We start from the raw sequence: 144179 nt of genomic DNA, 5'->3' as shown, positions 1-144179 counted from the left end.
TAGTATGTATGTAGCATGCATGTAGTATGTATGTAGTATGTATGTAGTATGTATGTAGCATGCAGTATGTATGTAGCATGTATGTAGTATATATGTAGTATGTATGTAGCATGCATGTAGTATGTATGTAGCATGTAGTATGTATGTAGCATGCATGTAGTATGTATGTAGCATGTATGTAGTATGTATGTAGTATATATGTAGTATGTATGTAGCATGTAGTATGTATGTAGCATGCATGTAGTATATATGTAGTATGTATGTAGCATGTAGTATGTATGTAGCATGCATGTAGTATGTATGTAGTATTTTTTTTTTTTTTTTTTTAACATTTAACACATTAGCCGGATGATGGGACTACTACTGTCCCATCATTGGCTAATGTGTCAATCACTGTCATGGTAGCAGGCATCGCCCGATGGGACTTGTAGTCCCATCGGACGATGCTTGCACAGACCCCCGGACATCAGCACAGCCCCCCGGCAGGCCGGCACAGCCCCCCGGCAGGCCGGTACAGACCCCCACAGGGTGCACAGACCACCGGCAGGCCGGCACAGCCCCCCGGCAGGCCGGCAGAGACCCCGGGCAGTCCACACAGCCCCCCGGCAGGCCGGCACAGCCCCCCGGCAGGCCGGCAGAGACCCCCGGAAGGCCCGAAATGACGGCGCATCATGATGCGCACACACCGCGCATCATGATGACGTCAGGCCGTCAATCAACTGAACTTCCGATTCCGATGCCGAATTCCGATATTGAAAAAATATCGGAAGTCGGTATCGGAATTCCGATACAGCAAGTATCGGCCGATACCCGATACTTGCGGTATCGGAATGCTCAACACTACTGATGACTGAGAACTGATGACTGATGACTGAGAACTGATGTCTGATGACTGAGAACTGATGACTGATGACTGAGAACTGATGTCTGATGACTGAGAACTGATGACTGATGACTGAGAACTGATGTCTGATGACTGAGAACTGAAGTCTGATGACTGAGAACTGAAGTCTGATGACTGAGAACTGAAGTCTGATGACTGAGAACTGAAGTCTGATGACTGAGAACTGAAGTCTGATGACTGAGAACTGAAGTCTGATGACTGAGAACTGAAGTCTAATGACTGAGAACTGAAGTCTGATGACTGAGAACTGAAGTCTGATGACTGAGAACTGAAGTCTGATGACTGAGAACTGAAGTCTGATGACTGAGAACTGAAGTCTGATGACTGAGAACTGAAGTCTGATGTCTGATGTCTGATGTCTGATGACTGATGACTGAGGACTGATGTCTGATGTCTGATGACTGAGAACTGATGTCTGATGACTGATGTCTGATGTCTGATGACTGAGAACTGAAGTCTGATGACTGAGAACTGATGACTGATGTCTGATGACTGATGACTGAGAACTGATGTCTGATGACTGATGTCTGATGACTGAGAACTGATGACTGATGTCTGATGACTGATGACTGAGAACTGATGTCTGATGACTGATGTCTGATGACTGAGAACTGATGTCTGATGACTGATGACTGAGAACTGAAGTCTGATGACTGAGAACTGAAGTCTGATGACTGAGAACTGATGACTGATGTCTGATGACTGATGACTGAGAACTGAAGTCTGATGACTGAGAACTGAAGTCTGATGACTGAGAACTGAAGTCTGATGACTGAGAACTGAAGTCTGATGACTGAGAACTGAAGTCTGATGACTGAGAACTGATGACTGATGTCTGATGTCTGATGACTGATGACTGAGAACTGATGTCTGATGACTGATGTCTGATGACTGAGAACTGATGTCTGATGTCTGAGAACTGATGTCTGAGAACTGATGTCTGATGACTGATGTCTGATGACTGAGAACTGATGTCTGATGACTGATGACTGAGAACAGATGTCTGATAACTGATGTCTGATAACTGATGTCTGATGACTGATGACTGATGACTGAGAACTGAAGTCTGATGACTGAGAACTGAAGTCTGATGACTGAGAACTGAAGTCTGATGACTGAGAACTGAAGTCTGATGACTGAGAACTGAAGTCTGATGACTGAGAACTGAAGTCTGATGACTGAGAACTGAAGTCTGATGACTGAGAACTGATGACTGATGTCTGATGTCTGATGACTGATGACTGAGAACTGATGACTGATGTCTGATGTCTGATGACTGATGACTGAGAACTGATGTCTGATGACTGATGTCTGATGACTGAGAACTGATGTCTGATGTCTGATGACTGATGTCTGATGACTGATGTCTGAGAACTGATGTCTGAGAACTGATGTCTGATGACTGATGTCTGATGACTGAGAACTGATGTCTGATGACTGAGAACTGAAGTCTGATGACTGAGAACTGAAGTCTGATGACTGAGAACTGAAGTCTGATGACTGAGAACTGAAGTCTGATGACTGAGAACTGAAGTCTGATGACTGAGAACTGAAGTCTGATGACTGAGAACTGAAGTCTGATGACTGAGAACTGAAGTCTGATGACTGAGAACTGAAGTCTGATGACTGAGAACTGAAGACTGATGTCTGATGTCTGATGACTGATGACTGAGAACTGATGTCTGATGACTGATGTCTGATGACTGAGAACTGATGTCTGATGTCTGAGAACTGAAGTCTGATGACTGAGAACTGAAGTCTGATGACTGAGAACTGAAGACTGAGAACTGAAGTCTGATGACTGAGAACTGAAGACTGATGACTGATGTCTGATGTTTGATGACTGATGACTGAGAACTGATGTCTGATGACTGATGTCTGATGACTGAGAACTGATGTCTGATGTCTGATGACTGATGTCTGATGACTTATGTCTGAGAACTGATGTCTGATGACTGATGTCTGATGACTGAGAACTGATGTCTGATGACTGAGAACTGAAGTCTGATGACTGAGAACTGAAGTCTGATGACTGAGAACTGAAGTCTGATGACTGAGAACTGAAGTCTGATGACTGAGAACTGAAGTCTGATGACTGAGAACTGAAGTCTGATGACTGAGAACTGAAGTCTGATGACTGAGAACTGATGTCTGATGACTGAGAACTGATGTCTGATGACTGAGAACTGATGTCTGATGACTGAGAACTGATGTCTGATGACTGAGAACTGATGTCTGATGTCTGATGACTGAGAACTGATGTCTGATGACTGAGAACTGATGTCTGATGTCTGATGACTGATGTCTGATGACTGAGAACTGATGTCTGATGTCTGATGACTGATGTCTGATGACTGAGAACTGATGTCTGATGACTGAGAACTGATGTCTGATGACTGAGAACTGATGTCTGATGACTGAGAACTGATGTCTGATGTCTGATGACTGAGAACTGATGTCTGATGACTGAGAACTGATGTCTGATGTCTGATGTCTGATGACTGAGAACTGATGTCTGATGACTGAGAACTGATGTCTGATGTCTGATGACTGATGTCTGATGACTGAGAACTGAAGTCTGATGACTGATGTCTGATGACTGAGAACTGAAGTCTGATGACTGAGAACTGAAGTCTGATGACTGAGAACTGAAGTCTGATGACTGAGAACTGAAGTCTGATGACTGAGAACTGAAGTCTGATGACTGAGAACTGAAGTCTGATGACTGATGTCTGATGACTGAGAACTGATGTCTGATGACTGAGAACTGATGTCTGATGTCTGATGACTGATGTCTGATGACTGAGAACTGATGTCTGATGTCTGATGACTGAGAACTGATGTCTGATGACTGAGAACTGATGTCTGATGTCTGATGTCTGATGACTGAGAACTGATGTCTGATGACTGAGAACTGATGTCTGATGTCTGATGACTGATGTCTGATGACTGAGAACTGATGTCTGATGACTGAGAACTGATGTCTGATGACTGAGAACTGATGTCTGATGACTGAGAACTGATGTCTGATGACTGAGAACTGATGTCTGATGACTGAGAACTGATGTCTGATGACTGAGAACTGATGTCTGATGTCTGATGACTGAGAACTGATGTCTGATGACTGAGAACTGATGTCTGATGTCTGATGTCTGATGACTGAGAACTGATGTCTGATGACTGAGAACTGATGTCTGATGTCTGATGACTGATGTCTGATGACTGAGAACTGATGTCTGATGACTGAGAACTGATGTCTGATGACTGAGAACTGATGTCTGATGACTGAGAACTGATGTCTGATGACTGAGAACTGATGTCTGATGACTGAGAACTGATGTCTGATGACTGAGAACTGATGTCTGATGACTGAGAACTGATGTCTGATGACTGAGAACTGATGTCTGATGACTGAACTGATGTCTGATGACTGAGAACTGATGTCTGATGACTGAGAACTGATGTCTGATGACTGAGAACTGATGTCTGATGACTGAGAACTGATGTCTGATGTCTGATTGATGTCTGATGACTGAGAACTGATGTCTGATGTCTGATGACTGAGAACTGAAGTCTGATGACTGAGAACTGAAGTCTGATGACTGAGAACTGATGACTGATGACTGATGTCTGATTTCTGATTGATGTCTGATGACTGAGAACTGATGTCTGATGTCTGATGACTGAGAACTGAAGTCTGATGACTGAGAACTGAAGTCTGATGACTGAGAACTGAAGTCTGACGACTGATGTCTGATGACTGAGAACTGATGTCTGATGACTGAGAACTGATGTCTGATGACTGAGAACTGATGTCTGATGTCTGATGACTGATGTCTGATGACTGAGAACTGATGTCTGATGACTGAGAACTGATGTCTGTTGACTGAGAACTGATGTCTGATGACTGAGAACTGATGACTGATGACTGAGAACTGATGTCTGATGACTGAGAACTGATGACTGATGTCTGATGTCTGATGACTGATGACTGAGAACTGATGTCTGATGACTGAGAACTGATGTCTGATGACTGATGTCTGATGTCTGATGTCTGATGTCTGATGACTGAGAACTGATGTCTGATGTCTGATGACTGAGAACTGATGTCTGATGACTGAGAACTGATGTCTGATGACTGAGAACTGATGTCTGATGACTGAGAACTGATGTCTGATGACTGAGAACTGATGTCTGATGACTGATGTCTGATGACTGAGAACTGATGTCTGATGACTGAGAACTGATGTCTGATGACTGAGAACTGATGTCTGATGACTGAGAACTGCTGACTGATGACTGAGAACTGATGACTGAGAACTGATGTCTGATGACTGAGAACTGATGTCTGATGACTGAGAACTGATGTCTGATGACTGAGAACTGATGTCTGATGGATGTCTGATGTCTGATGTCTGATGTCTGATGTCTGATGACTGAGAACTGAAGTCTGATGACTGAGAACTGAAGTCTGATGACTGAGAACTGAAGTCTGATGACTGAGAACTGAAGTCTGATGACTGAGAACTGAAGTCTGATGACTGAGAACTGAAGTCTGATGACTGATGACTGATGTCTGATGACTGATGACTGATGTCTGATGTCTGATGTCTGATGTCTGATGACTGAGAACTGATGTCTGATGACTGAGAACTGATGACTGATGACTGAGAACTGATGTCTGATGACTGAGAACTGATGTCTGATGTCTGACTGAGAACTGATGTCTGATGACTGATGTCTGATGTCTGATGTCTGATGACTGAGAACTGATGTCTGATGTCTGATGACTGAGAACTGATGTCTGATGACTGAGAACTGATGTCTGATGACTGAGAACTGATGACTGAGAACTGATGTCTGATGACTGATGTCTGATGACTGAGAACTGATGTCTGATGACTGAGAACTGATGTCTGATGACTGAGAACTGATGTCTGATGAATGAGAACTGATGTCTGATGACTGAGAACTGATGACTGATGACTGAGAACTGATGACTGAGAACTGATGTCTGATGACTGAGAACTGATGTCTGATGACTGAGAACTGATGTCTGATGGATGTCTGATGTCTTATGTCTGATGTCTGATGTCTGATGACTGAGAACTGATGTCTGATGACTGAGAACTGAAGTCTGATGACTGAGAACTGAAGTCTGATGACTGAGAACTGAAGTCTGATGACTGAGAACTGAAGTCTGATGACTGAGAACTGAAGTCTGATGTCTGATGTCTGATGTCTCATGACTGAGAACTGTTGTCTGATGTCTGATGACTGAGAACTGAAGTCTGATGACTGAGAACTGAAGTCTGATGACTGAGAACTGAAGTCTGATGACTGAGAACTGAAGTCTTATGACTGAGAACTGAAGTCTGATGACTGAGAACTGAAGTCTGATGACTGAGAACTGAAGTCTGATGACTGAGAACTGAAGTCTGATGACTGAGAACTGAAGTCTGATGTCTGATGATTGAGGACTGAGGACTGAGGACTGATATCTGATGACTGAGAACTGATGTCTGATGACTGATGTCTGATGTCTGATGACTGAGAACTGATGTCTGATGACTGATGACTGATGTCTGATGACTGAGAACTGATGTCTGATGACTGAGAACTGATGTCTGATGACTGAGAACTGATGTCTGATGACTGATGTCTGATGTCTGATGACTGAGAACTGATGTCTGATGACTGATGACTGATGTCTGATGACTGAGAACTGAAGTCTGATGACTGAGAACTGAAGTATGATGACTGAGAACTGAAGTCTGATGACTGAGAACTGAAGTCTGATGACTGAGAACTGAAGTCTGATGACTGAGAACTGAAGTCTGATGACTGAGAACTGAAGTCTGATGACTGAGAACTGAAGTCTGATGACTGAGAACTGAAGTCCGATGTCTGATGACTGAGGACTGAGGACTGATGTCTGATGTCTGATGACTGAGAACTGATGTCTGATGACTGATGTCTGATGTCTGATGACTGAGAACTGATGTCTGATGACTGATGTCTGATGTCTGATGACTGAGAACTGATGTCTGATGACTGATGACTGATGTCTGATGACTGAGAACTGATGTCTGATGACTGAGAACTGATGTCTGATGACTGAGAACTGATGTCTGATGACTGAGAACTGATGTCTGATGACTGATGAGTGATGTCTGATGACTGAGAACTGAAGTCTGATGACTGAGAACTGAAGTCTGATGACTGAGAACTGAAGTCTGATGACTGAGAACTGATGTCTGATGTCTGATGACTGATGACTGAGAACTGATGACTGATGTCTGATGTCTGATGACTGATGACTGAGAACTGATGTCTGATGACTGATGTCTGATGAATGAGAACTGGTGTCTGATGTCTGATGTCTGATGACTGATGTCTGAGAACTGATGTCTGAGAACTGATTTCTGATGACTGATGTCTGATGACTGAGAACTGATGTCTGATGACTGAGAACTGATGTCTGATGACTGAGAACTGAAGTCTGATGACTGAGAACTGAAGTCTGATGACTGAGAACTGAAGTCTGATGACTGAGAACTGAAGTCTGATGACTGAGAACTGAAGTCTGATGACTGAGAACTGAAGTCTGATGACTGAGAACTGAAGTCTGATGACTGAGAACTGAAGTCTGATGACTGAGAACTGAAGTCTGATGACTGAGAACTGAAGTCTGATGACTGAGAACTGAAGTCTGATGACTGAGAACTGAAGTCTGATGAGTGAGAACTGAAGTCTGATGACTGAGAACTGAAGTCTGATGTCTGATGTCTGATGACTGATGTCTGATGTCTGATGACTGAGAACTGATGTCTGATGTCTGATGACTGAGAACTGATGTCTGATGTCTGATGACTGAGAACTGATGTCTGATGTCTGATGACTGAGAACTGATGTCTGATGTCTGATGACTGAGAACTGAAGTCTGATGACTGAGAACTGAAGTCTGATGACTGAGAACTGAAGTCTGATGACTGAGAACTGAAGTCTGATGACTGATGTCTGAGAACTGATGACTGATGTCTGAGAACTGATGTCTGATGTCTGAGAACTGATGTCTGATGTCTGAGAACTGATGTCTGATGTCTGAGAACTGATGTCTGAGAACTGATGTCTGATGTCTGAGAACTGATGTCTGATGTCTGAGAACTGATGTCTGAGAACTGATGTCTGAGAACTGATGTCTGAGAACTGATGTCTGATGTCTGATGTCTGGTGTCTGACTGATGTCTGAGAACTGATGTCTGAGAACTGATGTCTGATGTCTGGTGTCTGAGAACTGATGTCTGAGAACTGATGTCTGAGAACTGATGTCTGATGTCTGAGAACTGATGTCTGAGAACTGATGTCTGAGAACTGATGTCTGAGAACTGATGTCTGATGTCTGATGTCTGGTGTCTGACTGATGTCTGAGAACTGATGTCTGAGAACTGATGTCTGAGAACTGATGTCTGAGAACTGATGTCTGATGTCTGGTGTCTGATAACTGATGTCTGGTGTCTGATGTCTCATGTCTGATGTCTGGTGTCTGGCGTCTGATGTCTGATGTCTGAGAACTGATGTCTGGTGTCTGATGTCTGATGTCTGAGAACTGATGTCTGAGAACTGATGTCTGATGACTGAGAAGAGATGTCTTATGACTGAGAACTGATGTCTGATGTCTGATGACTGAGAACTGATGTCTGATGACTGAGAACTGATGTCTGATGACTGAGAACTGATGTCTGATGTCTGATGACTGAGAACTGATGTCTGATGTTTGATGTATGATGTCTGATGTCTGATGACTGAGAACTGATGTCTGATGACTGAGAACTGATGACTGATGACTGAGAACTGATGACTGAGAACTGATGTCTGATGACTGAGAACTGATGTCTGATGTCTGATGACTGAGAACTGATGTCTGATGACTGAGAACTGATGTCTGATGTCTGGTGTCTGATGTCTGATGACTGAGAACTGATGTCTGATGTCTGGTGTCTGATGTCTGATGACTGAGAACTGATGTCTGATGTCTGATGACTGAGAACTGATGTCTGATGTCTGATGACTGAGAACTGATGTCTGATGACTTAGAACTGATGTCTGATGTCTGACTGAGAACTGATGTCTGATGACTGATGTCTGATGTCTGATGTCTGGTGTCTGATGTCTGGTGTCTGGTGTCTGATGTCTGAGAACTGATGTCTGATGTCTGATGTCTGAGAACTGATGTCTGATGTCTGGTGGCTGATATCTGATGTCTGAGAACTGATGTCTGATGTCTGAGAACTGATGTCTGGTGTCTGGTGTCTGATGTCTGATGTCTGAGAACTGATGTCTGATGTCTGATGTCTGATGTCTGAGAACTGATGTCTGATGTCTGAAAACTGATGTCTGATGTCTGGTGTCTGATGTCTGATGTCTGATGTCTGAGAACTGATGTCTGATGTCTGATGTCTGAGAACTGATGTCTGATATCTGAGAACTGATGTCTGATGTCTGATGTCTAATGTCTGAGAACTGATGTCTGATGTCTGAGAACTGATGTCTGATGTCTGATGTCTGAGAACTGATGTCTGATGACTGGTGTCTGATGTCTGATGTCTGATTTCTGGTGTCTCATGTCTGAGAACTGATGTCTGATGTCTGGTGTCTGATGTCTGATGTCTGATGTCTGGAGTCTTATGTCTGAGAACTGATGTCTGGTGTCTGATGTCTGAGAACTGATGTCTGGTGTCTGATGTCTGATGTCTGAGAACTGATGTCTGATGTCTGAGAACTGATGTCTGATGTCTGGTGTCTGATGTCTGAGAACTGTTGTCTGGTGTCTGATGTCTGAGAACTGTTGTCTGATGTCTGGTGTCTGATGTCTGATGTCTGAGAACTGATGTCTGATGTCTGAGAACTGATGTCTGATGTCTGAGAACTGATGTCTGGTGTCTGATGTCTGATGTCTGATGTCTGGTGTCTGGCGTCTGATGTCTGATGTCTGAGAACTGATATCTGATGTCTGATGTCTGACTCATGTCTGAGAACTGATGTCTGATGTCTGGTGTCTGATGTCTGATGTCTGAGAACTGATGTCTGATGTCTGGTGTCTGATGTCTGGTGTCTGATGTCTGATGTCTGGTGTCTGATGTCTGATGTCTGATGTCTGATGTCTGGTGACTGATGTCTGATGTCTGATGTCTGGTGTCTGAGAACTGATGTCTGATGTCTGGTGGCTGATATCTGATGTCTGAGAACTGATGTCTGAGAACTGATGTCTGAGAACTGATGTCTGGTGTCTGATGTCTGGTGTCTAATGTCTGATGTCTGAGAACTGATGTCTGATGTCTGATGTCTGAGAACTGATGTCTGAGAACTAATGTCTGATGTCTGAGAACTGATGTCTGATGTCTGACTGATGTCTGATGTCTGTTGTCTGATGTCTGATGTCTGATGTCTGGTGTTTGATGTCTGATGTCTGAGAACTGATGTCTGATGTCTGGTGTCTGACTGATGTCTGATGTCTGGAGTCTGACTGATGTATGAGAACTGATGACTGATGTCTGATGTCTGATGTCTGGTGTCTGGTGTCTGATGTCTGAGAACTGATGTCTGATGTCTGGTGTCTGACTGATGTCTGAGAACTAATGACTGATGACTGATGTCTGATGTCTGATGTCTGGTGTCTGATGTCTGGTGTCTGACTGATGTCTGATGTCTGGTGTCTGACTGATGTCTGAGAACTAATGACTGATGTCTGATGTCTGATGTCTGGTGTCTGATGTCTGAGAACTGATGTCTGATGACTGAGAACTGATGTCTGATGTCTGAGAACTGATGTCTGGTGTCTGATGTCTGAGAACTGATGTCTGATGTCTGAGAACTGATGTCTGATGTCTGAGAACTGATGTCTGGCGTCTGATGTCTAATGTCTGAGAACTGATATCTGATGTCTGATGTCTGATGTCTGGTGTCTGATGTCTGATGTCTGGTGTCTGATAACTGATGTCTGGTGTCTGATGTCTCATGTCTGATGTCTGGTGTCTGGCGTCTGATGTCTGATGTCTGAGAACTGATGTCTGATGTCTGGTGTCTGATGTCTGATGTCTGGTGTCTGGTGTCTGATGTCTGATGTCTGATGTCTGGTGTCTGGTGTCTGGTGACTGATGTCTGATGTCTGATGTCTGGTGTCTGAGAACTGATGTCTGATGTCTGGTGGCTGATATCTGATGTCTGAGAACTGATGTCTGTTAAATATTAATAATTCGTTAAATATTTCTTATTACACCCAGTTCTGTAGAATGCTTTAGCTTACATGACATAGGCTATTTTTAAGCTTGGCTCATGGTAGAAATGTCAGCTCACTACATATTTAAGTTTAGCCTTGAGGTAAATGTCAAACTCCATATATACCGAGATCACGTGTTTCAAGAGACGTATATAATTCATGGCTAACTGTAGAGGGTGCTGTCTTCTTCCCTCACCATCATGAGACACAGACGCAAGATGACATAACTCAACAGCTGGTATGTTACTTTAGTACGAAGAAGCCGAACTGAGAGACAGACGCCATTTGCCATGTGAGATCCCGGAGAGAAAGAAGAATACATGCTGCTTTGCTATGAACAATGGACAATATCTCTTTCACTTATTTTTATTCACCTGTTTTTCTGTAATAACCTTTCTTTGATGGAAGAATCCAAATAAACCACTATATTTTTATCTGGTAACTAGTCCTGAGTATTTTACAGGATATGCATTATTTTACATTGGAGAGCCAGCCAGATCTGAATTTTTGTACTTTTTTGCGGATTTCCCTCAACTTGCCCACACGGGGGATTGGACTTTGCTAATGTCAAATCATATGTGCAAGTTATCGGGAATTCCACTACTTACAAGAATCACATAGAACCTAGAAGTAAGAATTGCCAGATAGATTGAGAAGTACTACAAGTGCCAAAGTGCCAGACGTGCTGAAACCAAGACAGGAACCCAGAGTTGTCCATCAAAGGAACAAGCTGAGACATTTCAAGGTAAGATAAAATGGATGTCATTAATTGTCTTGCTAAGCAGAGTAAATTGAAATTTAAGTCTGTAGACAATTCTAATTCAGAAGTTTTATGGTTAAGTTTATATGCCGAGTGTGAACTCGAGAATCAGAGGTTAGATTCTAAGTTTTTCAATAGAGAAAGAGAGAGATTAAAAAATATTCTACAGATGGTAGATATATTTCATAGATCTGTGTCAGAGAAATCCAAAAATGATTGTTGTGATGTTCTCGATATTGGCTGTAAAGTTAGTGAGATTGACTGTAATCAAGTGTCAGTAGCAGCAGTTATTGAAGGTGACCTTGCAGACATGGAACAAGATGGAGAAGTAGGAGGAGACTTCAGAACTGACGTAGAGGACGTACAAGGGAAAGACGTACCACTAAAAATAGACGACTCACAGGCCCAAATCCGAAGGAAAACTTTGATAAAGATATGCCAAATAATTCCTGCTTATGACAACAAAATAGATGTTTGTAGAAACTCTGAGATTTTTGAAAGTTGTACTGATAAATTTGATTTATCTAACGAGGAGAAGAATCAGTTGTTCAAAATGTGGATCCCTGTAAATTTTGCTAGGAGATTGTCTTTAAAGTTATCTGGTGAAACACATGAGAATTTAACTGATAAAGACAGATTAAAAATTCTCATTTTTTGTTCATCAAATGAAAATCATCCAGATATTGATATTCTTCAAAAATTAAGGATTGGTCGGAAGGAATGTATTTTTACGTTCATGTCCATATATGAACGTTTGTATAGAATGCTGAGTGAGAATGTCAAAACACCGTCCCTCATAAGGAGTTTTGTAAGCAAATTTTGGTTTCTAAATCCTGCATCTCGTGTTATTGCGTCACAAAAAGATTCATTGTTTGAATGTGCGCAATCCCTTGATTTTGCCAGAAAACACGAGAATCGTGAAAGGAAAGTAAATTGTGCTAATTTTGTAAAGACAGGCAGAGTAAAATCTTATCAGAAGCCTGTATTAGCAAAGCCTTCTAAAATGAGTTTTCCCCAAATATATGAAGTACAAAGGAGATCACATGTTTGTTATAAGCCATATGGAATGATGCAAAGAATCACCGAAAAGACACAAATTGAATTAAGAAAAATGATGAGTTCTGATTTTCTTTCTGTAACAAAGATGGCCGAATTTGACAGACAGAAACAGGTGGTGAGTGACATCATGGCCTGTAAACTGAATACTCTGCTCCAAGAATCTATCAGCTTTAAAATGGCAAGAACCTTTCAGGATATTTTTTGCAGAGAAATAAGTATGGGTGTAGGAATTGGCTAGAAAAAGTAATTATATATATTGTGTAACAGTGTTATACAATTAGTGAGTTATATGTAATTATTTTATAGAGTATAATCCTGTAGTTTTATAGTTTGTGGATATATACATAGTCATACAGTATATATAGAGTGTTTGTAGAAGTAGAAATAGTAGAACTGTATTTTTTAATGAAAATTAAAATCTACATCAGTAATAATATTTAGAATATGAATATGATATTAACCTTATTTTTTATGTTTCCTTAGAATTTTCATTTCAAAGCAGGACTTAATCGAGAAAAATTCTCTTCCAAGGATTCATGCCTTTATTTACACAGGATGTTGCAATAATTGCATGATTATATATCTAACCCTTAAAAGGAAATAACTAAGTGCTTTTTAAAATGTTCTGGGTGTGTGCTTTACTGCATGGTTTGAATGACAACCACAGCAGGGGAATTTGAACCTTGTTCTAATAATACAAGTATACCAGACCAGTATACTATGTCCCTGTTCCTTAGGGAAAGAATTTTTAAGGGGGTCTCAACTTTTGCAAACCAATGTAATTTTTTTTCCAGGCCTAAATGTCAAGTATAGCTATACAACATATATTTATGTCATGTGTATTTGGGGAATATTCAAAGAAATTAAGAGACTAAATTGAAATAGTTTACAATGCATTGATAATTAGGATAATTTGGGTTAAAACACGTGTATTCATCACACCTTCGTATGTGAGGTATTTGGTTTAAACTTAAATATGTGACACAGTCTGAGTGACAGTGACTGAGTGTATGAGCAGCTGCTGAGCGAGTAATGTGATACGTTTGTGAGGCCTCAGGATTCTGAATGAGGAAAGAAAAAAAAACCCCAAAGCTTTTATCTTTAGGAGAAATATGCAGATCAGATAAATTATTAGAATATTAAGATACATAATGAAATATTATCTACACAACATATATTTCTATAGTTCTTTAGTAATTATTTCTTGATTTAGTTAATTGTGGATAAGTGCAATCGCACAACAAAATAGAAAATAGTTTAGGAAGAAAATCTATTCTTTCCTTATCAGCTTTAGCTCTTTTAAACAGGCACCAGCACAGAGCCTGGTATTCACCAGCTGCATCTGGGAATAGTGGACCTTCCTTCTCTGTCCAAGTGTGTTAATCTTAAACTACATTTAAATTAATTTTTCCAAAGGATAATTTTAGGATATTCAAATTAATTTTGATGGTTACACATCTTCAGACAAATAATGGTATAAGCAAGTATAAATTCACATAATTTATACATTAATTATTTTTAATTTTGGTTTTGATAAATGAATTATTTCATAGAACAATATTTTTTGGTATTAAGGGGGAAAATATGTTTTTGATCCTGACTACATCATCACATTTGATTAATACCTCTTCTTCACACATTTTAATAGGAAAAAAAAATATTAATAAGGTACAATGGTATAAGTATTGGGTATAATAATAAGTATTATAAAGAGTCATTTCCTTACAGTAAGAGGAATATTACATGCAAAGTTGCATGATTTGAATATTTTGATAACACAAGTTTATGACAATTATGAAATAATCCAGATCATGGAAATATTAAGGGTATATGTTACTGAAGACATAACTACTCTGCATCAACATAAAGGCCTTATTCTTATTTTTATTTTTATTCTTATTTTTCATTATTTTTAATTCTTTCACCAATATTTAGTAAAGTAATATCTACTGAGAATATTGCTTCATTAAATATAGCAATTATATGGTTCTATTACTAAGGAAAATGTTTCACTTCTGAGTTATATGCAACAATTCTTTTATTCATTCATTCGCTCACTCATATATTCTTATTTTGGTTCATGGCTATACATTCCTACATATTATTAGTATAATAAATATATTCCTTATAAATAAAGATGAAAACACTGGTTACATAAAACACAGTGACACCTATGGGTTGAAAAAGGTAATTACACCTAAGACATAAAAAAATGTTCTATCACATGAAAAAATATGGATAATAATGTATTATCACTTATTATTGGTATATTATTTCAAATATTGAAATCCATATATGGTACAAATTCTGATAATAATTATATGGATATTACTGATTGCTATGGTACGCTGTGATATTATGGGATAGGGAAATTACCGGATTTGGTATAGACTAGGGAATGAAGACTTCAAGCAAGATACTGAAATTACGTTAATAAAGACTTTTCATATTAAAATTGATTCTTATCAGTTGCAAGAATAAGAATGCCGCGATCCAGAAGTCCCAGAAGGTAACAAAGCTATGATTACTGAGTAACTGTGTTAATTACAAATGCAGTATCCACCACTGACAGTCACAATTAAAGTGTCTAACCTGACAACCAGAGGACGATGATCCTATGATGCTGAGATGAACTGTGTTATCACGTTCTTACCAAGTTCCAGAGGTTTTCAATCACCTGTAAAGCTTCGATGTAAAGCTGGTGAACAATAAGGTAATTGTCAGGAAGCTACAACCCTGACATATGTCCTGTGCATTAGGACAAGGACTGGTTATGGTGCTATGTTTAGCAAGGAAGAGTCATTTTAACCCTTGCTTTGCTGACCAAAGACGTCACACCTGTTCAAAGACCAGTACCGATGGAGGATTCCAGAATATCCAAGGCGAGCCAATGTAAGCCCAGGTTTTTTAAAGGTGACACTGCACAGATATTAAAGCTGCATTTCATCTATAGACTTTGTTTTCGTATTAACATTTGAATTTATGGACTTTGATTTGATACACGACACGATTTCTACAACATCTATATGCTATAAGAAAACTGTATTTTTAAAAGAACCAAGAAGAAGACAGAAGACATCAAAATGAAGACCAGATGACACCAGATGATGATGACTGGACCTGAGATGCTTCAATTTAGACTTAGGGAAGTATAATTATACATATTTTATATGAATATTGTTCACGGCTTACCATAACATGAATTCACATCAATTATGTCATTGAGTACTTATAACGGTAATCTAATATTATTATTATTATTATTATTATTATTGATATTAAATTATTTTGTCAAAGAAGAAGAAAAGAAGAAAAAAGATCGTTATATTTTGAGGGTTCCAATTAATGTCTGTCTCCCTCAAAAGGGGGAATTGTTAAATATTAATAATTCGTTAAATATTTCTTATTACACCCAGTTCTGTAGAATGCTTTAGCTTACATGACATAGGCTATTTTTAAGCTTGGCTCATGGTAGAAATGTCAGCTCACTACATATTTAAGTTTAGCCTTGAGGTAAATGTCAAACTCCATATATACCGAGATCACGTGTTTCAAGAGACGTATATAATTCATGGCTAACTGTAGAGGGTGCTGTCTTCTTCCCTCACCATCATGAGACACAGACGCAAGATGACATAACTCAACAGCTGGTATGTTACTTTAGTACGAAGAAGCCGAACTGAGAGACAGACGCCATTTGCCATGTGAGATCCCGGAGAGAAAGAAGAATACATGCTGCTTTGCTATGAACAATGGACAATATCTCTTTCACTTATTTTTATTCACCTGTTTTTCTGTAATAACCTTTCTTTGATGGAAGAATCCAAATAAACCACTATATTTTTATCTGGTAACTAGTCCTGAGTATTTTACAGGATATGCATTATTTTACAATGTCTGATGTCTGAGAACTGATGTCTGGTGTCTGGTGTCTGATGTCTGATGTCTGAGAACTGATGTCTGATGTCTGATGTCTGAGAACTGATGTCTGAGAACTGATGTCTGATGTCTGATGTCTGATGTCTGAGAACTGATGTCTGATGTCTGATGTCTGAGAACTGATGTCTGAGAACTGATGTCTGATGTCTGAGAACTGATGTCTGATGTCTGATGTCTGGTGTCTGATGTCTGATGTCTGATGTCTGGTGTCTGATGTCTGATGTCTGAGAACTGATGTCTGATGTCTGATGTCTGAGAACTGATGTCTGATGTCTGGTGTCTGACTGATGTCTGATGTCTGGAGTCTGACTGATGTCTGAGAACTGATGACTGATGTCTGATGTCTGATGTCTGGTGTCTGGTGTCTGATGTCTGAGAACTGATGTCTGATGTCTGATGTCTGAGAACTGATGTCTGAGAACTGATGTCTGATGTCTGATGTCTGAGAACTGATGTCTGATGTCTGATGTCTGATGTCTGATGTCTGTTGTCTGATGTCTGGTGTCTGGTGTCTGATGTCTGGTGTCTGGTGTCTGGTGTCTGGTGTCTGGTGTCTGATGTCTGGTGTCTGATGTCTGATGTCTGATGTCTGTTGTCTGAGAACTGATGTCTGATGTCTGATGTCTGACTGATGTCTGGTGTCTGACTGATGTCTGTTAACTGATGTCTGATGTCTGAGAACTGATGTCTGATAACTGATGTCTGATGTCTGAGAACTGATGTCTGATGTCTGATGTCTGATGTCTGTCTGATGTCTGATGTCTGACTGATGTCTGGTGTCTGATGTCTGGTGTCTGACTGATGTCTGGTGTCTGACTGATGTCTGATAACTGATGTCTGGTGTCTGATATCTGATGTCTGGTGTCTGATGTCTGATGTCTGGTGTCTGGTGTCTGGTGTCTGCTGTCTGCTGTCTGCTGTCTGATTTCTGATGTCTGAGAACTGATGTCTTGTGTCTGATGTCTGATGTCTGGCGTCTGCTGTCTGCTGTCTGATTTCTGATGTCTGAGAACTGATGTCTGATGTCTGACTGATGTCTGAGAACTGATGTCTGATGCCTGATGTCTGATGCCTGATGTCTGATGTCTGATGTCTGGTGTCTGATGTCTGATGTCTGGTGTCTGGTGTCTGATGTCTGGTGTCTGATGTCTGATGTCTGATGTCTGGTGTCTGATGTCTGGTGTCTGACTGATGTCTGAGAACTGATGTCTGATGTCTGAGAACTGATGTCTGATGTCTGATGTCTGGTGTCTGAGAACTCATGTCTGATGTCTGGTGTCTGATGTCTGATGTCTGGTGTCTGGTGTCTGGTGTCTGATGTCTGATGTCTGGTGTCTGACTGATGTCTGAGAACTGATGTCTGGTGTCTGATGTCTGTTGTCTGATGTCTGATGTCTGATGTCTTGTGTCTGATGTCTGGTGTCTGATGTCTGATGTCTGATGTCTGAGAACTGATGTCTGATGTCTGATGTCTGAGAACTGATGTCTGGTGTCTGATGTCTGATGTCTGATGTCTGAGAACTGATGTCTGATGTCTTGTGTCTGATGTCTTGTGTCTGATGTCTTGTGTCTGATGTCTGGTGTCTGATGTCTGGTGTCTGATGTCTGGTGTCTGATGTCTGGTGTCTGATGTCTGGTGTCTGATGTCTGGTGTCTGAGAACTGATGTCTGATGTCTGAGAACTGATGTCTGATGTCTGATGTCTGATGTCTGGTGTCTGATGTCTGAGAACTGATGTCTGATGTCTGGTGTCTGGTGTCTGGTGTCTGATGTCTGATGTCTGAGAACTGATGTCTGATGTCTGATGTCTGAAGTCTGGTGTCTGATGTCTGATGTCTGAGAACTGATGTCTGATGTCTGGTGTCTGATGTCTGGTGTCTGATAACTGATGTCTGGTGTCTGAGAACTGATGTCTGATGTCTGAGAACTGATGTCTGATGTCTGATGTCTGGTGTCTGATGTCTGGTGTCTGAGAACTGATGTCTGATGTCTGAAAACTGATGTCTGATGTCTGATGTCTGGTGTCTGGTGTCTGATGTCTGATGTCTGAGAACTGATGTCTGATGTCTGATATCTGATGTCTGGTGTCTGATGTCTGAGAACTGATGTCTGATGTCTGAGAACTGATGTCTGATGTCTGATGTCTGAGAACTGATGTTTGATGTCTGATGTCTGGTGTCTGATGTCTGATGTCTGGTGTCTGATGTCTGAGAACTGATGTTTGATGTCTGATGTCTGGTGTCTGGTGTCTGATGTCTGATGTCTGATGTCTGATGTCTGGTTTCTGATGTCTGATGTCTGATGTCTGGTTTCTGAGAACTGATGTCTGATGTCTGGTGTCTGATGTCTGATGTCTGAGAACTGATGTCTGTTGTCTAAGAACTGATGTCTGATGTCTGATGTCTGACTGATGTCTGAAAACTGATGTTTGATGTCTGATGTCTGATGTCTGGTGTCTGATATCTGGTGTCTGGTGTCTGCTGTCTGATGTCTGAGAACTCATGTCTGATGTCTGGTGTCTGATGTTTGATGTCTGAGAACTAATGTCTGATGTCTGATGTCTGGTGTCTGATGTCTGGTGTCTGGTGTCTGATGTCTGGTGTCTGACTGATGTCTGAGAACTGATGTCTGGTGTCTGGTGTCTGATGTCTGATGTCTGATGTCTGGTGTCTGATGTCTGATGTCTGATGTCTGGTGTCTGATGTCTGATGTCTGATGTCTGATGTCTGATGTCTGAGAACTGATGTCTGAGAACTGATGTCTGATGTCTGAGAACTGATGTCTGATGTCTGATGTCTGATGTCTGGTGTCTGGTGTCTGATGTCTGATGTCTGGTGTCTGGTGTCTGATGTCTGGTGTCTGATGTCTGGTGTCTGGTGTCTGATGTCTGATGTCTGGTGTCTGGTGTCTGATGTCTGATGTCTGATGTCTGGTGTCTGGTGTCTGATGTCTGATGTCTGGTGTCTGGTGTCTGATGTCTGGTGTCTGACTGATGTCTGAGAACTGATGTCTGATGTCTGAGAACTGATGTCTGATGTCTGATGTCTGAGAACTGATGTCTGATGTCTGGTGTCTGATGTCTGATGTCTGGTGTCTGGTGTCTGATGTCTGAGAACTGATGTCTGATGTCTGGTTCCTGGTGTCTGATGTCTGGTGTCTGATGTCTGAAGTCTGAGAACTGATGTCTGAAGTCTGAGAACTGATGTCTGATGTCTGAGAACTGATGTCTGATGTCTTAGAACTGATGTCTGATGTCTGATGTCTGGTGTCTGATGTCTGGTGTCTGATGTCTGGTGTCTGATGTCTGAGAACTGATGTCTGATGTCTGGTGTCTGATGTCTGATGTCTGATGTCTGGTGTCTGATGTCTGGTGTCTGATGTCTGAGAACTGATGTCTGATGACTGGTGTCTGATGTCTGATATCTGATGTCTGAGAACTGATGTCTGGTGTCTGATGTCTGGTGTCTGGTGTCTGATGTCTGAGAACTGATGTCTGGTGTCTGGTGTCTGATGTCTGGTGTCTGATGTCTGGTGTCTGATGTCTGATGTCTGGTGTCTGATGTCTGGTGTCTGGTGTCTGGTGTCTGATGTCTGGTGTCTGATGTCTGGTGTCTGATGTCTGATGTCTGGTGTCTGATGTCTGATGTCTGATGTCTGATGTATGGAGTCTGATGTCTGATGTCTGGTGTCTGAGTACTGATGTCTGATGTCTGAGAACTGATGTCTGATGAATGATGTCTGGTGTCTGATGTCTGAGAACTGATGTCTGATGTCTGATGTCTGGTGTCTGGTGTCTGATGTCTGAGAACTGATGTCTGATGTCTGGTGTCTGAGAACTGATGTCTGATGTCTGAAAACTAATGTCTGGTGTCTGATGTCTGAGAACTGATGTCTGATGTCTGGTGTCTAATGTCTGATGTCTGATGCCTGGTGTCTGATGTCTGAGAACTGATGTCTGGTGTCTGATGTCTGATGTCTGATGTATGGAGTCTGATGTCTGATGTCTGGTGTCTGAGAACTGATGTCTGATGTCTGGTGTCTGATGTCTGATGTCTGATGAATGATGTCTGGTGTCTGATGTCTGAGAACTGATGTCTGATGTCTGGTGTCTGGTGTCTGATGTCTGAGAACTGATGTCTGATGTCTGATGTCTGGTGTCTGAGAACTGATGTCTGATGTCTGAAAACTAATGTCTGGTGTCTGATGTCTGATGTCTGAGAACTGATGTCTGATGTCTGGTGTCTAATGTCTGATGTCTGATGTCTGATGTCTGGTGTCTGATGTCTGAGAACTGATGTCTGATGTCTGGTGTCTGATGTCTGATGTCTGGTGTCTGATGTCTGATGTCTGATGTCTGGTGTCTGATGTCTGGTGTCTGATGTCTGGTGTCTGATGTCTGAGAACTGATGTCTGATGTCTGACTGATGTCTGGTGTCTGATGTCTGGTGTCTGACTGATGTCTGGTGTCTGACTGATGAATGATAACTGATGTCTGGTGTCTGATGTCTGATGTCTGGTGTCTGGTGTCTGGTGTCTGGTGTCTGATGTCTGATGTCTGATGTCTGAGAACTGATGTCTGATGCCTGAGGACTGATGTCTGATGTCTAATGTCTGAGAACTGATGTCTGATGTCTGATGTCTGAGAACTGATGTCTGATGCCTGAGAACTGATGTCTGGTGTCTGATGTCTGATGTCTGAGAACTGATGTCTGATGTCTGGTGTCTGATGTCTGATGTCTGATGGCTGGTGTCTGGTGTCTGATGTCTGAGAACTGATGTCTGATGTCTGATGTCTGATTTCTGGTGTCTGATGTCTGATGTCTGAGAACTGATGTCTGATGTCTGATGTCTGATGTCTGAGAACTGATGTCTGATGTCTGATGTCTGATGTCTGGTGTCTGGTGTCTGATGTCTGATTTCTGATGTCTGGTGTCTGATGTCTGAGAACTGATGTCTGATGTCTGGTGTCTGATGTCTGATGTCTGAGAACTGATATCTGATGTCTGATGTCTGGTGTCTGATGTCTGATGTCTGATGTCTGAGAACTGATGTCTGATGCCTGAGAACTGATGTCTGATGACTGAGAACTGATGTCTGATGACTGATGTCTGATGACTGAGAACTGATGTCATTGAGTACTTATAACGGTAATCTAATATTATTATTATTATTATTATTATTATTATTATTATTATTGATATTAAATTATTTTGTCAAAGAAGAAGAAAAGAAGAAAAAAGATCGTTATATTTTGAGGGTTCCAATTAATGTCTGTCTCCCTCAAAAGGGGGAATTGTTAAATATTAATAATTCGTTAAATATTTCTTATTACACCCAGTTCTGTAGAATGCTTTAGCTTACATGACATAGGCTATTTTTAAGCTTGGCTCATGGTAGAAATGTCAGCTCACTACATATTTAAGTTTAGCCTTGAGGTAAATGTCAAACTCCATATATACCGAGATCACGTGTTTCAAGAGACGTATATAATTCATGGCTAACTGTAGAGGGTGCTGTCTTCTTCCCTCACCATCATGAGACACAGACGCAAGATGACATAACTCAACAGCTGGTATGTTACTTTAGTACGAAGAAGCCGAACTGAGAGACAGACGCCATTTGCCATGTGAGATCCCGGAGAGAAAGAAGAATACATGCTGCTTTGCTATGAACAATGGGCAATATCTCTTTCACTTATTTTTATTCACCTGTTTTTCTGTAATAACCTTTCTTTGATGGAAGAATCCAAATAAACCACTATATTTTTATCTGGTAACTAGTCCTGAGTATTTTACAGGATATGCATTATTTTACAATGTCTGATGTCTGAGAACTGATGTCTGGTGTCTGGTGTCTGATGTCTGATGTCTGAGAACTGATGTCTGATGTCTGATGTCTGAGAACTGATGTCTGAGAACTGATGTCTGATGTCTGATGTCTGAGAACTGATGTCTGATGTCTGATGTCTGAGAACTGATGTCTGAGAACTGATGTCTGATGTCTGAGAACTGATGTCTGATGTCTGACTGATGTCTGATGTCTGGTGTCTGATGTCTGATGTCTGATGTCTGGTGTCTGATGTCTGATGTCTGAGAACTGATGTCTGATGTCTGATGTCTGAGAACTGATGTCTGAGGTCTGGTGTCTGACTGATGTCTGATGTCTGGAGTCTGACTGATGTCTGAGAACTGATGACTGATGTCTGATGTCTGATGTCTGGTGTCTGGTGTCTGATGTCTGAGAACTGATGTCTGATGTCTGGTGTCTGACTGATGTCTGAGAACTGATGACTGATGTCTGATGTCTGATGTCTGGTGTCTGGTGTCTGATGTCTGAGAACTGATGTCTGATGTCTGGTGTCTGACTGATGTCTGAGAACTAATGACTGATGACTGATGTCTGATGTCTGATGTCTGGTGTCTGATGTCTGATGTCTGAGAACTGGTGTCTGATGTCTGATGTCTGAGAACTGATGTCTGATGTCTGACGTCTGACGTCTGATGTCTGATGTCTGATGTCTGATGTCTGGTGTCTGATGTCTGGTGTCTGGTGTCTGATGTCTGATGTCTGATGTCTGATGTCTGATGTCTGATAACTGATGTTTGGTGTCTGATGTCTGGTGTCTGATGTCTGGTGTCTGATGTCTGATGTCTGGTGTCTGATGTCTGATGTCTGATGTCTGATGTCTGGTGTCTGGTGACTGATGTCTGATGTCTGATGTCTGATGTCTGGTGTCTGAGAACTGATGTCTGATGTCTGGTGGCTGATATCTGATGTCTGAGAACTGATGTCTGATGTCTGGTGTCTGATGTCTGATGTCTGAGAACTGATGTCTGATGTCTGAGAACTGATGTCGGAGAACTGATGTCTGAGAACTGATGTCTGATGTCTGACTGATGTCTGATGTCTGATGTCTGTTGTCTGGTGTCTGATGTCTGATGTCTGAGAACTGATGTCTGATGTCTGATGTCTGGTGTCTGGTGTCTGATGTCTGAGAACTGATGTCTGATGTCTGGTGTCTGACTGATGTCTGAGAACTAATGACTGATGACTAGTGTTGAGCATTCCGATACCGCAAGTATCGGGTATCGGCCGATACTTGCTGTATCGGAATTCCGATACCGACTTCCGATATTTTTTCAATATCGGAATTCGGCATCGGAATCGGAAGTTCAGTTGATTGACGGCCTGACGTCATCATGATGCGCGGTGTGTGCGCATCATGATGCGCCGTCATTTCGGGCCTTCCGGGGGTCTCTGCCGGCCTGCCGGGGGGCTGTGCCGGCCTGCCGGGGGGCTGTGTGGACTGCCCGGGGTCTGTACCGGCCTGCCGGGGGGCTGTGCCGGCCTGCCGGGGGGCTGTGTGGACTGCCCGGGGTCTCTGCCGGCCTGCCGGGGGGCTGTGCCGGCCTGCCGGTGGTCTGTGCACCCTGTGGGGGTCTGTACCGGCCTGCCGGGGGGCTGTGCCGGCCTGCCGGGGGGCTGTGCTGATGTCCGGGGGTCTGTGCAAGCATCGTCCGATGGGACTACAAGTCCCATCGGGCGATGCCTGCTACCATGACAGTGATTGACACATTAGCCAATGATGGGACAGTAGTAGTCCCATCATCCGGCTAATGTGTTAAATGTTAAAAAAAAAAAAAAAAAAAAAAAAAAAATACTACATGCATGCTACATACATACTACATGCATGCTACATATATACTACATACATACTACATACATGCTACATACATACTGCATGCTACATACATACTACATACATACTACATACATACTACATATATACTACATACATACTACATACATGCTACATACATACTGCATGCTACATACATACTACATACATACATACTACATACATACTACATACATGCTACATACTGCATGCTACATACATACTACATACATACTACATGCATGCTACATACATACTACATATATACTACATACATACTACATACATGCTACATACATACTGCATGCTACATACATACTACATACATACTACATGCATACTACATATATACTACATACATACTACATACATGCTGCATGCTACATATATACTACATGCTACATACATACTACATGCATGCTACATACATACTACATATATACTACATGCATGCTACATACATACTACATACTACATATATACTACATACATACTACATATATACTACATACATACTGCATGCTACATACATGCTACATACATACTACATACATACTACATACATACTACATGCATGCTACATACATACTACATGCATGCTACATACATACCACATACATACTACATGCTACATACATACCACATATATACTACATACATACAATACATTCATACAATACATACATAGACATACAGTACATATAACATAGAGTAACATACTTACCAATACTTGTCACATTGTTCCCCGAAGCCATTGTCTATTCCGGGATAAATATTAACATAACAAACCACAAAAATACTCACCCACGATCCGAAGCAGTCCACGAGTGTGTCCCACGACGATCTTGGGTAGAGAACTGCAGCATCAGATGATGCTGCCGTTCTCTACGGGCTGTAGGAATCCAATGACGGAAGGTAGGTATCCTTCCGCACTGTATTCCTCCGCCACTTAAAAAAAAAAAGTCCCTAGTCTCACTTTATGCCATTGCTGTGTGGGAATTTCCCACACAGCAATGGCATAAAGTGAGACTAGGGACTTTTTTTTTTTTAAGTGGCGGAGGAATACAGTGCGGAAGGATACCTACCTTCCGTCATTGGATTCCTGCAGCCCGTAGAGAACGGCAGCATCATCTGATGCTGCAGTTCTCTACCCAAGATCGTCGTGGGACACACTCGTGGACTGCTTCGGATCGTGGGTGAGTATTTTTGTGGTTTGTTATGTTAATATTTATCCCGGAATAGACAATGGCTTCGGGGAACAATGTGACAAGTATTGGTAAGTATGTTACTCTATGTTATATGTACTGTATGTCTATGTATGTATTGTATGAATGTATTGTATGTATGTAGTATATATGTGGTATGTATGTAGCATGTAGTATGTATGTGGTATGTATGTAGCATGCATGTAGTATGTATGTAGCATGCATGTAGTATGTATGTAGTATGTATGTAGTATGTATGTAGTATATATGTAGTATGTAGTATGAATGTAGTATATATGTAGTATGTATGTAGCATGTAGTATGTAGCATGCATGTAGTATATATGTAGTATGTATGTAGTATGTATGTAGCATGCATGTAGTATATATGTAGTATGTAGCATGTAGTATGTATGTAGCATGCATGTAGTATGTAGCATGTAGTATGTATGTAGCATGCATGTAGTATATATGTAGTATGTATGTAGTATGTATGTAGCATGCATGTAGTATGTATGTAGCATGTAGTATGTAGCATGCATGTAGTATATATGTAGTATGTAGCATGTAGTATGTATGTAGCATGCATGTAGTATATATGTGTTATGTATGTAGCATGTAGCATGCATGTAGTATGTATGTAGTATATATGTGGTATGTATGTAGCATGCAGTATGTATGTAGCATGCATGTAGTATATATGTAGTATGTATGTTGCATGTAGTATTTATGTAGTATGAATGTAGCATGTATGTAGTATGTAGTATGAATGTAGCATGTATGTAGTATGCATGTTGTATGTATGTAGCATGTAATTTTTTTTTTTTTTTTTTACATTTAACACATTAGCCGGATGATGGGACTACTACTGTCCCATCATTGGCTAATGTGTCAATCACTGTCATGGTAGCAGGCATCGCCCGATGGGACTTGTAGTCCCATCGGACGATGCCTGCACAGACCCCCGGAGCCTGCACAGACCACCGGCAGGCCGGCACAGCCCCCCGGCAGGCCGGCACAGCCCCCCGGAGCCTGCACAGCCCCCCGGCAGGCCGGCACAGCCCCCCGGCAGGCCGGCACAGCCCCCCGGCAGGCCGGCACAGCCCCCCCGGAGCCTGCACAGCCCCCCGGCAGGCCGGCACAGCCCCCCGGCAGGCCGGCACAGCCCCCCGGAGCCTGCACAGACCACCGGCAGGCCGGCACAGACCACCGGAGCCTGCACAGACCCCCTGGCAGGCCGGCACAGCCCCCCGAAAGGCCCGTACAGACCCCAGAGAGGCTGTACAAGGGCAGGAAAGGGTTTTTCTTATTCCGATACCGGAAGTCCCATAGACTTGAATGGGACTTCCGGTATCGGAATCGGCGATACCGATACTTTTTTTAAAGATCGGCCGATACCATCCGATACGATACTTTGAAGTATCGGACGGTATCGCTCAACTCTACTGATGACTGATGTCTGATGTCTGATGTCTGGTGTCTGATGTCTGGTGTCTGACTGATGTCTGAGAACTAATGACTGATGTCTGATGTCTGATGTCTGGTGTCTGATGTCTGGTGTCTGATGTCTGATGTCTGAGAACTGATGTCTGGTGTCTGGTGTCTGATGTCTGATGTCTGATGTCTGAGAACTGATGTCTGATGTCTGATGTCTGATGTCTGGTGTCTGACTGATGTCTGAGAACTGATGTCTGATGTCTGGTGTCTGATGTCTGATGTCTGAGAACTGATGTCTGATGTCTGAGAACTGATGTCTGATGTCTGAGAACTGATATCTGATGTCTGATGTCTGACTCATGTCTGAGAACTGATGTCTGATGTCTGATGTCTGATGTATGGAGTCTGATGTCTGAGAACTGATGTCTGATGTCTGAGAACTGATGTCTGATGTCTGATGTCTGGTGTCTGATGTCTGGTGTCTGATGTCTGATGTCTGTTGTCTGGTGTCTGGTGTCTGGTGTCTGATGTCTGAGAACTGATGTCTGATGTCTGATGTCTGATGTCTGGTGTCTGGTGTCTGATGTCTGATGTCTGGTGTCTGATGTCTGGTGTCTGATGTCTGATGTCTGTTGTCTGGTGTCTGATGTCTGATGTCTGATGTCTGGTGTCTTATGTCTGTTGTCTGATGTCTGATGTCTGGTGTCTTATGTCTGATGTCTGAGAACTGATGTCTGATGTCTGATGTCTGTTGTCTGATGTCTGGTGTCTGGTGTCTGATGTCTGGTGTCTGATGTCTGGTGTCTGGTGTCTGGTGTCTGATGTCTGGTGTCTGGTGTCTGATGTCTGGTGTCTGATGTCTGATGTCTGATGTCTGGTGTCTGGTGTCTGATGTCTGTTGTCTGAGAACTGATGTCTGATGTCTGGTGTCTGACTGATGTCTGGTGTCTGACTGATGTCTGTTAACTGATGTCTGGTGTCTGATGTCTGAGAACTGATGTCTGATAACTGATGTCTGATGTCTGAGAACTGATGTCTGATGTCTGATGTCTGATGTCTGTCTGATGTCTGATGTCTGACTGATGTCTGGTGTCTGATGTCTGGTGTCTGACTGATGTCTGGTGTCTGACTGATGTCTGATAACTGATGTCTGGTGTCTGATGTCTGATGTCTGGTGTCTGATGTCTGATGTCTGGTGTCTGGTGTCTGGTGTTTGCTGTCTGCTGTCTGCTGTCTGCTGTCTGATTTCTGATGTCTGAGAACTGATGTCTTGTGTCTGATGTCTGATGTCTGGCATCTGCTGTCTGCTGTCTGATTTCTGATGTCTGAGAACTGATGTCTGATGTCTGACTGATGTCTGAGAACTGATGTCTGACTGATGTCTGATGCCTGATGTCTGATGTCTGATGTCTGGTGTCTGGTGTCTGATGTCTGGTGTCTGACTGATGTCTGAGAACTGATGTCTGATGTCTGAGAACTGATGTCTGATGTCTGATGTCTGGTGTCTGAGAACTCATGTCTGATGTCTGGTGTCTGATGTCTGGTGTCTGGTGTCTGGTGTCTGATGTCTGATGTCTGATGTCTGATGTCTGGTGTCTGACTGATGTTTGAGAACTGATGTCTGGTGTCTGGTGTCTGATGTCTGTTGTCTGATGTCTGGTGTCTGATGTCTGGTGTCTGATGTCTGATGTCTGGTGTCTGATGTCTGATGTCTGATGTCTGAGAACTGATGTCTGATGTCTGGTGTCTAATGTCTGATGTCTGATGTCTGATGTCTGGTGTCTGATGTCTGAGAACTGATGTCTGATGTCTGGTGTCTGATGTCTGATGTCTGGTGTCTGATGTCTGATGTCTGATGTCTGGTGTCTGATGTCTGGTGTCTGATGTCTGGTGTCTGATGTCTGAGAACTGATGTCTGATGTCTGACTGATGTCTGGTGTCTGATGTCTGGTGTCTGACTGATGTCTGGCGTCTGACTGATGAATGATAACTGATGTCTGGTGTCTGATGTCTGATGTCTGGTGTCTGGTGTCTGGTGTCTGGTGTCTGATGTCTGATGTCTGATGTCTGAGAACTGATGTCTGATGCCTGAGGACTGATGTCTGATGTCTGATGTCTGAGAACTGATGTCTGATGTCTGATGTCTGAGAACTGATGTCTGATGCCTGAGAACTGATGTCTGGTGTCTGATGTCTGATGTCTGAGAACTGATGTCTGATGTCTGGTGTCTGATGTCTGATGTCTGATGGCTGGTGTCTGGTGTCTGATGTCTGAGAACTGATGTCTGATGTCTGATGTCTGATTTCTGGTGTCTGATGTCTGATGTCTGAGAACTGATGTCTGATGTCTGATGTCTGATGTCTGAGAACTGATGTCTGATGTCTGATGTCTGATGTCTGGTGTCTGGTGTCTGATGTCTGATGTCTGATGTCTGGTGTCTGATGTCTGAGAACTGATGTCTGATGTCTGGTGTCTGATGTCTGATGTCTGAGAACTGATATCTGATGTCTGATGTCTGGTGTCTGATGTCTGATGTCTGATGTCTGAGAACTGATGTCTGATGCCTGAGAACTGATGTCTGATGTCTGATGTCTGATGACTGAGAACTGATGTCTGATGACTGATGTCTGATGACTGAGAACTGATGTCATTGAGTACTTATAACGGTAATCTAATATTATTATTATTATTATTATTATTATTATTATTATTATTGATATTAAATTATTTTGTCAAAGAAGAAGAAAAGAAGAAAAAAGATCGTTATATTTTGAGGGTTCCAATTAATGTCTGTCTCCCTCAAAAGGGGGAATTGTTAAATATTAATAATTCGTTAAATATTTCTTATTACACCCAGTTCTGTAGAATGCTTTAGCTTACATGACATAGGCTATTTTTAAGCTTGGCTCATGGTAGAAATGTCAGCTCACTACATATTTAAGTTTAGCCTTGAGGTAAATGTCAAACTCCATATATACCGAGATCACGTGTTTCAAGAGACGTATATAATTCATGGCTAACTGTAGAGGGTGCTGTCTTCTTCCCTCACCATCATGAGACACAGACGCAAGATGACATAACTCAACAGCTGGTATGTTACTTTAGTACGAAGAAGCCGAACTGAGAGACAGACGCCATTTGCCATGTGAGATCCCGGAGAGAAAGAATACATGCTGCTTTGCTATGAACAATGGGCAATATCTCTTTCACTTATTTTTATTCACCTGTTTTTCTGTAATAACCTTTCTTTGATGGAAGAATCCAAATAAACCACTATATTTTTATCTGGTAACTAGTCCTGAGTATTTTACAGGATATGCATTATTTTACAATGTCTGATGTCTGAGAACTGATGTCTGGTGTCTGGTGTCTGATGTCTGATGTCTGAGAACTGATGTCTGATGTCTGATGTCTGAGAACTGATGTCTGAGAACTGATGTCTGATGTCTGATGTCTGAGAACTGATGTCTGATGTCTGATGTCTGAGAACTGATGTCTGAGAACTGATGTCTGATGTCTGAGAACTGATGTCTGATGTCTGACTGATGTCTGATGTCTGGTGTCTGATGTCTGATGTCTGATGTCTGGTGTCTGATGTCTGATGTCTGAGAACTGATGTCTGATGTCTGATGTCTGAGAACTGATGTCTGAGGTCTGGTGTCTGACTGATGTCTGATGTCTGGAGTCTGACTGATGTCTGAGAACTGATGACTGATGTCTGATGTCTGATGTCTGGTGTCTGGTGTCTGATGTCTGAGAACTGATGTCTGATGTCTGGTGTCTGACTGATGTCTGAGAACTGATGACTGATGTCTGATGTCTGATGTCTGGTGTCTGGTGTCTGATGTCTGAGAACTGATGTCTGATGTCTGGTGTCTGACTGATGTCTGAGAACTAATGACTGATGACTGATGTCTGATGTCTGATGTCTGGTGTCTGATGTCTGATGTCTGAGAACTGGTGTCTGATGTCTGATGTCTGAGAACTGATGTCTGATGTCTGACGTCTGACGTCTGATGTCTGATGTCTGATGTCTGATGTCTGGTGTCTGATGTCTGGTGTCTGGTGTCTGATGTCTGATGTCTGATGTCTGATGTCTGATAACTGATGTTTGGTGTCTGATGTCTGGTGTCTGATGTCTGGTGTCTGATGTCTGATGTCTGGTGTCTGATGTCTGATGTCTGATGTCTGATGTCTGGTGTCTGGTGACTGATGTCTGATGTCTGATGTCTGATGTCTGGTGTCTGAGAACTGATGTCTGATGTCTGGTGGCTGATATCTGATGTCTGAGAACTGATGTCTGATGTCTGGTGTCTGATGTCTGATGTCTGAGAACTGATGTCTGATGTCTGAGAACTGATGTCGGAGAACTGATGTCTGAGAACTGATGTCTGATGTCTGACTGATGTCTGATGTCTGATGTCTGTTGTCTGGTGTCTGATGTCTGATGTCTGAGAACTGATGTCTGATGTCTGATGTCTGGTGTCTGGTGTCTGATGTCTGAGAAGTGATGTCTGATGTCTGGTGTCTGACTGATGTCTGAGAACTAATGACTGATGACTGATGTCTGATGTCTGATGTCTGGTGTCTGATGTCTGGTGTCTGACTGATGTCTGAGAACTAATGACTGATGTCTGATGTCTGATGTCTGGTGTCTGATGTCTGATGTCTGAGAACTGATGTCTGGTGTCTGATGTCTGATGTCTGAGAACTGATGTCTGGTGTCTGGTGTCTGATGTCTGATGTCTGATGTCTGAGAACTGATGTCTGATGTCTGATGTCTGATGTCTGGTGTCTGACTGATGTCTGAGAACTGATGTCTGATGTCTGGTGTCTGATGTCTGATGTCTGAGAACTGATGTCTGATGTCTGAGAACTGATGTCTGATGTCTGAGAACTGATATCTGATGTCTGATGTCTGACTCATGTCTGAGAACTGATGTCTGATGTCTGATGTCTGATGTCTGATGTATGGAGTCTGATGTCTGAGAACTGATGTCTGATGTCTGAGAACTGATGTCTGATGTCTGATGTCTGGTGTCTGATGTCTGGTGTCTGATGTCTGATGTCTGTTGTCTGGTGTCTGGTGTCTGGTGTCTGATGTCTGAGAACTGATGTCTGATGTCTGATGTCTGATGTCTGGTGTCTGGTGTCTGATGTCTGATGTCTGGTGTCTGATGTCTGGTGTCTGATGTCTGATGTCTGTTGTCTGGTGTCTGATGTCTGATGTCTGATGTCTGGTGTCTTATGTCTGTTGTCTGATGTCTGATGTCTGGTGTCTTATGTCTGATGTCTGAGAACTGATGTCTGATGTCTGATGTCTGTTGTCTGATGTCTGGTGTCTGGTGTCTGATGTCTGGTGTCTGATGTCTGGTGTCTGATGTCTGGTGTCTGGTGTCTGGTGTCTGATGTCTGGTGTCTGGTGTCTGATGTCTGGTGTCTGATGTCTGATGTCTGATGTCTGGTGTCTGGTGTCTGATGTCTGTTGTCTGAGAACTGATGTCTGATGTCTGGTGTCTGACTGATGTCTGGTGTCTGACTGATGTCTGTTAACTGATGTCTGGTGTCTGATGTCTGAGAACTGATGTCTGATAACTGATGTCTGATGTCTGAGAACTGATGTCTGATGTCTGATGTCTGATGTCTGTCTGATGTCTGATGTCTGACTGATGTCTGGTGTCTGATGTCTGGTGTCTGACTGATGTCTGGTGTCTGACTGATGTCTGATAACTGATGTCTGGTGTCTGATGTCTGATGTCTGGTGTCTGATGTCTGATGTCTGGTGTCTGGTGTCTGGTGTTTGCTGTCTGCTGTCTGCTGTCTGCTGTCTGATTTCTGATGTCTGAGAACTGATGTCTTGTGTCTGATGTCTGATGTCTGGCATCTGCTGTCTGCTGTCTGATTTCTGATGTCTGAGAACTGATGTCTGATGTCTGACTGATGTCTGAGAACTGATGTCTGACTGATGTCTGATGCCTGATGTCTGATGTCTGATGTCTGGTGTCTGGTGTCTGATGTCTGGTGTCTGACTGATGTCTGAGAACTGATGTCTGATGTCTGAGAACTGATGTCTGATGTCTGATGTCTGGTGTCTGAGAACTCATGTCTGATGTCTGGTGTCTGATGTCTGGTGTCTGGTGTCTGGTGTCTGATGTCTGATGTCTGATGTCTGATGTCTGGTGTCTGACTGATGTCTGAGAACTGATGTCTGGTGTCTGGTGTCTGATGTCTGTTGTCTGATGTCTGGTGTCTGATGTCTGGTGTCTGATGTCTGATGTCTGGTGTCTGATGTCTGATGTCTGATGTCTGAGAACTGATGTCTGATGTCTGATGTCTGATGTCTGAGAACTGATGTCTGATGTCTGATGTCTGGTGTCTGATGTCTGATGTCTGATGTCTGAGAACTGATGTCTGATGTCTTGTGTCTGATGTCTTGTGTCTGATGTCTTGTGTCTGATGTCTTGTGTCTGATGTCTGGTGTCTGATGTCTGGTGTCTGATGTCTGGTGTCTGATGTCTGGTGTCTGATGTCTGGTGTCTGAGAACTGATGTCTGATGTCTGAGAACTGAAGTCTGATGTCTGATGTCTGATGTCTGGTGTCTGATGTCTGAGAACTGATGTCTGATGTCTGAGAACTGATGTCTGATGTCTGGTGTCTGATGTCTGGTGTCTGGTGTCTGATGTCTGATGTCTGAGAACTGATGTCTGATGTCTGAGAACTGATGTCTGATGTCTCATGTCTGATGTCTGGTGTCTGATGTCTGGTGTCTGATGTCTGATGTCTGGTGTCTGATGTCTGATGTCTGATGTCTGAGAACTGATGTCTGATGTCTGGTGTCTGAAGTCTGGTGTCTGATGTCTGATGTCTGAGAACTGATGTCTGATGTCTGGTGTCTGATGTCTGGTGTCTGATAACTGATGTCTGATGTCTGGTGTCTGAGAACTGATGTCTGATGTCTGAGAACTGATGTCTGATGTCTGATGTCTGGTGTCTGGTGTCTGATGTCTGATGTCTGGTGTCTGATGTCTGATGTCTGATGTCTGAGAACTGATGTCTGATGTCTGATGTCTGATGTCTGGTGTCTGATGTCTGAGAACTGATGTCTGATGTCTGAGAACTGATGTCTGATGTCTGATGTCTGAGAACTGTTGTTTGATGTCTGATGTCTGGTGTCTGATGTCTGATGTCTGGTTTCTGATGTCTGATGTCTGATGTCTGAGAACTGATGTTTGATGTCTGATGTCTGATGTCTGGTGTCTGATGTCTGATGTCTGATGTCTGGTTTCTGATGTCTGATATCTGAGAACTGATGTCTGATGTCTGGTGTCTGATGTCTGATGTCTGAGAACTGATGTCTGTTGTCTAAGAACTGATGTCTGATGTCTGATGTCTGATGTCTGACTGATGTCTGAAAACTGATGTTTGATGTCTGATGTCTGGTGTCTGATATCTGGTGTCTGGTGTCTGCTGTCTGATGTCTGAGAACTCATGTCTGATGTCTGGTGTCTGATGTTTGATGTCTGAGAACTAATGTCTGATGTCTGATGTCTGGTGTCTGATGTCTGGTGTCTGGTGTCTGATGTCTGATGTCTGGTGTCTGACTGTTGTCTGAGAACTGATGTCTGGTGTCTGGTGTCTGATGTCTGGTGTCTGGTGTCTGGTGTCTGATGTCTGATGTCTGATGTCTGATGTCTGGTGTCTGATGTCTGATGTCTGATGTCTGATGTCTGGTGTCTGGTGTCTGATGTCTGATGTCTGATGTCTGATGTCTGGTGTCTGATGTCTGAGAACTGATGTCTGATGTCTGAGAACTGATGTCTGATGTCTGGTGTCTGATGTCTGGTGTCTGGTGTCTGATGTCTGATGTCTGAGAACTGATGTCTGATGTCTGAGAACTGATGTCTGATGTCTCATGTCTGATGTCTGGTGTCTGATGTCTGGTGTCTGATGTCTGATGTCTGGTGTCTGATGTCTGATGTCTGATGTCTGAGAACTGATGTCTGATGTCTGGTGTCTGAAGTCTGGTGTCTGATGTCTGATGTCTGGTGTCTGATGTCTGATGTCTGGTTTCTGATGTCTGATGTCTGATGTCTGAGAACTGATGTTTGATGTCTGATGTCTGATGTCTGGTGTCTGATGTCTGATGTCTGATGTCTGGTTTCTGATGTCTGATGTCTGATATCTGAGAACTGATGTCTGATGTCTGGTGTCTGATGTCTGATGTCTGAGAACTGATGTCTGTTGTCTAAGAACTGATGTCTGATGTCTGATGTCTGATGTCTGACTGATGTCTGAAAACTGATGTTTGATGCCTGATGTCTGATGTCTGGTGTCTGATATCTGGTGTCTGGTGTCTGCTGTCTGATGTCTGAGAACTCATGTCTGATGTCTGGTGTCTGATGTTTGATGTCTGATGTCTGATTTCTGATGTCTGGTGTCTGATGTCTGATGTCTGATGTCTGATGTCTGGTGTCTGATGTCTGATGTCTGGTGTCTGATGTCTGATGTCTGATGTCTGATGTCTGGTGTCTGATGTCTGATGTCTGGTGTCTGGTGTCTGGTGTCTGATGTCTGATGTCTGATGTCTGATGTCTGATGTCTGATGTCTGATAACTGATGTCTGGTGTCTGATGTCTGAGAACTGATGTCTGAGAACTGATGTCTGGTGTCTGATGTCTGAGAACTGATGTCTGATGTCTGATGTCTGGTGTCTGGTGTCTGATGTCTGATGTCTGATGTCTGGTGTCTGATGTCTGGTGTCTGATGTCTGGTGTCTGATGTCTGATGTCTGATGTCTGGTGTCTGGTGTCTGATGTCTGATGTCTGATGTCTGGTGTCTGGTGTCTGATGTCTGGTGTCTGACTGATGTCTGAGAACTGATGTCTGATGTCTGAGAACTGATGTCTGATGTCTGATGTCTGAGAACTGATGTCTGATGTCTGGTGTCTGATGTCTGATGTCTGGTGTCTGATGTCTGGTGTCTGGTGTCTGGTGTCTGATGTCTGAGAACTGATGTCTGATGTCTGGTTCCTGGTGTCTGATGTCTGGTGTCTGATGTCTGAAGTCTGAGAACTGATGTCTGATGTCTGAGAACTGATGTCTGATGTCTTAGAACTGATGTCTGATGTCTGATGTCTGGTGTCTGATGTCTGGTGTCTGATGTCTGAGAACTGATGTCTGATGTCTGGTGTCTGATGTCTGATGTCTGATGTCTGGTGTCTGATGTCTGGTGTCTGATGTCTGAGAACTGATGTCTGATGACTGGTGTCTGATGTCTGATGTCTGATGTCTGAGAACTGATGTCTGATGTCTGATGTCTGGTGTCTGATGTCTGGTGTCTGGTGTCTGATGTCTGGTGTCTGATGTCTGAGAACTGATGTCTGGTGTCTGGTGTCTGATGTCTGGTGTCTGATGTCTGGTGTCTGATGTCTGGTGTCTGATGTCTGATGTCTGATGTCTGATGTATGGAGTCTGATGTCTGATGTCTGATGTCTGGTGTCTGAGTACTGATGTCTGATGTCTGAGAACTGATGTCTGATGAATGATGTCTGGTGTCTGATGTCTGAGAACTGATGTCTGATGTCTGATGTCTGGTGTCTGGTGTCTGATGTCTGAGAACTGATGTCTGATGTCTGATGTCTGGTGTCTGAGAACTGATGTCTGATGTCTGAAAACTAATGTCTGGTGTCTGATGTCTGAGAACTAATGTCTGATGTCTGATGTCTGGTGTTTGATGTCTGAGAACTGATGTCTGGTGTCTGATGTCTGATGTCTGATGTATGGAGTCTGATGTCTGATGTCTGATGTCTGGTGTCTGAGAACTGATGTCTGATGTCTGGTGTCTGATGTCTGATGTCTGATGAATGATGTCTGGTGTCTGATGTCTGAGAACTGATGTCTGATGTCTGATGTCTGGTGTCTGATGTCTGATGTCTGATGTCTGATGTCTGGTGTCTGATGTCTGATGTCTGGTGTCTGGTGTCTGGTGTCTGATGTCTGATGTCTGATGTCTGATGTCTGATGTCTGATGTCTGATAACTGATGTCTGGTGTCTGATGTCTGAGAACTGATGTCTGAGAACTGATGTCTGGTGTCTGATGTCTGAGAACTGATGTCTGATGTCTGATGTCTGGTGTCTGGTGTCTGATGTCTGATGTCTGGTGTCTGATGTCTGGTGTCTGATGTCTGGTGTCTGATGTCTGATGTCTGATGTCTGGTGTCTGGTGTCTGATGTCTGATGTCTGATGTCTGGTGTCTGGTGTCTGATGTCTGGTGTCTGACTGATGTCTGAGAACTGATGTCTGATGTCTGAGAACTGATGTCTGATGTCTGATGTCTGAGAACTGATGTCTGATGTCTGGTGTCTGATGTCTGATGTCTGGTGTCTGATGTCTGGTGTCTGGTGTCTGGTGTCTGATGTCTGAGAACTGATGTCTGATGTCTGGTTCCTGGTGTCTGATGTCTGGTGTCTGATGTCTGAAGTCTGAGAACTGATGTCTGATGTCTGAGAACTGATGTCTGATGTCTTAGAACTGATGTCTGATGTCTGATGTCTGGTGTCTGATGTCTGGTGTCTGATGTCTGAGAACTGATGTCTGATGTCTGGTGTCTGATGTCTGATGTCTGATGTCTGGTGTCTGATGTCTGGTGTCTGATGTCTGAGAACTGATGTCTGATGACTGGTGTCTGATGTCTGATGTCTGATGTCTGAGAACTGATGTCTGATGTCTGATGTCTGGTGTCTGATGTCTGGTGTCTGGTGTCTGATGTCTGGTGTCTGATGTCTGAGAACTGATGTCTGGTGTCTGGTGTCTGATGTCTGGTGTCTGATGTCTGGTGTCTGATGTCTGGTGTCTGATGTCTGATGTCTGATGTCTGATGTATGGAGTCTGATGTCTGATGTCTGATGTCTGGTGTCTGAGTACTGATGTCTGATGTCTGAGAACTGATGTCTGATGAATGATGTCTGGTGTCTGATGTCTGAGAACTGATGTCTGATGTCTGATGTCTGGTGTCTGGTGTCTGATGTCTGAGAACTGATGTCTGATGTCTGATGTCTGGTGTCTGAGAACTGATGTCTGATGTCTGAAAACTAATGTCTGGTGTCTGATGTCTGAGAACTAATGTCTGATGTCTGATGTCTGGTGTTTGATGTCTGAGAACTGATGTCTGGTGTCTGATGTCTGATGTCTGATGTATGGAGTCTGATGTCTGATGTCTGATGTCTGGTGTCTGAGAACTGATGTCTGATGTCTGGTGTCTGATGTCTGATGTCTGATGAATGATGTCTGGTGTCTGATGTCTGAGAACTGATGTCTGATGTCTGATGTCTGGTGTCTGGTGTCTGATGTCTGAGAACTGATGTCTGGTGTCTGAGAACTGATGTCTGATGTCTGAAAACTAATGTCTGGTGTCTGATGTCTGATGTCTGAGAACTGATGTCTGATGTCTGGTGTCTAATGTCTGATGTCTGATGTCTGGTGTCTGATGTCTGAGAACTGATGTCTGATGTCTGGTGTCTGATGTCTGGTGTCTGAGAACTGATGTCTGATGTCTGAGAACTGATGTCTGATGTATGATGTCTGAGAACTGATGTCTGATGTCTGAAAACTAATGTCTGGTGTCTGATGTCTGATGTCTGAGAACTGATGTCTGATGTCTGGTGTCTAATGTCTGATGTCTGATGTCTGGTGTCTGATGTCTGAGAACTGATGTCTGATGTCTGGTGTCTGATGTCTGATGTCTGGTGTCTGATGTCTGATGTCTGGTGTCTGATGTCTGGTGTCTGATGTCTGGTGTCTGATGTTTGATAACTGATGTCTGATGTCTGAGAACTGATGTCTGATGTCTGATGTCTGACTGATGTCTGGTGTCTGATGTCTGGTGTCTGACTGATGTCTGGTGTCTGACTGATGAATGATAACTGATGTCTGGTGTCTGATGTCTGATGTCTGGTGTCTGGTGTCTGGTGTCTGGTGTCTGATGTCTGATGTCTGATGTCTGAGAACTGATGTCTGATGCCTGAGAACTGATGTCTGATGTCTGATGTCTGAGAACTGATGTCTGATGTCTGATGTCTCATGTCTGAGAACTGATGTCTGATGCCTGAGAACTGATGTCTGGTGTCTGATGTTTGATGTCTGAGAACTGATGTCTGATGTCTGGTGTCTGATGTCTGATGTCTGATGGCTGGTGTCTGGTGTCTGATGTCTGAGAACTGATGTCTGATGTCTGATGTCTGATTTCTGGTGTCTGATGTCTGATGTCTGAGAACTGATGTCTGATGTCTGGTGTCTGATGTCTGATGTCTGAGAACTGATGTCTGATGTCTGATGTCTGGTGTCTGGTGTCTGATGTCTGATGTCTGATGTCTGGTGTCTGATGTCTGAGAACTGATGTCTGATGTCTGGTGTCTGATGTCTGATGTCTGAGAACTGATGTCTGATGTCTGATGTCTGGTGTCTGATGTCTGATGTCTGATGTCTGAGAACTGATGTCTGATGCCTGAGAACTGATTTCTGATGTCTGATGTCTGATGACTGATGTCTGGTACCTGGTGTCTGATGTCTGGTACCTGGTGTCTGATGTCTGATGTCTGGTGTCTGATGTCTGGTGTCTGATAACTGATGTCTGATGTCTGGTGTCTGAGAACTGATGTCTGATGTCTGAGAACTGATGTCTGATGTCTGATGTCTGATGTCTGGTGTCTGATGTCTGGTGTCTGAGAACTGAAGTCTGATGTCTGAAAACTGATGTCTGATGTCTGATGTCTGGTGTCTGGTGTCTGATATCTGATGTCTGGTGTCTGATGTCTGATGTCTGATGTCTGAGAACTGATGTCTGATGTCTGATGTCTGATGTCTGGTGTCTGATGTCTGAGAACTGATGTCTGATGTCTGAGAACTGATGTCTGATGTCTGAGAATTGATGTTTGATGTCTGATGTCTGGTGTCTGATGTCTGATGTCTGGTTTCTGATGTCTGATGTCTGATGTCTGAGAACTGATGTTTGATGTCTGATGTCTGATGTCTGGTGTCTGATGTCTGATGTCTGATGTCTGGTTTCTGATGTCTGATGTCTGATATCTGAGAACTGATGTCTGATGTCTGGTGTCTGATGTCTGAGAACTGATGTCTGATGTCTGATGTCTGATGTCTGACTGATGTCTGAAAACTGATGTTTGATGTCTGATGTCTGATGTCTGGTGTCTGATATCTGGTGTCTGGTGTCTGCTGTTTGATGTCTGAGAACTCATGTCTGATGTCTGGTGTCTGATGTTTGATGTCTGAGAACTAATGTCTGATGTCTGATGTCTGGTGTCTGATGTCTGGTGTCTGGTGTCTGTTGTCTGATGTCTGGTGTCTGACTGATGTCTGAGAACTGATGTCTGGTGTCTGGTGTCTGATGTCTGGTGTCTGGTGTCTGGTGTCTGGTGTCTGGTGTCTGATGTCTGATGTCTGATGTCTGGTGTCTGATGTCTGATGTCTGATGTCTGATGTCTGATGTCTGGTGTCTGATATCTGATGTCTGGTGTCTGATGTCTGATGTCTGATGTCTGATGTCTGATGTCTGGTGTCTGATGTCTGATGTCTGGTGTCTGATGTCTGATGTCTGATGTCTGATGTCTGATGTCTGATAACTGATGTCTGGTGTCTGATGTCTGAGAACTGATGTCTGAGAACTGATGTCTGGTGTCTGATGTCTGAGAACTGATGTCTGATGTCTGATGTCTGATGTCTGGTGTCTGGTGTCTGATGTCTGATGTCTGATGTCTGGTGTCTGATGTCTGGTGTCTGATGTCTGGTGTCTGATGTCTGATGTCTGATGTCTGGTGTCTGGTGTCTGATGTCTGATGTCTGATGTCTGGTGTCTGGTGTCTGATGTCTGGTGTCTGACTGATGTCTGAGAACTGATGTCTGATGTCTGAGAACTGATGTCTGATGTCTGAGAACTGATGTCTGATGTCTGGTGTCTGATGTCTGATGTCTGGTGTCTGATGTCTGGTGTCTGGTGTCTGGTGTCTGATGTCTGAGAACTGATGTCTGATGTCTGGTTCCTGGTGTCTGATGTCTGGTGTCTGATGTCTGAAGTCTGAGAACTGATGTCTGATGTCTGAGAACTGATGTCTGATGTCTTAGAACTGATGTCTGATGTCTGATGTCTGGTGTCTGGTGTCTGGTGTCTGATGTCTGAGAACTGATGTCTGATGTCTGGTGTCTAATGTCTGATGTCTGATGTCTGGTGTCTGATGTCTGGTGTCTGATGTCTGAGAACTGATGTCTGATGACTGGTGTCTGATGTCTGATGTCTGATGTCTGATGTCTGAGAACTGATGTCTGATGTCTGATGTCTGGTGTCTGATGTCTGGTGTCTGGTGTATGATTTCTGGTGTCTGATGTCTGAGAACTGATGTCTGGTGTCTGGTGTCTGATGTCTGGTGTCTGATGTCTGGTGTCTGATGTCTGGTGTCTGATGTCTGATGTCTGATGTCTGATGTCTGGTGTCTGATGTCTGGTGTCTGGTGTCTGGTGTCTGATGTCTGGTGTCTGATGTCTGATGTCTGATGTCTGATGTCTGGTGTCTGATGTCTGATGTCTGATGTCTGATGTATGGAGTCTGATGTCTGATGTCTGATGTCTGGTGTCTGAGTACTGATGTCTGATGTCTGAGAACTGATGTCTGATGAATGATGTCTGGTGTCTGATGTCTGAGAACTGATGTCTGATGTCTGATGTCTGGTGTCTGGTGTCTGATGTCTGAGAACTGATGTCTGATGTCTGATGTCTGGTGTCTGAGAACTGATGTCTGATGTCTGAAAACTAATGTCTGGTGTCTGATGTCTGAGAACTGATGTCTGATGTCTGGTGTCTAATGTCTGATGTCTGATGTCTGGTGTCTGATGTCTGAGAACTGATGTCTGGTGTCTGATGTCTGATGTCTGATGTATGGAGTCTGATGTCTGATGTCTGATGTCTGGTGTCTGAGAACTGATGTCTGATGTCTGGTGTCTGATGTCTGATGTCTGATGAATGATGTCTGGTGTCTGATGTCTGAGAACTGATGTCTGATGTCTGATGTCTGGTGTCTGGTGTCTGATGTCTGAGAACTGATGTCTGATGTCTGATGTCTGGTGTCTGAGAACTGATGTCTGATGTCTGAAAACTAATGTCTGGTGTCTGATGTCTGATGTCTGAGAACTGATGTCTGATGTCTGGTGTCTAATGTCTGATGTCTGATGTCTGGTGTCTGATGTCTGAGAACTGATGTCTGATGTCTGGTGTCTGATGTCTGATGTCTGGTGTCTGATGTCTGATGTCTGATGTCTGGTGTCTGATGTCTGGTGTCTGATGTCTGGTGTCTGATGTTTGATAACTGATGTCTGATGTCTGAGAACTGATGTCTGATGTCTGATGTCTGACTGATGTCTGGTGTCTGATGTCTGGTGTCTGACTGATGTCTGGTGTCTGACTGATGAATGATAACTGATGTCTGGTGTCTGATGTCTGATGTCTGGTGTCTGGTGTCTGGTGTCTGGTGTCTGATGTCTGATGTCTGATGTCTGAGAACTGATGTCTGATGCCTGAGAACTGATGTCTGATGTCTGATGTCTGAGAACTGATGTCTGATGTCTGATGTCTGAGAACTGATGTCTGATGCCTGAGAACTGATGTCTGGTGTCTGATGTCTGATGTCTGAGAACTGATGTCTGGTGTCTGATGTCTGATGTCTGATGTCTGATGGCTGGTGTCTGGTGTCTGATGTCTGAGAACTGATGTCTGATGTCTGATGTCTGATTTCTGGTGTCTGATGTCTGATGTCTGAGAACTGATGTCTGATGTCTGGTGTCTGATGTCTGATGTCTGATGTCTGAGAACTGATGTCTGATGTCTGATGTCTGATGTCTGGTGTCTGGTGTCTGATGTCTGATGTCTGATGTCTGGTGTCTGATGTCTGAGAACTGATGTCTGATGTCTGGTGTCTGATGTCTGATGTCTGAGAACTGATGTCTGATGTCTGATGTCTGGTGTCTGATGTCTGATGTCTGATGTCTGAGAACTGATGTCTGATGCCTGAGAACTGATGTCTGATGTCTGATGTCTGATGACTGATGTCTGGTACCTGGTGTCTGATGTCTGGTACCTGGCGTCTGATGTCTGGTGTCTGATGTCTGATGTCTGGTGTGTGATGTCTGATGTCTGGTGTCTGATGTCTGATGTCTGATGTCTGAGAACTGATGTCTGATGTCTGATGTCTGGTGTCTGATGTCTGATGTCTGATGTCTGATGTCTGATGTCTGAGAACTGATGTCTGATGTCTGGTGTCTGATGTCTGGTGCCTGGTGTCTGATGTCTGGTTCCTAGTGTCTGATGTCTGGTGTCTGATGTCTGAAGTCTGAGAACTGATGTCTGATGTCTGAGAACTGATGTCTGATGTCTGATGTCTGATGTCTGGTGTCTGATGTCTGGTGTCTGATGTCTGATGTCTGAGAACTGATGTCTGATGTCTGATGTCTGATGTCTGGTGTCTGATGTCTGAGAACTGATGTTTGATGTCTGAGAACTGATGTCTGATGTCTGAGAACTGATGTCTGATGTCTGGTGTCTGATGTCTGATGTCTGATGTCTGGTGTCTGATGTCTGATGTCTGATGTCTGAGAACTGATGTCTGATGTCTGATGTCTGAGAACTGATGTCTGGTGTCTGGTGTCTGATGTCTGATGTCTGATGTCTGATGTCTGGTGTCTGATGTCTGATGTCTGATGTCTGATGTCTGATGTCTGGTGTCTGATATCTGATGTCTGGTGTCTGATGTCTGATGTCTGATGTCTGATGTCTGGTGTCTGATGTCTGGTGTCTGATGTCTGATGTCTGATGTCTGATGTCTGATGTCTGATAACTGATGTCTGGTGTCTGATGTCTGAGAACTGATGTCTGAGAACTGATGTCTGGTGTCTGATGTCTGAGAACTGATGTCTGATGTCTGATGTCTGATGTCTGGTGTCTGGTGTCTGATGTCTGATGTCTGATGTCTGGTGTCTGATGTCTGGTGTCTGATGTCTGGTGTCTGATGTCTGATGTCTGATGTCTGGTGTCTGGTGTCTGATGTCTGATGTCTGATGTCTGGTGTCTGGTGTCTGATGTCTGGTGTCTGACTGATGTCTGAGAACTGATGTCTGATGTCTGAGAACTGATGTCTGATGTCTGATGTCTGAGAACTGATGTCTGATGTCTGGTGTCTGATGTCTGATGTCTGGTGTCTGATGTCTGGTGTCTGGTGTCTGGTGTCTGATGTCTGAGAACTGATGTCTGATGTCTGGTTCCTGGTGTCTGATGTCTGGTGTCTGATGTCTGAAGTCTGAGAACTGATGTCTGATGTCTGAGAACTGATGTCTGATGTCTTAGAACTGATGTCTGATGTCTGATGTCTGGTGTCTGGTGTCTGGTGTCTGATGTCTGAGAACTGATGTCTGATGTCTGGTGTCTGATGTCTGATGTCTGATGTCTGGTGTCTGATGTCTGGTGTCTGATGTCTGAGAACTGATGTCTGATGACTGGTGTCTGATGTCTGATGTCTGATGTCTGAGAACTGATGTCTGATGTCTGATGTCTGGTGTCTGATGTCTGGTGTCTGGTGTATGATTTCTGGTGTCTGATGTCTGAGAACTGATGTCTGGTGTCTGGTGTCTGATGTCTGGTGTCTGATGTCTGGTGTCTGATGTCTGGTGTCTGATGTCTGATGTCTGATGTCTGGTGTCTGATGTCTGGTGTCTGGTGTCTGATGTCTGGTGTCTGATGTCTGGTGTCTGATGTCTGATGTCTGGTGTCTGATGTCTGATGTCTGATGTATGGAGTCTGATGTCTGATGTCTGATGTCTGGTGTCTGAGTACTGATGTCTGATGTCTGAGAACTGATGTCTGATGAATGATGTCTGGTGTCTGATGTCTGAGAACTGATGTCTGATGTCTGGTGTCTGATGTCTGATGTCTGATGTCTGGTGTCTGATGTCTGATGTCTGAGAACTGATGTCTGATGTCTGATGTCTGAGAACTGATGTCTGATGTCTGGTGTCTGGTGTCTGATGTATGGTGTCTAGTGTTGAGCATTCCGATACCGCAAGTATCGGGTATCGGCCGATACTTGCTGTATCGGAATTCCGATACCGACTTCCGATATTTTTTCAATATCGGAATTCGGCATCGGAATCGGAAGTTCAGTTGATTGACGGCCTGACGTCATCATGATGCGCGGTGTGTGCGCATCATGATGCGCCGTCATTTCGGGCCTTCCGGGGGTCTCTGCCGGCCTGCCGGGGGGCTGTGCCGGCCTGCCGGGGGGCTGTGTGGACTGCCCGGGGTCTCTGCCGGCCTGCCGGGGGGCTGTGCCGGCCTGCCGGTGGTCTGTGCACCCTGTGGGGGTCTGTACCGGCCTGCCGGGGGGCTGTGCCGGCCTGCCGGGGGGCTGTGCTGATGTCCGGGGGTCTGTGCAAGCATCGTCCGATGGGACTACAAGTCCCATCGGGCGATGCCTGCTACCATGACAGTGATTGACACATTAGCCAATGATGGGACAGTAGTAGTCCCATCATCCGGCTAATGTGTTAAATGTTAAAAAAAAAAAAAAAAAAAAAAATACTACATACATACTACATGCATGCTACATACATACTACATGCTACATACATACTACATATATACTACATGCATGCTACATACATACTACATGCTACATACATACTACATGCTACATACATACTACATATATACTACATACATACTACATACATGCTACATACATACTACATGCATGCTACATACATACTACATGCTACATACATACTACATGCATGCTACATACATACTACATATATACTACATACATGCTACATACATACTGCATGCTACATACATACTACATACATACTACATACATACTACATGCATGCTACATACATACTACATGCTACATACATACCACATACATACTACATGCTACATACATACCACATATATACTACATACATGCTACATACATACTACATGCTACATGCATGCTACATACATACTACATGCTACATACATACCACATACATACTACATACATGCTACATATATACTACATGCATGCTACATACATACTACATATATACTACATGCATGCTACATACATACTACATACATACTACATACATACAATACATACATAGACATACAGTACATATAACATAGAGTAACATACTTACCAATACTTGTCACATTGTTCCCCGAAGCCATTGTCTTTCCGGAATAAATATTAACATAACAAACCACAAAAATACTCACCCACGATCCGAAGCAGTCCACGAGTGTGTCCCACGACGATCTTGGGTAGAGAACTGCAGCATCAGATGATGCTGCCGTTCTCTACGGGCTGCAGGAATCCAATGACGGAAGGTAGGTATCCTTCCGCACTGTATTCCTCCGCCACTTAAAAAAAAAAAAGTCCCTAGTCTCACTTTATGCCATTGCTGCGTGGGAATTTCCCACACAGCAATGGCATAAAGTGAGACTAGGGACTTTTTTTTTTTTAAGTGGCGGAGGAATACAGTGCGGAAGGATACCTACCTTCCGTCATTGGATTCCTGCAGCCCGTAGAGAACGGCAGCATCATCTGATGCTGCAGTTCTCTACCCAAGATCGTCGTGGGACACACTCGTGGACTGCTTCGGATCGTGGGTGAGTATTTTTGTGGTTTGTTATGTTAATATTTATTCCGGAAAGACAATGGCTTCGGGGAACAATGTGACAAGTATTGGTAAGTATGTTACTCTATGTTATATGTACTGTATGTCTATGTATGTATTGTATGAATGTATTGTATGTATGTAGTATATATGTGGTATGTATGTAGCATGCATGTAGTATATATGTAGTATGTATGTAGCATGCATGTAGTATATATGTAGTATGTATGTAGCATGCATGTAGTATATATGTAGTATGTATGTAGCATGCATGTAGTATATATGTAGTATGCATGTAGCATGCATGTAGTATATATGTAGTATGTATGTAGCATGCATGTAGTATATATGTAGTATGTATGTAGCATGTAGTATGTATGTAGCATGCATGTAGTATATATGTAGTATGTATGTAGCATGTAGTATGTATGTAGCATGCATGTAGTATATATGTAGCATGCATGTAGTATGTATGTAGCATGCATGTAGTATATATGTAGCATGCATGTAGTATGTATGTAGCATGCATGTAGTATGTATATGGTATGTATGTAGCATGTAGTATGTATGTAGCATGCATGTAGTATATATGAGTTATGTATGTGGTATGTATGTAGCATGCATGTAGTATGTATGTAGCATGCATGTAGTATGTGTGTAGTATGTATGTAGTATATATGTAGTATGTATGTAGCATGTAGTATGTATGTAGTATGTATGTAGCATGCATGTAGCATGCAGTATGTATGTAGCATGCATGTAGTATATATGTAGTATGTATGTAGCATGTAGCATGTAGCATGCATGTAGTATATATGTAGTATGTAGCATGTAGTATGTATGTAGCATGCATGTAGTATATATGTGTTATGTATGATGCATGTAGCATGCATGTAGTATGTATGTAGTATATATGTAGTATGTATGTAGCATGCAGTATGTATGTAGCATGCATGTAGTATATATGTAGTATGTATGTTGCATGTAGTATGAATGTAGCATGTATGTAGTATGCATGTTGTATGTATGTAGCATGTAATTTTTTTTTTTTTTTTTTTTTTTTACATTTAACACATTAGCCGGATGATGGGACTACTACTGTCCCATCATTGGCTAATGTGTCAATCACTGTCATGGTAGCAGGCATCGCCCGATGGGACTTGTAGTCACATCGGACGATGCCTGCACAGACCCCCAGAGCCTGCACAGACCCCCGGAGCCTGCACAGACCACCGGCAGGCCGGCACAGCCCCCCGGCAGGTCGGCACAGCCCCCCGGAGCCTGCACAGCCCCCCGGCAGGCCGGCACAGCCCCCCGGCAGGCCGGCACAGCCCCCCGGAGCCTGCACAGACCACCGGCAGGCCGGCACAGACCACCGGAGCCTGCACAGACCCCCTGGCAGGCCGGCACAGCCCCCCGAAAGGCCAGTACAGACCCCAGAGAGGCTGTACAAGGGCAGGAAAGGGTTTTTCTTATTCCGATACCGGAAGTCCCATAGACTTGAATGGGACTTCCGGTATCGGAATCGGCGATACCGATACTTTTTTTAAAGATCGGCCGATACCATCCGATACGATACTTTGAAGTATCGGACGGTATCGCTCAACTCTAATGGTGTCTGGTGTCTGATGTCTGATGTCTGAGGTCTGATGTCTGATGTATGGTGTCTGGTGTCTGATGTCTGATGTCTGAGAACTGATGTCTGATGTCTGAGAACTGATGTCTGATGTCTGATGTCTGATGTCTGACTGATGTCTGAAAACTGATGTTTGATGTCTGATGTCTGGTGTCTGATATCTGGTGTCTGGTGTCTGCTGTCTGATGTCTGAGAACTCATGTCTGATGTCTGATGTCTGATGAATGATGTCTGGTGTCTGATGTCTGATGTCTGATGTCTGGTGTCTGATGTCTGGTGTCTGGTGTCTGGTGTCTGGTGTCTGGTGTCTGATGTCTGGTGTCTGGTGTCTGATGTCTGGTGTCTGATGTCTGATGTCTGAGAACTGATGTCTGATGTCTGGTGTCTGATGTCTGATGTCTGGTGTCTGGCATCTGATGTCTGATGTCTGAGAACTGATGTCTGATGTCTGAGAACTGATGTCTGGTGTCTGATGTCTCATGTCTGATGTCTGGTGTCTGGCGTCTGATGTCTGATGTCTGAGAACTGATGTCTGATGTCTGAAAACTAATGTCTGATGTCTGATGTCTGATGTCTGGTGTCTGATGTCTGATGTCTGGTGTCTGATGTCTGATGTCTGAGAACTGATGTCTGATGTCTGATGTCTGGTGTCTGATGTCTGATGTCTGGTGTCTGATGTCTGGTGTCTGATGTCTGAGAACTGATGTCTGATGTCTGATAACTGATGTCTGATGTCTGAGAACTGATGTCTGATGTCTGACTGATGTCTGGTGTCTGACTGATGTCTGGTGTCTGGTGTCTGGTTTCTGATGTCTGATGTCTGGTGTCTGGTGTCTGATGTCTGATGTCTGATGTCTGGTGTCTGGTGTCTGATGTCTGATGTCTGGTGTCTGATGTCTGATGCCTGATGTCTGATGTCTGATGACTGGTGTCTGATGTCTGATGTCTGATTTCTGGTGTCTGATGTCTGAGAACTGATGTCTGATGTCTGGTGTCTGATGTCTGAGAACTGATGTCTGATGTCTGTGAACTGATGTCTGATTTCTGGTGTCTGATGTCTGGTGTCTGAGAACTGATATCTGAGAACTGATGTCTGGTGTCTGATGTCTGATGTCTGACTGATGTCTGAGAACTGATGTCTGATGTCTGGTGTCTGATGTCTGAGAACTGATGTCTGATGTCTGGTGTCTGAGAACTGATGTCTGAGAACTGATGTCTGATGTCTGAGAACTGATGTCTGATGTATGATGTCTGAGAACTGATGTCTGATGTCTGATGTCTGGTGTCTGATGTCTGATGTCTGATGTCTGATGTCTGATGTCTGATGTCTGATGTCTGATGTCTGAAAACTGATGTCTGATGTCTGAGAAATGATGTCTGATGTCTGATGTCTGGTGTCTGATGTCTGATGTCTGAGAACTCATGTCTGATGTCTGGTGTCTGATGTCTGAGAACTGATGTCTGATGTCTGATGTCTGGTGTCTGATGTCTGATGTCTGATGTCTGAGAACTGATGTCTGATGCCTGAGAACTGATGTCTGATGTCTGATGTCTGACTGATGTCTGATGTCTGACTGATGTCTGGTGTCTGATGTCTGGTGTCTAACTGATGTCTGTTGTCTGACTGATGTCTGATAACTGATGTCTGGTGTCTGATGTCTGATGTCTGATGTCTGGTGTGTGATGTCTGATGTCTGGTGTCTGATGTCTGATGTCTGATGTCTGAGAACTGATGTCTGATGTCTGGTGTCTGATGTCTGATGTCTGGTGTGTGATGTCTGATGTCTGATGTCTGATGTCTGGTGTCTGATGTCTGGTGTCTGGTGTCTGGTGTCTGGTGTCTGGTGTCTGATGTCTGATGTCTGATGTCTGATGTCTGGTGTCTGATGTCTGAGAACTGATGTCTGATGTCTGATGTCTGAGAAATGATGTTTGATGTCTGATAATTGATGTCTGATGTCTGATGTCTGACTGATGTCTGGTGTCTGATGTCTGGTGTCTGATGTCTGGTGTCTGACTGATGTCTGGTGTCTGATGTCTGGTGTCTGATGTCTGATGTCTGGTGTCTGATGTCTGATGTCTGGTGTCTGATGTCTGATGTCTGATGTCTGAGAACTGATGTCTGATGTCTGATGTCTGATGTCTGGTGTCTGATGTCTGAGAACTGATGTCTGATGTCTGAGAACTGATGTCTGATGTCTGGTGTCTGATGTCTGGTGTCTGGTGTCTGATGTCTGATGTCTGAGAACTGATGTCTGATGTCTGAGAACTGATGTCTGATGTCTCATGTCTGATGTCTGGTGTCTAATGTCTGATGTCTGGTGTCTGGTGTCTGATGTCTGGTGTCTGATGTCTGGTGTGTGATGTCTGATGACTGGTGTCTGATGTCTGATGTCTGATGTCTGAGAACTGATATCTGATGTCTGGTGTCTGATGTCTGGTGTCTGATGTCTGATGTCTGATGTCTGGTGTCTGAGAACTGATGTCTGATGTCTGAGAACTGATGTCTGATGTCTGGTGTCTGATGTCTGATGTCTGATGTCTGAGAACTGATGTCTGATGTCTGATGTCTGGTGTCTGATGTCTGAGAACTGATGTCTGATGTCTGAGAACTGATGTCTGATGTCTGGTGTCTGATGTCTGGTGTCTGGTGTCTGATGTCTGATGTCTGAGAACTGATGTCTGATGTCTGAGAACTGATGTCTGATGTCTCATGTCTGATGTCTGGTGTCTAATGTCTGATGTCTGGTGTCTGATGTCTGATGTCTGGTGTCTGATGTCTGGTGTCTGATGTCTGATGTCTGGTGTCTGATGTCTGATGTCTGATGTCTGAGAACTGATGTCTGATGTCTGGTGTCTGATGTCTGGTGTCTGATAACTGATGTCTGATGTCTGGTGCCTGAGAACTGATGTCTGATGTCTGAGAACTGATGTCTGATGTCTGGTGTCTGATGTCTGATGAATGATGTCTGGTGTCTGGTGTCTGATGTCTGATGTCTGAGAACTGATGTCTGATGTCTGATGTCTGAGAACTGATGTCTGATGTCTGGTGTCTGATGTCTGGTGTCTGGTGTCTGGTGTCTGATGTCTGATGTCTGGTGTCTGATGTCTGATGTCTGATGTCTGATGTCTGGTGTCTGATGTCTGATGTCTGATGTCTGAGAACTGATGTCTGATGTCTGATGTCTGGTGTCTGAGAACTGATGTCTGATATCTGGTGTCTGATGTCTGATGTCTGATGTCTGAGAACTGATGTCTGATGTCTGGTGTCTGATGTCTGATGTCTGATGTCTGATGGCTGGTGTCTGGTGTCTGATGTCTGGTGTCTGATGTCTGATGTCTGATGTCTGATGTCTGAGAACTGATGTCTGATGCCTGAGAACTGATGTCTGATGTCTGATGTCTGGTGCCTGGTGTCTGATGTCTGGTTCCTGGTGTCTGATGTCTGGTGTCTGATGTCTGAAGTCTGAGAACTGATGTCTGGTGTCTGATGTCTGGTGTCTGATGTCTGGTGTCTGATGTCTGAGAACTGATGTCTGATGTCTGAAAACTAATGTCTGGTGTCTGATGTCTGATGTCTGAGAACTGATGTCTGATGTCTGGTGTCTGAGAACTGATGTCTGATGTCTGATGTCTGGTGTCTGATGTCTGATGTCTGGTGTCTAATGTCTGAGAACTGATGTCTGATGTCTGAAAACTAATGTCTGATGTCTGATGTCTGATGTCAGATGTCTGATGTCTGGTGTCTGATGTCTGGTGTCTGATGTCTGATGTCTGGTGTCTGATGTCTGATGTCTGGTGTCTGATGTCTGATGTCTGAGAACTGGTGTCTGATGTCTGAGAACTGATGTCTGAGAACTGATGTCTGATGTCTGATGTCTGGTGTCTAATGTCTGATGTCTGATGTCTGATGTCTGGTGTCCGATGTCTGATGTCTGATGTCTGGTGTCTAATGTCTGATGTCTGATGTCTGGTGTCTGATGTCTGATGTCTGAGAACTGATGTCTGATGTCTGATGTCTGGTGTCTGATGTCTGATGTCTGATGTCTGGTGTCTAATGTCTGATGTCTTATGTCTGGTGTCTGATGTCTGATATCTGAGAACTGATGTCTGATGTCTGAGAACTGATGTCTGATGTCTGATGTCTGAGAACTGATGTTTGATGTCTGATGTCTGGTGTCTGATGTCTGATGTCTGGTGTCTGATGTCTGATGTCTGATGTCTGAGAACTGATGTCTGAGAAATGATGTCTGATGTCTGGTGTCTGATGTCTGATTTCTGGTGTCTGATGTCTGATGAATGATGTCTGGTGTCTGATGTCTGATGTCTGATGTCTGGTGTCTGATGTCTGGTGTCTGATGTCTCATGTCTGGTGTCTGATGTCTGATGTCTGGTGTCTGGTGTCTGATGTCTGATGTCTGATGTCTGAGAACTGATGTCTGATGTCTGAGAACTGATGTCTGGTGTCTGATGTCTCATGTCTGATGTCTGGTGTCTGGTGTCTGGTGTCTGATGTCTGATGTATGATGTCTGGTGTCTGATGTCTGATGTCTGAGAACTATTGTCTGATGTCTGATGTCTGAGAACTAATGTCTGATGTCTGGTGTCTGATGTCTGATGTTTGGTGTCTGGCATCTGATGTCTGATGTCTGAGAACTGATGTCTGATGTCTGAGAACTGATGTCTGGTGTCTGATGTCTCATGTCTGATGTCTGGTGTCTGGCGTCTGATGTCTGATGTCTGAGAACTGATGTCTGATGTCTGAAAACTAATGTCTGATGTCTGATGTCTGGTGTCTGATGTCTGATGTCTGGTGTCTGATGTCTGATGTCTGATGTCTGAGAACTGATGTCTGATGTCTGATGTCTGGTGTCTGATGTCTGGTGTCTGATGTCTGAGAACTGATGTCTGATGTCTGATAACTGATGTCTGATGTCTGAGAACTGATGTCTGATGTCTTACTGATGTCTGGTGTCTGATGTCTGGTGTCTGACTGATGTCTGGTGTCTGGTGTCTGATGTCTGATGTCTAATATCTGGTGTCTGATGTCTGATGTCTGGTGTCTGATGTCTGATGCCTGATGTCTGATGTCTGATGACTGGTGTCTGATGTCTGATGTCTGATTTTTGGTGTCTGATGTCTGAGAACTGATGTCTGATGTCTGGTGTCTGATGTCTGAGAACTGATGTCTGATGTCTGTGAACTGATGTCTGATGTCTGGTGTCTGATGTCTGAGAACTGATGTCTGATGTCTGTGAACTGATGTCTGATGTCTGGTGTCTGATGTCTGGTGTCTGAGAACTGATATCTGAGAACTGATGTCTGGTGTCTGATGTCTGACTGATGTCTGAGAACTGATGTCTGATGTCTGGTGTCTGATGTCTGATGTCTGACTGATGTCTGAGAACTGATGTCTGATGTCTGGTGTCTGATGTCTGAGAACTGATGTCTGATGTCTGGTGTCTGAGAACTGATGTCTGAGAACTGATGTCTGATGTCTGAGAACTGATGTCTGATGTATGATGTCTGAGAACTGATGTCTGATGTCTGATGTCTGGTGTCTGATGTCTGATGTCTGATGTCTGATGTCTGATGTCTGATGTCTGATGTCTGATGTCTGAAAACTGATGTCTGATGTCTGAGAAATGATGTCTGATGTCTGATGTCTGGTGTCTGATGTCTGATGTCTGAGAACTCATGTCTGATGTCTGGTGTCTGATGTCTGAGAACTGATGTCTGATGTCTGATGTCTGGTGTCTGATGTCTGATGTCTGATGTCTGAGAACTGATGTCTGATGCCTGAGAACTGATGTCTGATGTCTGATGTCTGACTGATGTCTGATGTCTGACTGATGTCTGGTGTCTGATGTCTGGTGTCTAACTGATGTCTGTTGTCTGACTGATGTCTGATAACTGATGTCTGGTGTCTGATGTCTGATGTCTGATGTCTGGTGTGTGATGTCTGATGTCTGGTGTCTGATGTCTGATGTCTGATGTCTGAGAACTGATGTCTGATGTCTGGTGTCTGATGTCTGATGTCTGGTGTGTGATGTCTGATGTCTGATGTCTGATGTCTGGTGTCTGATGTCTGGTGTCTGGTGTCTGGTGTCTGGTGTCTGGTGTCTGATGTCTGATGTCTGATGTCTGATGTCTGGTGTCTGATGTCTGAGAACTGATGTCTGATGTCTGATGTCTGAGAAATGATGTTTGATGTCTGATAATTGATGTCTGATGTCTGATGTCTGACTGATGTCTGGTGTCTGATGTCTGGTGTCTGATGTCTGGTGTCTGACTGATGTCTGGTGTCTGATGTCTGGTGTCTGATGTCTGATGTCTGGTGTCTGATGTCTGATGTCTGGTGTCTGATGTCTGATGTCTGATGTCTGAGAACTGATGTCTGATGTCTGATGTCTGATGTCTGGTGTCTGATGTCTGAGAACTGATGTCTGATGTCTGAGAACTGATGTCTGATGTCTGGTGTCTGATGTCTGGTGTCTGGTGTCTGATGTCTGATGTCTGAGAACTGATGTCTGATGTCTGAGAACTGATGTCTGATGTCTCATGTCTGATGTCTGGTGTCTAATGTCTGATGTCTGGTGTCTGGTGTCTGATGTCTGGTGTCTGATGTCTGGTGTGTGATGTCTGATGACTGGTGTCTGATGTCTGATGTCTGATGTCTGAGAACTGATATCTGATGTCTGGTGTCTGATGTCTGGTGTCTGATGTCTGATGTCTGATGTCTGGTGTCTGAGAACTGATGTCTGATGTCTGAGAACTGATGTCTGATGTCTGGTGTCTGATGTCTGATGTCTGATGTCTGAGAACTGATGTCTGATGTCTGATGTCTGGTGTCTGATGTCTGAGAACTGATGTCTGATGTCTGAGAACTGATGTCTGATGTCTGGTGTCTGATGTCTGGTGTCTGGTGTCTGATGTCTGATGTCTGAGAACTGATGTCTGATGTCTGAGAACTGATGTCTGATGTCTCATGTCTGATGTCTGGTGTCTAATGTCTGATGTCTGGTGTCTGATGTCTGATGTCTGGTGTCTGATGTCTGGTGTCTGATGTCTGATGTCTGGTGTCTGATGTCTGATGTCTGATGTCTGAGAACTGATGTCTGATGTCTGGTGTCTGATGTCTGGTGTCTGATAACTGATGTCTGATGTCTGGTGCCTGAGAACTGATGTCTGATGTCTGAGAACTGATGTCTGATGTCTGGTGTCTGATGTCTGATGAATGATGTCTGGTGTCTGGTGTCTGATGTCTGATGTCTGAGAACTGATGTCTGATGTCTGATGTCTGAGAACTGATGTCTGATGTCTGGTGTCTGATGTCTGGTGTCTGGTGTCTGGTGTCTGATGTCTGATGTCTGGTGTCTGATGTCTGATGTCTGATGTCTGGTGTCTGATGTCTGATGTCTGATGTCTGAGAACTGATGTCTGATGTCTGATGTCTGGTGTCTGAGAACTGATGTCTGATATCTGGTGTCTGATGTCTGATGTCTGATGTCTGAGAACTGATGTCTGATGTCTGGTGTCTGATGTCTGATGTCTGATGTCTGATGGCTGGTGTCTGGTGTCTGATGTCTGGTGTCTGATGTCTGATGTCTGATGTCTGATGTCTGAGAACTGATGTCTGATGCCTGAGAACTGATGTCTGATGTCTGATGTCTGGTGCCTGGTGTCTGATGTCTGGTTCCTGGTGTCTGATGTCTGGTGTCTGATGTCTGAAGTCTGAGAACTGATGTCTGGTGTCTGATGTCTGGTGTCTGATGTCTGGTGTCTGATGTCTGAGAACTGATGTCTGATGTCTGAAAACTAATGTCTGGTGTCTGATGTCTGATGTCTGAGAACTGATGTCTGATGTCTGGTGTCTGAGAACTGATGTCTGATGTCTGATGTCTGGTGTCTGATGTCTGATGTCTGGTGTCTAATGTCTGAGAACTGATGTCTGATGTCTGAAAACTAATGTCTGATGTCTGATGTCTGATGTCAGATGTCTGATGTCTGGTGTCTGATGTCTGGTGTCTGATGTCTGATGTCTGGTGTCTGATGTCTGATGTCTGGTGTCTGATGTCTGATGTCTGAGAACTGGTGTCTGATGTCTGAGAACTGATGTCTGAGAACTGATGTCTGATGTCTGATGTCTGGTGTCTAATGTCTGATGTCTGATGTCTGATGTCTGGTGTCCGATGTCTGATGTCTGATGTCTGGTGTCTAATGTCTGATGTCTGATGTCTGGTGTCTGATGTCTGATGTCTGAGAACTGATGTCTGATGTCTGATGTCTGGTGTCTGATGTCTGATGTCTGATGTCTGGTGTCTAATGTCTGATGTCTTATGTCTGGTGTCTGATGTCTGATATCTGAGAACTGATGTCTGATGTCTGAGAACTGATGTCTGATGTCTGATGTCTGAGAACTGATGTTTGATGTCTGATGTCTGGTGTCTGATGTCTGATGTCTGGTGTCTGATGTCTGATGTCTGATGTCTGAGAACTGATGTCTGAGAAATGATGTCTGATGTCTGGTGTCTGATGTCTGATTTCTGGTGTCTGATGTCTGATGAATGATGTCTGGTGTCTGATGTCTGATGTCTGATGTCTGGTGTCTGATGTCTGGTGTCTGATGTCTCATGTCTGGTGTCTGATGTCTGATGTCTGGTGTCTGGTGTCTGATGTCTGATGTCTGATGTCTGAGAACTGATGTCTGATGTCTGAGAACTGATGTCTGGTGTCTGATGTCTCATGTCTGATGTCTGGTGTCTGGTGTCTGGTGTCTGATGTCTGATGTATGATGTCTGGTGTCTGATGTCTGATGTCTGAGAACTATTGTCTGATGTCTGATGTCTGAGAACTAATGTCTGATGTCTGGTGTCTGATGTCTGATGTTTGGTGTCTGGCATCTGATGTCTGATGTCTGAGAACTGATGTCTGATGTCTGAGAACTGATGTCTGGTGTCTGATGTCTCATGTCTGATGTCTGGTGTCTGGCGTCTGATGTCTGATGTCTGAGAACTGATGTCTGATGTCTGAAAACTAATGTCTGATGTCTGATGTCTGGTGTCTGATGTCTGATGTCTGGTGTCTGATGTCTGATGTCTGATGTCTGAGAACTGATGTCTGATGTCTGATGTCTGGTGTCTGATGTCTGGTGTCTGATGTCTGAGAACTGATGTCTGATGTCTGATAACTGATGTCTGATGTCTGAGAACTGATGTCTGGTGTCTGATGTCTGGTGTCTGACTGATGTCTGGTGTCTGGTGTCTGATGTCTGATGTCTAATATCTGGTGTCTGATGTCTGATGTCTGGTGTCTGATGTCTGATGCCTGATGTCTGATGTCTGATGACTGGTGTCTGATGTCTGATGTCTGATTTTTGGTGTCTGATGTCTGAGAACTGATGTCTGATGTCTGGTGTCTGATGTCTGAGAACTGATGTCTGATGTCTGTGAACTGATGTCTGATGTCTGGTGTCTGATGTCTGAGAACTGATGTCTGATGTCTGTGAACTGATGTCTGATGTCTGGTGTCTGATGTCTGGTGTCTGAGAACTGATATCTGAGAACTGATGTCTGGTGTCTGATGTCTGACTGATGTCTGAGAACTGATGTCTGATGTCTGGTGTCTGATGTCTGAGAACTGATGTCTGATGTCTGGTGTCTGAGAGCTGATGTCTGAGAACTGATGTCTGATGTCTGAGAACTGATGTCTGATGTATGATGTCTGAGAACTGATGTCTGATGTCTGGTGTCTGATGTCTGGTGTCTGATGTCTGATGTCTGATGTCTGAAAACTGATGTCTGATGTCTGAGAACTGATGTCTGATGTCTGATGTCTGATATCTGGTGTCTGGTGTCTGATGTCTGATGTCTGAGAACTCATGTCTGATGTCTGGTGTCTGATGTTTGATGTCTGAGAACTAATGTCTGATGTCTGATGTCTGATGCCTGATGTCTGATGTCTGATGTCTGATGTCTGATGTCTGGTGTCTGATGTCTGATGTCTGGTGTCTGATGTCTGATGTCTGAGAACTGATGTCTGATGTCTGATGTCTGGTGTCTGATGTCTGAGAACTGATGTCTGATGTCTGATGTCAGGTGTCTGGTGTCTGATGTCTGGTGTCTGATGTCTGATGTCTGATGTCTGAGTTCTGGTGTCTGATGTCTGATGTTGAGAACTGATGTCTCATGTCTGAGAACTGATGTCTGATGTCTGAGTACTGATGTCTGATGTCTGAGAACTGATGTCTGGTGTCTGATGTCTGATGTCTGATAACTGATGTGTGATGTCTGGTGTCTGATGTCTGATGTCTGAGAACTGATGTCTGATGTCTGATGTCTGATAACTGATGTCTGGTGTCTGATGTCTGATGTCTGAGTACTGATATCTGATGTCTGAGAACTGATGTCTGATGTCTGAGAACTGATGTCTGATGTCTGAGAACTGATGTCTGATGTCTGATGTCAGGTGTCTGGAGTCTGATGTCTGGTGTCTGGTGTCTGATGTCTGATGTCTGATGTCTGAGTTCTGGTGTCTGATGTCTGATGTCTGAGAACTGATGTCTGATGTCTGAGAACTGATGTCTGATGTCTGAGAACTGATGTCTGATGTCTGAGAACTGATGTCTGGTGTCTGATGTCTGATGTCTGATAACTGATGTGTGATGTCTGGTGTCTGATGTCTGATGTCTGAGAACTGATGTCTGATGTCTGATGTCTGATAACTGATGTCTGGTGTCTGATGTCTGATGTCTGAGTACTGATATCTGATGTCTGAAAACTGATGTCTGATGTCTGAGAACTCATGTCTGATGTCTGAGAACTGATGTCTGATGTCTGATGTCTGATAACTGATGTGTGATGTCTGATGTCTGATGTCTGAGAACTGATGTCTGATGTCTGATGTCAGGTGTCTGGTGTCTGATGTCTGGTGTCTGATGTCTGATGTCTGATGTCTGAGTTCTGGTGTCTGATGTCTGATGTCTGAGAACTGATGTCTGATGTCTGAGAACTGAAGTCTGATGTCTGAGAACTGATGTCTGATGTATGAGAACTGATGTCTGATGCCTGATGTCTGAGAACTGATGTCTGATGTCTGAGAACTGATGTCTGATGTCTGGTGTCTGATGTCTGATGTCTGATGTCTGAGAACTGATGTCTCATGTCTGGTGCCTGGTGTCTGATGTCTGATGTCTGGTGCCTGGTGTCTGATGTCTGATGTCTGGTGTCTGATGTCTGATGTCTGACTGATGTCTGAGAACTGATGTCTGATGTCTGGTGTCTGATGTCTGGTGTCTGATGTCTGAGAACTGATGTCTGATGTCTGGTGTCTGATGTCTGATGTCTGATGTCTGACTGATGTCTGAGAACTGATGTCTGATGTCTGATGTCTGATGACTGGTGTCTGAGAACTGATGTCTGATGTCTGGTGTCTGATGTCTGACTGATGTCTGATGTCTGGTGTCTGATGTCTGAGAACTGATGTCTGATGTCTGGTGTCTGAGAACTGATGTCTGATGTCTGAGAACTGATGTCTGAGAACTGATGTCTGAGAACTGATGTCTGAGATCTGATGTCTGAGAACTGATGTCTGATGTCTGAGAACTGATGTCTGGTGTCTGATGTCTGAGAACTGATGTCTGATGTCTGAGAACTGATGTCTGATGTCTGGTGTCTGGTGTCTGGTGTCTGATGTCTGGTGTCTGATGTCTGATGTCTGATGTCTGAGAACTGATGTCTGATGTCTGATGTCTGGTGTCTGATGTCTGAGAACTGATGTCTGATGTCTGAGAACTGATGTCTGATGTTTGATGTCTGGTGTCTGATGTCTGGTGTCTGGTGTCTGACTGATGTCTGAGAAATGATGTCTGGTGTCTGATAACTGATGTCTGATGTCTGGTGTCTGATGTCTGATGTCTGAGAACTGATGTCTAATGTCTGATGTATGAGAACTGATGTCTGATGTCTGATGTCTGAGAACTGATGTATGGTGTCTGATGTCTGAGAACTGATGTCTGATGTCTGAGAACTGATGTCTGATGTCTGATGTCTGATAACTGATGTCTGATGACTGATGTCTGATGTCTGATAACTGATGTCTGATGTCTGATATCTGGTGTCTGATGTCTGACTGATGTCTGAGAACTGATGTCTCATGTCTGATGTCTGATGTCTGATGTCTGGTGTCTGATGTCTGAGAACTGATGTCTGATGTCTGATGTCTGAGAACTGATGTCTGATGTCTGATGTCTGGTGCCTGGTGTCTGATGTCTGGTGTCTGATGTCTGATGTCTGACTGATGTCTGAGAACTGATGTCTGATGTCTGATGTCTGACTGATGTCTGAGAACTGATGTCTGGTGTCTGATGTCTGATGTCTGGTGTCTGGTGTCTGGTGTCTGATGTCTGATGTCTAAGAACTGATGTCAGATGTCTGGTGTCTGATGTCTGGTGTCTGATTTCTGATGTCTGACTGATGTCTGAGAACTAGAGTTGAGCGATACCAGCCGATACTTGAAAATATCGGATCGGAATGGATCGGCCGATCTTTAAAAAAAGTATCGGTATCGCCGATTCCGATACCGGGAACCAATGCAAGTCAATGGGGCCAAAATATCGGAATTAAAAAAAACCCTTTCTTTCCTTGTAGGTTAATTCTACATGAAGAAAAACAACTAAGAATAATGTAGAATGTATTGTGGGAGGTGGAGGAGACATTAAAGCCATAGAGGTTTAGCCCAATCAAATGGAATAGCAGGAATTAAACTTTTTTTTTAAAGATGTTAGGAGTTACAAAGATATTGACTATGTTAGCCTCATTTATATTTTGCCAGACATGTATGTCTTCTTCTTCTACTTCCTTTTTTTACATTCTTCTTCTTCTTCTTCTACTTCCTTTTTTTACATTCTTCTTCTTCTTCTTCTACTTCCTTTTTTTACATTCTTCTTCTTCTTCTTCTTCTACTTCCTTTTTTTACATTCTTCTTCTTCTTCTTCTTCTTCTTCTTCCTTTTCTTACATTCTTCATATTCTTCTTATTCAACAATTATTATTCTACATATTCAGCTTATTCATCTTCTTCCTATTCTTCTTCATCATATTCTTGTTTGTGTCAGGCATTCCTGTAGTTGTTATCTAGAAAAGTTAGAAGTTTACACCTTCTGTTCTGCCTGTCACAAAAGATTTACAACAGGATTTGTCCGCGTTCAGTTTGGCCTGCAGCAGCAGGCCTTTTCCAGGGGCACCACGAGGAGGAACGGACTCACCCCCATACACTGCTTAGTCTTCTTCTGCTTATAAATAAGATAATATCATTTGCTCAGAGTATTAGTCTTATGCTTAATGTTCTTCTGCTTTGTTTTTTTATGCTTCTTTGTCTTCTCTCTCTTGTTGTTCTGCATCTTGGTGGTTGTCTTCCTGTTCTTTGTCCTCTTGAACCAGCTGACGGTACTGGCACCCGGAGGGGCAGCAGAAGGAACAAGAGCCAATGGCACTACCGAGGACCAGCTGACGGTGCTGGAACCCGGTTACTAAGCAGGAGGTACCTGTGCTACAAAGCACTACCAAGGACCAGCAGACGTTGCCGGAACTCGGATACCGAGATGGAGGCACCTAGGCCAAAGGCTCTGACGAGAACCAGCTGACGGTGCTGGAACCCGGAGGGGTAGCATAAGCTGCAAGAGCAAATGGAAATAGCGAGGACCAGCTGACAGTGCTGGCACCCGGAGGGGCAGCAGAAGGAATAAGAGCCAATGGCACAACCGAGGACCAGCTGACGGTGCTGGAACCCGGTTACTAAGCAGGAGGTACCTGTGCTACAAAGCACTACCAAGGACCAGCAGACGTTGCCGGAACTCGGATACCGAGATGGAGGCACCTAGGCCAAAGGCTCTGATGAGAACCAGCTGACGGTGCTGGAACCCGGAGGGGTATCAGAAGTTACCCCTGAAAAGCAAAGTTGGCATGCCGCAAGCTGGCCGCAGTTACCGAATCACACAGTCCTACAGGGGGTGCTTGTCCTACTGGCACTATGGAACAAACCTTTCTTACCAGAACCCGCAGTCCACATAGGAAGCACCTAAACTGCTGGCACCCTAGCCTCGGCTAACCCAACCGCAACACGACATGGCAACTTGGGGTGGCAAACTGACATTGACACTTCCCGGAAACAGCAGGCAGGGCTGGAACCAAGCTGGGCAGGAGGGAGTACCCGTGCCAAAGTCAGTTATGAGCAGCAACTGGCGATGTTGGAGCCCAGGACAAGCACTTAGCAGGCTGAGGCCTGATGTGCTGTCAATTGGGAGGCAGCAGGACAGATTGCCATCAAAACAGCAGGGGAACAGCTGACGTTACTGAACCCCACAAACACAGGAGCTAGTGTTTTACTCTGTGAAGACGGCACTTCCGAGCAACAACTGGCTGTGTTGAAGCCCAGGGACAAGCACGGAGCAGGCTTAGGCTGCATTGAAGAAATTTTAAGATCGGTTGTAGACTACTAATTTGAACCAAGCTCCACTTAGGCCTGTGGCTTCACTGATTTTCGTATTTCCCCTGTCCTCCAACCCCGCCAGTTACAGCTCCGAAGTGGCGTCTGCACAATCCACACTTGTTCCTGTGTTACAGGTGTTCAGTCCGGTCAGTTAATCCCCTGATGTGTGTCCGGCAATGTCGCCTGCTCTGTCCACATTCAACAAGTGTGGATTGTGCAGACGCCACTTCGGAGCTGTAACTGGCAGGGTTGGAGGACAGGGGAAATACGAGAGACAGTGGAGCCACAGGCCTAATTGGAGCACGGTTAAAAATCAGTAGTGGTACGACTGTGTAGGCAGCAGGAGACTTTGCCATCCACACAGCAGGGGATCAGCTGACATTACTGAACCCCACTGAGACACGGGAGCAAGTATCTCTTTCCGTGTGGACGGCACTTCCGAACTACAACTGGCTGTGTTGAAGCCCAGGAAATAGGAGGGTGTAGGCAGAGGCCTACTGTATTTTGATTGAGGTGACAGCAGGAGAGACTGCCATCCACACAGCAGGGGATCAGCTGACGTTACTGAACCCCACTGAGACACGGGAGCAAGTATCTCTTTCCGTGTGGACGGCACTTCCGAACTACAACTGGCTGTGTTGAAGCCCAGGAAATAGGAGGGTGTAGGCAGAGGCCTACTGTATTTTGAATGAGTTTACAGCAGGAGAGACTGCCATCCACACAGCAGGGGATCAGCTGACGTTACTGAACCCCACTGAGACACGGGAGCAAGTATCTCTTTCCGTGTGGACGGCACTTCCGAACTACAACTGGCTGTGTTGAAGCCCAGGAAATAGGAGGGTGTAGGCAGAGGCCTACTGTATTTTGATTGAGGTGACAGCAGGAGAGACTGCCATCCACACAGCAGGGGATCAGCTGACGTTACTGAACCCCACTGAGACACGGGAGCAAGTATCTCTTTCCGTGTGGACGGCACTTCCGAACTACAACTGGCTGTGTTGAAGCCCAGGAAATAGGAGGGTGTAGGCAGAGGCCTACTGTCTTTTGATTGAGGTGACAGCAGGAGAGACTGCCATCCACACAGCAGGGGATCAGCTGACGTTACTGAACCCCACTGAGACACGGGAGCAAGTATCTCTTTCCGTGTGGACGGTGTGATGTACAATGTCTGTGAGGTATGGGGTTTTGTCTACAAAATATGATGTTTTCTGTTGTAACTTTCCAGAAAAATCCAGCCCTCTATGCCAATGCAGGCTGTCAGCTCATGCAGCACCTTCCCCCCTCCTCTTTTCGCCCATGGCTCACTCACACACTGACCAGTGCCCCCCTGCCTGGGCTAGCTCTGAAACCTTAAACCAACTTCCTCTCGAAGAGCAGGGGGAAGGGATCCCTTTGTTCGGAAAAACACAGGCTGTATGCCGGTATATGGGAAACATAAAAGTCATATTATGAAAACCATACCCAGTAGAGATATGAAAATCATATTTTTGTAACCTGAGCGGTCCCAGCTTCGATACCGTGTCTCTTTCGTAGTTCCACCCTGCCCAGAACATGAGATATGATTTGCGCCCAAATGGACGGTCATATCGCATAGATGTTTGATGTTTTCTTGATGGGCTCATTACACTGGGAAACATGATACCACTGATGAGTCCATACCAGCTTCTCCCATAAAGTTATAGCTAATCTAAGTTTTGTAGCCAAAACATAACTTGGATAAGAGAGGTGGGATCAACCCAGAATGCACCTCTCCGTGATGTCACATAGGAAAGTCTATAAGGCATTTCCTGGGCAAACCAGCTCAGAACAGCTGCAGAGTCGGTGCTGACAAGAACTCCAGATGAATGGAGACGTGTGGCTCCTCCCCCCTTAAAGCCGCATGGTCTGCCTAAGGAACAATATGGAACTGTGAGTGTAATCTCTTTGTTTTCTCCACTTTTATTTTATACCTGTACTGTACATATTTTATGTCTCAATTTTATAGCAACTTTTATCTGTAATCACTGTCCTCTTTCGGAAAATAAATGAAATTATTTAGATCTGTCTCCATGCTCTAAGAATCGAACTATACGCCTTTGATAGATAATCGCTACTAATTCAAGGGGTTTGCCACGGACCCTCTTAATTTAACACTGTGAATTAAGTAACCGTGACTGGTGGCAGCGCGTTGTGTACGGCTATTACGGCTTGCTGGCAGTCTAGAAGGGTCTTATATTGCTGAGTAAGGGGCTTCAGCCACAGCATTGATAATTCCCTTACTGCAGAAGCCTAATTGCCGGTTCACAACAGGCAGCCCGTCCGGCGACTAATTATCCTAGGTGCAGTTCCCTGACTGACCTGAGGGTAAGGGGGGCGCCGGAGAGCTGCGAGTTCCAAAGTGGAACTGAGAAAGTGGGATATACATAAATCCCCGCAGAACTTGGAAGATTGATAGCAGTGGTGGGGCATCCAAATTAAACTCCCCCTGCGGCAAATTGTAGAGCGAGATTAGCTTGCTGGATATTTTTGGTCACATGGTGCCAGTGTTGGGATAACTAAGATAAGCCCCACTGCGCCTGTGATAGCCGTGTGCCGGCATTGTGTCACGCCCCTCCGTCCGCTGATACACCCGTGTCAGTGGTGGGACTGTGACATAGTGGTGACACAGGGTCCGCTGTCCGTCGCGTTTTGGTGGCAGCGGGACTCCCGTTAGTGTCGCCCGTAAGTGGACGAACGGCGGTGGGCTGTTCGTCACATATTGGTGGCAGAGCGGTGGGATAATCCTAGAGCATTAGTGATTTGGTTTGAGCAATCATTCCTCTCACTAAAGACCTGCACGGTTCCTGCGGGAATCCTGCATCATAGGTTTTGGAGAACAGACTCAGTGGTTACTAGTCCTGAGACATTAGTGTGTACTTGCAAGTATCCCCCTCCCGTTTCTTCGTTTTTCTTTTTCTATCTTTTATTTGGCAACCATGGCGGCGATGACAGTGGAGTGGTATCAGAAGCAGAAAAAGGACACCCTTGCTGGGTTATGCACGTACCGAGGCATAGACGCCGCAGGAGGAACCAAAGATCAAATGATCGCGGCTCTAGTGCAGCTGGACAACGGCCAGAATCCAGCGAGCGCAGAAGTTGGCCCAAGTTGCCATGGGGCTGCAGCAGAGGCTCCACTCCTGAGCGCTGGCCCCACATTCAACCAGAACGGGGTGGACCCCTATCTGCAAATGGCCTTGGACGAACTCCCCGCCGAAGACAGGGATGGGCGGGTGAGGCTGATCCAGCAATATCGGCAGGAGGCCCAAGCCGAACGTGAGCGCCATGCGGAAGCTCAGAGGGCCCATGAGCTGGAGATGCTCCAGCGGGGGTGGAATGCCCCCACAGCCCGGAGCCGTGAGCCCAGCAGCGTCCAGACTCCTAAACCCCGGCCAGAGCATTTTCCCGTAATGGAAAAGGATGGGGACTTGGACACGTTTCTGCGAGCCTTTGAGAAAGCCTGCAGACAGTACCGACTGCCCGAAGACCAATGGGCCAGGTACTTGACCCCAGGGCTAAAGGGCAAAGCTCTGGAGGCGTTTGCTTCTCTTCCGCAAGCGCATGATGATGACTATGACGCAATAAAGCAGGCGCTGATCGCCAAATACCGTCTGACACCTGAGGTATACCGAAAGAAGTTCCGACACCTCCAACGTGGCCCACACGATAGCTACAGTGATGTGGTGCAAGGACTCAGGACCCACTTTGACCAGTGGATCCATGGACTGTCCGTTGAAACCTTTGAGCAGCTACGGGACCTGATGATCAAAGACCAGTTCCTGCATCTCTGCCCAGCTGAGGTCCGACAGTTCATCCTGGACCGCGAACCAACGAACGCGGACAAAGCGGCGCAGATTGCCGACAACCACGAGGCCAACCGGAAGCCCGAGACGCGGAGGCCAGTCGCCACCAGCTGGAAAGGGGGTAAGCCAGCAACCAACCCCAATGCCCCAGCTAGCCGTCCCTCCGGAGGCCCTGTCCCTGTTGCCAACAACAGGCCGGCTACTGACAGTCGCCTGTGTCACCACTGCAAGCGGCCTGGTCACTTCTATTACACCTGTCCGGATAGGCCGAAGAACCCCCCAGCCAAGGCCCCCGGGCCCAACGCCTCTGTTCTTTTGGTGGGAGGTGTGGTTGGGAGGGCTGACGACAACGTTCAACCTGTTCAGGTGGGGGCCCGTCTTGCTACAGGCCTCAAGGACACCGGGGCTGAACGAACCCTCATCCGTCCTGGACTGGCGGCCCCTGAAGAGTTTGTTGAGGGGAAAACCCTGACTGTCACCGGGATTGGAGGCACCCGTTGTCCCTTGCCAGTGGCACGAGTTTTTCTTGACTGGGGTGCCGGGAGCGGGTTGAGGGAGGTGGGAGTGTCTGAAAATTTGCCCACTGATGTTTTATTGGGGACTGACTTGGGGAAGATGGTTGCATACTATGTCCCTGACACCCTTCCCCAAACTGATAATAAGGGTAACGTTAACCCTGATGATGATGTTGATGATGGGAAACTGAATGTGTTACCAGCTAATGCCTTGATGAGTAATGATGCAACTAACAACCATTCTTTCCCCAGGTACGATGCTGATGCTGATGTGAATGTACCAAAGCAAACTGATAACCATTCTTTTCCTAGGAATGATGATGTATCTGTGCCGACTGAACCCGTTAACCCTTTCTTTGAAACGGTAGATGTGTCCACAGGTACCGAGGTGCTCAGCCCCGTCACTCTGCGGAGTGAGACGGCTGAGGAACCCCTGGCAGGAGCAAGCAACGGTGCTCAAGAGGATGGGGAGGTGCATGGGGACCATGAGGAAGGTAATGCCATGCAGCTGACCAGTGCCACCGAGGAAGGTAACTGGCCCATAAGTAGCACTGCTCCTAAAGTGTTGGGGGTGGATGGGGAGGTAGAGCCCAGGGCAGCACCGGCTGGTGGGTCTGCAGAAATCCCCAGGGAGACAGCATACATAGCAGCTGTCACACGCAGTCAGAGTGCCCAGATCGCAGGTAACGCACTGTCTTCTGGACCCTCTGCTGCTACAGGAGAGACTGAACCAGAGGTGAACCCAGAGCCGGTTCCAGAGGGTCCCAGTAAAGAGGGGACCCTGACGTCCCTTCTGGCAGCCTCCAGCATGGAGTTCCAGGCTGCTCTGCACTCAGATGCCAGCCTGGAGAAATTGAGAGGTCTCGCCGAGACGCCCACCTCCAAGTCTGATAAGGAGAGGGTGTTCTGGGAACGAGGAAGGTTGTACCGGGAGACAGTACCCGGAGATCCTAAAAAGGAGTGGTTGAGGGAAAGACAGCTGGTCGTCCCCTATCAGTTCAGAACTGAGTTGTTGCGGATTGCCCATGAGATTCCACTCGCTGGACACTTGGGGATCAGCAAAACAAAGGCACGGCTGTCTCAACACTTCTATTGGCCCAAGATGGGGACAGATGTAACACACTACTGCCGCTCCTGTGCCACCTGTCAAAAAGTGGGTAAGGCGGGGCCTGCTCTTAAGGCTCCCCTTATTCCTTTGCCGGTGATAGAGGAGCCTTTCCAGAGAATCGCGGTGGACATTGTAGGACCGCTGTCCGTCCCCAGCAGCTCCGGAAAGCGATACATTCTCACCGTGGTAGACTACGCTACCCGGTACCCAGAGGCAGTAGCTCTGTCTTCAACCAGGGCAGATAAGGTGGCTGACGCACTGGTGACCATCTTTTCAAGGGTAGGATTTCCCAGGGAGATGCTTACCGATCAAGGGCCCCAATTCATGTCTCGCCTAATGGAGGCTCTCTGTGAGAAAATGCAGGTGACGCACCTGGTATCGAGTCCGTATCACCCACAGACTAATGGTTTGTGTGAACGCTTCAACGGTACCCTCAAACAGATGCTCCGCATACTGGTTGAGACCCAAGGGCGCGACTGGGAGCGGTACCTCCCACACCTGCTGTTCGCTTACAGAGAAGTTCCGCAGGCCTCGACCGGGTTCTCCCCCTTCGAGCTCCTGTATGGCAGGCGAGTCCGGGGACCCCTTGGGTTGATAAGAGAATCCTGGGAAGATGAGCCAAACCCCACAGAAGTGTCCATCGTGGATTATGTCATGCGCTTCCGTGACAAGATGCAGACCTTGACGCAGTTGGTGCATGACAACATGACGCAGGCTCAGGCTGACCAGAAGCACTGGTACGACCAGAACGCCCGGGAGCGGACCTACCAGGTGGGTCAAAAGGTGTGGGCGCTGGTCCCTGTACCAACGGATAAGCTTCAGGCAGCCTGGGAAGGCCCATACGTCGTCCACCAACAGCTCAACCCGGTCACCTACGTGGTCACGCTTGACCATGCTCGGGGTAGGCGCAAGGCCTTTCACGTCAACATGCTGAAGGCGCACTACGAACGTGAAGCTTGCGTCCTACCGGTCTGCAATCTGCCAGAGGATGGGGAGGAAGATTCCCTCCTGGACATGCTGGCCCAGGCCAAGGCCAATGGGTCCATTGAGGACATGGAGATAAGTGGTTCGCTCACCGTGTCCCAGCGGTTGCAGTTGATGGCCACCCTGGAACTCTTCCGGCCCGTGTTCACCAACCGTCCTGGGAGGACGGAGTTAGCGGTTCATGAGGTGGACACCGGGAATCATGCCCCATTACGGCGAACACCTTATCGGATCTCTGAAACGGTGCAACAAGTCATGCGCCAAGAGATCGATGAGATGTTAAGGCTGGGGGTGATTCGACAGTCAAAAGGTGCGTGGGCTTCACCTGTAGTCCTCGTGCCTAAAAAGGATCGAACCACCCGGTTCTGCGTGGACTACAGGGGGCTCAACGCCATCACAACCTCTGATGCCCACCCGATGCCGCGCATCGAGGATCTGCTCGAGCGGTTGACAAACGCCAACTACATATCCATCATGGATTTGAGTCGGGGATACTGGCAGATTCCCCTGAGCCCTGAGGCGCAGGAGAAATCCGCCTTTATCACCCCCTTTGGACTGTACGAGTCCACGGTCATGCCCTTCGGCATGAAGAATGCCCCTGCCACTTTCCAGCGGATGGTCAACCACCTGCTTCGGGGACTGGAGGAGTACGCCGTGGCATACTTAGACGATATTGCTGTCTTCAGTTCCACCTGGGAGGAACACCTTCAGCACCTCCAGGAGGTGCTCAAGCGTCTTCACCAGGCAGGCCTGACCATCAAGCCGGGGAAGTGCCAGATAGGCATGCACAAGGTCCACTACCTGGGGCACCGGGTAGGCGGGGGTTCCATGAGTCCGGAGCCAGAAAAGTGGACGCAATCGTGTCCTGGCCCACCCCCAGGACCAAGAAACAGGTGAAGTCCTTCTTGGGCACTGCAGGGTACTATAGGCGGTTCGTACAGGACTATAGCGCCCTTGCCAAACCCTTGACTGACCTCACCAAGCAGAGGCTACCCCAAACAGTCAACTGGACAGATGACTGTGAGGCGGCTTTCCAAGCTTTGAAAGCAGCCCTGTGCAACTCTCCAGTGTTGAGAGCAGTCGACAGCAGTCGCCCGTTTCTGGTACAGACCGACGCCAGCGAGTTTGGCCTCGGTGCTGTGCTTAGCCAGGTCGACTCGGGGGACCAAGAGCACCCCGTGTTGTACCTGAGCCGGAAACTTTTGCCGAGGGAAGTGGCATACTCGACCATCGAGAAGGAGTGTCTGGCCATGGTGTGGGCACTGCAGCGTTTGCAGCCCTACCTGTATGGGCGCGCCTTCACGGTGGTAACCGACCACAACCCTCTGAGCTGGTTGCACACAGTGTCCGGAACCAATGGAAGGTTGCTCCGCTGGAGCCTCGCCCTTCAACAGTACGACTTCACTGTAAAACACAGGAAGGGCAGCGAAAACGGCAATGCCGATGGGTTGTCCCGCCGGGGCGAACCCGCTGAGGTGCGCATGGCCGATTACCGAGAGGTAATGCCTCCTTAGCGCCCTCTTAAGGGGGGAGGTGTGATGTACAATGTCTGTGAGGTATGGGGTTTTGTCTACAAAATATGATGTTTTCTGTTGTAACTTTCCAGAAAAATCCAGCCCTCTATGCCAATGCAGGCTGTCAGCTCATGCAGCACCTTCCCCCCTCCTCTTTTCGCCCATGGCTCACTCACACACTGACCAGTGCCCCCCTGCCTGGGCTAGCTCTGAAACCTTAAACCAACTTCCTCTCGAAGAGCAGGGGGAAGGGATCCCTTTGTTCGGAAAAACACAGGCTGTATGCCGGTATATGGGAAACATAAAAGTCATATTATGAAAACCATACCCAGTAGAGATATGAAAATCATATTTTTGTAACCTGAGCGGTCCCAGCTTCGATACCGTGTCTCTTTCGTAGTTCCACCCTGCCCAGAACATGAGATATGATTTGCGCCCAAATGGACGGTCATATCGCATAGATGTTTGATGTTTTCTTGATGGGCTCATTACACTGGGAAACATGATACCACTGATGAGTCCATACCAGCTTCTCCCATAAAGTTATAGCTAATCTAAGTTTTGTAGCCAAAACATAACTTGGATAAGAGAGGTGGGATCAACCCAGAATGCACCTCTCCGTGATGTCACATAGGAAAGTCTATAAGGCATTTCCTGGGCAAACCAGCTCAGAACAGCTGCAGAGTCGGTGCTGACAAGAACTCCAGATGAATGGAGACGTGTGGCTCCTCCCCCCTTAAAGCCGCATGGTCTGCCTAAGGAACAATATGGAACTGTGAGTGTAATCTCTTTGTTTTCTCCACTTTTATTTTATACCTGTACTGTACATATTTTATGTCTCAATTTTATAGCAACTTTTATCTGTAATCACTGTCCTCTTTCGGAAAATAAATGAAATTATTTAGATCTGTCTCCATGCTCTAAGAATCGAACTATACGCCTTTGATAGATAATCGCTACTAATTCAAGGGGTTTGCCACGGACCCTCTTAATTTAACACTGTGAATTAAGTAACCGTGACTGGTGGCAGCGCGTTGTGTACGGCTATTACGGCTTGCTGGCAGTCTAGAAGGGTCTTATATTGCTGAGTAAGGGGCTTCAGCCACAGCATTGATAATTCCCTTACTGCAGAAGCCTAATTGCCGGTTCACAACAGGCAGCCCGTCCGGCGACTAATTATCCTAGGTGCAGTTCCCTGACTGACCTGAGGGTAAGGGGGGCGCCGGAGAGCTGCGAGTTCCAAAGTGGAACTGAGAAAGTGGGATATACATAAATCCCCGCAGAACTTGGAAGATTGATAGCAGTGGTGGGGCATCCAAATTAAACTCCCCCTGCGGCAAATTGTAGAGCGAGATTAGCTTGCTGGATATTTTTGGTCACATGGTGCCAGTGTTGGGATAACTAAGATAAGCCCCACTGCGCCTGTGATAGCCGTGTGCCGGCATTGTGTCACGCCCCTCCGTCCGCTGATACACCCGTGTCAGTGGTGGGACTGTGACATAGTGGTGACACAGGGTCCGCTGTCCGTCGCGTTTTGGTGGCAGCGGGACTCCCGTTAGTGTCGCCCGTAAGTGGACGAACGGCGGTGGGCTGTTCGTCACAGACGGCACTTCCGAACTACAACTGGCTGTGTTGAAGCCCAGGAAATAGGAGGGTGTAGGCAGAGGCCTACTGTATTTTGATTGAGGTGACAGCAGGAGAGACTGCCATCCACACAGCAGGGGATCAGCTGACGTTACTGAACCCCACTGAGACACGGGAGCAAGTATCTCTTTCCGTGTGGACGGCACTTCCGAACTAAAACTGGCTGTGTTGAAGCCCAGGAAATAGGAGGGTGTAGGCAGAGGCCTACTGTCTTTTGATTGAGGTGACAGCAGGAGAGACTGCCATCCACACAGCAGGGGATCAGCTGACGTTACTGAACCCCACTGAGACACGGGAGCAAGTATCTCTTTCCGTGTGGACGGCACTTCCGAACTACAACTGGCTGTGTTGAAGCCCAGGAAATAGGAGGGTGTAGGCAGAGGCCTACTGTATTTTGATTGAGGTGACAGCAGGAGAGACTGCCATCCACACAGCAGGGGATCAGCTGACGTTACTGAACCCCACTGAGACACGGGAGCAAGTATCTCTTTCCGTGTGGACGGCACTTCCGAACTACAACTGGCTGTGTTGAAGCCCAGGAAATAGGAGGGTGTAGGCAGAGGCCTACTGTCTTTTGATTGAGGTGACAGCAGGAGAGACTGCCATCCACACAGCAGGGGATCAGCTGACGTTACTGAACCCCACTGAGACACGGGAGCAAGTATCTCTTTCCGTGTGGACGGCACTTCCGAACTACAACTGGCTGTGTTGAAGCCCAGGAAATAGGAGGGTGTAGGCAGAGGCCTACTGTATTTTGATTGAGGTGACAGCAGGAGAGACTGCCATCCACACAGCAGGGGATCAGCTGACGTTACTGAACCCCACTGAGACACGGGAGCAAGTATCTCTTTCCGTGTGGACGGCACTTCCGAACTACAACTGGCTGTGTTGAAGCCCAGGAAATAGGAGGGTGTAGGCAGAGGCCTACTGTCTTTTGATTGAGGTGACAGCAGGAGAGACTGCCATCCACACAGCAGGGGATCAGCTGACGTTACTGAACCCCACTGAGACACGGGAGCAAGTATCTCTTTCCGTGTGGACGGCACTTCCGAACTACAACTGGCTGTGTTGAAGCCCAGGAAATAGGAGGGTGTAGGCAGAGGCCTACTGTCTTTGTAATGCGGAGACAGCAGGAGAGACTGCCATCTCCACAGCAGGGGATCAGCTGGCAATGATGAACCCCACTAACACTTGAACGAATGTGTTTGGCTCTGTGGAGACGACACTTCTGAACACCAACTGACGCTGTTGGAGCCCAGGATTAGGCGAGGAGGAGGCTGTGGCCTACTGGATTTTGGCACGTGAAGGCAGCAGGAGACTTGCCATCTCCACAGCAGGGGAACAGCTGGCAGTGCTGAACCCCACTAACACTTGAACGAATGTGTTTGGCTCTGTGGAGACGACACTTCTGAACACCAACTGACGCTGTTGGAGCCCAGGATTAGGCGAGGAGCAGGCTGTGGCCTACTGGATTTTGGCACGTGAAGGCAGCAGGAGACTTGCCATCTCCACAGCAGGGGAACAGCTGGCAGTGCTGAACCCCACTAACACTCTAACGAAGGTGTTTGGCTCTGTGGAGACGACACTTCTGAACACCAACTGACGCTGTTGGAGCCCAGGATTAGGCGAGGAGCAGGCTGTGGCCTACTGGATTTTGGCAGGTGAAGGCAGCAGGAGACTTGCCATCTCCACAGCAGGGGAACAGCTGGCAGTGCTGAACCCCACTAACACTCTAACGAAGGTGTTTGGCTCTGTGGAGACGACACTTCTGAACACCAACTGACGCTGTTGGAGCCCAGGATTAGGCGAGGAGCAGGCTGTGGCCTACTGGATTTTGGCAGGTGAAGGCAGCAGGAGACTTGCCATCTCCACAGCAGGGGAACAGCTGGCAGTGCTGAACCCCACTAACACTCTAACGAAGGTGTTTGGCTCTGTGGAGACGACACTTCTGAACACCAACTGACACTGTTGGAGCCCAGGATTAGGCGAGGAGCAGGCTGGGGCCTACTGGATTTTGGCAGGTGAAGGCAGCAGGAGACTTGCCATCTCCACAGCAGGGGAACAGCTGGCAGTGCTGAACCCCACTAACACTCTAACGAAGGTGTTTGGCTCTGTGGAGACGACACTTCTGAACACCAACTGACGCTGTTGGAGCCCAGGATTAGGCGAGGAGCAGGCTGGGGCCTACTGGATTTTGGCAGGTGAAGGCAGCAGGAGACTTGCCATCTCCACAGCAGGGGAACAGCTGGCAGTGCTGAACCCCACTAACACTCTAACGAAGGTGTTTGGCTCTGTGGAGACGACACTTCTGAACACCAACTGACGCTGTTGGAGCCCAGGATTAGGCGAGGAGCAGGCTGGGGCCTACTGGATTTTGGCAGGTGAAGGCAGCAGGAGACTTGCCATCTCCACAGCAGGGGAACAGCTGGCAGTGCTGAACCCCACTAACACTCTAACGAAGGTGTTTGGCTCTGTGGAGACAACACTTCTGAACACCAACTGAAGCTGTTGGAGCCCAGGATTACGCATGCCGCATGCAGAGGCCAATGGGCAGCGGTTTTTATGGAGGTTGTGGACTACTACTGATTCTAACCATGCTCCACTTAGGCCTCTGGCTCCACTGTCTCTACTATTTACCCTGGCCTCCAACCCCGCCAGCTACATCTCTGAAGTGGCGTCAGCACAATCTACACTTGTTCCTGTGTTACTGGTGCTCAGTCCCGTCAGTTGATCCCCTGATGTTTGTCCGGCAAGTTCGCCAGCTCTGTCCTCATTCCCACTACTGGTTATGGGAATGTGGACAGAGCAGGAGACCTTGCCGGACACACATCAGGGGATAAACTGATGGGACTGAGCCACAGGAACACAGGAACAAGTGTAGATTGTGCTGACGCCACTTCAGAGATGTAGATGGCGGGGTTGGAGGTCAGGGGAAATAGTAGAGACAGTGGAGCCAGAGACCTAAGTTGGGCACGGTTAAAAATCAGTAGTGGTTTGAATGTTGATGGAGCTGGTGACTTTGCCGTCCACACAGCAGGGGATCAGCTGGCATTACTGAACCCCACTAACACAGGAGCTAGTGTGTTTCTCTGTGCAGACGACACATCTGAGCGACAACTGGCTGTGTTGAAGCAAAGGGATTATAGTTCAGGTGGTAGAAAAATGAACACACCAGCAGACCTGGATACAGTTGCCAACCACTAATTTAGTCTGTAAGAGGAATGGCAAAGTCTTTGGAGATCCAGGCCTTGTTCATTTTCAGAAAAGTCAGCCGGTCAACATTATCGGAAGATAGTCGCGTGCGACGGTCTGTTAGTACACCACCTGCGGCACTAAAGACACGTTCCGATAATACACTGGCAGCAGGGCAAGCCAGCACCTCCAATGCATACTGGCTAAGCTCTGGCCATGTATCCAGCTTAGAGACCCAAAACTTGAAGGGGGAAGAGCCATCTGGGAGTACAGCGACAGGGCAAGACATGTAGTCTGACACCATCTGACGGAAGCGTTGCCTCCTGCTGACTCGAGGCGTCGCTGATGGTGTAGACAATTGTGGTGGACACACAAAACTTTGCCACATTTGGGCCATAGTGGTCTTGCCTTGTGCTGTGGCGCTGCCTCTGCTCCCTCTTTGTGCAGAGTTTCCTCCACTGCCTCGACGCACAGAGCTGCTTTGTAAAGCACTAGCAACAATGCTGTCGGGTGGAATGGAAAACATTATGGACTGCACCAGTGACTCTTCGTACTCCCGCATTTTACGCTCCCGGTTCAACGTTGGTATGAGCCTTTGTACGCTGTCCCGGTAGCGAGGATCTAGGAGGGTGTACACCCAATAATCAGCCGAGACGAGAATGTGGGCGATGCGGCGGTCGTTTCTCAGGCACTGCAGCATGAAATCAACCATGTGCTGCAGACTCCCAACTGCCAAAGAACCGCTGTCCCCTGTTTGAGGCGTGACCTCGGCCTGCTCTGCATCACCCCACCCTCGCTGTACATACTGAGTAGAGGTTTGTGTACCTCCCTCCTCTGGAGAGATGTCTTCCTCCTCCATCGACTCCTCCTCATCCTCCTCACAAAGTGTCCCCTGCCTAGGCCTTTGTGAGGAAACACGTAGCGCAGACTGTCCAGAAGCAGATGGCATTTGGGACTCCTCATCCTCCACCTCTTCTGAAACCTCATCCCTTAGTGCTTGCAGTGTTTGTTGAAGCAGGCAGATAAGGGGGACAGTCATGCTGACTAGTGCATCATCTGCACTCGCCATCCGCGTGGATTCATCGAAGGCACGCAAAACGAGGCAGATGTCCTTCATAGAGGCCCACTCAATGGTGCTGAAGTGTGAACGGCGCACAGTGCGACTTGTTTGCGCCTGATGCAGCTGGTACTCCATGACTGCTGCCTGCTGCTCACACAACCGCTCCAACATATGTAACGTTGAATTCCACCGGGTGGGTAGGTCACATATGATGCGATGTTCCGGAATGCCAAATCGTCGCTGCAGAGCAGCGAGGCGCGATCTTGCCGTGCTGGAACGTCGCAAGTGAGCGCACTCTATGCGGACCTTGTGCAACAGTGCAGCAAGATCCGGATAGTCCCTCAGAAAGCTCTGCACGACCAAGTTAAGAACATGTGCCAGACATGGGATGTGTGTGAGGTTGCCTAGGCCAAGAGATGCCACCAGATTTCGGCCATTGTCACACACTACCAAGCCCGGCTGGAGATTCGCTGGCCCAAACCACACATCGCTCTCCAGCTTGATAGCATTCCAGAGCTCCTGCGCTGTGTGGCTTCGATTCCCCAAAGAAATTAATTTGAGTACAGCCTGTTGACGTTTGGCCACGGCTGTGCTCATATCGGTCGTAACAGGCTCCTGCTCTGCTGTTTCTGAGGAACTTGAGTAGGAGGAGGAGTCTATGTGTACAGACTGGAGTCCTGCAATCCGTGGCGTTGGAAGAACACGTACAGCTCCACTCTCCAGATCCGTACCCGGCTCCACAACATTGACCCAGTGGGCAGTGAGGGAAAGGTATCGTCCCTGTCCATGGTTACTGGTCCACGCATCGGTGGTTAGGTGGACCTTGCTACTAACGGCGTTTAGTAGCGCATGTTTTATTTTGCCCTCAACATGTTTCTGCAGGGCAGGGACGGCTCGCCTGCTGAAATAAAAGCGGCTGGGCACGTTGTATTGGGGGACTGCCAATGCCATTAAGTCCCGGAAGGTGTCAGTGTCCACCAGCCTGAATGACAGCATTTCAACTGCCAGAAGTTTGGCAATGCCAGCATTCAGAGACTGTGCTCGGGGATGGTTTGCCGAGTAAGGGCGCCTTTTATCCCATGCCTGTGCTACCGATGGCTGTGATGGATGGGAACGTGCTGCTATGGGTGGAATCTGACAGGGTCTCCGGACAACAGTGGCAGAGGTTCTTCCTTGGCGATCCTGTGAGGAAGCCGAACCAGCAGTGTGTGAGCTGGAGGAAGAGGGCCCAACACGAACTGAAGAGGTGGTAGGTGGTGCTGTACGTTGGCCTACGTCTTCAGGGTGTCTCTGCAACTCCAACTCGTGCTTGGTGCGCACATGTTTCCACATATTTGTGGTATTGAGGTTGCTGACATTTCTCCCTCTTTTGACTCTCTGATGACACAGCTTGCATTTGACAAAGCAAATGTCATCTGCAACTGTGTCAAAAAAGGACCACGCACTGCAACTCTTGTGAGCGCCCGGTTTGCCTTTGGAAGGAGGAATGCTCCTAACGGGTGCCGAAGTGGAGGGTACAGGCAACCAAGTCTTCCCCCTCCCTCTGCCTCCTGTTTTGGCCGGTAGGGGAATCTCTTCCTCCGAGCTGCTCCCACCACCTTCCTGTTGCTCACGCCATGATGGGTCAAGGACCTCATCATCTTCCCTCCCCTCTTCAAACAGCTGCTTCTCCGGGGTTGTCTCGCCAGCACCGTACGCACCAGAAAGTGGCAACTGAGTCTCGTCATCATCTGATGCGTACTGAGGTGTGCTGACCATAGGCACTGGCCCACTCGCCTCTTCAGATTCAGAGGGACAAAGAAGTTGCGCATCACTGCATACTCCCTCTTCTTCACATTCAGGAATGCTGCTTGGCTGGCCCCCTCTTTCCAAGCCAACAGATTCCGAGAACAGAAGTAGAGACTGTGATGGCTCCTGTCCATGTCTCTCTGACTGCCTGGGCACTTTGGCAGGTGGTGAAGAGACAGATGGTTGCTCTTCGGTGCTCTGACCCTGAGAGGATGCGGAAGTAATTGAAGTCGATGCGTTAGCTGCCATCCATCCGACAACGGCTTCAATTTGTTCCTCCCGCAGCAGTGGGGTACGTTGAGGTCCTACAAAGCTGCGCATAAAGGACTGTTGCCTGCTAAAACTGGGGGATGCTGATCCACTGGTGCCCGCAGCAGGCCCAGAATCCCCACGTCCTCTACCTGTAGAATCCCCACGTCCTCTCCCTGCAGAATCCCCACGTCCTCTCCCTGCTGAAACTCCACGCCCACGCCCACGCCCACGCGCCTTACTCCCTGCCTTCTTCATCTTGCAAGACTGCTTAAGATAGGCAAAAAAGTACAAAGGGGGGCCTTAGTGTGCTTATTCCTGAACAGCTGGTTACAGGTACAAGAAACACTAATTTTATGAAGTGTGTGTGTGTGTGGACTAGACTTTAATAGGAGCTGATGTGGCCTACACAAGTTCAAAATGTAGTGTTTGGTGAACTTTTTTTGTGGTTTCTTTGTTGGAAACAAACTAAAAGTATGTGAACAAAGAATTGAAACTGATAGTATCACCAACTTTTTGGAGCTATTACAATGCAGGCAGGTAACCTACAATGCAAAAGATGAGGCTCCAAAAAAATTGGGTAATACTAATCTGGCTGCGCCGGCAGGGCACAAGCCAGAAAAAAAGGCTCCTCTATCTACTCCTATATAGTGTTTGCAACCAACCAATGTTGATGGATACGGATGGATGCACACTAATAGGAGAAGAAAAAATGAGCTGCACTCAAAGACAAATATGTGTGAGGCAGTGACGCACGTTGAGCGTCCTACAACCAGACGTAGCTGCAGGACACTCTACTCAGCGTGAGCTGCACTCACACACAGTCAGAGGCCTCTCAGACAGCCGTCAACAGTGCAGCTAAGTGGGCACTGGCACTGACAGGCTGCAGAAAGGCTCCGCTGTGTACTCCTTTATAGTGTTTGCAACCAGCGTAGATGGAGACGGATGGATGCACACTAATAGAAGAAAAAATGAGCTGCACTCAAATAAAAATATGTGTGAGGCACTGACGCACGCTGAGCGTCCTACAGCCAGACGTAGCTGCAGGACACACTACTCAGCGTGAGCTGCACTCACACACAGTCAGAGACCTCTCAGACAGCCGTGAACAGTGCAGCAAAGTGGACACTAGCACTGAAAGGCTGCAGAAAGGCTCCGCTGTCTACTACTAGTGTTTGCAACCAACGTATATGGATACGGATGGAAGCACACTAGATTGAAATTATGTAAAAAATGCAGCTCAAAAAATAAAAGATGTATGAGGCAGCAGTGATCACACTGGGTGGCCTACAGCCTGACGTGGCTGCAGGACCCACTCCACAGCGTGAGCTGCACTCACACAGCCCTTGCAGACAGCTGTGAACACTGCTGCTAGGGCAAAGAAGGCTACAGTGGTGGTTTATGTAGCCTGGGTAAAGCACTAGATGTTTGGTGGAATCGCTATTTCTAACTGTCCCTCACAGTCTTCTACAGCAGCCTGTCCCTAACTGAATTCACAGCAGAGTGACCAGAAATGGCGGCTGCGGTGGCTTTTATAGTGCATCATGACATCATTTCGGCAGCCAATCACAGCCATGCCAATAGTTAACATGCCTACATGCCTAACAGGATGTGCCCACACTTCGGAGGATTCCCATTGGCTTAATCAAAGCAAGCAGGCTCATAGCATGATGGGAACTTCCTATTCCGATTCCGATTCCGGAATTCGATATGACAAAAGTATCGGAATTAAGTATCGGAATTCCGATACCGCTAATATCAGCCGATACCCGATACTTGCGGTATCGGAATGCTCAACACTACTGAGAACTGATGTCTGATGTCTGAGAACTGATGTCTGATGTCTGATGTCTGAGAACTGATGTCTGATGTCTGATGTCTGGTGTCTGATGTCTGAGAACTGATGTCTGATGTCTGGTGTCTGATGTCTGATGTCTGGTGTCTGAGAACTGATGTCTGATGTCTGAGAACTGATGTCTGATGTCTGGTGTCTGATGTTTGGTGTCTGATGTCTGGTGTCTGATGTCTGATGTCTGAGAACTGATGTCTGATGTCTGAGAACTGATGTCTGATGTCTGGTGTCTGGTGTCTGATGTCTGATGTCTGAAAACTGATGTCTGGTGTCTGATGTCTCATGTATGACTGATGTCTGATGTCTGATGTCTGATGTCTGGTGTCTGATGTCTGATGTCTGGTGTCTGACTGATGTCTGAGAACTGATGTCTGATGTCTGGTGTCTGATAACTGATGTCTGATGTCTGGTGTCTGATGTCTGATGTCTGATGTCTGAGAACTCATATCTGATGTTTGTTGTCTGATGTTTGATGTCTGAGAACAATTGTCTGATGTCTGATGTCTGAGAACTGATGTCTGATGTCTGAGAACTGATGTCTGATGTCTGGTGTCTGATGTCTGGTGTCTCATGTCTGGTGTCAGATGTCTGTGAACTGATGTCTGGTGTCTGATGTCTGATGTCTGATGTCTGATGTCTGATGTCTGGTGTCTGATGTCTGAGAACTGATGTCTGATGTCTGGTGTCTGATGTCTGATGTCTGGTGTCTGATGTCAGATGTCTGAGAACTGATGTCTGATGTCTGAGAACTGATGTCTCGTGTCTGATGTCTGATGTCTGGTGTCTGGTGTCTGATGTCTGATGTCTGGTGTCTGATATCTGATGTCTGAGAACTGATGTCTGATGTCTGAGAACTGATGTCTGATGTCTGAGAACTGATGTCTGTTGTCTGATGTCTGGTGTCTGGTGTCTGATGTCTGATGTCTGGTGTCTGATGTCTGATGTCTGATGTCTGAGAACTGATGTCTGATGTCTGGTGTCTGAGAACTGATGTCTGATGTCTGAGAACTGATGTCTGATGTCTGAGAACTGATGTCTGAGAACTGATGTCTGGTGTCTGGTGTCTGGTGTCTGATGTCTGATGTCTGGTGTCTGGTGTCTGATGTCTGGTGTCTGATGTCTGATGTCTGATGTCTGAGAACTGATGTCTGATGTCTGATATCTGATGTCTGAGAACTGTTGTCTGATATCTGAGAACTGATGTCTGATGTCTGAGAACTGATGTCTGATGTCTGGTGTCTGATGTCTGATGTCTGATGTCTGAGAACTGATGTCTCATGTCTGATGTCTGAGAACTGATGTCTGGTGTCTGGTGTCTGATGTCTGATGTCTGATGTCTGACAACTGATGTCTGATGTCTGATGTCTGGTGTCTGGTGTCTGATGTCTGGTGTCTGATGTCTGAGAAGTGATGTCTGATGTCTGAGAACTGATGTCTGATGTCTGGTGTCTGATATCTGATGTCTGAGAACTGTTGTCTGATATCTGAGAACTGATGTCTGATGTCTGAGAACTGATGTCTGATGTCTGGTGTCTGGTGTCTGATGTCTGATGTCTGATGTCTGGTGTCTGATGTCTGATGTCTGAGAACTGATGTCTGGTGTCTGGTGTCTGATGTCTGATGTCTGATGTCTGATGTCTGGTGTCTGATGTCTGATGTCTGAGAACTGATGTCTGATGTCTGATGTCTGATGTCTGATGTCTGATAACTGATGTCTGATGTCTGGTGTCTGATGTCTGGTGTCTGATGTCTGAGAACTCATGTCTGATGTCTGATGTCTGATGTCTGAGAACTGATGTCTACTGTCTGAGAACTGATGTCTGATGTCTGATAACTCATGTCTGATGTCTGGTGTCTGATGTCTGATGTCTGAGAACTGATGTCTGATGTCTGATGTCTGACTGATGTCTGAGAACTGATGTCTGATGTCTGGTGTCTGACTGATGTCTGAGAACTGATGTCTGATGTCTGGTGTCTGTTAACTGATGTCTGATGTCTGGTGTCTGATGTCTGATGTCTGATGTCTGGTGTCTGGTAACTGATGTCTGATGTCTGAGAACTGATGTCTGACGTCTGAGAACTGATGTCTGATGTCTGATGCCTGATGTCTGGTGTCTGATGTCTGGTGTCTGATGTCTGAGAACTGATGTCTGATGTCTGATGTCTGATGTCTGGTGTCTGATGTCTGATGTCTGGTGTCTGATGTCTGGTGTCTGATGTCTGATGTCTGGTGTCTGATGTCTGACTGATGTCTGAGAACTGATGTTTGATGTCTGATGTCTGGTGTCTGATGTCTGGTGTATGATGTCTGATGTCTGAGAACTGATGTCTGATGTCTGATGTCTGAGAACTGATGTCTGATGTCTGATAACTGATGTCTGATGTCTGATGTCTGGTGTCTGGTGTCTGGTGTATGATGTCAGATGTCTGATGTCTGGAGTCTGATGTCTGATGTCTGAGAACTGATGTCTGATGTCTGAGAACTGATGTCTGATGTCTGAGAACTGATGTCTGATGTCTGAGAACTGATGTCTGATGACTGGTGTCTGATGTCTGATGTCTGGTGTCTGATGTCAGATGTCTGAGAACTGATGTCTGATAACTGATGTCTCGTCTGATGTCTGATGTCTGGTGTCTGGTGTCTGATGTCTGATGTCTGATGTCTGATGTCTGGTGTCTGATATCTGATGTCTGAGAAGTGATGTCTGATGTCTGAGAACTGATGTCTGATGTCTGGTGTCTGATATCTGATGTCTGAGAACTGTTGTCTTATATCTGAGAACTGATGTCTGATGTCTGAGAACTGATGTCTGGTGTCTGATGTCTGATGTCTGGTGTCTGGTGTCTGATGTCTGATGTCTGACAACTGATGTCTGGTGTCTGGTGTCTGATGTCTGATGTCTGATGTCTGCTGTCTGATGTCTGATGTCTGAGAACTGATGTCTGATGTCTGATGTTTGATGTCTGGTGTCTGGTGTCTGATGTCTGGTGTCTGATGTCTGATCTCTGAGAACTGATGTCTGATGTCTGAGAACTGATGTCTGATGTCTGATAACTGATGTCTGGTGTCTGATGTCTGATGTCTGGTGTCTGCTGTCTGATGTCTGGTGTCTGGAGTCTGATGTCTGATGTCTGAGAACTGATGTCTGATGTCTGAGAACTGATGTCTGATGTCTGAGAACTGATGTCTGATGACTGGTGTCTGATGTCTGATGTCTGATGTCTGGTGTCTGATGTCTGAGAACTGATGTCTGGTGTCTGATGTCTGATGTCTGGTGTCTGATGTCTGATGTCTGATGTCTGGTGTCTGGTGTCTGATGTCTGATGTCTGATGTCTGATGTCTGGTGTCTGGTGTCTGATGTCTGGTGTCTGATGTCTGGTGTCTGATGTCTGATGTCTGATGTCTGGTGTCTGATGTCTGGTGTCTGATGTCTGATGTCTGGTGACTGATGTCTAATGTATGAGAACTGATGTCTGATGTCTGATAACTGATGTCTGGTGTCTCATGTCTGATGTCTGAGTACTGATATCTGATGTCTGAGAACTGATGTCTGATGTCTGAGAACTGATGTCTGATGTCAGGTGTCTGGTGTCTGATGTCTGGTGTCTGATGTCTGATGTCTGATGTCTGAGATCTGGTGTCTGATGTCTGATGTCTGAGAACTGATGTCTGATGTCTGGTGTCTGGTGTCTGATGTCTGATGTCTGGAGTCTGATGTCTGATGTCTGAGAACTGATGTCTGATGTCTGAGAACTGATGTCTGATGACTGGTGTCTGATGTCTGATGTCTGATGTCTGGTGTCTGATGTCTGAGAACTGATGTCTGGTGTCTGATGTCTGATGTCTGGTGTCTGATATCTGAGAACTGATGTCTGATGTCTGAGAACTGATGTCTGGTGTCTGATGTCTGGTGTCTGGCGTCTGATGTCTGATGTCTGAGAACTGATGTCTGATGTCTGATGTCTGACTGATGTCTGAGAACTGATGTCTGATGTCTGGTGTCTGATGGCTGGTGTCTGATGTCTGGTGTCTGATGTCTGAGAACTGATGTCTGATGTCTGATAACTGATGTCTGATGTCTGATGTCTGACTGATGTCTGAGAACTGATGTCTGATGTCTGGTGTCTGATGTCTGGTGTCTGGTGTCTGATGTCTGATGTCTGGAGTCTGATGTCTGATGTCTGGTGTCTGATGTCTCATGTCTGGTGTCTGATGTCTGGTGTCTGATGTCTGGTGTCTGGCGTCTGATGTCTGATGTCTGAGAACTGATGTCTGATGTCTGAGAACTGATGTCTGATGTCTGGTGTCTGATAACTGATGTCTGATGTCTGATGTCTCATGTCTGAGAACTGATGTCTGATGTCTGATGTCTGGTGTCTGATATCTGATGTCTGATGTCTGAGAACTGATGTCTGATGTCGGAGGTCTGAGGTCTGATGTCTGAGAACTGATGTCTGATGTCTGATGTCTGAGAACTGATGTCTGATGTCTGATAACTGATGTCTGGTGTCTGATGTCTGGTGTCTGATGTCTGGTGTCTGATGTCAGATGTCTGAGAACTCATGTCTGATGTTTGGTGACTGATGTTTGATGTCTGAGAACTATTGTCTGATGTCTGATGTCTGATGTCTGAGAACTGATGTCTGATGTCTGAGAACTGATGTCTCGTGTCTGATGTCTGATGTCTGATGTCTGGTGTCTGGTGTCTGATGTCTGATGTCTGACGTCTGGTGTCTGATGTCTGATGTCTGAGAACTTAAGTGATGTCTGATGTCTGATGTCTGAGATCTGATGTCTTATGTCTGATGTCTGGTGTCTGGTGTCTGATGTCTGGTGTCTGATGTCTGAGAACTGATGTCTGATGTCTGATGTCTGATAACTGATGTGTGTTGTCTGGTGTCTGATGTCTGATGTCTGAGAACTGATGTCTGATGTCTGATAACTGATGTCTGGTGTCTGATGTCTGATGTCTGATGTCTGAGAACTGATATCTGATGTCTGAGAACTGATGTCTGATGTCTGAGAACTGATGTCTGATGTCTGAGAACTTATGTCTGATGTCTGATGTCAGGTGTCTGATGTCTGGTGTCTGATGTCTGAGAACTGATGTCTGATGACTGAGAACTGATGTCTGATGTCTGATGTCTGAGAACTGATGTCTGATGTCTGAGAACTGATGTCTGATGTCTGAGAACTGATGTCTGATGTCTGATAACTGATGTCTCATGCCTGATGTCTGAGAACTGATGTCTGATGTCTGAGAACTGATGTCTGATGTCTGATGTCTGATAACTGATGTCTGATGTCTGAGAACTGATGTCTGATGTCTGGTGTCTGAGAACTGATGTCTGATGTCTGAGAACTGATGTCTGAGAACTGATGTCTGAGAACTGATGTCTGAGAACTGATGTCTGGTGTCTGAGAACTGATGTCTGATGTCTGAGAACTGATGTCTGATGTCTGATGTCTGAGAACTGATGTATGGTGTCTGATGTCTGAGAACTGATGTCTGATGTCTGAGAACTGATGTCTGATGTCTGAGAACTGATGTCTGATGTCTGATGTCTGATGTCTGGTGTCTGATGTCTGATGTCTGAGAACTGATGTGTGATGTCTGGTGTCTGATGTCTGATGTCTGAGAACTGATAACTGATGTCTGAGACCTGATGTCTGAGAACTGATGTCTGATGTCTGATAACTGATGTCTGATGTCTGATGTCTGATAACTGATGTCTGGTGTCTGATGTCTGAGAACTCATGTCTGGTGTCTGATGTCTGATGTCTGGTGTCTGATGTCTGGTGTCTGACTGATGTCTGATGTCTGGAGTCTGACTGATGTCTGAGAACTGATGTCTGATGTCTGGTGTCTGATAACTGATGTCTGATATCTGGTGTCTGGTGTCTGATGTCTGATGTCTGGTGTCTGATGTCTGGTGTCTGGTGTGTGATGTCTGGTGGCTGATGTCTGATGTCTGATGTTTGGTGTCTGATGTCTGAAGTCTGGTGTCTGGGAACTGATGTCTGATATCTGAGAACTGATGTCTGATGTCTGAGAACTGATGTCTGATGTCTGATGTCTGAGAACTGATGTCTGAGAACTGATGTCTGAGAACTTATGTCTGAAGTCTGATGTCTGAGAACTGATGTCTGGTGTCTGATGTCTGGTGTCTGATGTCTGATGTCTGGTGTCTGATAACTGATGTCTGGTGTCTGATGTCTGGTGTCTGATGTCTGGTGTCTGATGTCAGATGTCTGAGAACTGATGTCTGATGTCTGATGTCTGGTGTCTGGTGTCTGGTGTCTGATGTCTGATGTCTGGTGTCTGGTGTCTGATATCTGATGTCTGAGAACTGATGTCTGATGTCTGATGTCTGAGAACTGATGTATGGTGTCTGATGTCTGAGAACTGATGTCTGATGTCTGAGAACTGATGTCTGATGTCTGAGAACTGATGTCTGATGTCTGATGTCTGATGTCTGGTGTCTGATGTCTGATGTCTGAGAACTGATGTGTGATGTCTGGTGTCTGATGTCTGATGTCTGAGAACTGATAACTGATGTCTGAGACCTGATGTCTGAGAACTGATGTCTGATGTCTGATAACTGATGTCTGATGTCTGATGTCTGATAACTGATGTCTGGTGTCTGATGTCTGAGAACTCATGTCTGGTGTCTGATGTCTGATGTCTGGTGTCTGATGTCTGGTGTCTGACTGATGTCTGATGTCTGGAGTCTGACTGATGTCTGAGAACTGATGTCTGATGTCTGTCGTCTGATAACTGATGTCTGATATCTGGTGTCTGGTGTCTGATGTCTGATGTCTGGTGTCTGATGTCTGATGTCTGGTGTCTGGTGTGTGATGTCTGGTGGCTGATGTCTGATGTCTGGTGTCTGATGTCTGAAGTCTGGTGTCTGGGAACTGATGTCTGATATCTGAGAACTGATGTCTGATGTCTGAGAACTGATGTCTGATGTCTGTTGTCTGATGTCTGAGAACTGATGTCTGAGAACTGATGTCTGAGAACTTATGTCTGAAGTCTGATGTCTGAGAACTGATGTCTGGTGTCTGATGTCTGGTGTCTGATGTCTGGTGTCTGATGTCTGATGTCTGGTGTCTGATAACTGATGTCTGGTGTCTGATGTCTGGTGTCTGATGTCTGGTGTCCGATGTCAGATGTCTGAGAACTGATGTCTGATGTCTGATGTCTGGTGTCTGGTGTCTGGTGTCTGATGTCTGATGTCTGGTGTCTGGTGTCTGATATCTGATGTCTGAGAACTGATGTCTGATGTCTGATGTCTGAGAACTGATGTCTGAGAACTGATGTCTGATGTCTGATGGCTGAGAACTGATGTCTGATGTCTGATGTCTGACTGACGTCTGAGAACTGATGTCTGATATCTGATGTCTGAGAACTGATATCTGATGTCTGATGGCTGAGAACTGATGTCTGATGTCTGACTGACGTCTGAGAACTGATGTCTGATGTCTGATGTCTGAGAACTGATGTCTGATAACTGATGTCTGATGTCTGGTGTCTGATGTCTGATGTCTGAGAACTGATGTCTGATGTCTGATGTCTGATGTCTGGTGTCTGACTGATGCCTGGTGTCTGTTAACTGATGTCTGATGTCTGGTGTCTGATGTCTGATGACTGGTGTCTGGTAACTGATGTCTGATGTCTGAGAACTGATGTCTGATGTCTGAGAACTGATGTCTGATGTCTGATGTCTGGTGTCTGATGTCTGATGTCTGGTGTCTGATGACTGAGAACTGATGTCTGATGTCTGGTGTCTGATGTCTGATGTCTGGTGTCTGATGTCTGATGTCTGGTGTCTGATGTCTGGTGTCTGATGTCTGACGTCTGGTGTCTGATGTCTGACTGATGTCTGAGAACTGATGTTTGATGTCTGATGTCTGGTGTCTGATGTCTGGTGTATGATGTCTGATGTCTGAGAACTGATGTCTGATGTCTGATGTCTGAGAACTGATGTCTGATGTCTGATAACTGATGTCTGATGTCTGATGTCTGATGTCTGATGTCTGATGTCTGGAGTCTGATGTCTGATGTCTGAGAACTGATGTCTGGTGTCTGAGAACTGATGTCTGATGTCTGAGAACTGATGTCTGATGTCTGAGAACTGATGTCTGATGACTGGTGTCTGATGTCTGATGTCTGGTGTCTGATGTCAGATGTCTGAGAACTGATGTCTGATGTCTGAGAACTGATGTCTCTTGTCTGATGTCTGATGTCTGGTGTCTGGTGTCTGATGTCTGATGTCTGATGTCTGGAGTCTGATGTCTGATGTCTGAGAAGTGATGTCTGATGTCTGAGAACTGATGTCTGATGTCTGGTGTCTGATATCTGATGTCTGAGAACTGTTGTCTGATATCTGAGAACGGATGTCTGATGTCTGAGAACTGATGTCTGGTGTCTGATGTCTGATGTCTGGTGTCTGATGTCTGATGTCTGAGAACTGATGTCTGGTGTCTGGTGTCTGATGTCTGAAGTCTGATGTCTGATGTCTGGTGTCTGATGTCTGATGTCTGAGAACTGATGTCTGATGTCTGATGTCTGGTGTCTGATGTCTGATGTCTGAGAACTGATGTCTGATGTCTGATGTCTGAGAACTGATGTCTGATGTCTGATGTCTGATGTCTGATGTCTGGTGTCTGATGTCTGATGTCTGATGTCTGGAGTCTGATGTCTGATGTCTGAGAATTGATGTCTGATGTCTGAGAACTGATGTCTGATGTCTGAGAACTGATGTCTTATGTCTGAGAACTGATGTCTGATGACTGGTGTCTTATGTCTGATGTCTGGTGTCTGATGTCTGAGAACTGATGTCTGGTGTCTGATGTCTGGTGTCTGATGTCTGAGAACTGATGTCTGAGTTCTGATGTCTGAGAACTGATGTCTGAGAACTGATGTCTGATGTCTGAGAACTGATGTCTGGTGTCTGATGTCTGGTGTCTGGCGTCTGATGTCTGAAGTCTGAGAACTGATGTCTGATGTCTGATGTCTGACTGATGTCTGAGAACTGATGTCTGATTTCTGGTGTCTGATGGCTGGTGTCTGATGTCTGATGTCTGGTGTCTGATGTCTGATGTATGATGTCTGACTGATGTCTGAGAACTGATGTTTGATGTGTGATGTCTCATGTCTCGTGTCTGATGTCTGATGTCTGAGAACTGATTTCTGATGTCTGATGTCTGAGAACTGATGTCTGATGTCTGATAACTGATGTCTGATGTCTGATGTCTTATAACTGATGTCTGATGTCTGATGTCTGAGAACTCATGTCTGGTGTCTGATGTCTGGTGTCTGATGTCTGATGTCTGACTGATGTCTGAGAACTGATGTCTGATGTCTGGTGACTGATGTCTGGTGTATGACTGATGTCTGATGTCTGGTGTCTGACTGATGTCTGATGTCTGATGTCTGGTGTCTGATGTCTGGTGTCTAATAACTGATGTCTGGTGTCTGATGTCTGGTGTCTGGTGTCTGATGTCTGATGTCTGGTGTCTGATGTCTGATGTCTGGTGTCTGATGTCTGGTGACTGATGCCTGATGTCTGGTGTCTGGGAACTGATGTCTGATGTCTGAGAACTGATGTCTGATTTCTGAGAACTGATGTCTGGTGTCTGATGTCTGAGAACTGATGTCTGATGTCTGATGTCTGATGTCTCATGTCTGAGAACTGATGTCTGATGTCTGATGTCTGAGAACTGATGTCTGATGTCTGAGAACTGATGTCTGGTGTCTGATGTCTGAGAACTGATGTCTGATGTCTGGTGTCTGATGTCTGGTGTCTGGTGTCTGATGTCTGATGTCTGAGAACTGATGTCTGATGTCTGAGAACTGATGTCTGATGTCTGGTGTCTGATGTCTGATGTCTGATGTCTGAGAACTGATGTCTGATGTCTGATGTCTGATGTCTGGTGTCTGATGTCTGATGTCTGATGTCTGGTGTCTGGTGTCTGATGTCTGGTGTCTGATGTCTGATGTCTGGTGTCTGATGTCTGATGTCTGATGTCTGAGAACTCATGTCTGATGTTTGGTGTCTGATGTTTGATGTGTGAGAACTATTGTCTGATGTCTGAGAACTCATGTCTGATGTCTGAGAACTGATGTCTGATGTCTGGTGTCTGATGTCTGGTGTCTGATGTCTGGTGTCAGATGTCTGAGAACTGATGTCTGATGTCTGGTGTCTGATGTCTGGTGTCTGATGTCTGATGTCTGAGAACTGATGTCTGGTGTCTGGTGTCTGATGTCTGAAGTCTGATGTCTGATGTCTGGTGTCTGATGTCTGATGTCTGAGAACTGATGTCTGATGTCTGATGTCTGGTGTCTGATGTCTGATGTCTGAGAACTGATGTCTGATGTCTGATGTCTGAGAACTGATGTCTGATGTCTGATGTCTGATGTCTGATGTCTGGTGTCTGATGTCTGATGTCTGATGTCTGGAGTCTGATGTCTGATGTCTGAGAATTGATGTCTGATGTCTGAGAACTGATGTCTGATGTCTGAGAACTGATGTCTTATGTCTGAGAACTGATGTCTGATGACTGGTGTCTTATGTCTGATGTCTGGTGTCTGATGTCTGAGAACTGATGTCTGGTGTCTGATGTCTGGTGTCTGATGTCTGAGAACTGATGTCTGAGTTCTGATGTCTGAGAACTGATGTCTGAGAACTGATGTCTGATGTCTGAGAACTGATGTCTGGTGTCTGATGTCTGGTGTCTGGCGTCTGATGTCTGAAGTCTGAGAACTGATGTCTGATGTCTGATGTCTGACTGATGTCTGAGAACTGATGTCTGATTTCTGGTGTCTGATGGCTGGTGTCTGATGTCTGATGTCTGGTGTCTGATGTCTGATGTATGATGTCTGACTGATGTCTGAGAACTGATGTTTGATGTGTGATGTCTCATGTCTCGTGTCTGATGTCTGATGTCTGAGAACTGATTTCTGATGTCTGATGTCTGAGAACTGATGTCTGATGTCTGATAACTGATGTCTGATGTCTGATGTCTTATAACTGATGTCTGATGTCTGATGTCTGAGAACTCATGTCTGGTGTCTGATGTCTGGTGTCTGATGTCTGATGTCTGACTGATGTCTGAGAACTGATGTCTGATGTCTGGTGACTGATGTCTGGTGTATGACTGATGTCTGATGTCTGGTGTCTGACTGATGTCTGATGTCTGATGTCTGGTGTCTGATGTCTGGTGTCTAATAACTGATGTCTGGTGTCTGATGTGTGGTGTCTGGTGTCTGATGTCTGATGTCTGGTGTCTGATGTCTGATGTCTGGTGTCTGATGTCTGGTGTCTGATGCCTGATGTCTGGTGTCTGGGAACTGATGTCTGATGTCTGAGAACTGATGTCTGATTTCTGAGAACTGATGTCTGGTGTCTGATGTCTGAGAACTGATGTCTGATGTCTGATGTCTGATGTCTCATGTCTGAGAACTGATGTCTGATGTCTGATGTCTGAGAACTGATGTCTGATGTCTGAGAACTGATGTCTGGTGTCTGATGTCTGAGAACTGATGTCTGATGTCTGGTGTCTGATGTCTGGTGTCTGGTGTCTGATGTCTGATGTCTGAGAACTGATGTCTGATGTCTGAGAACTGATGTCTGATGTCTGGTGTCTGATGTTTGATGTCTGATGTCTGAGAACTGATGTCTGATGTCTGATGTCTGATGTCTGGTGTCTGATGTCTGATGTCTGATGTCTGGTGTCTGGTGTCTGATGTCTGATGTCTGATGTCTGATGTCTGGTGTCTGATGTCTGATGTCTGATGTCTGAGAACTCATGTCTGATGTTTGGTGTCTGATGTTTGATGTGTGAGAACTATTGTCTGATGTCTGAGAACTCATGTCTGATGTCTGAGAACTGATGTCTGATGTCTGGTGTCTGATGTCTGGTGTCTGATGTCTGGTGTCAGATGTCTGAGAACTGATGTCTGATGTCTGGTGTCTGATGTCTGATGTCTGATGTCTGGTGTCTGATGTCTGATGTCTGAGAACTGATGTCTGATGTCTGAGAACTGATGTCTGATGTCTGAGAACTGATGTCTGGTGTCTGATGTCTGATGTCTGGTGTCTGGTGTCTGATGTCTGGTGTCTGGTGTCTGGTGTCTGATGTCTGATGTCTGATGTCTGAGAACTGATGTCTGATGTCTGGTGTCTGAGAACTGATGTCTGATGTCTGAGAACTGATGTCTGATGTCTGAGAACTGATGTCTGAGAACTGATGTCTGGTGTCTGGTGTCTGGTGTCTGATGTCTGGTGTCTGGTGTCTGATGTCTGGTGTCTGATGTCTGAGAACTGATGTCTGATGTCTGATGTCTGAGAACTGTTGTCTGATATCTGAGAACTGATGTCTGATGTCTGAGAACTGATGTCTGGTGTCTGATGTCTGATGTCTGATGTCTGAGAACTGATGTCTCATGTCTGATGTCTGAGAACTGATGTCTGGTGTCTGATGTCTGATGTCTGATGTCTGAGAACTGATGTCTGATGTCTGATGTCTGATGTCTGGTGTCTGGTGTCTGATGTCTGGTGTCTGATGTCTGAGAAGTGATGTCTGATGTCTGAGAACTGATGTCTGATGTCTGGTGTCTCATATCTGATGTCTGAGAACTGTTGTCTGATATCTGAGAACTGATGTCTGATGTCTGAGAACTGATGTCTGGTGTCTGATGTCTGGTGTCTGGTGTCTGATGTCTGATGTCTGATGTCTGGTGTCTGATGTCTGGTGTCTGAGAACTGATGTCTGGTGTCTGGTGTCTGATGTCTGATGTCTGATGTCTGGTGTCTGATGTCTGAGAACTGATGTCTGATGTCTGATAACTGATGTTTGATGTCTGGTGTCTGATGTTTGGTGTCTGATGTCTGAGAACTCATGTCTGATGTCTGATGTCTGATGTCTGAGAACTGATGTCTAATGTCTGAGAACTGATGTCTGATGTCTGATAACTCATGTCTGATGTCTGGTGTCTGATGTCTGATGTCTGAGAACTGATGTCTGATGTCTGGTGTCTGACTGATGTCTGAGAACTGATGTCTGATGTCTGGTGTCTGACTGATGTCTGAGAACTGATGTCTGATGTCTGGTGTCTGTTAACTGATGTCTGATGTCTGGTGTCTGATGTCTGATGTCTGATGTCTGGTGTCTGGTAACTGATGTCTGATGTCTGAGAACTGATGTCTGACGTCTGAGAACTGATGTCTGATGTCTGATGTCTGACAACTGATGTCTGATGTCTGGTGTCTGGTGTCTGATGTCTGATGTCTGATGTCTGGTGTCTGATGTCTGAGAACTGATGTCTGATGTCTGGTGTCTGATGTCTGATGTCTGAGAACTGATGTCTGATGTCTGATGTCTGGTGTCTGATGTCTGATGTCTGATGTCTGAGAACTGATGTCTGATGCCTGAGAACTGATGTCTGATGTCTGATGTCTGATGACTGATGTCTGGTACCTGGTGTCTGATGTCTGGTACCTGGTGTCTGATGTCTGGTGTCTGATGTCTGATGTCTGATGTCTGGTGTGTGATGTCTGGTGTCTGGTGTCTGATGTCTGATGTCTGATGTCTGAGAACTGATGTCTGATGTCTGATGTCTGGTGTCTGATGTCTGGTGTGTGATGTCTGATGTCTGGTGTCTGATGTCTGATGTCTGATGTCTGATGTCTGAGAACTGATGTCTGATGTCTGGTGTCTGATGTCTGGTGCCTGGTGTCTGATGTCTGGTTCCTAGTGTCTGATGTCTATTGTCTGATGTCTGAAGTCTGAGAACTGATGTCTGATGTCTGAGAACTGATGTCTGATGTCTGATGTCTGATGTCTGGTGTCTGATGTCTGGTGTCTGATGTCTGATGTCTGAGAACTGATGTCTGATGTCTGGTGTCTGATGTCTGAGAACTGATGTATGATGTCTGAGAACTGATGTCTGATGTCTGAGAACTGATGTCTGATGTCTGGTGTCTGATGTCTGATGTCTGATGGCTGGTGTCTGATGTCTGATGTCTGATGTCTGAGAACTGATGTCTGATGTCTGATGTCTGAGAACTGATGTCTGATGTCTGGTGTCTGGTGTCTGATGTATGGTGTCTGGTGTCTGATGTCTGATGTCTGAGGTCTGATGTCTGATGTATGGTGTCTGGTGTCTGATGTCTGATGTCTGAGAACTGATGTCTGATGTCTGAGAACTGATGTCTGATGTCTGATGTCTGATGTCTGACTGATGTCTGAAAACTGATGTTTGATGTCTGATGTCTGGTGTCTGATATCTGGTGTCTGGTGTCTGCTGTCTGATGTCTGAGAACTCATGTCTGATGTCTGATGTCTGATGAATGATGTCTGGTGTCTGATGTCTGATGTCTGATGTCTGGTGTCTGATGTCTGGTGTCTGGTGTCTGATGTCTGGTGTCTGGTGTCTGATGTCTGGTGTCTGATGTCTGATGTCTGAGATCTGATGTCTGGTGTCTGATGTCTGATGTCTGGTGTCTGGCATCTGATGTCTGATGTCTGAGAACTGATGTCTGATGTCTGAGAACTGATGTCTGGTGTCTGATGTCTCATGTCTGATGTCTGGTGTCTGGCGTCTGATGTCTGATGTCTGAGAACTGATGTCTGATGTCTGAAAACTAATGTCTGATGTCTGATGTCTGATGTCTGGTGTCTGATGTCTGATGTCTGGTGTCTGATGTCTGATGTCTGAGAACTGATGTCTGATGTCTGATGTCTGGTGTCTGATGTCTGATGTCTGATGTCTGAGAACTGATGTCTGATGTCTGATGTCTGAGAACTGATGTCTGATGTCTGAGAACTGATGTCTGATGTTTGATGTCTGGTGTCTGATGTCTGGTGTCTGGTGTCTGACTGATGTCTGAGAAATGATGTCTGATGTCTGATAACTGATGTCTAATGTCTGTTGTCTGATGTCTGATGTCTGAGAACTGATGTCTGATGTCTGATGTATGATAACTGATGTCTGATGTCTGAGAACTGATGTATGGTGTCTGATGTCTGAGAACTGATGTCTGATGTCTGAGAACTTATGTCTGATGTCTGATGTCTGATAACTGATATCTGATGACTGATGTCTGATGTCTGATAACTGATGTCTGATGTCTGATGTCTGGTGTCTGATGTCTGACTGATGTCTGAGAACTGATCTCTCATGTCTGATGTCTGATGTCTGATGTCTGGTGTCTGATGTCTGAGAACTGATGTCTGATGTCTGATGTCTGAGAACTGATGTCTGATGTCTGGTGCCTGGTGTCTGATGTCTGGTGTCTGATGTCTGATGTCTGACTGATGTCTGAGAACTGATGTTTGATGTCTGATGTCTGACTGATGTCTGAGAACTGATGTCTGGTGTCTGATGTCTGATGTCTGGTGTCTGGTGTCTGGTGTCTGATGTCTGATGTCTGAGAACTGATGTCAGATGTCTGGTGTCTGATGTCTGGTGTCTGATTTCTGATGTCTGACTGATGTCTGAGAACTGATGTCTGATGTCTGAGAACTGATGTCTGATGTCTGAGAACTGATGTCTGATGTCTCATGTCTGGTGTCTGATGTCTGAGAACTGATGTCTGATGTCTGATGTCTGATGTCTGGTGTCTGAGAACTGATGTCTGATGTCTGAGAACTGATGTCTGATGTCTGGTGTCTGATGTTTGGTGTCTGATGTCCGGTGTCTGATGTCTGATGTCTGAGAACTGATGTCTGATGTCTGAGAACTGATGTCTGGTGTCTGGTGTATGGTGTCTGATGTCTGATAACTGATGTCTGATGTCTGGTGTCTGATGTCTCATGTATGACTGATGTCTGATGTCTGATGTCTGGTGTCTGATGTCTGATGTCTGGTGTCTGATGTCTGATGTCTGGTGTCTGACTGATGTCTGAGAACTGATGTCTGATGTCTGGTGTCTGATAACTGATGTCTGATCTCTGGTGTCTGATGTCTGATGTCTGAGAACTGATGTCTGATGTCTGATGTATGAGAACTGATGTCTGATGTCTGATGTCTGAGAACTGATGTATGGTGTCTGATGTCTGAGAACTGATGTCTGATGTCTGAGAACTGATGTCTGATGTCTGGTGTCTGATAACTGATGTCTGGTGTCTGATGTCTGATGTCTGGTGTCTGATGTCTAATGTCTGATGTCTGATGTCTACCTGATGTCTGATTTCTGATGTCTGGTGTTTGACTGATGTCTGAGAATTGATGTCTGATGTCTGATGTCTGATAACTGATGTCTGAGAACTGATGTCTGATGTCTGATGTCTGGTGTCTGACTGATGTCTGAGAACTGATGTCTGATGTCTGGTGTCTGACTGATGTCTGTTTTCTGTTAACTGATGTCTGATGTCTGGTGTCTGATGTCTGATGTCTGATGACTGGTGTCTGGTAACTGATGTCTGATGTCTGAGAACTGATATCTGATGTCTAATGTCTGATGTCTGGTGTCTGATGTCTGGTGTCTGATGTCTGAGAACTGATGTCTGATGTCTGGTGTCTGATGTCTGATGTCTGGTGTCTGATGTCTGGTGTCTGATGTCTGACGTCTGGTGTCTGATGTCTGACTGATGTCTGAGAACTGATGTTTGATGTCTGATGCCTGGTGTCTGATGTCTGGTGTATGATGTCTGATGTCTTTGAACTGATGTCTGATGTCTGATGTCTGAGAACTGATGTCTGATGTCTGATAACTGATGTCTGATGTCTGATGTCTGGTGTCTGGTGTCTGATGTCTGATGTCTGATGTCTGGAGTCTGATGTCTGATGTCTGAGAACTGATTTCTGATGTCTGAGAACTGATGTCTGATGTCTGAGAACTGATGTCTGATGTCTGAGAACTGATGTCTGATGACTGGTGTCTGATGTCTGATGTCTGGTGTCTGATGTCAGATGTCTGAGAACTGATGTCTGATGTCTGAGAACTGATGTCTCTTGTCTGATGTCTGATGTCTGTTGTCTGGTGTCTGATGTCTGATGTCTGATGTCTGGTGTCTGAGAAGTGATGTCTGATGTCTGAGAACTGATGTCTGATGTCTGGTGTCTGATATCTGATGTCTGAGAACTGTTGTCTGATATCTGAGAACGGATGTCTGATGTCTGAGAACTGATGTCTGCTGTCTGATGTCTGGTGTCTGGTGTCTGATGTCTGATGTCTGAGAACTGATGTCTGGTGTCTGGTGTCTGATGTCTGATGTCTGGTGTCTGATGTCTGATGTCTGAGAACTGATGTCTGATGTCTGATGTCTGATGTCTGATGTTTGATGTCTGATGTCTGGTGTTTGATGTCTGGTGTCTGATGTCTGATGTCTGAGAACTGGTGTCTGATGTCTGAGAAATGATGTCTGATGTCTGAGAACTGATGTCTGATGTCTCATGTCTGGTGTCTGATGTCTGAGAACTGATGTCTGATGTCTGGTGTCTGATGTCTGGTGTCTGAGAACTGATGTCTGATGTCTGAGAACTGATGTCTGATGTCTGGTGTCTGATGTTTGGTGTCTGATGTCCGGTGTCTGATTTCTGATGTCTGACTGATGTCTGAGAACTGATGTCTGATGTCTGAGAACTGATGTCTGATGTCTGAGAACTGATGTCTGATGTCTCATGTCTGGTGTCTGATGTCTGAGAACTGATGTCTGATGTCTGGTGTCTGATGTCTGGTGTCTGAGAACTGATGTCTGATGTCTGAGAACTGATGTCTGATGTCTGGTGTCTGATGTTTGGTGTCTGATGTCCGGTGTCTGATGTCTGATGTCTGAGAACTGATGTCTGATGTCTGAGAACTGATGTCTGGTGTCTGGTGTATGGTGTCTGATGTCTGATGTCTGATAACTGATGTCTGATGTCTGGTGTCTGATGTCTCATGTATGACTGATGTCTGATGTCTGATGTCTGGTGTCTGATGTCTGATGTCTGGTGTCTGATGTCTGATGTCTGGTGTCTGACTGATGTCTGAGAACTGATGTCTGATGTCTGGTGTCTGATAACTGATGTCTGATCTCTGGTGTCTGATGTCTGATGTCTGAGAACTGATGTCTGATGTCTGATGTATGAGAACTGATGTCTGATGTCTGATGTCTGAGAACTGATGTATGGTGTCTGATGTCTGAGAACTGATGTCTGATGTCTGAGAACTGATGTCTGATGTCTGGTGTCTGATAACTGATGTCTGGTGTCTGATGTCTGATGTCTGGTGTCTGATGTCTAATGTCTGATGTCTGATGTCTACCTGATGTCTGATTTCTGATGTCTGGTGTTTGACTGATGTCTGAGAATTGATGTCTGATGTCTGATGTCTGATAACTGATGTATGAGAACTGATGTCTGATGTCTGATGTCTGGTGTCTGACTGATGTCTGAGAACTGATGTCTGATGTCTGGTGTCTGACTGATGTCTGTTTTCTGTTAACTGATGTCTGATGTCTGGTGTCTGATGTCTGATGTCTGATGACTGGTGTCTGGTAACTGATGTCTGATGTCTGAGAACTGATATCTGATGTCTAATGTCTGATGTCTGGTGTCTGATGTCTGGTGTCTGATGTCTGAGAACTGATGTCTGATGTCTGGTGTCTGATGTCTGATGTCTGGTGTCTGATGTCTGGTGTCTGATGTCTGACGTCTGGTGTCTGATGTCTGACTGATGTCTGAGAACTGATGTTTGATGTCTGATGCCTGGTGTCTGATGTCTGGTGTATGATGTCTGATGTCTTTGAACTGATGTCTGATGTCTGATGTCTGAGAACTGATGTCTGATGTCTGATAACTGATGTCTGATGTCTGATGTCTGGTGTCTGGTGTCTGATGTCTGATGTCTGATGTCTGGAGTCTGATGTCTGATGTCTGAGAACTGATTTCTGATGTCTGAGAACTGATGTCTGATGTCTGAGAACTGATGTCTGATGTCTGAGAACTGATGTCTGATGACTGGTGTCTGATGTCTGATGTCTGGTGTCTGATGTCAGATGTCTGAGAACTGATGTCTGATGTCTGAGAACTGATGTCTCTTGTCTGATGTCTGATGTCTGTTGTCTGGTGTCTGATGTCTGATGTCTGATGTCTGGTGTCTGAGAAGTGATGTCTGATGTCTGAGAACTGATGTCTGATGTCTGGTGTCTGATATCTGATGTCTGAGAACTGTTGTCTGATATCTGAGAACGGATGTCTGATGTCTGAGAACTGATGTCTGCTGTCTGATGTCTGGTGTCTGGTGTCTGATGTCTGATGTCTGAGAACTGATGTCTGGTGTCTGGTGTCTGATGTCTGATGTCTGGTGTCTGATGTCTGATGTCTGAGAACTGATGTCTGATGTCTGATGTCTGATGTTTGATGTCTGATGTCTGGTGTTTGATGTCTGGTGTCTGATGTCTGATGTCTGAGAACTGGTGTCTGATGTCTGAGAAATGATGTCTGATGTCTGAGAACTGATGTCTGATGTCTGATGTCTGATGTCTGGTGTCTGGTGTCTGATGTCTGGAGTCTGATGTCTGATGTCTGAGAACTGATGTCTGAGAACTGATGTCTGATGTCTGAGAACTGATGTCTGATGTCTGAGAACTGATGTCTGGTGTCTGATGTCTGGTGTCTGATGTCTGATGTCTGAGAACTGATGTCTGATGTCTGAGAACTGATGTCTGATGTCTGAGAACTGATGTCTGTTGTCTGAAGTCTGGTGTCTGGCATCTGATGTCTGATGTCTGAGAACTGATGTCTGATGTCTGATGTCTGATGTCTGACTGGTGTCTCAGAACTGATGTCTGATGTCTGTTGTCTGATGGCTGGTGTCTGATGTCTGATGTCTGGTGTCTTATGTCTGATGTATGATGTCTGACTGATGTCTGAGAACTGATGTTTGATGTCTGATGTCTGATGTCTCATGTCTCGTGTCTGATGTCTGATGTCTGAGAACTGATGTCTGATGTCTGAGAACTGATGTCTGATGTCTGAGAACTGATGTCTGATGTCTGATGTCTGAGAACTGATGTCTGATGTCTGAAGTCTGATGTCTGAGAACTGATGTCTGATGTCTGATAACTGATGTCTGATGTCTGATGTCTGATGTCTGAGAACTGATGTCTGATGTCTGATGTCTGAGAACTGATGTCTGATGTCTGATGTCTGATGTCTGAGAACTCATGTCTGGTGTCTGATGTCTGGTGTCTGATGTCTGATGTCTGACTGATGTCTGAGAACTGATGTCTGATGTCTGATGTCTGGTGACTGATGTCTGGTGTATGACTGATGTCTGATGTCTGGTGTCTGACTGATGTCTGATGTCTGATGTCTGATGTCTGGTGTCTGATGCCTGGTGTCTAATAACTGATGTCTGGTGTCTGATGTCTGGTGTCTTGTGTCTGATGTCTGATGTCTGGTGTCTGATGTCTGATGTTTGGTGTCTGATGTCTGATGTCTGGTGACTGATGTCTGATGTCTGGTGTCTGGGAACTGATGTCTGATGTCTGAGAACTGATGTCTGATTTCTGAGAACTGATGTCTGATGTCTGATGTCTGAGAACTGATGTCTGATGTCTGGTGTCTGATATCTGATGTCTGATGTCTGATGTCTCATGTCTGAGAACTGATGTCTGATGTCTGATGTCTGAGAACTGATGTCTGATGTCTGAGAACTGATGTCTGGTGTCTGATGTCTGAGAACTGATGTTTGATGTCTGATGTCTGGTGTCTGATGTCTGGTGTCTGGTGTCTGATGTCTGGTGTCTGAGAACTGATGTCTGATGTCTGAGAACTGATGTCTGATGTCTGGTGTCTGATGTCTGATGTCTGATGTCTGATGTCTGAGAACTGATGTCTGATGTGTGATAACTGATGTCTGGTGTCTGATGTCTGATGTCTGCTGTCTGATATCTGATGTCTGAGAACTGATGTCTGATGTCTGAGAACTGATGTCTGAGAACTGATGTCTGGTGTCTGATGTCTGATGTCTGGTGTCTGGTGTCTGATGTCTGGTGTCTGGTGTCTGATGTCTGATGTCTGATGTCTGGTGTCTGATGTCTGATGTCTGATGTCTGATGTCTGGTGTCAGATGTCTGGTGTCTGATGTCTGATGTCTGAGAACTGATGTCTGATGTCTGAGAACTGATGTCAGATGTCTGATGTCTGATAACTGATGTCTGGTGTCTGATGTCTGATGTCTGAGAACTCATGTCTGATGTTTGGTGTCTGATGTTTGATGTCTGAGAACTATTGTCTGATAACTGATGTCTGATGTCTGATGTCTGATAACTGATGTCTGGTGTCTGATGTCTGAGAATTCATGTCTGGTGTCTGATGTCTGATGTCTGATGTCTGACTGATGTCTGAGAACTGATTTCTGATGTCTGATGTCTGATGTCTGGTGTCTGATGTCTGTTGTCTGACTGATGTCTGATGTCTGGTGTCTGACTGATGTCTGAGAACTGATGTCTGATGTCTGATATATGATTTCTGGTGTCTGATGTCTAATGTCTGAGAACTGATGTCTGATGTCTGATGTCTGATGTCTGGTGTCTGATGTCTGATGTCTGACTGATGTCTGAGAACTGATGTCTGATGTCTGATGTCTGACTGATGTCTGAGAACTGATGTCTGGTGTCTGATGTCTGATGTCTGGTGTCTGGTGTCTGGTGTCTGATGTCTGATGTCTGAGAACTGATGTCAGATGTCTGGTGTCTGATGTCTGGTGTCTGATTTCTGATGTCTGACTGATGTCTGAGAACTGATGTCTGATGTCTGATGTCTGAGAACTGATGTCTGATGTCTGAGAACTGATGTCTGATGTCTGATGTCTGGTGTCTGATGTCTGAGAACTGATGTCTGATGTCTGGTGTCTGATGTCTGGTGTCTGAGAACTGATGTCTGATGTCTGAGAACTGATGTCTGATGTCTGGTGTCTGATGTTTGGTGTCTGATGTCCGGTGTCTGATGTCTGATGTCTGAGAACTGATGTCTGATGTCTGAGAACTGATGTCTGATGTCTGGTGTCTGGTGTATGGTGTCTGATGTCTGATGTCTGATAACTGATGTCTGATGTCTGGTGTCTGATGACTCATGTATGACTGATGTCTGATGTCTGATGTCTGGTGTCTGATGTCTGATGTCTGGTGTCTGATGTCTGATGTCTGGTGTCTGACTGATGTCTGAGAACTGATGTCTGATGTCTGGTGTCTGATAACTGATGTCTGATGTCTGGTGTCTGATGTCTGATGTCTGAGAACTGATGTCTGATGTCTGATGTATGAGAACTGATGTCTGATGTCTGATGTCTGAGAACTGATGTATGGTGTCTGATGTCTGAGAACTGATGTCTGATGTCTGAGAACTGATGTCTGATGTCTGGTGTCTGATAACTGATGTCTGGTGTCTGATGTCTGATGTCTAATGTCTGATGTCTGATGTCTATCTGATGTCTGATTTCTGATGTCTGGTGTTTGACTGATGTCTGAGAACTGATGTCTGATGTCTGATGTCTGATAACTGATGTCTGATCTCTGATGTCTGAGAACTGATATCTGATGTCTGGTGTCTGAGAACTGATGTCTGATGTCTGAGAACTGATGTCTGAGAACTGATGTCTGAGAACTGATGTCTGGTGTCTGAGAACTGATGTCTGATGTCTGAGAACTGATGTCTGATGTCTGATGTCTGAGAACTGATGTATGGTGTCTGATGTCTGAGAACTGATGTCTGATGTCTGATGTCTGAGAACTGATGTCTGATGTCTGAGAACTGATGTCTGATGTCTGGTGTCTGATGTCTGATGTCTGGTGTCTGATGTCTGATGTCTGGTGTCTCATGTCTGACTGATGTCTGGTGTCTGATGTCTGGTGTCTGATGTCTGGTGTCTGATGTCTGAGAACTGATGTCTCATGTCTGATGTCTGAGAACTGATGTCTGATGTCTGGTGTCTGCTGCTTGATGTCTGATGTCTGACTGATGTCTGATGTCTGGTGTCTGATGTCTGAGAACTGATGTCTGATGTCTGGTGTCTGATGTCTGGTGTCTGATGTCTGATGTCTGGTGTCTGATGTCCGGTGTCTGATGTCTGAGAACTCTTGTCTGATGTCTGGTGTCTGATGTTTGATGTCTGATGTCTGATGTCTGATGTCTGAGAACTGATGTCTGATGTGTGATGTCTGAGAACTGATGTCTGATGTCTGAGAACTGATGTCTGATGTCTGGTGTCTGATGTCTGATGTCTGATGTCTGACTGATGTCTGAGAACTGATGTCTGATGTCTGGTGTCTGATGTCTGGTGTCTGATGTCTCATGTCTGAGAACTGATGTCTGATGTCTGGTGTCTGATGTCTGATGTCTGATGTCTGGTGTCTGATGTCTGGTGTCTGATGTCTGATGTCTGACTGATGTCTGATGTCTGGTGTCTGATGTCTGATGTCTGGTGTCTGATGTCTGATGTCTGGTGTCTGATGTCTGAGAACTGATGTCTGATGTCTGATGTCTGAGAACTGATGTCTGATGTCTGGTGTCTGATGTCTGGTGTCTGACAGATGTCTTGTGTCTGACTGATGTCTGTGAACTGATGTCTTATGTCTGATGTCTGAGTACTGATGTCTGATGTCTGAGAACTGATGTCTGATGTCTGGTGTCTGATGTCTGATGTCTGATGTCTGATGTCTGGTGTCTGATGTCTGATGTCTGAGAACTGATGTCTGATGTCTGATGTCTGAGGTCTGATGTCTGAGAACTGATGTCTGATGTATGATGTCTGAGAACTGATGTCTGATGCCTGATGTGTGATAACTGATGTCTGGTGTCTGATGTCTGATGTCTGATGTCAGATGTCTGATGTCAGATGTCTGATGTCTGGTGTCTGATGTCTGATGTCTGGTGTCTGATGTCAGATGTCTGAGAACTGATGTCTGATGTCTGAGAACTGATGTCTCGTGTCTGATGTCTGGTGTCTGGTGTCTGATGTCTGATGTCTGATGTCTGGTGTCTGATGTCTGATGTCTGAGAAGTGATGTCTGATGTCTGAGATCTGATGTCTTATGTCTGATGTCTGATGTCTGGTGTCTGATGTCTGAGAACTGATGTCTGATGTCTGAGAACTGATGTCTGATGTCTGGTGTCTGGTGTCTGGTGTCTGATGTCTGATGTCTGAGAACTGATGTCTGATGTCTGGTGTCGGATGTCTGAGAACTGATGTCTGATGTCTGAGAACTGATGTCTGGTGTCTGGTGTCTGATGTCTGGTGTCTGATGTCTGGTGTCTGATGTCTGATGTCTGGTGTCTGATGTCTGACTGATTTCTGAGTACTGATGTCTGATGTCTGATGTCTGATAACTGATGTCTGATGTCTGATGTCTGGTGTCTGATGTCTGGTGTCTGATGTCTGATGTCTGAGAACTGATGTCTGATGTCTGATGTCTAATAACTGATGTGTGATGTCTGATGTCTGATGTCTGAGAACTGATGTCTGATGTCTGATGTCTGATAACTGATGTCTGGTGTCTGATGTCTGATGTCTGAGAACTGATGTCTGATGTCTGAGAACTGATGTCTGATGTCTGAGAACTGATGTCTGATGTCTGAGAACTGATGTCTGGTGTCTGATGTCTGATGTCTGATAACTGATGTGTGATGTCTGGTGTCTGATGTCTGATGTCTGAGAACTGATGTGTGATGTCTGGTGTCTGATGTCTGAGTACTGATATCTGATGTCTGAGAACTGATGTCTGATGTCTGAGAACTGATGTCTGATGTCTGAGAACTGATGTCTGATGTCTAGAGTTGAGCGATACCGTCCGATACTTCAAAGTATCGTATCGGATGGTATCGGCCGATCTTTAAAAAAAGTATCGGTATCGCCGATTCCGATACCGGAAGTCCCATTCAAGTCTATGGGACTTCCGGTATCGGAATAAGAAAAACCCTTTCCTGCCCTTGTACAGCCTCTCTGGGGTCTGTACGGGCCTTTCGGGGGGCTGTGCCGGCCTGCCAGGGGGTCTGTGCAGGCTCCGGTGGTCTGTGCCGGCCTGCCGGTGGTCTGTGCAGGCTCCGGGGGGCTGTGCCGGCCTGCCGGGGGGCTGTGCCGGCCTGCCGGGGGGCTGTGCCGGCCTGCCGGTGGTCTGTGCCGGCCTGCCGGGGGGCTGTGCCGGCCTGCCGGGGGGCTGTGCCGGCTCCGGGGGGCTGTGCCGGCCTGCCGGGGGGCTGTGCCGGCCTGCCGGGGGGCTGTGCAGGCTCCGGGGGGCTGTGCAGGCATCGTCCGATGGGACTACAAGTCCCATCGGGCGATGCCTGCTACCATGACAGTGATTGACACATTAGCCAATGATGGGACAGTAGTAGTCCCATCATCCGGCTAATGTGTTAAATGTAAAAAAAAAAAAAAAAAAAAAAATTACATGCTACATACATACAACATGCATACTACATACATGCTACATTCATACTACATACTACATACATACTACATACATACTACATATATACTACATGCATGCTACATACATACTGCATGCTACATACATACCACATACATACTACATACATACTACATACATACTACATGCTACATACATACCACATACATACTACATATATACTACATGCATGCTACATACATACTACATGCTACATACATACCACATATATACTACATACATACTACATATATACTGCATGCTACATACATACTACATATATACTACATGCATGCTACATACATACTACATGCTACATACATACCACATACATACTACATACATACTACATACATACTACATACATACTGCATACATACTACATGCTACATACATACTACATATATACTACATGCATGCTACATACATACTACATGCTACATACATACCACATATATACTACATACATACTACATATATACTGCATGCTACATACATACTACATATATACTACATGCATGCTACATACATACTACATGCTACATACATACCACATATATACTACATACATACTACATATATACTGCATGCTACATACATACTACATATATACTACATGCATGCTACATACATACTACATGCTACATACATACCACATACATACTACATACATACTACATACATACTACATACATACTACATACATACTACATGCTACATACATACTACATATATACTACATGCATGCTACATACATACTACATATATACTACATGCATGCTACATACATACTACATGCTACATGCATGCTACATACATACTACATACATACTACATGCTACATACATACCACATATATACTACATACATACAATACATTCATACAATACATACATAGACATACAGTACATATAACATAGAGTAACATACTTACCAATACTTGTCACATTGTTCCCCGAAGCCATTGTCGTCTACGGAATAAATATTAACATAACAAACCACAAAAATACTCACCCACGATCCGAAGCAGTCCACGAGTGTGTCCCACGACGATCTTGGGTAGAGAACGGCAGCATCGGATGATGCTGCCGTTCTCTACGGGCTGCAGGAATCCAATGACGGAAGGTAGGTATCCTTCCGCACTGTATTCCTCCGCCACTTAAAAAAAAAAAGTCCCTAGTCTCACTTTATGCCATTGCTGTGTGGGAATTTCCCACACAGCAATGGCATAAAGTGAGACTAGGGACTTTTTTTTTTTTAAGTGGCGGAGGAATACAGTGCGGAAGGATACCTACCTTCCGTCATTGGATTCCTGCAGCCCGTAGAGAACGGCAGCATCATCCGATGCTGCAGTTCTCTACCCAAGATCGTCGTGGGACACACTCGTGGACTGCTTCGGATCGTGGGTGAGTATTTTTGTGGTTTGTTATGTTAATATTTATTCCGTAGACGACAATGGCTTCGGGGAACAATGTGACAAGTATTGGTAAGTATGTTACTCTATGTTATATGTACTGTATGTCTATGTATGTATTGTATGAATGTATTGTATGTATGTAGTATATATGTGGTATGTATGTAGCATGTAGTATGTATGTAGTATGTATGTAGTATGTATGTGGTATGTATATAGCATGTAGTATGTATGTAGCATGCATGTAGTATATATGTAGTATGTATGTAGCATGCAGTATATATGTAGTATGTATGTAGTATATATGTGGTATGTATGTAGCATGTAGTATGTATGTAGCATGCATGTAGTATATATGTAGTATGTATGTAGCATGCATGTAGTATATATGTAGTATGTAGTATGTATGTAGCATGCAGTATGTATGTAGTATGTATGTAGTATATATGTAGTATGTATGTAGCATGCATGTAGTATGTATGTAGCATGCATGTAGTATGTATGTAGCATGTATGTAGTATGTATGTAGCATGTAGTATGTATGTAGCATGCATGTAGTATGTATGTAGTATTTTTTTTTTTTTTTTTTTAACATTTAACACATTAGCCGGATGATGGGACTACTACTGTCCCATCATTGGCTAATGTGTCAATCACTGTCATGGTAGCAGGCATCGCCCGATGGGACTTGTAGTCCCATCGGACGATGCTTGCACAGACCCCCGGACATCAGCACAGCCCCCCCGGCAGGCCGGCACAGCCCCCCGGCAGGCCGGTACAGACCCCCACAGGGTGCACAGACCACCGGCAGGCCGGCACAGCCCCCCGGCAGGCCGGTACAGACCCCGGGCAGTCCACACAGCCCCCCGGCAGGCCGGCACAGCCCCCCGGCAGGCCGGCAGAGACCCCCGGAAGGCCCGAAATGACGGCGCATCATGATGCGCACACACCGCGCATCATGATGACGTCAGGCCGTCAATCAACTGAACTTCCGATTCCGATGCCGAATTCCGATATTGAAAAAATATCGGAAGTCGGTATCGGAATTCCGATACAGCAAGTATCGGCCGATACCCGATACTTGCGGTATCGGAATGCTCAACACTACTGATGTCTGATGTCTGGTGTCTGATGTCTGATGTCTGATATCTGAGTTCTGGTGTCTGATGTCTGATGTCTGAGAACTGATGTCTGATGTCTGAGAACTGATGTCTGATGTCTGAGAACTGATGTCTGATGTATGAGAACTGATGTCTGATGCCTGATGTCTGAGAACTGATGTCTGATGTCTGAGAACTGATGTCTGATGTCTGATGTCTGGTGTCTGATGTCTGATGTCTGATGTCTGAAGTATGATCTCTGATGTCTGATGTCTGAGAACTGATGTCTGATGTCTGATGTCTGAGAACTGATGTCTGATGTCTGGTGTCTGATGTCTGATGTCTGACTGATGTCTGAGAACTGATGTCTGATGTCTGGTGTCTGATGTCTGATGTCTGATGTCTGGTGTCTGATGTTTGGTGTCTGATGTCTGAGAACTGATGTCTGATGTCTGGTGTCTGATGTCTGATGTCTAATGTCTGACTGATGTCTGAGAACTGATGTCTGATGTCTGATGTCTGATGACTGGTGTCTGAGAACTGATGTCTGATGTCTGGTGTCTGATGTCTGACTGATGTCTGATGTCTGGTGTCTGATGTCTGAGAACTGATGTCTGATGTCTTGTGTCTGAGAACTGATGTCTGATTTCTGAGAACTGATGTCTGAGAACTGATGTCTGAGATCTGATGTCTGAGAACTGATGTCTGATGTCTGAGAACTGATGTCTGGTGTCTGATGTCTGAGAACTGATGTCAGATGTCTGAGAACTGATGTCTGATGTCTGGTGTCTGGTGTCTGATGTCTGGTGTCTGAAGTCTGGTGTCTGATGTCTGATGTCTGATGTCTGAGAACTGATGTCTGATGTCTGATGTCTGATGTCTGATGTCTGAGAACTGATGTCTGATGTCTGAGAACTGATGTCTGATGTTTGATCTCTGGTGTCTGATGTCTGGTGTCTGGTGTCTGACTGATGTCTGAGAAATGATGTCTGATGTCTGATAACTGATGTCTGATGTCTGTTGTCTGATGTCTGATGTCTGAGAACTGATGTCTGATGTCTGATGTATGATAACTGATGTCTGATGTCTGAGAACTGATGTATGGTGTCTGATGTCTGAGAACTGATGTCTGATGTCTGAGAACTGATGTCTGATGTCTGATGTCTGATAACTGATGTCTGATGACTGATGTCTGATGTCTGATGACTGATGTCTGATGTCTGATGTCTGATGTCTGATGTCTGGTGTCTGATGTCTGAGAACTGATGTCTGATGTCTGATGTCTGAGAACTGATGTCTGATGTCTGGTGCCTGGTGTCTGATGTCTGGTGTCTGATGTCTGATGTCTGACTGATGTCTGAGAACTGATGTCTGATGTCTGATGTCTCACTGATGTCTGAGAACTGATGTCTGGTGTCTGATGTCTGATGTCTGATGTCTGGTGTCTGGTGTCTGGTGTCTGATGTCTGAGAACTGATGTCAGATGTCTGGTGTCTGATGTCTGGTGTCTGATTTCTGATGTCTGACTGATGTCTGAGAACTGATGTCTGATGTCTGATGTCTGAGAACTGATGTCTGATGTCTGAGAACTGATGTCTGATGTCTGATGTCTGGTGTCTGATGTCTGAGAACTGATGTCTGATGTCTGGTGTCTGATGTCTGGTGTCTGAGAACTGATGTCTGATGTCTGAGAACTGATGTCTGATGTCTGGTGTCTGATGTTTGGTGTCTGATGTCCGGTGTCTGATGTCTGATGTCTGAGAACTGATGTCTGATGTCTGAGAACTGATGTCTGGTGTCTGGTGTATGGTGTCTGATGTCTGATGTCTGATAACTGATGTCTGATGTCTGGTGTCTGATGTCTCATGTATGACTGATGTCTGATGTCTGATGTCTGGTGTCTGATGTCTGATGTCTGGTGTCTGATGTCTGATGTCTGGTGTCTGACTGATGTCTGAGAACTGATGTCTGATGTCTGGTGTCTGATAACTGATGTCTGATCTCTGGTGTCTGATGTCTGATGTCTGAGAACTGATGTCTGATGTCTGATGTATGAGAACTGATGTCTGATGTCTGATGTCTGAGAACTGATGTATGGTGTCTGATGTCTGAGAACTGATGTCTGATGTCTGAGAACTGATGTCTGATGTCTGGTGTCTGATAACTGATGTCTGGTGTCTGATGTCTGATGTCTGGTGTCTGATGTCTAATGTCTGATGTCTGATGTCTATCTGATGTCTGATTTCTGATGTCTGGTGTTTGACTGATGTCTGAGAACTGATGTCTGATGTCTGATGTCTGATAACTGATGTCTGAGAACTGATGTCTGATGTCTGATGTCTGGTGTCTGATGTCTGATGTCTGGTGTCTGATGTCTGAGAACTGATGTCTGATGTCTGATGTCTGAGAACTGATGTCTGATGTCTGAGAACTGATGTCTGTTGTCTGATGTCTGATGTCTGGTGTCTGGTGTCTGATGTCTGATGTCTGATGTCTGGTGTCTGATGCCAGATGTCTGAGAACTGATGTCTGATGTCTGATGTCTGATAACTGATGTCAGATGTCTGATGTCTGAGAACTGATGTCTGATGTCTGGTGTCTGGTGTCTGATGTCTGAGAACTCATGTCTGATGTCTGGTGTCTGATGTTTGATGTCTGAGAACTATTGTCTGATGTCTGATGTCTGAGAACTGATGTCTGATGTCTGATGTCTGAGAACTGATGTCTGATGTCTGATGTCTGATGTCTGGTGTCTGATGTCTGATAACTGATGTCTGGTGTCTGATGTCTGATGTCTGGTGTCTGATGTCTAATGTCTGATGTCTGATGTCTATCTGATGTCTGATTTCTGATGTCTGGTGTTTGACTGATGTCTGAGAACTGATGTCTGATGTCTGATGTCTGATAACTGATGTCTGAGAACTGATGTCTGATGTCTGATGTCTGGTGTCTGATGTCTGATGTCTGATGTCTGGTGTCTGATAACTGATGTCTGGTGTCTGATGTCTGATGTCTGGTGTCTGATGTCTAATGTCTGATGTCTGATGTCTATCTGATGTCTGATTTCTGATGTCTGGTGTTTGACTGATGTCTGAGAACTGATGTCTGATGTCTGATAACTGATGTCTGAGAACTGATGTCTGATGTCTGGTGTCTGATGTCTGATGTCTGATGTCTGGTGTCTGATGTCTGAGAACTGATGTCTGATGTCTGATGTCTGAGAACTGATGTCTGATGTCTGAGAACTGATGTCTGTTGTCTGATGTCTGATGTCTGATGTCTGGTGTCTGGTGTCTGATGTCTGATGTCTGATGTCTGGTGTCTGATGCCAGATGTCTGAGAACTGATGTCTGATGTCTGATGTCTGATAACTGATGTCAGATGTCTGATGTCTGAGAACTGATGTCTGATGTCTGGTGTCTGGTGTCTGATGTCTGAGAACTCATGTCTGATATCTGGTGTCTGATGTTTGATGTCTGAGAACTATTGTCTGATGTCTGATGTCTGATAACTGATGTCTGGTGTCTGATGTCTGAGAACTGATGTCTGATGTCTGGTGTCTGATGTCTGGTGTCTGAGAACTGATGTCTGATGTCTGAGAACTGATGTCTGATGTCTGATGTCTGAGAACTGATGTATGGTGTCTGATGTCTGAGAACTGATGTCTGATGTCTGAGAACTGATGTCTGATGTCTGAGAACTGATGTCTGATGTCTGATGTCTGGTGTCTGATGTCTGAGAACTTATGTGTGATGTCTGGTGTCTGATGTCTGATGTCTGAGAACTGATAACTGATGTCTGAGACCTGATGTCTGAGAACTGATGTCTGATGTCTGATAACTGATGTCTGATGTCTGATGTCTGATAACTGATGTCTGGTGTCTGATGTCTGAGAACTCATGTCTGGTGTCTGATGTCTGATGCCTCGTGTCTGATGTCTGGTGTCTGACTGATGTCTGATGTCTGGAGTCTGACTGATGTCTGAGAACTGATGTCTGATGTCTGGTGTCTGATAACTGATGTCTGATATCTGGTGTCTGGTGTCTGATGTCTGATGTCTGGTGTCTGATGTCTGGTGTCTGGTGTGTGATGTCTGGTGGCTGATGTCTGATGTCTGATGTCTGGTGTCTGATGTCTGAAGTCTGGTGTCTGGGAACTGATGTCTGATATCTGAGAACTGATGTCTGATGTCTGAGAACTGATGTCTGATGTCTGATGTCTGAGAACTGATGTCTGAGAACTGATGTCTGAGAACTTATGTCTGAAGTCTGATGTCTGAGAACTGATGTCTGGTGTCTGATGTCTGGTGTCTGATGTCTGGTGTCTGATGTCTGATGTCTGGTGTCTGATAACTGATGTCTGGTGTCTGATGTCTGGTGTCTGATGTCTGGTGTCTGATGTCAGATGTCTGAGAACTGATGTCTGATGTCTGATGTCTGGTGTCTGGTGTCTGGTGTCTGATGTCTGATGTCTGGTGTCTGGTGTCTGATATCTGATGTCTGAGAACTGATGTCTGATGTCTGATGTCTGAGAACTGATGTATGGTGTCTGATGTCTGAGAACTGATGTCTGATGTCTGAGAACTGATGTCTGATGTCTGAGAACTGATGTCTGATGTCTGATGTCTGATGTCTGGTGTCTGATGTCTGATGTCTGAGAACTGATGTGTGATGTCTGGTGTCTGATGTCTGATGTCTGAGAACTGATAACTGATGTCTGAGACCTGATGTCTGAGAACTGATGTCTGATGTCTGATAACTGATGTCTGATGTCTGATGTCTGATAACTGATGTCTGGTGTCTGATGTCTGAGAACTCATGTCTGGTGTCTGATGTCTGATGTCTGGTGTCTGATGTCTGGTGTCTGACTGATGTCTGATGTCTGGAGTCTGACTGATGTCTGAGAACTGATGTCTGATGTCTGGTGTCTGATAACTGATGTCTGATATCTGGTGTCTGGTGTCTGATGTCTGATGTCTGGTGTCTGATGTCTGATGTCTGGTGTCTGGTGTGTGATGTCTGGTGGCTGATGTCTGATGTCTGATGTCTGGTGTCTGATGTCTGAAGTCTGGTGTCTGGGAACTGATGTCTGATATCTGAGAACTGATGTCTGATGTCTGAGAACTGATGTCTGATGTCTGATGTCTGAGAACTAATGTCTGAGAACTGATGTCTGAGAACTTATGTCTGAAGTCTGATGTCTGAGAACTGATGTCTGGTGTCTGATGTCTGGTGTCTGATGTCTGATGTCTGATGTCTGGTGTCTGATAACTGATGTCTGGTGTCTGATGTCTGGTGTCTGATGTCTGGTGTCTGATGTCAGATGTCTGAGAACTGATGTCTGATGTCTGATGTCTGGTGTCTGGTGTCTGGTGTCTGATGTCTGATGTCTGGTGTCTGGGGTCTGATATCTGATGTCTGAGAACTGATGTCTGATGTCTGATGTCTGAGAACTGATGTCTGAGAACTGATGTCTGATGTCTGATGGCTGAGAACTGATGTCTGATGTCTGATGTCTGACTGACGTCTGAGAACTGATGTCTGATATCTGATGTCTGAGAACTGATATCTGATGTCTGATGGCTGAGAACTGATGTCTGATGTCTGACTGACGTCTGAGAACTGATGTCTGATGTCTGATGTCTGAGAACTGATGTCTGATAACTGATGTCTGATGTCTGGTGTCTGATGTCTGATGTCTGAGAACTGATGTCTGATGTCTGATGTCTGATGTCTGGTGTCTGACTGATGTCTGGTGTCTGTTAACTGATGTCTGATGTCTGGTGTCTGATGTCTGATGACTGGTGTCTGGTAACTGATGTCTGATGTCTGAGAACTGATGTCTGATGTCTGAGAACTGATGTCTGATGTCTGATGTCTGGTGTCTGATGTCTGATGTCTGGTGTCTGATGACTGAGAACTGATGTCTGATGTCTGGTGTCTGATGTCTGATGTCTGGTGTCTGATGTCTGATGTCTGGTGTCTGATGTCTGGTGTCTGATGTCTGACGTCTGGTGTCTGATGTCTGACTGATGTCTGAGAACTGATGTTTGATGTCTGATGTCTGGTGTCTGATGTCTGGTGTATGATGTCTGATGTCTGAGAACTGATGTCTGATGTCTGAGAACTGATGTCTGATGTCTGATAACTGATGTCTGATGTCTGATGTCTGATGTCTGATGTCTGATGTCTGGAGTCTGATGTCTGATGTCTGAGAACTGATGTCTGATGTCTGAGAACTGATGTCTGATGTCTGAGAACTGATGTCTGATGTCTGAGAACTGATGTCTGATGACTGGTGTCTGATGTCTGATGTCTGGTGTCTGATGTCAGATGTCTGAGAACTGATGTCTGATGTCTGAGAACTGATGTCTCTTGTCTGATGTCTGATGTCTGGTGTCTGGTGTCTGATGTCTGATGTCTGATGTCTGGAGTCTGATGTCTGATGTCTGAGAAGTGATGTCTGATGTCTGAGAACTGATGTCTGATGTCTGGTGTCTGATATCTGATGTCTGAGAACTGTTGTCTGATATCTGAGAACGGATGTCTGATGTCTGAGAACTGATGTCTGGTGTCTGATGTCTGATGTCTGGTGTCTGGTGTCTGATGTCTGATGTCTGAGAACTGATGTCTGGTGTCTGGTGTCTGATGTCTGAAGTCTGATGTCTGATGTCTGGTGTCTGATGTCTGATGTCTGAGAACTGATGTCTGATGTCTGATGTCTGATGTTTGATGTCTGATGTCTGGTGTCTGATGTCTGGTGTCTGATGTCTGATGTCTGAGAACTGATGTCTGATGTCTGATGTCTGAGAACTGATGTCTGATGTCTGATGTCTGATGTCTGATGTCTGGTGTCTGATGTCTGATGTCTGATGTCTGGAGTCTGATGTCTGATGTCTGAGAATTGATGTCTGATGTCTGAGAACTGATGTCTGATGTCTGAGAACTGATGTCTTATGTCTGAGAACTGATGTCTGATGACTGGTGTCTGATGTCTGATGTCTGGTGTCTGATGTCTGAGAACTGATGTCTGGTGTCTGATGTCTGGTGTCTGATGTCTGAGAACTGATGTATGAGTTCTGATGTCTGAGAACTGATGTCTGAGAACTGATGTCTGATGTCTGAGAACTGATGTCTGGTGTCTGATGTCTGGTGTCTGGCGTCTGATGTCTGAAGTCTGAGAACTGATGTCTGATGTCTGATGTCTGATGTCTGACTGATGTCTGAGAACTGATGTCTGATTTCTGGTGTCTGATGGCTGGTGTCTGATGTCTGATGTCTGGTGTCTGATGTCTGATGTATGATGTCTGACTGATGTCTGAGAACTGATGTTTGATGTGTGATGTCTCATGTCTCGTGTCTGATGTCTGATGTCTGAGAATTGATTTCTGATGTCTGATGTCTGATGTCTGAGAACTGATGTCTGATGTCTGAGAACTGATGTCTGATGTCTGATGTCTGAGAACTGATGTCTGATGTCTGATGTCTGAGAACTGATGTCTGATGTCTGATAACTGATGTCTGATGTCTGATGTCTTATAACTGATGTCTGATGTCTGAGAACTCATGTCTGGTGTCTGATGTCTGGTGTCTGATGTCTGATGTCTGACTGATGTCTGAGAAATGATGTCTGATGTCTGGTGACTGATGTCTGGTGTATGACTGATGTCTGATGTCTGGTGTCTGACTGATGTCTGATGTCTGATGTCTGATGTCTGGTGTCTGATGTCTGGTGTCTAATAACTGATGTCTGGTGTCTGATGTCTGGTGTCTGGTGTCTGATGTCTGATGTCTGGTGTCTGATGTCTGATGTCTGGTGTCTGATGTCTGGTGTCTGATGCCTGATGTCTGGTGTCTGGGAACTGATGTCTGATGTCTGAGAACTGATGTCTGATTTCTGAGAACTGATGTCTGGTGTCTGATGTCTGAGAACTGATGTCTGATGTCTGATGTCTGATGTCTCATGTCTGAGAACTGATGTCTGATGTCTGATGTCTGAGAACTGATGTCTGATGTCTGAGAACTGATGTCTGGTGTCTGATGTCTGAGAACTGATGTCTGATGTCTGGTGTCTGATGTCTGGTGTCTGGTGTCTGATGTCTGATGTCTGAGAACTGATGTCTGATGTCTGAGAACTGATGTCTGATGTCTGGTGTCTGATGTCTGATGTCTGATGTCTGAGAACTGATGTCTGATGTCTGATGTCTGATGTCTGGTGTCTGATGTCTGATGTCTGATGTCTGGTGTCTGGTGTCTGATGTCTGATGTCTGATGTCTGATGTCTGGTGTCTGATGTCTGATGTCTGATGTCTGAGAACTCATGTCTGATGTTTGGTGTCTGATGTTTGATGTGTGAGAACTATTGTCTGATGTCTGAGAACTCATGTCTGATGTCTGAGAACTGATGTCTGATGTCTGGTGTCTGATGTCTGGTGTCTGATGTCTGGTGTCAGATGTCTGAGAACTGATGTCTGATGTCTGGTGTCTGATGTCTGATGTCTGATGTCTGGTGTCTGATATCTGATGTCTGAGAACTGATGTCTGATGTCTGAGAACTGATGTCTGATGTCTGAGAACTGATGTCTGGTGTCTGATGTCTGATGTCTGGTGTCTGGTGTCTGATGTCTGATGTCTGGTGTCTGATGTCTGATGTCTGATGTCTGAGAACTGATGTCTGATGTCTGGTGTCTGAGAACTGATGTCTGATGTCTGAGAACTGATGTCTGATGTCTGAGAACTGATGTCTGAGAACTGATGTCTGGTGTCTGGTGTCTGGTGTCTGATGTCTGGTGTCTGGTGTCTGATGTCTGGTGTCTGATGTCTGATGTCTGAGAACTGATGTCTGATGTCTGATGTCTGAGAACTGTTGTCTGATATCTGAGAACTGATGTCTGATGTCTGAGAACTGATGTCTGGTGTCTGATGTCTGATGTCTGATGTCTGAGAACTGATGTCTCATGTCTGATGTCTGAGAACTGATGTCTGGTGTCTGATGTCTGATGTCTGATGTCTGAGAACTGATGTCTGATGTCTGATGTCTGATGTCTGGTGTCTGGTGTCTGATGTCTGGTGTCTGATGTCTGAGAAGTGATGTCTGATGTCTGAGAACTGATGTCTGATGTCTGGTGTCTCATATCTGATGTCTGAGAACTGTTGTCTGATATCTGAGAACTGATGTCTGATGTCTGAGAACTGATGTCTGGTGTCTGATGTCTGGTGTCTGGTGTCTGATGTCTGATGTCTGATGTCTGGTGTCTGATGTCTGGTGTCTGAGAACTGATGTCTGGTGTCTGGTGTCTGATGTCTGATGTCTGATGTCTGGTGTCTGATGTCTGATGTCTGAGAACTGATGTCTGATGTCTGATGTCTGATAACTGATGTTTGATGTCTGGTGTCTGATGTTTGGTGTCTGATGTCTGAGAACTCATGTCTGATGTCTGATGTCTGATGTCTGAGAACTGATGTCTAATGTCTGAGAACTGATGTCTGATGTCTGATAACTCATGTCTGATGTCTGGTGTCTGATGTCTGATGTCTGAGAACTGATGTCTGATGTCTGGTGTCTGACTGATGTCTGAGAACTGATGTCTGATGTCTGGTGTCTGACTGATGTCTGAGAACTGATGTCTGATGTCTGGTGTCTGTTAACTGATGTCTGATGTCTGGTGTCTGATGTCTGATGTCTGATGTCTGGTGTCTGGTAACTGATGTCTGATGTCTGAGAACTGATGTCTGACGTCTGAGAACTGATGTCTGATGTCTGATGTCTGAGAACTGATGTCTGATGTCTGGTGTCTGGTGTCTGATGTCTGATGTCTGATGTCTGGTGTCTGATGTCTGAGAACTGATGTCTGATGTCTGGTGTCTGATGTCTGATGTCTGAGAACTGATGTCTGATGTCTGATGTCTGGTGTCTGATGTCTGATGTCTGATGTCTGAGAACTGATGTCTGATGTCTGAGAACTGATGTCTGATGTCTGATGTCTGATGACTGATGTCTGGTACCTGGTGTCTGATGTCTGGTACCTGGTGTCTGATGTCTGGTGTCTGATGTCTGATGTCTGATGTCTGGTGTCTGATGTCTGATGTCTGGTGTCTGATGTCTGATGTCTGATGTCTGAGAACTGATGTCTGATGTCTGATGTCTGGTGTCTGATGTCTGGTGTGTGATGTCTGATGTCTGGTGTCTGATGTCTGATGTCTGATGTCTGATGTCTGATGTCTGAGAACTGATGTCTGATGTCTGGTGTCTGATGTCTGGTGCCTGGTGTCTGATGTCTGGTTCCTAGTGTCTGATGTCTGGTGTCTGATGTCTGAAGTCTGAGAACTGATGTCTGATGTCTGAGAACTGATGTCTGATGTCTGATGTCTGATGTCTGGTGTCTGATGTCTGGTGTCTGATGTCTGATGTCTGAGAACTGATGTCTGATGTCTGATGTCTGATGTCTGGTGTCTGATGTCTGAGAACTGATGTCTGATGTCTGAGAACTGATGTCTGATGTCTGAGAACTGATCTCTGATGTCTGGTGTCTGATGTCTGATGTCTGATGTCTGGTGTCTGATGTCTGATGTCTGATGTCTGAGAACTGATGTCTGATGTCTGATGTCTGAGAACTGATGTCTGATGTCTGGTGTCTGGTGTCTGATGTATGGTGTCTGGTGTCTGATGTCTGATGTCTGAGGTCTGATGTCTGATGTATGGTGTCTGGTGTCTGATGTCTGATGTCTGAGAACTGATGTCTGATGTCTGAGAACTGATGTCTGATGTCTGATGTCTGATGTCTGACTGATGTCTGAAAACTGATGTCTGATGTCTGATGTCTGGTGTCTGATGTCTGGTGTCTGGTGTCTGCTGTCTGATGTCTGAGAACTCATGTCTGATGTCTGATGTCTGATGACTGATGTCTGGTGTCTGATGTCTGATGTCTGATGTCTGGTGTCTGATGTCTGGTGTCTGGTGTCTGGTGTCTGATGTCTGGTGTCTGGTGTCTGATGTCTGGTGTCTGATGTCTGATGTCTGAGAACTGATGTCTGATGTCTGGTGTCTGATGTCTGATGTCTGGTGTCTGGCATCTGATGTCTGATGTCTGAGAACTGATGTCTGATGTCTGAGAACTGATGTCTGGTGTCTGATGTCTGATGTCTGATGTCTGGTGTCTGGCGTCTGATGTCTGATGTCTGAGAACTGATGTCTGATGTCTGAAAACTAATGTCTGATGTCTGATGTCTGATGTCTGGTGTCTGATGTCTGATGTCTGGTGTCTGATGTCTGATGTCTGAGAACTGATGTCTGATGTCTGATGTCTGGTGTCTGATGTCTGATGTCTGGTGTCTGATGTCTGGTGTCTGATGTCTGAGAACTGATGTCTGATGTCTGATAACTGATGTCTGATGTCTGAGAACTGATGTCTGATGTCTGACTGATGTCTGGTGTCTGACTGATGTCTGGTGTCTGGTGTCTGGTGTCTGATGTCTGATGTCTGGTGTCTGGTGTCTGATGTCTGATGTCTGGTGTCTGATGTCTGATGCCTGATGTCTGATGTCTGATGACTGGTGTCTGATGTCTGATGTCTGATTTCTGGTGTTTGATGTCTGAGAACTGATGTCTGATGTCTGGTGTCTGATGTCTGAGAACTGATGTCTGATGTCTGTGAACTGATGTCTGATTTCTGGTGTCTGATGTCTGGTGTCTGAGAACTGATATTTGAGAACTGATGTCTGGTGTCTGATGTCTGATGTCTGACTGATGTCTGAGAACTGATGTCTGATGTCTGGTGTCTGATGTCTGAGAACTGATGTCTGATGTCTGGTGTCTGAGAACTGATGTCTGAGAACTGATGTCTGATGTCTGAGAACTGATGTCTGATGTATGATGTCTGAGAACTGATGTCTGATGTCTGATGTCTGATGTCTGGTGTCTGATGTCTGATGTCTGATGTCTGATGTCTGAAAACTGATGTCTGATGTCTGAGAAATGATGTCTGATGTCTGATGTCTGATGTCTGGTGTCTGATGTCTGATGTCTGAGAACTCATGTCTGATGTCTGGTGTCTGGTGTCTGATGTCTGAGAACTGATGTCTGATGTCTGATGTCTGGTGTCTGATGTCTGATGTCTGATGTCTGAGAACTGATGTCTGATGCCTGAGAACTGATGTCTGATGTCTGATGTCTGACTGATGTCTGATGTCTGACTGATGTCTGGTGTCTGATGTCTGGTGTCTAACTGATGTCTGTTGTCTGACTGATGTCTGATAACTGATGTCTGGTGTCTGATGTCTGATGTCTGATGTCTGGTGTGTGATGTCTGATGTCTGATGTCTGAGAACTGATGTCTGATGTCTGGTGTCTGATGTCTGATGTCTGGTGTGTGATGTCTGATGTCTGATGTCTGATGTCTGGTGTCTGATGTCTGGTGTCTGGTGTCTGGTGTCTGGTGTCTGGTGTCTGATGTCTGATGTCTGATGTCTGATGTCTGGTGTCTGATGTCTGAGAACTGATGTCTGATGTCTGAGAACTGATGTCTGATGTCTGATAACTGATGTCTGATGTCTGATGTCTGACTGATGTCTGGTGTCTGATGTCTGGTGTCTGATGTCTGGTGTCTGACTGATGTCTGATGTCTGATGTCTGGTGTCTGATGTCTGATGTCTGGTGTTTGATGTCTGATGTCTGGTGTCTGATGTCTGATGTCTGATGTCTGAGAACTGATGTCTGATGTCTGATGTCTGATGTCTGGTGTCTGATGTCTGAGAACTGATGTCTGATGTCTGAGAACTGATGTCTGATGTCTGGTGTCTGATGTCTGGTGTCTGGTGTCTGATGTCTGATGTCTGAGAACTGATGTCTGATGTCTGAGAACTGATGTCTGATGTCTGATGTCTGATGTCTGGTGTCTAATGTCTGATGTCTGGTGTCTGGTGTCTGATGTCTGGTGTCTGATGTCTGGTGTCTGATGTCTGATGACTGGTGTCTGATGTCTGATGTCTGATGTCTGAGAACTGATATCTGATGTCTGGTGTCTGATGTCTGGTGTCTGATGTCTGATGTCTGATGTCTGGTGTCTGAGAACTGATGTCTGATGTCTGAGAACTGATGTCTGATGTCTGGTGTCTGATGTCTGATGTCTGATGTCTGAGAACTGATGTCTGATGTCTGATGTCTGATGTCTGGTGTCTGATGTCTGAGAACTGATGTCTGATGTCTGAGAACTGATGTCTGATGTCTGGTGTCTGATGTCTGGTGTCTGGTGTCTGATGTCTGATGTCTGAGAACTGATGTCTGATGTCTGAGAACTGATGTCTGATGTCTGATGTCTGATGTCTGGTGTCTAATGTCTGATGTCTGGTGTCTGATGTCTGATGTCTGGTGTCTGATGTCTGGTGTCTGATGTCTGATGTCTGGTGTCTGATGTCTGATGTCTGATGTCTGAGAACTGATGTCTGATGTCTGGTGTCTGATGTCTGGTGTCTGATAACTGATGTCTGATGTCTGGTGCCTGAGAACTGATGTCTGATGTCTGAGAACTGATGTCTGATGTCTGGTGTCTGATGTCTGATGAATGATGTCTGGTGTCTGGTGTCTGATGTCTGATGTCTGAGAACTGATGTCTGATGTCTGAGAACTGATGTCTGATGTCTGGTGTCTGATGTCTGGTGTCTGGTGTCTGGTGTCTGATGTCTGATGTCTGGTGTCTGATGTCTGGTGTCTGATGTCTGGTGTCTGATGTCTGATGTCTGATGTCTGAGAACTGATGTCTGATGTCTTATGTCTCGTGTCTGAGAACTGATGTCTGATGTCTGGTGTCTGATGTCTGATGTCTGATGTCTGAGAACTGATGTCTGATGTCTGGTGTCTGATGTCTGATGTCTGATGGCTGGTGTCTGGTGTCTGATGTCTGGTGTCTGATGTCTGATGTCTGATGTCTGAGAACTGATGTCTGATGCCTGAGAACTGATGTCTGATGTCTGATGTCTGGTGCCTGGTGTCTGATGTCTGGTTCCTGGTGTCTGATGTCTGGTGTCTGATGTCTGAAGTCTGAGAACTGATGTCTGGTGTCTGATGTCTGGTGTCTGATGTCTGGTGTCTGATGTCTGAGAACTGATGTCTGATGTCTGAAAACTAATGTCTGGTGTCTGATGTCTGATGTCTGAGAACTGATGTCTGATGTCTGGTGTCTGAGAACTGATGTCTGATGTCTGATGTCTGGTGTCTGATGTCTGATGTCTGGTGTCTAATGTCTGAGAACTGATGTCTGATGTCTGAAAACTAATGTCTGATGTCTGATGTCTGATGTCAGATGTCTGATGTCTGGTGTCTGATGTCTGGTGTCTGATGTCTGGTGTCTGATGTCTGATGTCTGGTGTCTGATGTCTGATGTCTGGTGTCTGATGTCTGATGTCTGAGAACTGGTGTCTGATGTCTGATGTCTGAGAACTGATGTCTGAGAACTGATGTCTGATGTCTGATGTCTGGTGTCTAATGTCTGATGTCTGATGTCTGGTGTCCGATGTCTGATGTCTGATGTCTGGTGTCTAATGTCTGATGTCTGATGTCTGGTGTCTGATGTCTGATGTCTGAGAACTGATGTCTGATGTCTGATGTCTGGTGTCTGATGTCTGATGTCTGATGTCTGATGTCTGGTGTCTAATGTCTGATGTCTTATGTCTGGTGTCTGATGTCTGATGTCTGAGAACTGATGTCTGATGTCTGAGAACTGATGTCTGATGTCTGATGTCTGAGAACTGATGTTTGATGTCTGATGTCTGGTGTCTGATGTCTGATGTCTGGTGTCTGATGTCTGATGTCTGATGTCTGAGAACTGATGTCTGAGAAATGATGTCTGATGTCTGGTGTCTGATGTCTGGTGTCTGGTGTCTGATGTCTGATGAATGATGTCTGGTGTCTGATGTCTGATGTCTGATGTCTGGTGTCTGATGTCTGGTGTCTGATGTCTCATGTCTGGTGTCTGATGTCTGATGTCTGGTGTCTGGTGTCTGATGTCTGATGTCTGATGTCTGAGAACTGATGTCTGATGTCTGAGAACTGATGTCTGGTGTCTGATGTCTCATGTCTGATGTCTGGTGTCTGGTGTCTGGTGTCTGATGTCTGATGTCTGATGTCTGGTGTCTGATGTCTGATGTCTGAGAACTATTGTCTGATGTCTGATGTCTGAGAACTAATGTCTGATGTCTGGTGTCTGATGTCTGATGTTTGGTGTCTGGCATCTGATGTCTGATGTCTGAGAACTGATGTCTGATGTCTGAGAACTGATGTCTGGTGTCTGATGTCTCATGTCTGATGTCTGGTGTCTGGCGTCTGATGTCTGATGTCTGAGAACTGATGTCTGATGTCTGAAAACTAATGTCTGATGTCTGATGTCTGGTGTCTGATGTCTGATGTCTGGTGTCTGATGTCTGATGTCTGATGTCTGAGAACTGATGTCTGATGTCTGATGTCTGGTGTCTGATGTCTTGTGTCTGATGTCTGAGAACTGATGTCTGATGTCTGATAACTGATGTCTGATGTCTGAGAACTGATGTCTGATGTCTTACTGATGTCTGGTGTCTGATGTCTGGTGTCTGACTGATGTCTGGTGTCTGGTGTCTGATGTCTGATGTCTAATGTCTGGTGTCTGATGTCTGATGTCTGGTGTCTGATGTCTGATGCCTGATGTCTGATGTCTGATGACTGGTGTCTGATGTCTGATGTCTGATTTTTGGTGTCTGATGTCTGAGAACTGATGTCTGATGTCTGGTGTCTGATGTCTGAGAACTGATGTCTGATGTCTGTGAACTGATGTCTGATGTCTGGTGTCTGATGTCTGAGAACTGATGTCTGATGTCTGTGAACTGATGTCTGATGTCTGGTGTCTGATGTCTGGTGTCTGAGAACTGATATCTGAGAACTGATGTCTGGTGTCTGATGTCTGACTGATGTCTGAGAACTGATGTCTGATGTCTGGTGTCTGATGTCTGAGAACTGATGTCTGATGTCTGGTGTCTGAGAGCTGATGTCTGAGAACTGATGTCTGATGTCTGAGAACTGATGTCTGATGTATGATGTCTGAGAACTGATGTCTGATGTCTGGTGTCTGATGTCTGGTGTCTGATGTCTGATGTCTGATGTCTGATGTCTGAAAACTGATGTCTGATGTCTGATGTCTGAGAACTGATGTCTGATGTCTGATGTCTGATATCTGGTGTCTGGTGTCTGATGTCTGATGTCTGAGAACTCATGTCTGATGTCTGGTGTCTGATGTTTGATGTCTGAGAACTAATGTCTGATGTCTGATGTCTGATGTCTGATGTCTGATGTCTGATGTCTGGTGTCTGATGTCTGATGTCTGGTGTCTGATGTCTGATGTCTGAGAACTGATGTCTGATGTCTGATGTCTGGTGTCTGATGTCTGAGAACTGATGTCTGATGTCTGATGTCAGGTGTCTGGTGTCTGATGTCTGGTGTCTGATGTCTGATGTCTGATGTCTGAGTTCTGGTGTCTGATGTCTGATGTTGAGAACTGATGTCTCATGTCTGAGAACTGATGTCTGATGTCTGAGTACTGATGTCTGATGTCTGAGAACTGATGTCTGGTGTCTGATGTCTGATGTCTGATAACTGATGTGTGATGTCTGGTGTCTGATGTCTGATGTCTGAGAACTGATGTCTGATGTCTGATGTCTGATAACTGATGTCTGGTGTCTGATGTCTGATGTCTGAGTACTGATATCTGATGTCTGAGAACTGATGTCTGATGTCTGAGAACTGATGTCTGATGTCTGAGAACTGATGTCTGATGTCAGGTGTCTGGAGTCTGATGTCTGGTGTCTGGTGTCTGATGTCTGATGTCTGATGTCTGAGTTCTGGTGTCTGATGTCTGATGTCTGAGAACTGATGTCTGATGTCTGAGAACTGATGTCTGATGTCTGAGAACTGATGTCTGATGTCTGAGAACTGATGTCTGGTGTCTGATGTCTGATGTCTGATAACTGATGTGTGATGTCTGGTGTCTGATGTCTGATGTCTGAGAACTGATGTCTGATGTCTGATGTCTGATAACTGATGTCTGGTGTCTGATGTCTGATGTCTGAGTACTGATATCTGATGTCTGAAAACTGATGTCTGATGTCTGAGAACTCATGTCTGATGTCTGAGAACTGATGTCTGATGTCTGATGTCTGATAACTGATGTGTGATGTCTGATGTCTGATGTCTGAGAACTGATGTCTGATGTCTGATGTCAGGTGTCTGGTGTCTGATGTCTGGTGTCTGATGTCTGATGTCTGATGTCTGAGTTCTGGTGTCTGATGTCTGATGTCTGAGAACTGATGTCTGATGTCTGAGAACTGAAGTCTGATGTCTGAGAACTGATGTCTGATGTATGAGAACTGATGTCTGATGCCTGATGTCTGAGAACTGATGTCTGATGTCTGAGAACTGATGTCTGATGTCTGGTGTCTGATGTCTGATGTCTGATGTCTGATGTCTGAGAACTGATGTCTCATGTCTGGTGCCTGGTGTCTGATGTCTGATGTCTGGTGCCTGGTGTCTGATGTCTGATGTCTGGTGTCTGATGTCTGATGTCTGACTGATGTCTGAGAACTGATGTCTGATGTCTGGTGTCTGATGTCTGATGTCTGATGTCTGATGTCTGGTGTCTGATGTCTGGTGTCTGATGTCTGAGAACTGATGTCTGATGTCTGGTGTCTGATGTCTGATGTCTGATGTCTGACTGATGTCTGTGAACTGATGTCTGATGTCTGATGTCTGATGACTGGTGTCTGAGAACTGATGTCTGATGTCTGACTGATGTCTGATGTCTGGTGTCTGATGTCTGAGAACTGATGTCTGATGTCTGGTGTCTGAGAACTGATGTCTGATGTCTGAGAACTGATGTCTGAGAACTGATGTCTGAGAACTGATGTCTGAGATCTGATGTCTGAGAACTGATGTCTGATGTCTGAGAACTGATGTCTGGTGTCTGATGTCTGAGAACTGATGTCTGATGTCTGAGAACTGATGTCTGATGTCTGGTGTCTGGTGTCTGGTGTCTGATATCTGGTGTCTGATGTCTGATGTCTGATGTCTGAGAACTGATGTCTGATGTCTGATGTCTGGTGTCTGATGTCTGAGAACTGATGTCTGATGTCTGAGAACTGATGTCTGATGTTTGATGTCTGGTGTCTGATGTCTGGTGTCTGGTGTCTGACTGATGTCTGAGAAATGATGTCTGGTGTCTGATAACTGATGTCTGATGTCTGGTGTCTGATGTCTGATGTCTGAGAACTGATGTCTAATGTCTGATGTATGAGAACTGATGTCTGATGTCTGATGTCTGAGAACTGATGTATGGTGTCTGATGTCTGAGAACTGATGTCTGATGTCTGAGAACTGATGTCTGATGTCTGATGTCTGATAACTGATGTCTGATGACTGATGTCTGATGTCTGATAACTGATGTCTGATGTCTGATATCTGGTGTCTGATGTCTGACTGATGTCTGAGAACTGATGTCTCATGTCTGATGTCTGATGTCTGGTGTCTGATGTCTGAGAACTGATGTCTGATGTCTGATGTCTGAGAACTGATGTCTGATGTCTGATGTCTGGTGCCTGGTGTCTGATGTCTGGTGTCTGATGTCTGATGTCTGACTGATGTCTGAGAACTGATGTCTGATGTCTGATGTCTGACTGATGTCTGAGAACTGATGTCTGGTGTCTGATGTCTGATGTCTGGTGTCTGGTGTCTGGTGTCTGATGTCTGATGTCTGAGAACTGATGTCAGATGTCTGGTGTCTGATGTCTGGTGTCTGATTTCTGATGTCTGACTGATGTCTGAGAACTAGAGTTGAGCGATACCAGCCGATACTTGAAAATATCGGATCGGAATGGATCGGCCGATCTTTAAAAAAAGTATCGGTATCGCCGATTCCGATACCGGGAACCAATGCAAGTCAATGGGGCCAAAATATCGGAATTAAAAAAAACCCTTTCTTTCCTTGTAGGTTAATTCTACATGAAGAAAAACAACTAAGAATAATGTAGAATGTATTGTGGGAGGTGGAGGAGACATTAAAGCCATAGAGGTTTAGCCCAATCAAATGGAATAGCAGGAATTAAACTTTTTTTTTAAAGATGTTAGGAGTTACAAAGATATTGACTATGTTAGCCTCATTTATATTTTGCCAGACATGTATGTCTTCTTCTTCTACTTCCTTTTTTTACATTCTTCTTCTTCTTCTTCTACTTCCTTTTTTTACATTCTTCTTCTTCTTCTTCTACTTCCTTTTTTTACATTCTTCTTCTTCTTCTTCTTCTACTTCCTTTTTTTACATTCTTCTTCTTCTTCTTCTTCTTCTTCTTCTTCCTTTTCTTACATTCTTCATATTCTTCTTATTCAACAATTATTATTCTACATATTCAGCTTATTCATCTTCTTCCTATTCTTCTTCATCATATTCTTGTTTGTGTCAGGCATTCCTGTAGTTGTTATCTAGAAAAGTTAGAAGTTTACACCTTCTGTTCTGCCTGTCACAAAAGATTTACAACAGGATTTGTCCGCGTTCAGTTTGGCCTGCAGCAGCAGGCCTTTTCCAGGGGCACCACGAGGAGGAACGGACTCACCCCCATACACTGCTTAGTCTTCTTCTGCTTATAAATAAGATAATATCATTTGCTCAGAGTATTAGTCTTATGCTTAATGTTCTTCTGCTTTGTTTTTTTTATGCTTCTTTGTCTTCTCTCTCTTGTTGTTCTGCATCTTGGTGGTTGTCTTCCTGTTCTTTGTCCTCTTGAACCAGCTGACGGTACTGGCACCCGGAGGGGCAGCAGAAGGAACAAGAGCCAATGGCACTACCGAGGACCAGCTGACGGTGCTGGAACCCGGTTACTAAGCAGGAGGTACCTGTGCTACAAAGCACTACCAAGGACCAGCAGACGTTGCCGGAACTCGGATACCGAGATGGAGGCACCTAGGCCAAAGGCTCTGACGAGAACCAGCTGACGGTGCTGGAACCCGGAGGGGTAGCATAAGCTGCAAGAGCAAATGGAAATAGCGAGGACCAGCTGACAGTGCTGGCACCCGGAGGGGCAGCAGAAGGAATAAGAGCCAATGGCACAACCGAGGACCAGCTGACGGTGCTGGAACCCGGTTACTAAGCAGGAGGTACCTGTGCTACAAAGCACTACCAAGGACCAGCAGACGTTGCCGGAACTCGGATACCGAGATGGAGGCACCTAGGCCAAAGGCTCTGATGAGAACCAGCTGACGGTGCTGGAACCCGGAGGGGTATCAGAAGTTACCCCTGAAAAGCAAAGTTGGCATGCCGCAAGCTGGCCGCAGTTACCGAATCACACAGTCCTACAGGGGGTGCTTGTCCTACTGGCACTATGGAACAAACCTTTCTTACCAGAACCCGCAGTCCACATAGGAAGCACCTAAACTGCTGGCACCCTAGCCTCGGCTAACCCAACCGCAACACGACATGGCAACTTGGGGTGGCAAACTGACATTGACACTTCCCGGAAACAGCAGGCAGGGCTGGAACCAAGCTGGGCAGGAGGGAGTACCCGTGCCAAAGTCAGTTATGAGCAGCAACTGGCGATGTTGGAGCCCAGGACAAGCACTTAGCAGGCTGAGGCCTGATGTGCTGTCAATTGGGAGGCAGCAGGACAGATTGCCATCAAAACAGCAGGGGAACAGCTGACGTTACTGAACCCCACAAACACAGGAGCTAGTGTTTTACTCTGTGAAGACGGCACTTCCGAGCAACAACTGGCTGTGTTGAAGCCCAGGGACAAGCACGGAGCAGGCTTAGGCTGCATTGAAGAAATTTTAAGATCGGTTGTAGACTACTAATTTGAACCAAGCTCCACTTAGGCCTGTGGCTTCACTGATTTTCGTATTTCCCCTGTCCTCCAACCCCGCCAGTTACAGCTCCGAAGTGGCGTCTGCACAATCCACACTTGTTCCTGTGTTACAGGTGTTCAGTCCGGTCAGTTAATCCCCTGATGTGTGTCCGGCAATGTCGCCTGCTCTGTCCACATTCCCATAATGGGAATGTGGACAGAGCAGGCGACATTGCCGGACACACATCAGGGGATTAACTGACCGGACTGAACACCTGTAACACAGGAACAAGTCTGGATTGTGCAGACGCCACTTCGGAGCTGTAACTGGCAGGGTTGGAGGACAGGGGAAATACGAGAGACAGTGGAGCCACAGGCCTAATTGGAGCACGGTTAAAAATCAGTAGTGGTACGACTGTGTAGGCAGCAGGAGACTTTGCCATCCACACAGCAGGGGATCAGCTGACATTACTGAACCCCACTGAGACACGGGAGCAAGTATCTCTTTCCGTGTGGACGGCACTTCCGAACTACAACTGGCTGTGTTGAAGCCCAGGAAATAGGAGGGTGTAGGCAGAGGCCTACTGTATTTTGATTGAGGTGACAGCAGGAGAGACTGCCATCCACACAGCAGGGGATCAGCTGACGTTACTGAACCCCACTGAGACACGGGAGCAAGTATCTCTTTCCGTGTGGACGGCACTTCCAAACTACAACTGGCTGTGTTGAAGCCCAGGAAATAGGAGGGTGTAGGCAGAGGCCTACTGTATTTTGATTGAGGTGACAGCAGGAGAGACTGCCATCCACACAGCAGGGGATCAGCTGACGTTACTGAACCCCACTGAGACACGGGAGCAAGTATCTCTTTCCGTGTGGACGGCACTTCCGAACTACAACTGGCTGTGTTGAAGCCCAGGAAATAGGAGGGTGTAGGCAGAGGCCTACTGTCTTTTGATTGAGGTGACAGCAGGAGAGACTGCCATCCACACAGCAGGGGATCAGCTGACGTTACTGAACCCCACTGAGACACGGGAGCAAGTATCTCTTTCCGTGTGGACGGCACTTCCGAACTACAACTGGCTGTGTTGAAGCCCAGGAAATAGGAGGGTGTAGGCAGAGGCCTACTGTATTTTGATTGAGGTGACAGCAGGAGAGACTGCCATCCACACAGCAGGGGATCAGCTGACGTTACTGAACCCCACTGAGACACGGGAGCAAGTATCTCTTTCCGTGTGGACGGCACTTCCGAACTACAACTGGCTGTGTTGAAGCCCAGGAAATAGGAGGGTGTAGGCAGAGGCCTACTGTATTTTGATTGAGGTGACAGCAGGAGAGACTGCCATCCACACAGCAGGGGATCAGCTGACGTTACTGAACCCCACTGAGACACGGGAGCAAGTATCTCTTTCCGTGTGGACGGCACTTCCAAACTACAACTGGCTGTGTTGAAGCCCAGGAAATAGGAGGGTGTAGGCAGAGGCCTACTGTATTTTGATTGAGGTGACAGCAGGAGAGACTGCCATCCACACAGCAGGGGATCAGCTGACGTTACTGAACCCCACTGAGACACGGGAGCAAGTATCTCTTTCCGTGTGGACGGCACTTCCGAACTACAACTGGCTGTGTTGAAGCCCAGGAAATAGGAGGGTGTAGGCAGAGGCCTACTGTCTTTTGATTGAGGTGACAGCAGGAGAGACTGCCATCCACACAGCAGGGGATCAGCTGACGTTACTGAACCCCACTGAGACACGGGAGCAAGTATCTCTTTCCGTGTGGACGGCACTTCCGAACTACAACTGGCTGTGTTGAAGCCCAGGAAATAGGAGGGTGTAGGCAGAGGCCTACTGTATTTTGATTGAGGTGACAGCAGGAGAGACTGCCATCCACACAGCAGGGGATCAGCTGACGTTACTGAACCCCACTGAGACACGGGAGCAAGTATCTCTTTCCGTGTGGACGGCACTTCCGAACTACAACTGGCTGTGTTGAAGCCCAGGAAATAGGAGGGTGTAGGCAGAGGCCTACTGTCTTTTGATTGAGGTGACAGCAGGAGAGACTGCCATCCACACAGCAGGGGATCAGCTGACGTTACTGAACCCCACTGAGACATGGGAGCAAGTATCTCTTTCCGTGTGGACGGCACTTCCGAACTACAACTGGCTGTGTTGAAGCCCAGGAAATAGGAGGGTGTAGGCAGAGGCCTACTGTATTTTGATTGAGGTGACAGCAGGAGAGACTGCCATCCACACAGCAGGGGATCAGCTGACGTTACTGAACCCCACTGAGACACGGGAGCAAGTATCTCTTTCCGTGTGGATGGCACTTCCGAACTACAACTGGCTGTGTTGAAGCCCAGGAAATAGGAGGGTGTAGGCAGAGGCCTACTGTCTTTTGATTGAGGTGACAGCAGGAGAGACTGCCATCCACACAGCAGGGGATCAGCTGACGTTACTGAACCCCACTGAGACACGGGAGCAAGTATCTCTTTCCGTGTGGACGGCACTTCCGAACTACAACTGGCTGTGTTGAAGCCCAGGAAATAGGAGGGTGTAGGCAGAGGCCTACTGTATTTTGATTGAGGTGACAGCAGGAGAGACTGCCATCCACACAGCAGGGGATCAGCTGACGTTACTGAACCCCACTGAGACACGGGAGCAAGTATCTCTTTCCGTGTGGACGGCACTTCCGAACTACAACTGGCTGTGTTGAAGCCCAGGAAATAGGAGGGTGTAGGCAGAGGCCTACTGTCTTTTGATTGAGGTGACAGCAGGAGAGACTGCCATCCACACAGCAGGGGATCAGCTGACGTTACTGAACCCCACTGAGACACGGGAGCAAGTATCTCTTTCCGTGTGGACGGCACTTCCGAACTACAACTGGCTGTGTTGAAGCCCAGGAAATAGGAGGGTGTAGGCAGAGGCCTACTGTCTTTGTAATGCGGAGACAGCAGGAGAGACTGCCATCTCCACAGCAGGGGATCAGCTGGCAATGATGAACCCCACTAACACTTGAACGAATGTGTTTGGCTCTGTGGAGACGACACTTCTGAACACCAACTGACGCTGTTGGAGCCCAGGATTAGGCGAGGAGCAGGCTGTGGCCTACTGGATTTTGGCACGTGAAGGCAGCAGGAGACTTGCCATCTCCACAGCAGGGGAACAGCTGGCAGTGCTGAACCCCACTAACACTTGAACGAATGTGTTTGGCTCTGTGGAGACGACACTTCTGAACACCAACTGACGCTGTTGGAGCCCAGGATTAGGCGAGGAGCAGGCTGTGGCCTACTGGATTTTGGCACGTGAAGGCAGCAGGAGACTTGCCATCTCCACAGCAGGGGAACAGCTGGCAGTGCTGAACTCCACTAACACTCTAACGAAGGTGTTTGGCTCTGTGGAGACGACACTTCTGAACACCAACTGACGCTGTTGGAGCCCAGGATTAGGCGAGGAGCAGGCTGTGGCCTACTGGATTTTGGCAGGTGAAGGCAGCAGGAGACTTGCCATCTCCACAGCAGGGGAACAGCTGGCAGTGCTGAACCCCACTAACACTCTAACGAAGGTGTTTGGCTCTGTGGAGACGACACTTCTGAACACCAACTGACGCTGTTGGAGCCCAGGATTAGGCGAGGAGCAGGCTGTGGCCTACTGGATTTTGGCAGGTGAAGGCAGCAGGAGACTTGCCATCTCCACAGCAGGGGAACAGCTGGCAGTGCTGAACCCCACTAACACTCTAACGAAGGTGTTTGGCTCTGTGGAGACGACACTTCTGAACACCAACTGACACTGTTGGAGCCCAGGATTAGGCGAGGAGCAGGCTGGGGCCTACTGGATTTTGGCAGGTGAAGGCAGCAGGAGACTTGCCATCTCCACAGCAGGGGAACAGCTGGCAGTGCTGAACCCCACTAACACTCTAACGAAGGTGTTTGGCTCTGTGGAGACGACACTTCTGAACACCAACTGACGCTGTTGGAGCCCAGGATTAGGCGAGGAGCAGGCTGGGGCCTACTGGATTTTGGCAGGTGAAGGCAGCAGGAGACTTGCCATCTCCACAGCAGGGGAACAGCTGGCAGTGCTGAACCCCACTAACACTCTAACGAAGGTGTTTGGCTCTGTGGAGACGACACTTCTGAACACCAACTGACGCTGTTGGAGCCCAGGATTAGGCGAGGAGCAGGCTGGGGCCTACTGGATTTTGGCAGGTGAAGGCAGCAGGAGACTTGCCATCTCCACAGCAGGGGAACAGCTGGCAGTGCTGAACCCCAATAACACTCTAACGAAGGTGTTTGGCTCTGTGGAGACGACACTTCTGAACACCAACTGACGCTGTTGGAGCCCAGGATTAGGCGAGGAGCAGGCTGGGGCCTACTGGATTTTGGCAGGTGAAGGCAGCAGGAGACTTGCCATCTTCACAGCAGGGGAACAGCTGGCAGTGCTGAACCCCACTAACACTCTAATGAAGGTGTTTGGCTCTGTGGAGACGACACTTCTGAACACCAACTGACGCTGTTGGAGCCCAGGATTAGGCGAGGAGCAGGCTGGGGCCTACTGGATTTTGGCAGGTGAAGGCAGCAGGAGACTTGCCATCTCCACAGCAGGGGAACAGCTGGCAGTGCTGAACCCCACTAACACTCTAACGAAGGTGTTTGGCTCTGTGGAGACGACACTTCTGAACACCAACTGATGCTGTTGGAGCCCAGGATTAGGCGAGGAGCAGGCTGGGGCCTACTGGATTTTGGCAGGTGAAGGCAGCAGGAGACTTGCCATCTCCACAGCAGGGGAACAGCTGGCAGTGCTGAACCCCACTAACACTCTAACGAAGGTGTTTGGCTCTGTGGAGACGACACTTCTGAACACCAACTGACGCTGTTGGAGCCCAGGATTAGGCGAGGAGCAGGCTGGGGCCTACTGGATTTTGGCAGGTGAAGGCAGCAGGAGACTTGCCATCTCCACAGCAGGGGAACAGCTGGCAGTGCTGAACCCCACTAACACTCTAACGAAGGTGTTTGGCTCTGTGGAGACGACACTTCTGAACACCAACTGACGCTGTTGGAGCCCAGGATTAGGCGAGGAGCAGGCTGGGGCCTACTGGATTTTGGCAGGTGAAGGCAGCAGGAGACTTGCCATCTCCACAGCAGGGGAACAGCTGGCAGTGCTGAACCCCACTAACACTCTAACGAAGGTGTTTGGCTCTGTGGAGACGACACTTCTGAACACCAACTGACGCTGTTGGAGCCCAGGATTAGGCGAGGAGCAGGCTGGGGCCTACTGGATTTTGGCAGGTGAAGGCAGCAGGAGACTTGCCATCTCCACAGCAGGGGAACAGCTGGCAGTGCTGAACCCCACTAACACTCTAACGAAGGTGTTTGGCTCTGTGGAGACAACACTTCTGAACACCAACTGAAGCTGTTGGAGCCCAGGATTACGCATGCCGCATGCAGAGGCCAATGGGCAGCGGTTTTTATGGAGGTTGTGGACTACTACTGATTCTAACCATGCTCCACTTAGGCCTCTGGCTCCACTGTCTCTACTATTTACCCTGGCCTCCAACCCCGCCAGCTACATCTCTGAAGTGGCGTCAGCACAATCTACACTTGTTCCTGTGTTACTGGTGCTCAGTCCCGTCAGTTGATCCCCTGATGTTTGTCCGGCAAGTTCGCCAGCTCTGTCCTCATTCCCACTACTGGTTATGGGAATGTGGACAGAGCAGGAGACCTTGCCGGACACACATCAGGGGATAAACTGATGGGACTGAGCCACAGGAACACAGGAACAAGTGTAGATTGTGCTGACGCCACTTCAGAGATGTAGATGGCGGGGTTGGAGGTCAGGGGAAATAGTAGAGACAGTGGAGCCAGAGACCTAAGTTGGGCATGGTTAAAAATCAGTAGTGGTTTGAATGTTGATGGAGCTGGTGACTTTGCCGTCCACACAGCAGGGGATCAGCTGGCATTACTGAACCCCACTAACACAGGAGCTAGTGTGTTTCTCTGTGCAGACGACACATCTGAGCGACAACTGGCTGTGTTGAAGCAAAGGGATTATAGTTCAGGTGGTAGAAAAATGAACACACCAGCAGACCTGGATACAGTTGCCAACCACTAATTTAGTCTGTAAGAGGAATGGCAAAGTCTTTGGAGATCCAGGCCTTGTTCATTTTCAGAAAAGTCAGCCGGTCAACATTATCGGAAGATAGTCGCGTGCGACGGTCTGTTAGTACACCACCTGCGGCACTAAAGACACGTTCCGATAATACACTGGCAGCAGGGCAAGCCAGCACCTCCAATGCATACTGGCTAAGCTCTGGCCATGTATCCAGCTTAGAGACCCAAAACTTGAAGGGGGAAGAGCCATCTGGGAGTACAGCGACAGGGCAAGACATGTAGTCTGACACCATCTGACGGAAGCGTTGCCTCCTGCTGACTCGAGGCGTCGCTGATGGTGTAGACAATTGTGGTGGACACACAAAACTTTGCCACATTTGGGCCATAGTGGTCTTGCCTTGTGCTGTGGCGCTGCCTCTGCTCCCTCTTTGTGCAGAGTTTCCTCCACTGCCTCGACGCACAGAGCTGCTTTGTAAAGCACTAGCAACAATGCTGTCGGGTGGAATGGAAAACATTATGGACTGCACCAGTGACTCTTCGTACTCCCGCATTTTACGCTCCCGGTTCAACGTTGGTATGAGCCTTTGTACGCTGTCCCGGTAGCGAGGATCTAGGAGGGTGTACACCCAATAATCAGCCGAGACGAGAATGTGGGCGATGCGGCGGTCGTTTCTCAGGCACTGCAGCATGAAATCAACCATGTGCTGCAGACTCCCAACTGCCAAAGAACCGCTGTCCCCTGTTTGAGGCGTGACCTCGGCCTGCTCTGCATCACCCCACCCTCGCTGTACATACTGAGTAGAGGTTTGTGTACCTCCCTCCTCTGGAGAGATGTCTTCCTCCTCCATCGACTCCTCCTCATCCTCCTCACAAAGTGTCCCCTGCCTAGGCCTTTGTGAGGAAACACGTAGCGCAGACTGTCCAGAAGCAGATGGCATTTGGGACTCCTCATCCTCCACCTCTTCTGAAACCTCATCCCTTAGTGCTTGCAGTGTTTGTTGAAGCAGGCAGATAAGGGGGACAGTCATGCTGACTAGTGCATCATCTGCACTCGCCATCCGCGTGGATTCATCGAAGGCACGCAAAACGAGGCAGATGTCCTTCATAGAGGCCCACTCAATGGTGCTGAAGTGTGAACGGCGCACAGTGCGACTTGTTTGCGCCTGATGCAGCTGGTACTCCATGACTGCTGCCTGCTGCTCACACAACCGCTCCAACATATGTAACGTTGAATTCCACCGGGTGGGTAGGTCACATATGATGCGATGTTCCGGAATGCCAAATCGTCGCTGCAGAGCAGCGAGGCGCGATCTTGCCGTGCTGGAACGTCGCAAGTGAGCGCACTCTATGCGGACCTTGTGCAACAGTGCAGCAAGATCCGGATAGTCCCTCAGAAAGCTCTGCACGACCAAGTTAAGAACATGTGCCAGACATGGGATGTGTGTGAGGTTGCCTAGGCCAAGAGCTGCCACCAGATTTCGGCCATTGTCACACACTACCAAGCCCGGCTGGAGATTCGCTGGCCCAAACCACACATCGCTCTCCAGCTTGATAGCATTCCAGAGCTCCTGCGCTGTGTGGCTTCGATTCCCCAAAGAAATTAATTTGAGTACAGCCTGTTGACGTTTGGCCACGGCTGTGCTCATATCGGTCGTAACAGGCTCCTGCTCTGCTGTTTCTGAGGAACTTGAGTAGGAGGAGGAGTCTATGTGTACAGACTGGAGTCCTGCAATCCGTGGCGTTGGAAGAACACGTACAGCTCCACTCTCCAGATCCGTACCCGGCTCCACAACATTGACCCAGTGGGCAGTGAGGGAAAGGTATCGTCCCTGTCCATGGTTACTGGTCCACGCATCGGTGGTCAGGTGGACCTTGCTACTAACGGCGTTTAGTAGCGCATGTTTTATTTTGCCCTCAACATGTTTCTGCAGGGCAGGGACGGCTCGCCTGCTGAAATAAAAGCGGCTGGGCACGTTGTATTGGGGGACTGCCAATGCCATTAAGTCCCGGAAGGTGTCAGTGTCCACCAGCCTGAATGACAGCATTTCAACTGCCAGAAGTTTGGCAATGCCAGCATTCAGAGACTGTGCTCGGGGATGGTTTGCCGAGTAAGGGCGCCTTTTATCCCATGCCTGTGCTACCGATGGCTGTGATGGATGGGAACGTGCTGCTATGGGTGGAATCTGACAGGGTCTCCGGACAACAGTGGCAGAGGTTCTTCCTTGGCGATCCTGTGAGGAAGCCGAACCAGCAGTGTGTGAGCTGGAGGAAGAGGGCCCAACACGAACTGAAGAGGTGGTAGGTGGTGCTGTACGTTGGCCTACGTCTTCAGGGTGTCTCTGCAACTCCAACTCGTGCTTGGTGCGCACATGTTTCCACATATTTGTGGTATTGAGGTTGCTGACATTTCTCCCTCTTTTGACTCTCTGATGACACAGCTTGCATTTGACAAAGCAAATGTCATCTGCAACTGTGTCAAAAAAGGACCACGCACTGCAACTCTTGTGAGCGCCCGGTTTGCCTTTGGAAGGAGGAATGCTCCTAACGGGTGCCGAAGTGGAGGGTACAGGCAACCAAGTCTTCCCCCTCCCTCTGCCTCCTGTTTTGGCCGGTAGGGGAATCTCTTCCTCCGAGCTGCTCCCACCACCTTCCTGTTGCTCACGCCATGATGGGTCAAGGACCTCATCATCTTCCCTCCCCTCTTCAAACAGCTGCTTCTCCGGGGTTGTCTCGCCAGCACCGTACGCACCAAAAAGTGGCAACTGAGTCTCGTCATCATCTGATGCGTACTGAGGTGTGCTGACCATAGGCACTGGCCCACTCGCCTCTTCAGATTCAGAGGGACAAAGAAGTTGCGCATCACTGCATACTCCCTCTTCTTCACATTCAGGAATGCTGCTTGGCTGGCCCCCTCTTTCCAAGCCAACAGATTCCGAGAACAGAAGTAGAGACTGTGATGGCTCCTGTCCATGTCTCTCTGACTGCCTGGGCACTTTGGCAGGTGGTGAAGAGACAGATGGTTGCTCTTCGGTGCTCTGACCCTGAGAGGATGCGGAAGTAATTGAAGTCGATGCGTTAGCTGCCATCCATCCGACAACGGCTTCAATTTGTTCCTCCCGCAGCAGTGGGGTACGTTGAGGTCCTACAAAGCTGCGCATAAAGGACTGTTGCCTGCTAAAACTGGGGGATGCTGATCCACTGGTGCCCGCAGCAGGCCCAGAATCCCCACGTCCTCTACCTGTAGAATCCCCACGTCCTCTCCCTGCAGAATCCCCACGTCCTCTCCCTGCTGAAACTCCACGCCCACGCCCACGCCCACGCGCCTTACTCCCTGCCTTCTTCATCTTGCAAGACTGCTTAAGATAGGCAAAAAAGTACAAAGGGGGGCCTTAGTGTGCTTATTCCTGAACAGCTGGTTACAGGTACAAGAAACACTAATTTTATGAAGTGTGTGTGTGTGTGGACTAGACTTTAATAGGAGCTGATGTGGCCTACACAAGTTCAAAATGTAGTGTTTGGTGAACTTTTTTTGTGGTTTCTTTGTTGGAAACAAACTAAAAGTATGTGAACAAAGAATTGAAACTGATAGTATCACCAACTTTTTTGAGCTATTACAATGCAGGCAGGTAACCTACAATGCAAAAGATGAGGCTCCAAAAAAATTGGGTAATACTAATCTGGCTGCGCCGGCAGGGCACAAGCCAGAAAAAAAGGCTCCTCTATCTACTCCTATATAGTGTTTGCAACCAACCAATGTTGATGGATACGGATGGATGCACACTAATAGGAGAAGAAAAAATGAGCTGCACTCAAAGACAAATATGTGTGAGGCAGTGACGCACGTTGAGCGTCCTACAACCAGACGTAGCTGCAGGACACTCTACTCAGCGTGAGCTGCACTCACACACAGTCAGAGGCCTCTCAGACAGCCGTCAACAGTGCAGCTAAGTGGGCACTGGCACTGACAGGCTGCAGAAAGGCTCCGCTGTGTACTCCTTTATAGTGTTTGCAACCAGCGTAGATGGAGACGGATGGATGCACACTAATAGAAGAAAAAATGAGCTGCACTCAAATAAAAATATGTGTGAGGCACTGACGCACGCTGAGCGTCCTACAGCCAGACGTAGCTGCAGGACACACTACTCAGCGTGAGCTGCACTCACACACAGTCAGAGACCTCTCAGACAGCCGTGAACAGTGCAGCAAAGTGGACACTAGCACTGAAAGGCTGCAGAAAGGCTCCGCTGTCTACTACTAGTGTTTGCAACCAACGTATATGGATACGGATGGAAGCACACTAGATTGAAATTATGTAAAAAATGCAGCTCAAAAAATAAAAGATGTATGAGGCAGCAGTGATCACACTGGGTGGCCTACAGCCTGACGTGGCTGCAGGACCCACTCCACAGCGTGAGCTGCACTCACACAGCCCTTGCAGACAGCTGTGAACACTGCTGCTAGGGCAAAGAAGGCTACAGTGGTGGTTTATGTAGCCTGGGTAAAGCACTAGATGTTTGGTGGAATCGCTATTTCTAACTGTCCCTCACAGTCTTCTACAGCAGCCTGTCCCTAACTGAATTCACAGCAGAGTGACCAGAAATGGCGGCTGCGGTGGCTTTTATAGTGCATCATGACATCATTTCGGCAGCCAATCACAGCCATGCCAATAGTTAACATGCCTACATGCCTAACAGGATGTGCCCACACTTCGGAGGATTCCCATTGGCTTAATCAAAGCAAGCAGGCTCATAGCATGATGGGAACTTCCTATTCCGATTCTGATTCCGGAATACGATATGACAAAAGTATCGGAATTAAGTATCGGAATTCCGATACCGCTAATATCAGCCGATACCCGATACTTGCGGTATCGGAATGCTCAACACTACTGAGAACTGATGTCTGATGTCTGAGAACTGATGTCTGATGTCTGATGTCTGAGAACTGATGTCTGATGTCTGATGTCTGGTGTCTGATGTCTGAGAACTGATGTCTGATGTCTGGTGTCTGATGTCTGATGTCTGGTGTCTGAGAACTGATGTCTGATGTCTGAGAACTGATGTCTGATGTCTGGTGTCTGATGTTTGGTGTCTGATGTCTGGTGTCTGATGTCTGATGTCTGAGAACTGATGTCTGATGTCTGAGAACTGATGTCTGATGTCTGGTGTCTGGTGTCTGGTGTCTGATGTCTGATGTCTGAAAACTGATGTCTGGTGTCTGATGTCTCATGTATGACTGATGTCTGATGTCTGATGTCTGATGTCTGATGTCTGGTGTCTGATGTCTGATGTCTGGTGTCTGACTGATGTCTGAGAACTGATGTCTGATGTCTGGTGTCTGATAACTGATGTCTGATGTCTGGTGTCTGATGTCTGATGTCTGAGAACTCATATCTGATGTTTGGTGTCTGATGTTTGATGTCTGAGAACAATTGTCTGATGTCTGATGTCTGAGAACTGATGTCTGATGTCTGAGAACTGATGTCTGATGTCTGGTGTCTGATGTCTGGTGTCTCATGTCTGGTGTCAGATGTCTGTGAACTGATGTCTGGTGTCTGATGTCTGATGTCTGATGTCTGATGTCTGATGTCTGGTGTCTGATGTCTGAGAACTGATGTCTGATGTCTGGTGTCTGATGTCTGATGTCTGGTGTCTGATGTCAGATGTCTGAGAACTGATGTCTGATGTCTGAGAACTGATGTCTCGTGTCTGATGTCTGATGTCTGGTGTCTGGTGTCTGATGTCTGATGTCTGATGTCTGGTGTCTGATGTCTGATGTCTGAGAAGTGATGTCTGATGTCTGAGAACTGATGTCTGATGTCTGGTGTCTGATATCTGATGTCTGAGAACTGTTGTCTGATATCTGAGAACTGATGTCTGATGTCTGAGAACTCATGTCTGGTGTCTGATGTCTGATGTCTGGTGTCTGGTGTCTGATGTCTGATGTCTGAGAACTGATGTCTGGTGTCTGGTGTCTGATGTCTGATGTCTGATGTCTGGTGTCTGATGTCTGATGTCTGGGAACTGATGTCTGATGTCTGGTGTCTGATGTCTGGTGTCTGATGTCTGGTGTCTGATGTCTGAGAACTGATGTCTGATGTCTGATGTCTGAGAACTGATGTCTGATGTCTGATAACTGATGTCTGATGTCTGGTGTCTGGTGTCTGATGTCTGATGTCTTATGTCTGGAGTCTGATGTCTGATGTCTGAGAACTGATGTCTGATGTCTGAGAACTGATGTCTGATGTCTGAGAACTGATGTCTGATGTCTGAGAACTGATGTCTGATGACTGGTGTCTGATGTCTGATGTCTTATGTCTGGTGTCTGATGTCTGAGAACTGATGTCTGGTGTCTGATGTCTGATGTCTGGTGTCTGATGTCTGATGTCTGAGAACTGATGTCTGAGAACTGATGTCTGATGTCTGAGAACTGATGTCTGGTGTTTGATGTCTGGTGTCTGGCGTCTGATGTCTGATGTCTGAGAACTGATGTCTGATGTCTGATTTCTGATGTCTGACTGATGTCTGAGAACTGATGTCTGATGTCTGGTGTCTGATGGCTGGTGTCTGATGTCTGATGTCTGGTGTCTGATGTCTGATGTATGATGTCTGACTGATGTCTGAGAACTGATGTTTGATGTCTGATGTCTGATGTCTCATGTCTGGTGTCTGATGTCTGATGTCTGAGAACTGATGTCTGATGTCTGAGAACTGATGTCTGATGTCTGAGAACTGATGTCTGATGTCTGAGAACTGATGTCTGATGTCTGAGAACTGATGTCTGATGTCTGATAACTGATGTCTGATGCCTGATGTCTGAGAACTGATGTCTGATGTCTGAGAACTGATGTCTGATGTCTGATGTCTGAGAACTGATGTCTGGTGTCTGATGTCTGGTGTCTGATGTCTGATGTCTGGTGTCTGATGTCTAATGTCTGTTGTCTGTTGTCTGATGTCTGACTGATGTCTGATTTCTGATGTCTGGTGTTTGACTGATGTCTGAGAACTGATGTCTGATGTCTGATGTCTGATAACTGATGTCTGATGTCTGATGTCTGAGAACTGATGTCTGATGTCTGGTGTCTGAGAACTGATGTCTGATGTCTGAGAACTGATGTCTGATGTCTGATGTCTGAGAACTGATGTATGGTGTCTGATGTCTGAGAACTGATGTCTGATGTCTGATGTCTGATGTCTGAGAACTGATGTCTGATGTCTGAGAACTGATGTCTGATGTCTGATGTCTGATGTCTGGTGTCTGATGTCTGATGTCTGAGAACTGATGTGTGATGTCTGGTGTCTGATGTCTGATGTCTGAGAACTGATAACTGATGTCTGAGACCTGATGTCTGAGAACTGATGTCTGATGTCTGATAACTGATGTCTGATGTCTGATGTCTGATAACTGATGTCTGGTGTCTGATGTCTGAGAACTCATGTCTGGTGTCTGATGTCTGATGTCTGACTGATGTCTGATGTCTGGTGTCTGACTGATGTCTGAGAACTGATGTCTGATGTCTGGTGTCTGATAACTGATGTCTGATATATGGTGTCTGGTGTCTGATGTCTGATGTCTGGTGTCTGATGTCTGATGTCTGGTGTCTGGTGTCTGATGTCTGGTGGCTGATGTCTGATGTCTGATGTCTGGTGTCTGATGTCTGATGTCTGGTGTCTGGGAACTGATGTCTGATATCTGAGAACTGATGTCTGATGTCTGAGAACTGATGTCTGATGTCTGATGTCTGATGTCTGAGAACTGATGTCTGAGAACTGATGTCTGAGAACTGATGTTTGAGAACTTATGTCTGAAGTCTGATGTCTGAGAACTGATGTCTGGTGTCTGATGTCTGGTGTCTGATGTCTGGTGTCTGATGTCTGATGTCTGGTGTCTGATAACTGATGTCTGGTGTCTGATGTCTGGTGTCTGATGTCTGGTGTCTGATGTCAGATGTATGAGAACTTATGTCTGATGTCTGGTGTCTGGTGTCTGGTGTCTGATGTCTGATGTCTGGTGTCTGGTGTCTGATATCTGATGTCTGAGAACTGATGTCTGATGTCTGATGTCTGAGAACTGATGTCTGAGAACTGATGTCTGACTGACGTCTGAGAACTGATGTCTGATATCTGATGTCTGAGAACTGATATCTGATGTCTGATGGCTGAGAACTGATGTCTGATGTCTGACTGACGTCTGAGAACTGATGTCTGATGTCTGATGTCTGAGAACTGATGTCTGATGTCTGATAACTGATGTCTGGTGTCTGATGTCTGATGTCTGAGAACTGATGTCTGAAGTCTGATGTCTGATGTCTGGTGTCTGACTGATGTCTGAGAACTGATGTCTGATGTCTGGTGTCTGACTGATGTCTGGTGTCTGTTAACTGATGTCTGATGTCTGGTGTCTGATGTCTGATGTCTGATGATTGGTGTCTGGTAACTGATGTCTGATGTCTGAGAACTGATGTCTGATGTCTGAGAACTGATGTCTGA

Source organism: Dendrobates tinctorius, unplaced genomic scaffold (genome assembly GCF_039654945.1).
Source record: "Dendrobates tinctorius isolate UK_male_01 unplaced genomic scaffold, ASM3965494v1 ptg000004l, whole genome shotgun sequence".
Taxonomy (NCBI): domain Eukaryota; kingdom Metazoa; phylum Chordata; class Amphibia; order Anura; family Dendrobatidae; genus Dendrobates; species Dendrobates tinctorius.
The sequence above is the reverse complement of the archived record's forward strand: the minus strand, read 5'-3'. Positions refer to the sequence as shown.